The sequence below is a fragment of the Capra hircus genome, chromosome 10 (assembly GCF_001704415.2).
Source record: "Capra hircus breed San Clemente chromosome 10, ASM170441v1, whole genome shotgun sequence".
In the NCBI taxonomy this organism is placed as follows: Eukaryota; Metazoa; Chordata; class Mammalia; order Artiodactyla; family Bovidae; genus Capra; species Capra hircus.
In genome coordinates, this window is record NC_030817.1 from 1,381,490 (window position 1) to 1,505,938 (window position 124,449).

Genomic DNA, 124,449 nt, shown 5'->3' on the forward strand with positions numbered 1-124,449 from the left:
AAAGCATCTTAAAGATACAGAGCCTTTTCTAAAGAGCTAAAAATCATATTGGTGACTGGTTTTCACTGTTGACTCAATGACTGCTGCCAGGCCTCCCTATTCTTCATCTTTTAGGCACCTGGGAGGATGTTAATCAATGTAATCGGGATGTAGAAAAAGATATATAATAGGTTTGATGTTAGCAACGCTGGACTTTTGAGTTAATTACTTTTCTTTTGTTACAAATCACTGTACTCCTTTTACTTGTTATAAACTGCTGTATCTTTGCTGTGTAAGAACGTAACTTTATTTAGTGCTTTCTGAGAGTGGCACCAGACTTTGAGAAGAACAACACAAGTAAGTCTTCTGGTTGACAAACCCTTACCAGAAAAAGGGCTGTAAAATGTTAATTGGCCCTTTTGGCCAGAAGATGATGCAAATTACCTAAGACAGGTATGCAGAGAGAAAAGCCTGGTTTTGATAAGAGTCTGGGCTGCTAACGCTGCATAACTTTGCGTTACCCATTGATCTCTATGTATAATCAAAAGTATAAAAGGCCTTGAAGGACAATGGGGGGGGGGCAGTCATTGGAAGGACTGGTTTCCCCCGTGTCTCCTCTTTACTCCTTTTCAGGCTGAATTCCCATCTGGGACTTGCCCCGACTTCTAAGATCCATGAGAGAGAGAGCCCAAGGTGGGGCACTCTCCGATACTCAAACGGACGCCGGTGGCCTAACGTAGATGGTGCAAGCTCCTGGTCTGGAACTTTATTGGCTTTCCACGTAAACCAAATTATTCAGCCTCTTTTCTCCACTTAATTTTCCTACTACACTATTTCTTCCTAATTTAATCTTATATTAATAAATAAATAAGTTTTTTCCTCGCCTACTCCGTCTCCCCTTCGAATCACCCTGGATCCACCGGGGCTGGACTCCGGCAAGGGTGGATGCATATTACAATTAAAAATGCAGATTCCTTAGCCCCACCCATAGAGGTTCTGACGGAGAAGGTCTGGGCAAAGTCCTGAAAACTGGCATTAAAAACAGTCTCCCTAGGGGACTGTGGTGATTCTGAGGAAGGTAGCACACACTGCGGGCCTCCCAGGCGGCGCTGGTGGTGACGAGCCGCCTGCCAGCGCAGGAGACGTAGGAGACGTGGGCTTGATCCCTGGGTCAGGGAGACCCCCTGGCGGAGGGCACGGCACCCCACTCCAGCATTCTTGCCTGGAGGATCTCATGGACAGAGGAGCCGGGTGGGCAATGGTCCGTAGGGTCACACAGAGCTGGAAGCACCTGAAGTGACTTGGCACGCACACTCGCACATATTGGCTGCATGGCTCCCGATGGCAGGGAATTCTGAAACGACTTAAATTCCAAGGCCAGCTGCAGGGAAGAGTAAACAGAATTCAATCAGCAAGCGCGCAAGGGATGCACAGAAATCCACCAGAGGACAACTCTGAGATGACATACTTTTTAAAAAAAATTCCCTTGAAAACGAAAAAGCACTGCCTTCTGCCTAAATCCAGAAGGCTAAAGCATCACTTGGGAAGTTCGAGATGATTCGAAATGGCTCTGAGGTGCGGACGATGCTAGTTTCTGGGAGGCGCTGGGATGCAGCTACGGGGCACAGCCTGAGGGGACTGCAGGCCGGGCCCTGAGGAGGGTCTCTTTCTTGTCCTTTATAGCTCACGCTCAGGGAGGCTTTCTTTATTGGGCAATAAAAACGCCTGGAAAATTTGTTGAAGATTTCTGGGCCCTACCCTCAGAGCTTCTGATTCCTTTTTTCATTGTTTAATTGAAGGATAGTTGCCTCCCAGAATTTTGCTGTTTCCTGTCACCCCTCAGCACGACTCAGCCATAGGTTTACCTGCGTCCCCTCCCTTTTGAACCCCCTCCCACCCCTCTAGGTTGGTGCAGGGCCCGTTTGAGTTCCCTGAGCCGTGCAGCACATCCCGTTGACCATCTGCTTTGCACACGGTCACGTAAGTTTCCATGTTACTCTCCATGCGTCTCACCCTCTCCTCCCCTCTCTCCGTGAGAGCTTCTGATTCCTGAAGTCAGGTGTGTGGCCGGAGAATTTTCATTCCCACCCAGTGCCCTATTTCTGCTGTTGCTGCTGATCTGGGGTGCACACTCGCAAAACTACTGCTTTATTTTTTTAATTAACTGATTTTTGGCCTCGTAGCACGTGGGTTCCTAGTTCCCCAACCAGGGATTGAACCCACATCTCCTGTGTTGGAAAGGCAGTGTCTTAATCAATGGATTGCCAGGGAAGTCTCACTGCTTTCGAGCAAGGCCAAGACCTGCAAGGACGTGAGAACCGAACTGGAGTCCCAGGGGCGCTGCACTCAAGTTGCAGCATGCACCCCGATGTGACTGGTTGTGTGCAAACTCGAGGCAGTCTTGGGTTTTTTCTTTTTTACTTGAGATAATTTTAGACTTATAGTCAAATTGCAAAATAGTGCAGAGTTTCCACATACCTTTTATCCAACTACTTCTCACTTAACATCTTACATAACCACAGAACAGTTATCAAAACCAAGACTGTGACACAGGTATAATCCTATTAAGTAGACTACGGGATTTACTGAACGTCACCTTGGTTTGTCCACTACCATTTGTTTCATATTCCAGGTCCCAACGAAGGGTCCCACGTGGCAATCAGTCGTCATGCCTCCTTAAGCTTGTCTTTCATTGGCTTGAGACTTTTGAAGAGTATCTGTCAGTAATTGTGTAGAACAGCCCTCAGTTTAAGTCTGTCTGTGAGATTAGACTGATGTCATTGGCAAGGATGCCTCAGATGCTATGCCCGTCTCAACGAGTCATTTCAGATGTCAGTACTCACAGCTGGTATCATTAGCCTGCTCACTTGATTAAAGTGGTGTCTGCCAGAATTCTCCACTTCAAAGTTACTAAAATTCTCCACCGTAAAGTTCTTTTTGTGATGCCTTAATATTTCGGTAGTTGGTGGAGGTCCTTCGAGGCCTCCGCCAGGGCATCTCTGCACACACCCTGGTTCTGCTTAAACTTCGACATCGCTGGTTTTGGTTTTCGTCCGTAGGTCTCGCCTGCAGCAATCACCACTTCGGGGTTCTAACGGTAATTTGCTATTTCACTACTTTTTTCTACTTTCACTAAATAGAATTCTTTTATGCTCTTTCTCTCTCATTGTTTTAAAATATTAAAGAACTTTGAAAACCATTTCTTGAAAGGTAGATTTGCTGGCAATGAACTCTCTAGATTTTTGTTTGAGAAAGTATTTGCTTCTCCTCCCTGTTTGAAGGGTGTTTGATGGATATAGAATTCGGGATTGACAGGGCTTCTTTTTAAAACTTCAGTGTTTTAAAGATGTCATACTATTCTTTTACTACAGGCATGGTTTCTGATGAGATCTAATTCTTATCTTGCGCCTGTGAATGTACCTACTTTCTAGCTGTCTTCAAGACTCTTTGTCTTTTTGTTTTCTGCCATGTGATTATAGGCCTAGATATATCCAGTGTGTTTATTATATGTGTTTATATATATGTATCTATACATATCTGTATATATGTAAATACGTATATATATTTATATAAAACTTGCTAGGTGTCCTATGAGCCTCTTGGATCTTCTTTGCTTCTGTCATGGATTTTGGAAAGCTGTCAGCGATTACTTCTTCTGAAGTATCTTCTGCTCTGTTCTTATTGTCTCCTGCGATAACCCGTCTGACTTGGTCCTGAAGCTCCCGGACGTCATGTTCTCTTTTTCACTCTCATCTTTCCATTTTAGTCTGAGCAGTTTCTCTCTTCAGGTTCATGGACTCTCTTCTTGGCTGCGGCAGGCGACTGATAAGTCTGTTGAAGGCGCCATTCATCTCTGTTGCTGTGCTTTTTCTTTCTAGCATTTCTACTTGACTCTTATACGTCCCATCTCTCCACTGAAATTACCTACCTGATGTCCACCTTTCCCTGTTGAATCTTTAACTTACTAATAGTGATTTTAAATTCCCTGCCAGATATTTCTAACATTTGTTTCAGATCTGATAGTTGCCTTGTCCTGGAGAATGTTTTCTTTTTTAATTTTTTTTGCCTGCTTCCTGATTTTTTCCTTGAAAGCTGGGCATCTTGTGTTCGCCAGTGGAGACTGAGGCCGAGCTTCTGCGTCTAGACACGAGCATGCCTTTCCTGCCGATGAACGCTCGGCGTGGATGCCTGGATCAGACTGAGGTTGCCTGTTGCTATGGTCACCCTCAGAGCTCCTCACGCTCGCAGTCCTGCAGCAAGGCCGTGTCTGGGATGAAACGCGGTTTGCCGGGGCGAGGTCAGTCTGATCCTGAAGTTCAGGCTCCCTCCTTGCACCCTCCTGAGAGAGGGTCTCTGCACTCCTGGGCTCCTAGCGGTGTGCTGTTGATGCCTGTCACCTGGAGCTTGAGCGTGGAGGCGGGGATGTTGGGAGCGTTTCAGACTCAGCCTTAGTTTCAGAGAGCCACCCCTCCCCGGACGTCGGGGCACGCTCACCGCAGTCCTCCGGCCTGCCCCCCACTTGGACTTTTTGGTGCAGCACAGATTCCTGCTTCTGGATGGGAGGGGAGTCTGGGGGAGAACGGACACATGTACACATATGGCTGAGGCCCTTTGCTGTCCACCTGAAACGATCACAATATTGTTACTTGACTATACTCCAATATAAAATAAAAATTTTAAAAATAGAAGAAATCCCCTAGGGATGGGGACCCAGCTCCCCCCCGCAACCCCCCACTTCCCCACAGTGCCTCTTGTAGGCAAAGCCCCTGGGGAGATGGGTTTATGACCAGAGGCTCCTAACAAGGGTTTTGCAGTACTCCAGGCTGCTGCCCTTTAAGTGTATTACAAAGTAGTGGTTGAAGGTCTCTGATTTTTGGAGCCTCAGGAGCCCTAAGTTCAAAGCCTAGGGCTGCTGCTTATCACACTTTGGCTCTGGGGCACTCCTGGGATCTTAAACGAAATATTTGGGTTTGCCAGCTGGAAGAAAAGGCAAAAGCCTGGAGAGGGAGCCGTTGCAGGTTCTGAGGCTGGGTGGATCATGGGCCAAGAGCCCAGACCTCTTCAGAGACCAGAGTGCTTCTCCCGGCTGGCTGTTCACCATCAGCCTGAGTGCCCAGAAGAGGGGCAATCCCTTCCAGCCTCTGTCTCCTTTTGTCAAAAGCATGGAGGTTGCATGAGATGGTTCCTAAGGGTCCTCCCAGTCTGATGCTTTCTGCTCAACAGTTCAGTTTCACCAGGCAGGGCTTTTCTGCATTATCCTCTTAATGGGGCCCATCTTTCCTCCTCATTTCTGAAAGGGCCATGTGGACACCATTCTTAGCTTACAAAAAAACAGCAGTTATCTCTTATAAACCCTGCTCTCATCCCCCAAACCTTCTGCATTGATGAAGATCAACAGCCCTCGTTCATAGCATGGACTGCTTTAACAATAAGCCAGGTAATATCATCAGGCTTGTTACAGTCCCAGAGGCAGGACCCAGGAGGATTAGACAGGAAAAGCCAGGTTTCATTATCTGGTCTAGAATGTTTCTCCAGCCAGGAATCCAAGACGAAGTTCGCAATCCCTCAAGGTTAATTTCTTATTTCCTTTTTCTGTGAGTGCAGTAAGTACCCGTTTAATGAAGCACTCTACCCCAACATCCTTAATGAGCACTCATGTAAGCTTTGTTAATAAAATGAGGCTTTATTAAATTTTCAATTTTAATAAATAGACAGTCATTATCTCCGCAATGGGCCCCAAGCCCTGGTAAAACTGCAGTGGTCTCTGGGACCATTCAAAGGAACACAGTAAGCTCCAGTCCTCAGGGACACGGTGAGCTCCAGTGTTCAGGGACAAGAGTGGACTCTCCCCATCACCTTGGAACACAGTGAGCTCCAGTGTTCAGGGACAAGAGTGGACTCTCCCCATCACCTTGCTGCGGTTTAAAGGCCTGAAGCTGAATTTTATTTTCTTAACCATGCTGAGGTCCCACAGGCACCTCAGTCAAGCCCTAAGCTCTTACAAATAAAAGAACAGAGAAACAAAAAGAGAGAAGCAGGCATAAGGAGGAACAGGTGCTCTCCCTAGCTGCAGCACCCCAGAAACATCTGCCCGGAGGGCAGCTGGCAAGAAGAAAGCCCAGTCGCGCTCTCCCCTCGCTGAAGCGCCTCGGGGAGGCTGTGAATTCAGGAGAACTCGCGTCTTCAGGGTTTGTATTTCCAGATGCAGAACAGGACAGCAGGAAATCGAGGCTTAAGGAAGCGTCCCTCTCTTGGGTTCAGATTCTGGAGCGAGATGAGTCAGGAGGCCACGTACTGACCGCTTGTGTGGGTCACTTCTAAAGAGTGCCTTCAGACTTACAGAAGGCCGACGGTGAGGAGCGAGGCCTCGAGGCTTCAGGTCCCGCAGCCCTGGGAAGGGGCAGCCTGCTGGAGAAGAGATCTCCCACGACGGCTCCAGGCGGGCCGCCCCGCTCCTACCTGCGGGCGCTGGTCTCGGCCAGCCTGCCGTTCATGACGGCGAAGGCGCCCACGCCCCCCGAGAACTCGTCGTCCGCAGGCGGCGCGCTGGCCCGGCGCGGGCGGCCGCCGGCCGCTCCGGGCAGCGGCTCCTGGGCCACGGCCAGGGAGGCCTTGCCGGCCGCCAGCACGCCCTTCATGGAGACCGCCTCGCCCGAGCCGCCGCCCGCCTCCGCCGCCCCGCGGGCCCCGCTGCGCGCGCGGCCCGGCCCCACGGCGTTGCTGCGGGGCGGCCCGCCGCGGCCCCGGCCCCGGCCCCGCCCGCAGCCCGCGCCCGCCGCCCGGCCCAGGGCCCAGTTCACCGCCTGCCGGACGAGGACGGACGCGACGCTGAAGAGCGAGTAGAGGCAGCAGACGCCCGCGAGCAGGAGGACGAAGTTGGCCACGCGGTAGAGGCCCTGGCCGTCGTAGCGCGCCCGCTGGCCGCTGACCAGGTCCCCGAAGCCGATGGTGCTGAAGGCCACGAAGCAGAAGTAGAGCGCGTCCAGGTAGCCCCAGCCCTCGGCGGCCGCGTACAGCGCGGCGGCGCCGCAGCACAGCGCCAGGGAGGCGGCGCCCAGCGCCAGCAGCACCGCGCGCGCCGACGGCCTCCCGGGCGCCGCCCGCCCCGGGCCCCGCGCGCCGCCCCGCCCCGACACGTGGGCGATGGCGGTGATCAGGCGCTCCAGGAAGAGGTTGAAGAACAGGAGGGAGCTGGAGCACCCGAGGAGGCCGTAGACGATCAGGAACACCTTCCCGCCCACTGTCGCTGGCGTGGCCATCCCAAACCCTGCGGGAGACAGAAATCGGAGGGGCGTGAGTCTCGGCCGCGGACGGGCTGAGTCTCGGCCGTGATGGCCGGCAGAGGGCCTTCCCTGTGGCTCAGCTGGTAGAGAACCCGCCTGCAGTGCGGGAGACCTGGGTTCCACCCCTGGCTGGGGAAGATCCCCGGGAGCAGGGATAGCCCACCTCCTCCAGCATTCTTGGGCTTCCCTGTGGCTCAGCTGGTAGAGAACCTGCCTGCAGTGCGGGAGACCTGGGTTCCACCCCTGGCTGGGGGAGATCCCCAGGAGCAGGCATAGCCCACCTCCTCCAGTATTCCTGAGCTTCCCTGGTGGCTCAGCTGGTAGAGAACCTGCCTGCAGTGCAGGAGACCCCACTTCCGTCCCTGAGTCAGGAAGATGCGCTGGAGAAGGGAAAGGCCACCCACTCCAGCATTCTGTCCTGGAGAAGTCCATGGGGTTACAAAGAGTCAGACTTTCACTTCCCTTCACTTCAGGTTTAAGAAAAAGTTAATGAGGGGGCTTCCCTGATAGTTCAGTTGGTAAAGAATCTGCTTGCAATGCGGGAGACCTGGGCTCGATGCCTGGGTGAGGAAGATCTCCTGGAGAAGAGAAGGGCTACCCACTCCACTGTTTTGGCCTGGAGAATCCCATGGACTGTATAGCCCACGGGGTCACAAAGAGTCGGACACGACTGAGCGACTTTCACTTCAGAGGACCTAAATAAACAGTTCCCTTAAAAACACTCCGTCCCAGCCTTTCTAGGAATGGGAGGGAGAATTCCCACTTCCTTTTGAAGACATGAAGTGTTGATCAGAGCTGGGCTGCTCAGAGCTGGTAGGGTGCGGCACTGCAAATAAGAAAAAGGCACCTCTTCCTCCAAGTGGGCTCCAAGCCAGCGACAATGGCGTGGTGATGAGAACGGGGGCTGCGTTGCAGCCTCCCCTCCCGGTTCCGCTAGATGCTCTTGTACAGTAGACAATCCGAGCAGCCACACTGGACAGCCATTATTCAGAGTGACACCCAAAGGCTCATGCAAAGAAGCCTCACAGAGACTCGTGGGAATTCCCTTACTCTATGAACACTTATTGGCTGCCATTCAAGGAACTGGGACTAGAACGGTGGGAAAAGGCAGACCTGGGCCCTGCCTTCATGGAGCTCTCATGTAGTGAAGTGTTTATTCTGTGATAGGAAATGGTGTCAGACTTTATTTTGGGGGGCTCCAAAATCACTGCAGAGAGTGACTGCAGCCATGAAATTAAAAGACGCTTACTCCTTGGAAGAAAAGTTATGACCAACCTAGATAGCATATTGAAAAGCAGAGACATGACTTTGCCAACAAAGGTCCGTTTAGTCAAGGCTATGGTTTTTCCAGTAGTCATGTATGCTGAGCGCTGAAGAATTGATGCTTTTGAACTGTGGTGTTGGAGAAGACTCTTGAGAGTCCCTCAGACTGCAAGGAGATCCAACCAGGAGATCAGTCCTGGGTGTTGTTTGAAAGGACTGATGCTAAAGCTGAAACTCCAGTACTTTGGCCACATCATGCAAAGAGTTGACTCATTGGAAAAGACCCTGATGCTGGGAGGGATTGGGAGCAGGAGGAGAAGGGGACGACAGAGGATGAGATGGCTGGATGGCATCACTGACTTGATGGACGTGAGTTTGAGTGAACTCCGGGAGTTGGTGATAGACAGGGAGGCCTGGTGTGTTGCAGTTCATGGGGTCGCAAAGAGTCGGACACGACTGAGCGACTGTACTGAACTGAACTGATGGGAAATGCTAAGAGGGAAACCGTTCTCAGGCTTAGGGTCTAGGAAGTCTAAACAGAAAGCTGAAGAAGAATTCAGCAGGCAAGGCACGGAGGTGCGTGCGCACGCGCACACTCGTGTGTGTGTGGTGCTAGTAATGCTTCAGACAGAAACAGCATGTGCCAGCAGACGTGGAAATCAACATTTTGCTCAAGATTTCCTCATCTTTTAAACAAAATTTTCATGCTCTGGGAGTGCTGAGGGATTGGTGGTTACAGTTTGATAAAATAAAGTCTCTCTTGCCTTTGTCTCTTCCTATTCACAATTGTGACCTTCTTGACCTTTCTACTCCCACACACAGACATGTAATTAAGAATACCAATTGTAGGACAGTGGACACCACTAAGAAAAAGGAGAAACGGAAGAGAAAGACACTCAGCACTTGTCATTCAGGGGCGCTTAGCTTCAGCTCACCGTGAGGGACACAAATTCCTTCCAAGCAACTGATTCAGTAAACCTAAGGGATCTTATTTGTCTGAGGGGACAGGCGTCAAAGTCCTTTTGAAAAAAAAACATCATTTGAAAAGTAAGCCCTCAGCATGCCTCCCTGGGTTCGGTTTTTTAAATTCAAATCAAACCTAGCTGTTTGCATATTCAGGTCCAGTCTCCTAGCTGGGGCCCCGTCGCCAGGATCTCTTGGATCCGCCCAAAATCCTCTTTCCTGGTAACAGCCTGCTATGGGCAAACTAACGCTTTGCTTTGTTGCCATGGCTGACCAGTGGTGGCCCGCAGCGCATCCCCGGATAGAGTCAGATCAGACGTCTGTGAGCTCCTGAAATTATAACTGCTGCTCCCTGAAGGGGCGCCAGAGGGCCGCCTTTCCCGAACACCCGGATGCACACACTCTGTACTCTTTCCGTTCAGTTCAGTCCAGTCGCTCAGTCATGTCCGACTCTTTGCAACCCCATGAATCGCAGCACGCCAGGCCTCCCTGTCCATCACCAACTCCCGGAGTTCACTCAAACCCATGTCCATTGAGTCAGTGATGCCATTCAATCATCTCATCCTCTGTTGACCCCTTCTCCTGCCCCCAATCCCTCCCAGCATCAGAGTCTTTTCCAATGAGTCAACTCTTCGCATGAGGTGGCCAAAGTACGGGAGTTTCAGCTTCAGCATCATTCCTTCCAAAGAAATCCCAGGGCTGATCTCCTTCAGAATGGACTGGTTGGATCTCCTTGCAGTCCAAGGGACTCTCAAGAGGCTTCTCCAACACCACAGTTCAAAAGCATCAATTCTTCGGCGCTCAGCCTTCTTCACAGTCCAACTCTCACATCCATACATGACCACAGGAAAAACCATAGCCTTGACTAGACGGACCTTAGTTGGCAAAGAGATGTGTCTGCTTTTGAATATGCTATCTAGGTTGGTCATAACTTTTCTTCCAAGGAGTAAGCGTCTTTTAATTTCCTGGCTGCAGTCACCATCTGCAGTGATTTTGGAGCCCCCAAAAATAAAGTCTGACACTGTTTCCACTGTTTTCCCATCTATTTCCCATAAAGTGATGGGACCAGATGCCATGATCTTAGTTTTCTGAATGTTGAGCTTAAAGCCAACTTTTTCGCTCTCCTCTTTCACTTTCATCAAGAGGCTCTTTAGTTCCTCTTCAGTTTATGCCATAAGGGTGGTGTCATCTGCATATCTGAGGTGATTGGTATTTCTCCCGGCAATCTTGATTCCAGCTTGTGTTTCTTCCAGTCCAGCATTTCTCATGATGTACTCTGCATATAAGTTAAATAAGCAGGGTGACAATACACAGCCTTGACGTACTCCTTTTCCTATTTGGAAACAATCTGTTGTTCCATGTCCAGTTCTAACTGTTGCTTCCTGACCTGCATACAGATTTCTCAAGAGGCAGGTCAGGTGATCTGGTATTCCCATCCCTTTAAGAATTTTCCACAGTTTGTGGTGATCCACACAGTCAAAGGCTTTGGCATAGTCAAGAAAGCAGAAATAGATGTTTTTCTGGAGCTCTCTTGCTTTTTCCATGATCCAGTGGATGTTGGCAATTTGATCTCTGGTTCCTCTGCCTTTTCTAAATCCAGCTTGAACATCAGGGAGTTCACGGTTCATGTATTGCTGAAGCCTGGCTTGGAGAATTTTGAGCATTACTTTACTAGCATGTGAGATGAGTGCAATTGTGCGGTAGTTTGAGCATTCTTTGGCATTGCCTTTCTTTGAGATTGGAGTGAAAACTGACCTTTTCCAGTCCTGTGGCCACTGCTGAGTTTTCCAAATTTGCTGGCACATTGAGTGCAGCACTTTCACAGCATCATCTTTCAGGATTTGAAATAGCTCAACTGGAATTCCATCACCTCCACTAGCTTTGTTCATAGTGATGCTTTCTAAGGCCCACTTGACTTCACATTCCAGGATGTCTGGCTCTAGATGAGTGATAACACCACCTTGATTATCTGGGTCGTGAAGGTCTTTTTTGTACAGTTCTTCTGTGTATTCTTGCCACGTCCTCTTAATATCTTCTGCTTCCATTAGGTCCATACCATTTCTGTCCTTTATCGAGCCCATCTTTGCATGAAATGTTCCCTTGGTATCTCTAATTTTCTTGAAGAGATCTCTAGTCTTTCCCATTCTGTTCTTTTCCTCTATTTCTTTGCATTGATCACTGAAGAAGGCTTTCTTATCTCTTCTTGCTGTTCTTTGGAACTCTGCATTCAGATGCTTGTATCTTTCCTTTTCTCCTTTGCTTTTCGCCTCTCTTCTTTTCACAGCTATTTGTAAGACCTCCTCAGACAGCCATTTTGCATTTTTGCATTTCTTTTCCATGGGGATGGTCTTGATCCCTGTCTCCTGTACAATGTCACGAACCTCATTCCATAGTTCATCAGGCACTCTATCTATCAGATCTAGGCCCTTAAATCTATTTCTCACTTCCACTGTATAATCATAAGGGATTTGATTTAGGTCATACCTGAATGGTCTAGCGGTTTTCCCTCTTTTCTTCAATTTGAGTCTGAAATTGGCAATAAGGAGTTCATGATCTGAGCCACAGTCAGCTCCTGGTCTTGTTTTTGCTGACTGTATAGAGCTTCTCCATCTTTGGCTGCAAAGAATATAATCAATCTGATTTCAGTGTTGACCATCTGGTGATGTCCATGTGTAGAGTCTTCTCTTGTGTTGTTGGAAGAGGGTGTTTGCTATGATCAGTGCATTTTCTTGGCAAAACTCTATTAGTCTTTGCCCTGCTTCATTCTGTATTCCAAGGCCAAATTTGCCTGTTACCCCAGGTGTTTCTTGACTTCCTACTTTGGCATTCCAGTCCCCAATAATGAAAAGGACATCTTTTTTGGGTCTTAGTTCTAAAAAGTCTTTTAGGTCTTCATAGAACTGTTCAACTTCAGCTTCTTCAGCGTTACTGGTTGGGGCATAGACTTGGATCACTGTGATACTGAATGGTTTGCCTGGCAAAGGAATAGAGTTACTGTTTAGTTTTCCAATTAAATTCAACTTTCCTTTCTCAGTCGTATCTAGCGACTCTGTATGACCCCATGGACTGTAGCCCGCCAGCCTCCTCTGTCCGTGGGATTCTCCAGGCAAGAAAACTGGAGTGGGTTGCCATTTCTTTCTACAGGGATCTTCTTGACCCAAGGATAGGACCCGTGTCTCCTGCACTGCAGGCAGATTCTTTTCCGCCTGAGTCTCCGGGGAAGTCCTAAAGTGCATTACATCGGACACTAATCGCATGTAGCTACTCTTTAGCGTGTAATTAATTCCTCCAAGAGGCGGGAGGAAGACACCACATTTTAGCTTTTTAGCTGGATGGCATGGAGTGGAATGAACAGGATGACCTGCTAAGGACGGAACAAGGGACCGGGGATAATTCCACTGGCAGGTACAATCCCGGCCCTTAGTGGTGGAATGTCAGACCGTCATCTCTTCTCTGGAACCCTTGTTTTGAAACTTAAAGGTGCTCAGTGACTCCTGGCAGTGTGGGCTTTGTTATCAGACATCCTCGTTTGAGGTAAGGAAGTTCTGTCTTTGTTCTCTTTTCTTTGTTAGTACCTTTAATTCTTATCCCCAAGCTCGAGTTGAAATGAGGCAGCTGAACTAGCAGAGGGTTAAGAAAAAACTGAGTTTACAGACTGAACTGAGAGCAGCGGTTTTTTTCTACCTAGTCCAAGGAACACAGCGGGGTCGGCGAGGTGTTGAGTGATTGGTTCCTGATCTAGGGGCGCTGGGGCACCTCCTCCGGCTCAGTGAACTCCTGAAACCAGTAAAGCTTCTGCATGTTCCTGCACGAAGAAGACGTAAAAAGGAAACCTGGAGTCCTCACCCAAGGCTGTAAAGCTAGCGGGCACCTTGGCTCTCTTCACTGAAACAGAACTGAGGCGACATGCAGGGATAAGGAGCAGTGTTTATCCCGGGCCATTTATTGACCCAACAACATTCCAGAAACTGGGTAAAGTCACTGAAATGGAGAAGGCCCAGAAATAGCAGCAGCTGTGCACACGGAGGGGCGAGGGAAACGCTTGCCAAGGGCCAGGGGACTCACTCGTGTAACGCAGGGCTCGAGAGGGCCAACACTTTCTTGTAGTAAATCATCCTTTCTGGGCTGCCCTGGTGTTCCAGGGGCTTCCCTGGGGCTCAGACAGTAAGCGTCTGCCCACCATGCAGGAGACCTGGGTTCTATCCCTGGTCGGGAAGATCCCCTGGAGAAGGAAATGGCAACCCACTCCAGGATTCTTGCCTGGAGAGTTCCATGGACAGAGGAGCCTGGCGCGACAGCCCACAGGGTCGGAAAGAGTCGGACACGACTGAGCGGCTTCCCTTCCTGATGGTCCAGTGGTTAAGGATCCATCTTGCAAAGCAGAGGACACCAGGTTGATCCCTGGCCCAAGAAGATCCCACACGCCGCAGGGCGGGTGAGCCCGTGTGCCCCAACGACTGGGCCCACACACCACAACCACCGGGGCCACACAACACAGCCACCAAAGCCACACACCACACCCACCGAAGCCCACACACCACAACACCGGGGCCACACACCACAACACCAAAGCCACGCACACCACAACCACAAAAGCCACACACACAACACCGGGGCCACACACCACAACACCGGGGCCACACACCACAACACCAAAGCCACACACACAACACCAAAGCCACATACACCACAGTCACAAAAGCCACACCACAACACCGGTGCCCACAGGCCCTGAGCCTGAGTCCCACGGCCCGAGACGCCACTGCGGTGAGAAGTCTGCACACGGCAGCGAGAGGGATCCCCGAGTCGCCGCGAGTAGAGAAAACTCTGCACGTCAGTGGGGACCCAGCGCTGCCGACAATGTGTAAGTATTTAAAACCTTCCTTCCTGACGCACAGAGGACTCAGTGATTTTCCTCTTGGAGAGCAGGGCAAAGGGAGTGAAACGCAGCTCCCGCCCTGGCGTGCTGCCGTCCGCGGGGTCAGAGAGCCGGACTCGGCCGAGCGACTGAACCGCAACCGGCAAAGGCAAGAGCAGCCGCTCACCGCGCGGCCGTCGGGTCCGGGAACTGGCGCCAGGAGTCGGGGCCACGCCGGGACGGCCTGGGCAGGGCCCTCCCTCCGGGAGCCCGGCATCCAGCCTGGGACAGATAGACTGCTGTCCACGAAGCAAGGCAGGGTGAGGCCAGGGCTGTAGCAAAGCACGACGGCTCTGCCCTGGCTTCAGGGCCCTGAATGCAGCCTTCCTTGGGACAAATGCCTGTGGTACACGCAGGGCCAGTGCTGAAGGCAGCTGACACGCTTGGTGAGCTGCTGTGTTTCTAGTGAATGAGACTCCTAGTGATGCTCTGACGTTGCAGAGATTGGCAGATTGGCCGAGGACTGAAGTAGAGTCGTTTTCCAACACTGGGCTATTTCCTTCTGTTCAGCAAAGTGACTCAGCTACACGCATACCTGCATCGCCTCCTTGTTAGAGCTGCTTCCCATTTAGGTCACACAGGCCGCTGGGTCGCGACCCTGCGCTGCCCAGTAGGCCCCCATTAGTTACCTATTTCTACAGTGTCTGCTCCCCACCTGGCTGACCAGGCCTGTTCTCTCCGTCGGAGACTATTTGCGAATGGGTTCACCTGCACCATTTTCCTGGCTTCCCAGGCTCAGGGGTAAAGAACCCACCTGCCAGTACAAGAGACACGGGTTCAGCCTCTGGGTGGGAAAGAGCCGCTGGAGAAGAAAACTGCGACTCGTCCCAGTATTCTTCCCTGGGAAATCCCGTAGACAGGTCATGGGGGTTGCAAAGAGTCGGACGTGACTGGCAGGCACGCATACCATTTTTTATGGATTCCACAAGTAAGTGACAAGATATTTTTCTCTTTCTGACTGACTTCAGACTCTATGACACTCTCTAGGTCCGTCCACATGTCTGCAAATGGCATTCCTTTTCCACTCCTTTTCATGGCTGAGTAATATACATACCGCATCATCTATTCCTGCCAGTTGTTCCAGGAATTTAAAATCTCTAGATTCTTTCTTGTTTGTCTGGTTTTAAAGCATTCAGTTTTATCAAAGAAGGGATAATCCATGACTGTTGATTACCTACTGAATTTTCTTGATCACTGCCCTCTTTTTAATCAGCAAAAATAACAGAAGACAGAACAAGCGGTGATGTTCACAGAAGCAACCGGAGACCGCTTCCCAGTGTTTGCAGTTAGAGGTGTTTCCATAGCTCGGACTGCTCTCAGAGCTTAAAAGTGTGTCAGCGAATAAGCAGGCATTTTCACAGAAAGTCTCCACTCTTTTGAGTCCCCTGTTACTGGGCATTACCAACGCCTTGGATTGGAAATAATAAGCCTCAAGGTCCTCCTCGGTGGGGAAAAGGGCACAGGCGTTATCAGAAGCCTGCTGTCTGCCCGGCTCACTGACTCCTCATCCCCACGCCACTCCCAGCGGTGAAGCCAACTTAGCACCGAGGTCTGTGTGGTCTCCAGGCCCGCGGCCTCCCACCTGACTGCAGCGCGGGGAAAGCCCAGGCGCGCCGCACGCGCTGAAAGTAGAACCGGAGGGAGGCGAGCCGAGCGTCCGCCGTCCCGCGCGCCACACAGACACCCCCGCGAGGGGCTGCCGAAGCCGACACGGTCGGGGAGCGGCCGGCGTCAGACGCGGACACCCGCCGTCCCCACTGACTCAGACACACAGCCGGAGTGTGCGGGTGCCCCTCCCAGCATGCGAGGCCATTCAGTCGGAGTTAAAACCCCGCTGCCCCATGCGTTTGGTCCCCCCGTGTTTCATACACACCCATGACGCTGTCAGACGGCGTGCTTTTCAGCATGCCACTTTGTCCCTGAGCTTCAGGTCTGAGGTCACGGGGCTTGTGTCCAGCCCCCGAGTCTGGGAGCGCATGGCCCAGCTGATCGGGGGTCGTGGGCACCGTGTGGTCTGGAGGCCGAGGCGGGGGCTCGCCTGGTGGTCTGCTTCCATCTGGCCCCCTTGACTATTCCAGATCTGCTTCTGATGTGATTGCGACCTCAGGGTGGCTCCTGATCCTGGGTGTGTCCCTGGGGTCAGGAAGGAAGCGGCAGGCCTGGCCAGGGGCCCACCGCCCCCACAGAGCCCCTTACCTGGACCACGAGGACAGAGCAAGACCTGCCACTCCCGGCCCTCGAGCACATACTGTCTAAATATTCTCTTAAAAAATTAAGGCGAAAAATAGAGAAGTTTCGCATTATGCTTTTCAAATACACACAAAGGTAGAGAGAACACGACAATAAACTCATGGTTCCTGGTTTCAGCAGCTGTCAACATCTTGCCAATCATGTTTTCCCTATCCCACCCCACCCCCTTTACCTGCTGGAGATTTTTAAAGTATTGATAAACTCGAGACAGCATGCCATCTTATCCATTAATAATGATGCCTCTGTAACTGACAAGCACTGTATTTTCCCGATGTAACCACTACGTCGTTATCACACCTAATGAGATTAACACCAGCTTCTTAACAGGAAATAACACCCAGTCCATATTCCAGTCTCTCCAAACTGTACAGATCACCTGTGTGAATCAGGATCCTCCCGAGGTCCACGAAGCATATCTTTCACGTCTCTTTCCTTTGTTCACAGTCTCCCTTCCCATTTTTCTTTTTTTATGCCACTGAGTTGTTGATCAAATGTGTCCTGTAGACTTTCATCATATTTTTTTCTGGAAACATTTGGGGAAAAATGTGTATTATGAGAGTGCCCTCACATGCAGTAGCAAATATCAAACACTGTGTGGAGGCCTGCAAATCAGCATACATTGTCTAGACAGCAATCTGAGAATATGTATCAGACATCTTAGAAGTATTATATCTTTTTGTTTATAATTTTTAAGGAATATATCTTCAAAACTATCAGAAATGTGACTACTTATGTGTGTACACTGATGTCACCTGCCTTTACTTTTAACGATGAGAATCTTTAGCAACCTGAATGGCAGATAATAGGGCAGCAGCTAAGTAAAAGTAGCCATTAAGCTGAAGCCACTGGAATTACATATACACAACAGAAGCGGAACACGGAATGCTAAAATCTATATGAGACCACCAGAGACTGAGAATTGCCAAAGCGGTCCTGAGGAAAAAGAAAGAAGCAGGATGCCAAACCCTCCCAGACTTCAGACAATACTGCAAAGCTCCAGAAATTGAACAGAGTGGTCCTTGCCCAAAAACAGACACGTGGACCAGTGGGGCAGAACAGAAAGCCAGAAATAAACCCAAACACAGCTATGGCCAATTAATTTTCGATAAATGAGGCCAGAACACACAATGCAGAAAATGCAGCTTCTTCAGCAAGTGGTGCTGGGACACTCGACAGCTGCGTGTGAACCAGTGAAGTTAGAACATTCTCAAACTCAGAACAAAACTCAGAACGGCTTAAGATTCAAAGACGAGACATGACACCATAAAGCTCCTAAGAGAGAGAGCAGGCAAACATTCTCTGACATAAATAGTAGCAAGGTTTTCTTAGGTCAGTCTCCCAAGGCAATAAAAATAAAAGCAAGATAAACAAATGGGGCCTCATCAAATTGATAAGCTTTTGCACAGCAAAGGAAACCGTCAACAAAATGAAACAACCGTCTGTAGTCAAAGAGGAAATATCACAAATGATGTGACCAACAGGGGCTTAGTTTCCAAAATACACAAACAGCTCATACAATTCAATAATGAAAAACAACCCAGCTGAATCATGGGCAGAAGAAATAAGTAGATGTTCCTCCAAAGAAAACATACAGGTGGCCAACAGACTCTCGAAAACAGCACGGAGGTTCCTGAAAACGGAGCTGGCGTGTGGCCCAGCAGGCCCACTCCTGGGCAAGTATCTGGGCAAACTGTGGTCTGGAAAGGTGCCTGCACGCCTGAGTTCACGGCAGCGCTGTCCACAGTTCACAACCTAAACGTCCCTCAACGGATGAGTGGGTAAAGAAGATGGGCCCATATGAACAGTGGAAAACTAGTCAGCCATCCAAACAATGAAATAATGTTACCTGCAGCAACATGGATAGACCCAGAGATGATCATACCGAGGGAAGAAAATCAGGGAGAGAGACACAAATAGCATGCGACATCACTCATGTGTGAAACCTGAAGCATGACGCCAGCGAGTTCACCTGTGAAAGCAGCGGGGAGCAGACCCACAGGGAACAGGCCCGTAGGGAACAGGCCCGTAGGGAACAGACTCATAGGGAACAGGCTCATAGGGAACAGACTCATAGGGAACAGACCCGTAGGGAACAGACCCGTAGGGAACAGTCTCATAGGGAACAGACCCATAGGGAACAGTCTCATAGGGAACAGACCCGTAGGGAACAGACCCATAGCGAACAGACCCGTAGGGAACAGACCCATAGGGAACAGACTCATAGGGAACAGACCCATAGGGAACAGACTCATAGGGAACAGACCCGTAGGGAACAGACCCGTAGGGGACAGACCCGTAGGGGACAGGCCCGTAGGGGACAGACCCGTAGGGGACAGGCCCGTAGGGGACAGACCCGTAGGGGACAGACCCGTAGGGGACAGACCCGTAGGGGACAGACCCGTAGGGAACAGTCTCGTAGGGAACAGTCTCATAGGGAACAGACCCATAGGGAACAGTCTCATGGGAACAGACCCGTAGGGAACAGGCCCGTAGGGAACAGACCCGTAGGGAACAGGCCCGTAGGGAACAGGCCCGTAGGGAACAGACCCGTAGGGAACAGGCCCGTAGGGAACAGGCCCGTAGGGAACAGACTGGGGGTTGTCAAGGGGGACGGGGTGCGGGGGGATGCACTGAGTGTGGGTCAGCAGACGCCAAGTGGTGTGCACAGAATGGGGCAACAAGGGTCCTACCGCACAGCACAGCAGGCTGCTCGACACCCTGAAATAGACCATAGTGGAAAATACGAAGAGAATACACACCCACACACGTGCAACTGAGTCGCTACGCTATGCAGCCGAAACCAACACATCACAAACAACTGCCCTTCAATAAAATGAAATTTAAAATATACATGATATACACATACATTATGTACAAAATAAGCTAGGAGGGTACATACATAGGGAATACAGGCAATATTCTATAGTAACTATAATGGAGTCTAACCTATAAAAATTGAGAATCACTGGACTGTACACCTGTAACTTATATTGTATGTCAACTTGCCTCAATTTAAAAATTACATGGACACCTATGGCTGATTCGTGTTGAGGTTTAACAGAAAACAACAAAATTCTGTAAAGCTATTATCCTTCAATTAAAAAGTAAATAAATTTTAAAAAATTACACATACAAAGAATTGTTAACAACTAGAGAAAATGTTAAGCTGAAAAAAGCAGAGCCAAGATGTGTCTACAGAAAGACTCTAGCCTGGCTCGTCTTCACTGATCATTTGTTGGATGAGAGAATAAACTTCACAAAGCGTATTTATACAGTTCTGTATATTGTAGCAGTTAAGGTGTTTTGGGATGCCAGTAACAACAATTGTAAATAAGGGTGGCTTAAACACAAAGGGGATGTATCATCTCATAGAACAGGACGTTTGGAGGCAGGGCGGCTCTAGGAACAGTCGATTAGGTGGCCTTGGAACAAGATCTGTGAGCCACGATCACCCCGCCTTTTCTGACGTTGGCTCCATCAGCGTGTCGGCCAGCCTCCCACGCCAGCAGCTTCAGGAAGGACCCCCTCACACACCCGAGTCCAGAGTCGGCGCATGTTTTGTTCCTACCCTGCTTACATCTTTATCAAAGCAGAGAAGCCTTTCCAGAAGCCCCCTGGCAAAGTTTCCATCGTATACCATTAAGCAGCAACAAGTCACAAGCCCGCTTCTCAAGCTAGTCACCTACAGAAGGAGTGGATTTCTTCTCAGACCGGTTAGGGTTTACCAGCGCCCCTGAAAAAGAGGTGGGCCCGGAACCAACAACGTCTGCCAATACAGAGAAGAAAGAAACCGAGAGACAAAGGCTTAATCAGGTCGTTTTAGGGTGGTGACAGCATGGGTGATGTAATTGTTTCTTAATGTTTTATATCTTTCTTCACTTTTTTTAAAAGCCTACAGTACCCAGTGTGGTAGGCCATGGGTTTGTTTCTTTAAAAAATCTTTACTTTTAAACTGAGAAAACTATGTTAAAATATTTTGAAAATATTCTGGGACATTTCTTCAGATTGCATGTAAACACCTGCCCAGAAGAAGTATTCCTCTTGGTTTATCTCATTACACTAATAAATCAAACTTTGACTTGAATAAATGTCTTCATAATCTTTTTTTGATTCAGAAATGCCTCTTTGTGTGGGATGAAAGGAGTTTGTGGATATTTTCTTCCCCAAAAAGACCCTCCAGTTTCAAAAGACCCTTCAGTTGAAGAGACCCTTCATTGGGATGGGAAAAGGAGGCAAGAACAGACCCTGTGGATTATTCTTGGGTTGGTTGGGGAGGGGGTTCCAGTGATGGGTCTGAAGGGTCTCACTGGGCACACTGTCTCTACACAGGCCGCGGAACCACAGCTGTTAGAGCTGAAAGGGGCTTCACAGCTCTCACACCCAAGCTTTGGTGTTACAGGCGAGGAGACTGAGGCCACTACCCAGGCCATCTTCTGAGTGGTGGAGGCCTGGCCTGAGCCCTTCCTTACCCTTGTTGCCTGGGTCAGTGGTTCCAAAGGCGATTTTGAACAAACTGCTCCCGAGCCTGCAAGCACTTGAGGGGAGAAGCCTCCTTCCTTTCCCGTGAACCCTGGGTGACCTAGAGACATGCTCTGATCAGCAGAACGCGGTAGAAGCGAGGCTGCAGCAGTTCCAGGCTCAAATGGCAAGAAGCCCCCAGACTTTGTCTTTCTCTCCCAGGACCTCTGAGCCACCGTGTAGGAAGTGTGAGCCCTTAGCTGCAGAAAGAGGCCCGGCCTCAGCCATCCCAGCCTCCCCAGATGCTGCGTGAAGCCTCTCGGACCTTCAGCCGCAGTCGCGCTCCCAGCTGAGTGCAGTGTGTGAGTTATACCAGCCGACACCTCGGGGAACCAACCAACCAGCAGCTGCGCCCACAGAGCCACACAGTTGTGAGAAACGTCCCAAGTTGTTTAAGCTGCTATTAATACGTGGGGGTGGTTTGCTACGTAGCCATAGTTAACAAAATGTCTTCTCTCTGGGACTTGGAATTTTTTCAAGGGACTCCCAGGAACTTTAAGAGGAGGCCCGCAAGGGATTTGGAATTTAATAGAAAGTCCACCCGTTAATGAAGCAAGTTGTTGAATCTGTTTAGCGTTAAGGAACAGATACACACTAAGGGCGACGGCGGGCGGGTTGGGCAGGGCCTTCTCCCGCTGACACACGGCGGTTGTCTCCAGTTTGGGGTTGTTACGAACAGTGTTTCTACAGACACTCTGGAGCACACAGCACCCATTTCTCTCGCACGCACTTACTTAGGAGGGGAAGTGCTGACTCACAGGATGCGTGTGCGGTCAGCAGAGTGGAGTGCTGACTCAGCCTGCCCGCACCAGTGTCTGCGAGTTCCGTTCCTCAGTCTTGCCACCATAACCACGCTGGTGGGTGTGCAGTGGCTTAAATGGCACCTCCTTGATGTCTGCAAAGTCGAGCAGCTTTTCATGCACCTCATGGTCACTTGGACACCCTCTTGAGGACCTGTTCAATCATTCTGTCCTTTCCCTTTTCGCTTGTTGACTTCCAGGTGGCAGAAACAGGGAAGCTCTAGGCCTCCAGGGCTGCTGAAAGCATGCCAGGCTTGCTTGGTGCGTTTACTCATTCACACAAGGCGCTGGGGTCCACGCACTCTGTGCGGCCACCCTTGTATCTTGCCCAGCACTCACTTCTCCAACGGCGAATTACTTCTATCGTTCCCTATGTACCCAGTATTCCCTCCGGCGTAGATTTTCATAACAACATTCACAGTGCCAAACAGCCACCTCTTGAGAACGGACTCCAGGAGAGACTGCCTCGAGGGTGTAAACTGAGGCTAACCCACTCTTCCCTGTCTATAGTGAGGTGTTTAATGATAAACGGCCACTCAAGCAATATAATAATACCAGAAATGGCTACCGTTAACACCCTGGCCAGGATTTTCATTTGACAAGCCAGTCTGAACCCTCTAACGCGAAGCTGCGGCTGTGTACCAAACGCTGACATACCACGCAGGAAAGAAAACTTCCACTCACCTCCCCCTGGGCCACCCCTGTACTCAGGCAGTGGGGCAAGAGGGTCACTCAGAGCCCTTTCTGAAGCCTTTCTAGAATGCTTGAAAGTCACTCCTTTCCTGTCCCAAATGCTGTTCGCTGAGTTCTACAAGGGGAATTCTTCTGCCAAACAAGTGTCTTTGGCTCCAGGGGGTTTCACACGTTGCCACGTTTGTGGCCACCCTGGTCCTCCTTATACAGACTGAGAAGGCAGCCCCCATCAGTTCCAAAAGTCTAGCTAAGACTGTCTCTCCTTTGGCTTGGTTCTTGCTTTACAACCAACCACTGGAAGATGACCAAGAAGGGACGATGGGACACAGAACTGGCTTTCTCTGCGTTTTCCTTCCTGGTCTGGCATTGTGCCCTGTGGCTCCTGTATGTGGAATAAATCACGGCTGCTCAGCACAGCCTCGGCTGAAGCTCCAATACTTTGGCCACCTGATGCGAAGAGCTGACTCACTGGGAGAGACCCTGATGCTGGGCAAGATTGAAGGCAGGAGGAGAAGGGGACGACAGAGGATGAGATGGTTAGATGGCATCACCAACTCAACGGACACGAGTGTGAACAAACCCCGGGAGACAGTGAAGGACAGGGAAGCCTGGTGTGCTGGTCTGTGCTGTTGCAAAAAGCGGGATACAACTTAGCAATCAAACAACGACAAAATGCTGTGCTAGGAGCAGAGGGCTGGGGTAATTAGAAGGTAGCTTCTGCCGCCTGGGAGCGTCAAACCCGATCCAGAAGACCAAGGCCTGGAAACAACACACAAGAAGGAAACCTGTACCAGGCTGCTTATCAGATCAAGCGGACTCCTTGCCGGAGCCACCTGCCCAGCATGAAAGATGGGCGGAAGCCTCCTGTCAAGCTTCAGGAAGAATGGAAGTTCCGAGCACGCCTTTATTTACAGGCTGAAAATTCACTGAGAAGTGAATAAGGTAGACGGGAACTAAAGTCACCCAGGACAGAAGTTTTGAAGTTGAGTACTCATGAAAACTCCCTGAGGAGCTGGTTCAAAACTGAGGATTTCCAGGCCTCATCCAGAGATTCTGACTCAGGAGGTCCAATGAGGCCAGAAAATCTGCATTTAAACCAGCACCACAGTGGCTGTGATAAAAGGACTGCGGTGCCCCTTAGGAAAACATCACCCACTGGGGTCAGGGCACGGGGGTGGGAGGGGTTGGAGACAACAGTCATGTCTGCCTGGGAAGGTTCTAAAGCAAGCCCGCCCCCCACACCGCATTTACCCCCCAAAACCCAGTGAAGGATGAATACTTCTGGGGTCCTAGAGGCGAAAGTGAAAGGCACTCAGTCTTGTCAGGCTGTTTGTGACCCCCATGGACTGTGTAGTCCATGGAATTCTCCAGGCCAGAATACTGGAGTGGGCAGCCTTTTTCTTCTCCAGCGGATCTTCCCAACTCAGGGATTGAACCAGGGTCTCCTGCATTGCAGGTGGGTTCTTTACCAGCTGAACGATCAGGGAAGCCTAGAGGCAAAGGCGAGCCCATCTCGTTTGTATATTAACACACAACATAGAAAACCTCTTCAGGTGGCACGTGGTGTCAAATGAGCTCTCTTGGAAAGTTCTGGGTTAACGGTGGGTCCATAGCAGCTTCAGCCATGGTGGAGCTGCTCCTCTTCTTTGGATTGAAGTGTTTTCTAAAATATTCAAGGACTTTTTACTGCGTGCGTCACTTAAGGAAATGAAGCAAGGAAGGGGCACTTCCCAGCCAGGCCATCCCCTGGTGGATGCCGTGCACGATTTAGCTTTTGTAAATGGTTTTGGATTATTGCGGGGCTAGGGGGAGGGGGGTGAGGAGTGTGAGCGAGGGCTGAGGAGGGCACTGGTCCTACATCGGCTTTCTCGACAGGCCTCTGCTGAGCACCGGGCAGGCTCACCTTGGTGAAGGAGCAGACCCGGGGCTTCTCGGGGGCTCAGCAGCAGGGAACCCGCCCGCCAGTGCAGGAGGCGCTGGAGATGTGGGTTTGATACCTGGGCTGGGAGATCCCCTGGAGGAGGAAACAGCAACCCTCTCCAGTATTCTTGGCTGGAAAATCCCATGGACAGAGGAGCCTGGAGGGCTATACATAGTCCCTGGGGTTGTAAAGAGTTGGACACGGCTGAACGACTGCGCGCACACACACACACACACACACACACACACACACACACACGCAGTCGTGTTCCAGGCAGCGCTCCTCACCTGTGTGCCGGACCCCCTGCTACCAAAGCCAGCTGGAGAGCCTGCTAGGTGCAGACCCTGAGCCGTGCCCAGTGGAGTGTGTCTCTGGGGCTGGGCCCCGTCTCCTGCCCGCATCAACAGTTACCCTCGAGCAGGAGAAGCACTCTTCTGGCTTTCCACTGAAGACAGGCTTGCTCAGCGACGTCACAGACCAAGAGGGGACCGAGACAGCTCTCGGCCTTTAGGAGGGCAGTAACTGCACCGTTTACAGTGATGTCATTGACAACTGTGCGATCTAGTGAGAAAAACAAGGGAAGTAGGTCGGTTTTAGGAATTTCCTCCTCCGTTCTACCACCTGCTGCTTTAGTGTTAAACCTCTCTGGGTCCTTGCGCACGAGGCTGCTTGGCTGCCCCTCCAGCTCCTTGGGGCGGGCAGGACGGTGTCCAGCGGGGGTGAGACGGACGCCGGCGGTTTGCACTGTGAGCCAGCATGGTGCTGAGCGCCGTCCATGAAAGCGCTTCTTCAGTCCTCATCCACCCTTGAGAAGTAGGAATATCATTCCCCCCCGAGTAAAGAATCCGCCCACAATGCAGGAGACCCCGGTTCCATTCCCGGGCCGGGAAGATGCGCTGGAGAAGGGATAGGCTACCCACTCCAGTATTCTTGGGCTTCCCTGGTGGCTCAGCTGGTGAAGAATCCGCCTGTAATGCGGGAAACCTGGGTTCGACCCCTGGGTTGGGAAGATTCCCTGGAGAAGGGAAAGGCCCCCACTCCAGGATTCTGGCCGGGAGGAGTCCATGGACTGTGTAGCTCATGGGGCCGCAGAGAGTCGGACACGACTGAGCGGCTTGCACTCTCACTCTCCTGACACGTGAGAAATCGGAAGTGCCCAGAGGTTAAGAAAGCGGCTGACAGCCACTCAGCACACCAGGCAGGGGTCTGGGTTCCAGTGCAGACTATGGACGCCCTAAGGGTGTCACGGCCACACCTTATCCTGGTTGTCCCTTTGGTAATATGGGGGTAGGATGGCCCAGATGTACTCTAAGGAACTTCAGATTCAAATATGCTGTGATTCAAGAGGGCAGGGGGTGAATCTGAGCTCATCGGCTCATTCTGTTGTATTCGGCCATCCCAGAATTCTGGGGTGAGCTCACCTTAGGTATCCACAGTTCTCCTACCAGTCGGGTGGGTGAACCTATCGTCTCCCTGTTGGTAACATTTCTCAACCACAAAGACATCACAGCTGATTTAAAGTGTTTCATAATGCACCACGCAGCCCAAGTGTCCACCTGAGACAGGTACGCTTGTGGACTCCACCGTCAGGCGTCCTTCCTAAAGTTAAGGACATTTTGAGAATGTGCTGTTTTTAGGATTATGACTCCTTTCTCATCTCGGTAACAGTAAAGCATCCTTGACAAAAGATGATGATATTATGTGTAGATATTAAGACCAAACTATTCTCCAGGTAACTCTGAACTAAGGGACATTTCCACACTCTTTGGCAATAAGCATTTCAAAAGTCAAAAATAAATGACGGATGTCCTGACTATGAAAGCAGAAAACAGGGAGGTGAACCAAAAAAGATTCTTCAAATCATTTGCGTTACTTTTAGATCACAGCGAGTTTTGTCCTCAGCTCAGTTCAGTTCAGTCACTCAGTTGTGTCCCACTCTCTTCCACCCCATGAATCGCAGCACGCCAGGCCTCCCTGTCCATCACCAACTCCCAGAGTCTACCCAAACCCACGTCCATCGAGTCGGTGATGCCATCCAGCCATCTCATCCTCTGACGTCCCCTTCTCCTCCTGCCTCCAATCCCTCTCAGCATCAGGGTCTTTTCCAATGAGTCAACTCTTCACCAAAGTCCAAAGTATTGGGAGTTTCAGCCTCAACGTCAGTCCTTCCAATGAACACCCAGGGCTGATCTCCTTTAGGATGGACTGGCTGGTTTTGTCCTCAAAAGGTAGCAAAATTGGCCTCATGGGAATCAGACTATGTCAGCTCTCAAAGAGGAATTTTACAAATTTAATTTTCCTGAGAGATCCATGGGGTCCTGGGGGCATCAGTTCTGTGTTTAATACTGTCTCAAGCTCCCTTCCTCCTCACAAAGCTTTAGCTAGTGTGACAGTTGGAATGAGTGCTATCATTATTTCTGATTTTACTCTCATTTTCAAAGGGGAAAGTCATTGAATTTACTTATCTCAAGTAGGTGTCCCAATTCCAGGGCTTCTTAACTTTGAAATCATGAAACTACCCCCTTAGAAGCCAGCACCTATAATTACGTTCTCTCCTGAATAAAACTGCCCTCCCCCAGACTTCATGAAAGAGCTCAATTAAGTAGAATGTTAGCACAACACAGGTGGTGACTGATGGAAGGCGTTTTCCCTCAACATGAGTGAGAGGATCTGGCTGCAAGACGTTTCGAGGCATCATGAAAATGTGTGTGTGTGTGTACATGTGTGTGCGTGTGTGCATGTGTGTGCACGCATGTGTGTGTGTGCGTGCGTGTGTGTGTGCGTGCGCACACGTGTGTGCCAGTTGCTCGGCTGTATCCAGCTCTTTGAGAGCCCATGGATCGTGCCCACTAGACTCCTCCGTCCATGGGATTCTTCAAGCAAGAACCCTGGAGTGGGGGGCCATCTCCTCCTCTAGGGGTTCTTCCCGACCCAGGGAGCTGACCTGCATCTCCCGTGCCTCCTACATTGGCAGGCAGATTCTTTGCCCCTGAGCCACCTGGAAAGCCCTTATTAGATAAAGCACAAGCAAACCCACCTGCCTTTGTGAATTTCTTGCTGCTGATGAGACAGCTGCAAGGTTCCCTGGAGTGGCGGTAGCTGCTGTACCCAACAGCGGTGCCCACCTGTTCTGCGCGACCTGGCTGGCTTCCAGCCCACCTTCTCGCCACCTCCCTGCTCCCAGAGCAGCAGCCTCGGAGCTCCTTTACGGGATCCTAGTGCTTCCGGAAATCTAGCTGGAAGTCAAGGGCCTGGAGAATATTGCTGTCTCTCTCACCTTTCAGGGTTTCACTTAGATGTATGATGTAATGGGATGAAGGAAGCATGGCCCACACAAGCTCAACAACAGGATTATGTAAGAGTGAAGAAACGCATGCCATTTATTACATCCCATGTTCTTCCCCACTCTGTATTTCTTCCCTATAAACTCGTGAAATTTCCTACATTATGGACTAAGTGTGTCCTCTCCAGATTTATATGTTGAAACCATATCCCCTCAAAGCAATGCATCAGGAGGTGGGAGCTTTGGGAAGTGAGTGGGTTTGGACGAGGTCATGAGGGTGGAGCCCTCATGCTGGGATTCGCGCCCTGTTGAGATTCACCAGTGAGAGCTACTTTCTTCTCTGCTCTCTACCCCGTAAGGACACGAGGAGAGGACAGCAGTCTGAAACCCCTAAGAGGGCCGTCGTCGAGAAGCCAAGCAGCCTGGAGGACTGGGAGAGAGGAGGCTTCAGTGGCTCATTAGTCACCCAGTCCATGGCACACATCACCGCAGCCTGAGCTATGGCAAAATGTTGCCACTGTACCAGTACCTACCCACCATCACCCAGAATTTCCTAGAAACATTTGGCAGACATCCTCCCCCTTCAATGAAAAGCTGCTCTAGGAATCAAAGCTCCCTGCAGAAAAATCAAGGTTTTCTTTCCTTTTCTCCCATCCTCTCTTCTTCCCTCTTTCCTTCCCATTTCTTTAAAAGTCTTTAGAGACTCAAGCCTCATTCTTCGGAGAGGCCCCTTCCAGGCTTTATCTAAACGAGTCACACTGCTCTGTAAGAAACTGTTCATTGAGGGAGCTCTGTTGGGGCCTTTTCTTAAGAATATTTAATTTTTGGTATTATTAGTTTCAGAAAGCAATATGACTTTCTTTTGCCCAAAGCCAGTAGACAACCCATCTCAGAGAACACAGGGATGTTTGGGCACAAATGGAGTCAGTGTAAGAGCTGCCAGAGGGGCTGTGTGAAAAATACAGATGTAGCTAAATGGCCTTTTAGCTAGTCAGGGGGAAAGAAAGGGCTGATTCACTGATTTTTCCACTGAAGGAAGAAACCCTGAAGACAAACATTTCCCGTGCACTCAGGCTATGAACCCAAATGCAAGGGTCTTTGGTGAGTTCCTTTCAAAACTGGAAATGTGACCTTCAAAGTCAGAGAACAAGTCTGAGGAGCCCAGTGCAAACCAGAGTCCAGGTGCCAAACCAGCCCAGTGCAAACCAGAGTCCAGGTGCCAAACCAGCCCAGTGCAAACCAGAATCCAGGTGCACCCTGCACCTGGTGTGTGTCTTGTCAACGACGCAGCTTATGCTGAGCTTGACCGCCAAATCATGGGGCTGGAAGAGGGCAGAGCTACTGGTCGCCCCTGGGGGCTGGGAAGATGAGTGAGCAGCCGTTCACTCAGACACAAGGCCTTGAAGAGGGCAGTTCAAACCCTGCACTGTATCTCTGGGACGCTCCTACCCGAGTGTGGTTTCGCTGGAGGCCTTCAGAAGCCAACACAGAGGGCTTTTCTTCCCATGACATCACTTCTGGTTTTACGGGCAAAACAGGCTCTGCAATCACGGCTCACCTAAAGTTACCCGCTTCTCCCTTGAAGTTAGATCACACTTCTACCTTCCTCTCCCGTCCCGTGTGCGCCTAAAGTCCTCCTTCTTCTTGACGGGCCACCTGCGCTCTCTCCACCTACTCATCCATTCGACAAACGTCTCCTGAGCATGTGCTGTGCGCCGGGTGCGGAGCTAACTGTTATTAGTAAATAAGATGTCAGTAAATAAATAACATACTAGTGGCTCAAATGGTAAAGTATCCTCCAGCAATGCGGGAGACCTGGGTTCTATCCCTGGGTGGGAAGATCCCCTGGAAGAGGGCATGGCAACCCACTCCAGGATTCTTGCCTGGAGCATCCCAGGGACAGAGGAGCCTGGCGGGCAACAGGCCACGGGGTCGCAAAGCGCCAGACACGCCTGAGAGACCAGGAGCGACAAAGCGTAGCAGCGGGGCAGGAGCGGGCAGACACGCTGAACGGCAGCAGATGGCGAGCTAGCAGGCGGCCAGTAACATGATGTTGGTGGAAGGTTTTAACTGAGAAAGTGTCCCTCCTCCTCTTAAACCATAAGACTATGCGTGTGTGCTCACGCGCTCGGTCGCGTCCGACTCTTTGCGACCCCACGGACCGTAACCTGACGGGCTCCGCTGTCCATGGAATTTTCCAGGCAAGAATACTGGCCCGGGTTGCCGTTTCTTACTCCAGGGGATCTTCCCGACCGAGGGACTGAACCCCCATCTCTCGTGCCTACTGTCAGACATTTTCTAAAATTTCTATAATGAGCAGAGATGAAAACTTTTTACTTAAAAATGTAAAACATGTGTCTAAAAACCTCTCAGAACTTCTCTTCTGAATATGTTGGGATAACAAGGGCTAAATCTACCCTCTTGCCTTAAAGGACTAAATATATTGGACAAAAAAAAAAAGAAACGACAGTTTTCCGACCCTGAACAACAGGCCGCACGCATGTTGAAGTAAAGCCGTGTGGCAGCAAGAGAGCAGGGCCGGGGAGGGGAGCTGGTGACGCGCTGGAGGCGCTCAGCCGCCACGAGGAGGGGCGGAAGCGCACTCAAGACAGCCTGGGCGAAGCGGGGCCGTCACAGGTCTCCAGCAGCCCTTAGATTAACGCACCGCGCGGTCTCAGCTAATAAGCCAGCCGGGAAGATAAAATGCAAGATAAAAATTACTCAGATCCTCCAAAAGAAGGCAGAAAATGAAAACGAGAGCAAAAATAGATGGAACGAACAGAAAGAAACACTAGAGCAGTAGACTTAGACCCTGTCACACTAGTAATCACATTAACCGTGATATTGAAACACCTAACTAGCCAGCACTGATTTTCAGAGTAAGCGGAAGAAAAAGCAAGATCCAACTGTATGGTCTACATGAGACCCACTTTATTTATTTATTCTTTTGAGACCCACTTTAAATATAAAGGCCTTAAGAAGTTAGAGAGTCCCTTGGACTGCAAGGAGATCCAACCAGTCCATCCTAAAGGAGATCAGTCCTGGGTGTTCATTGGAAGGACTGATGTTGAAGCTGAAATTCCAATACTTTGGCCACCTGATGGGAAGAGCTGACTCATTTGAAAAGACACTGATGCTGGGAAAGATCGAAGATGGGAGGAGAAGGGGATGACAGAGGATGAGACGGTTGGATGGCATCACCGACTCAATGGACATGGGTTTGGGTGGACAGGGAAGCCTGGCATGCTGCGGTTCATGGGGGTCACAAAGAGTCAGACACAACTGAGCGAGTGAACTGGAACTGGAGAAGTTAGAAGCATAAAGATGGGAACGATATTCCACATTAACACTGAGCAAAAGAAAGGTGGAGAGTTTATATTCATTACAGACAAAGCGTAGGTTACAGTCAGGAACACCACTAGAGGAAACAAGAGCGTTTCGGAGGGGATTTTCTACCGTGAATAAAGGGACCAACTCATCAAGAGGACGTTAAACCCCTAGATGCTTAAGCAACTAATAGAGCTTCAAAACACATGAAGCAAAAACTGCTAGGACGGTTAAGGAGAAGTGAGCGACCATAATTACACTGAAGATTTCAACACATTTCACAGTAAACAACAGAATGATTAGACATAAAATCAGTAAGCTTACAGAAGACCTGAACAACACTGTTGATCAACTTGACCTAATTAACACTTGTAGAAGACTCCACCCACCAAGAGCAGAACACACATTCTTTTCAAGAACTGAACGTTTACCAAGATAGATAATATTCTTGGCCACAAGACAAAACTCAATATCTAAAAGCATTCAAATCACAAAACGTATGCTAGGACCACCGTGGGCTTAAATGAGAAAGCTATAAGAGATTGGCACAAACCCCCAGCTATTTGAAATAACACACCTTAAAATCACCCATGAGCAAAAGAAGAAATAAATAAAAACTGAAAAGCATTTTGAATAGAATGGAATCAAAATATGAAAAATGAAAGGTTATGGATGCATTTAAAAATGTTCCCATAAGAAAAGGAAGAAGTCTTCATTTACAGGAGACATGATCGTCTATTAAAAAAAAAAAGCCAACTGAATCTTAAAAAAATGAAGAACTAACATGTTTAGCAAAACCGCAGTATACAAATACAAGTGTATTTCTAGATAGTAGCGGTATATACAATAATCAAAACTGAACTACAATATCATTTACAATAGCAACAGGAATATAACATGCCTGAGGAAAACTCGACAAAAGACGTGCAAGGCCTGCACACTGAAGGCTAGAAAGCGTTACTGAGAAACACGAGAGGACCTAAAGACATCCAGACCCTGGGCAGGCCGGGCAGCAGGGGGCCGGGCCGGGCCCTTCCGCCGTCAGTGGCGGCGCGAGAGGCGTCTCTGAGTGAAGCCCTCTGAAGATGCCCGCGCAGGCCTCCGCCTCCCCGTCATCGGCTGGAGCAGCTCCGGGCGGCCGCGGGTCCGCGGGAGGCCGAGGCCGCTCCACCCGCGGGGCGCCGGGTGCCGAGGCCCGACGCGCTCAGGGGCAGCCCACGCGCTGCCGGGGGCCCTGCGGGTGCGGTGGGACGGAGGGTCAGCGCTTCGGGGGAGCCGGCCACCTCATCCGCCACCACGGGGACAGCACCGGCCCGGCATCTCTGCGGGCGGCGAGCCGGGTCTCCCGCAGCCCAGGGGGCGGAAAGTGCGAGCTGCCCGGGGCTGTCCCCGGAGGACGCCCCGCGCCCGGCCCCCATCCCTGCCCGCAGGACCGCCCGGGAGGGTTCCCAGCGCGCGGCCTCGCGCAGGACTGCGGACAGCGAGGATGCGGGGCTCAGCACGCAGCCAGGCAGAGCGCTGCAGTCAGGCGGCGGGGCGGAGGCCTGCTCCCCCAAACCTCACCCAAGTATCCGAGTGCAGAGGGGGCCCCTCCCTGGGCCTGCCCTGTGCCCACCTGATACCCCGTCCCCAAGGTGGGCGCTGGAGGCCTGGACCCTCTGCCTCCCAGGAGCGGAAGATGCTCTGCGCAGAGACGCCCCGCGGGGTGCCCACCCTTCACCCTTCAGTCTCCCCGGGCTCAGGGCACCCGACACCTTTCCACGACCCTCCCTCCAGCGGGTAAACTGGGTGCCTTTGACTGGCTCCTAGTCCTGAAGACATTATATGCAAAGAGTTCCTGGGCCCCTGAAGTCAAGGGTGGCGGTGCAGACAGCTTCCTGGGGCCCTAGACACCCGCCTCTCCTTGCTCAGCACCAACTCCAGGTCAGGTGGGGCCAACGGGGGCCGGAGCGGCGCTGTCCCCTCTCCCCAGATGTGTGTCCCTTAGAGACCGTCCCCTCTCCCCGGGTGTCCTTAGAGACCATCCCCTCTCCCCAGGTGTGTGTCCCCTCTCCCTGGGGGTGTGTCCCTTAGAGACTGTCCCCTCTCCCCGGGTGTGTGTCCTTATAGACCATCCCCTCTCCCTGGGTGTGTGTCCTTAGAGACCGTCCCCTCTCCCCAGCTGTGTGTCCCCTCTCCCTGGGGGTGTGTCCCTTAGAGACTGTCCCCTCTCCCCAGATGTATGTCCTTAGAGACTGTCCCCTCTCCCCGGCTGTGTGTCCCCTCTCCCCAGCTGTGTGTCCCCTCTCCCCGGGTGTGTGTCCTTAGAGACCTTCCCCTCTCCCCGGGGGTGTGTCCCCTCTCCCTGGGGGTGTGTCCCTTAGAGACTGTCCCCTCTCCCCGGGTGTGTGTCCTTATAGACCATCCCTGGGTGTGTGTCCTTAGAGACCGTCCCCTCTCCCCAGGTGTGTGTCCTTAGAGACTGTCCCCTCTCCCCGGCTGTGTGTCCCCTCTCCCCAGCTGTGTGTCCCCTCTCCCCGGGTGTGTGTCCTTAGAGACCGTCCCTGTATATACATCCTATGCCCACCCCCCACTTTGCTTGCATGTTACACTCCTGGGCAAAGTGCAGCGCTGCCTCCTGGCCCGTGTCCTGCCCACCTGCAGGGGTGGACGGGGCGGGGGCGGCGATGGAGCTGTCACCCCAGCTGGACTTCGTGGAGGTGGGAACAGGGGCGTGAGACGTCAGAGCAGGGGACAAGCCCCAGATGCCTCGGCAGGCTTGGGACTGCGCTCACTTTTATTTCGTGTGCATGTACTTTAGGGCCGTGGATCTGCTCTCCTGATTTGCTCTCCACAGCTTCTTCCTGAGCACAAAATGCTAATAGTCGATGACGTTTCTACATCACCTTTTTGGCTTTTCAAAGCCCTTTTGAGACCATTGGCATTTTCCTCACCCTGCCTGGGAGGCGGTGGGATGGGCAGCAGGACCTTTTCTCCCGGGGAGGCCCGCGCAAGAGACACGGCCAGGGAGCTTGGGCCGGAGAGACTTGCCCTCCCAACTCGAGGCGGGCGGCAGGGGTGGGCTGCCGCTGCCCCCGAGGCAAGGCCCCTGAGGCCTGCAGCCATGGAATCCCTTCTCCGTCCTGCAGGCCGGCCCTGTGGCAGCAACGGAGGACCGGCCCGCTCTGTCTTAAGCCGTGTGGACAAGGAGAGTGGACTCTGACTCCTCGCCTCCCTTTTTGCCTTTTCTTTTTGTTTGGATGTTTTCACGGGTCACACTTATAATAAAGGGGAAGAATCTTCATTAAACTCCATATTTCTTCTACCTCGCCCCCTCCCGCCTCCAGAAAAAGAAGGCCTAAATGCATGGAGAGAGATGCCGTGTTCACGAGCTCCTCGGGTGGTGCCAGTGGTAAAGAATCCGCCTGTCAGTGCAGGAGACGTAAGAGACGCGGGCTCCATCCCTGGGCGGGGAAGATCCCCTGGAGGAGGGCACGGCAGCCCACTCCAGCATCCTTGCCTGGAGAATCCCATGGACAGAGGAGCCTGGCGGGCCGCAGTCCACGGGGCCGCACGGAGTCGGACACGACTGAGTGCCGGGGCATGAGCGCGCCATGTTTATGGATCAGAAACCTCTTATTAAAAAAAAAAAGGCTCTTATTGTTAAGGCATCAATTCTCCCCAAATTGATCTATAGATTCAAGGCAATCCTAATCAAAATCCCAGCAGGACTTTTTTTTGGGTAGCAACTGACAAGTGAATTTTAAATTCTATGTAGAAGTGCAAAGGGCCTCAAATAGTCGGACACGACTGAGCGCCTGAAACCGCCAAAGCAGCCTAAGAAAGAACAACGTTGGAAACTAATGCTGTCTGATTTGAAGACTTCTTATATGGTTAAAGTAATCTAGACAATGAAGTATGAGTGTAAAGACAGACATACAGACCAGTGAAACTCAACAGAGTCTAGAAACAGACCCACATCACACAGTCAGTTGATTTTTTACAAGGGTGCCTAGGAAATTCAACCAAGAAGTGAAAATGTTTTTTAACATCAAAACAAGTGGTGTTGGAAATATTGGACAGCCAGTAACAAGCAACAAATGACTGATACATGCAACAAGAGAGATTAACCTCGAAATGACTATGCTAAGTGAGAGAAGCCAGTTTGAAAAAGAGCATATACTGTATAACCCCAATTATATATAGATTCTAGAAAATGCAAACTAGTTCAGACTGGCAGAGTAGTGGTGGCTAGCAGGGGATGGGGAAGGGAGGGTAGGTTACAGAGGCACAGGACGTTTTGGGAAACGATGGGCATGTTCATCATCTTCATTATTCAGCTAGTTTCCTGGATGCGCACACCCGTCAAAACTCCTCAAACTGTCCACCTTAAATATGTGTGTACTCCTGTATGTCAATTATATCTCAGTAAGGCCGTAACAGAATCTATGGTTTAAAACAAATGGCTCTCTGGTCACGCTATTAAGCCCTGAAGTGATGCCACATCCTTGGTTGGGTTTCCACGGGGGTAAATGCTCCTGAGAAGGTGCATTTTAGTCTCTTCCTGGAGAAGAGGCAAGACGGAGGGAGGGTCCTGGGTGGGCTTCCAGCAGGACCAGTGCCCTTAGTTTTCACCTGGGGAAGTTAAGTTGTGCAGAGGACCTGCGTCTCTGGAGGAGGGGGTGGTCGGTGGCCAAGAGAAGTCCCTCCTCTCATTCCCACTTGGTCGGAGCATAGGCCGGTCTGATGAGAGAAATATACCTTCCCCTAAGGGAAGAGTTAGGTGGCTGACGCAGCGGGAGCCTCAAGCTCCCTCCCCCACAGGCTGCTTTTAAATTGCCATTATTTACTCACCTGCTCCCCAGGATGTGTCAGAGCTCTGCCAGAAGTGGCCAGAGGAATGATCTCAATAAATTCACCGCCCTGGGGAGAGAATGAACTTTCGCTGATTTATTTCTCACCAAGGAGCCTAAAGCCTACAAAAGTCACTGGTACATTTATCTTCCGCTCCTTTCCAATATCCTTAACCCTCAGACTTTACTGGACATAATTCATCTTCCTCCGATAATTCAGAGGCTACACTGGGATCCTACAGGCGATATGGCGGGATTGTCAAAGTGGCAACATTAACGCGAGATGGGTTTCAGTTTCTCTCTGTGCTCATCCGGTTTTAGTACCAGATTCATCTCACTGGAGAGAAGGGGCTGGGAAGGGGAGGCCACCCGTGACTCCAGCCCTCCAGCAAAGCCGAGCGATGAATAGCACCGCTCCCTGACTCCATCCCCCCAGGCCTAAATGACGGCTGTGTTACGGTATGTTTACAACGTTTAAACTCATGGCTTCTTAATGGGCCTTTAAGAACCAGAATGCTCTTCCTGGGGGTAACGCTTCAAGAACCAGAAGAAACAAGCGTGTTTCTTGAGTCTTTTATTCTGTAAGGTGAGACCAGGCACCAGGAGAATCTCACCCTTCTTTAAGAGCCTGCAGGACACGGAGGCTCTCGCGTGTGGGTTCCTCCCGGTTATCGTTGTTGTTCGGTTGCTGAGTCAGGTCCGATTCTGTGTGACGCCATGGGCTGCAGCAGGCCAGGCTCCTCTGTTCTCCGCTGTCTCCAAAGTTTGCTCATCGTGTCCATCGAGTCAGCGATGCTATCTACCATCTCATCCTCTGTCTGTCACACCCTTCTCCTTCTGCCCTTAGCCTTTCCCAGCATCAGGGTCTTTCCCAATGAGTCAGCTCTTTGCATCAGGAGGCCACAGTACTGGAGTTCCAACTTCAGCATCCGTGCTTCCAGCGGCTACTCAGGGTTGACTTCCTTTAGGATTGACTGGTTTTATCTCCTTGTTGTCTAAAGGACTCTCAAGAGTCTTTCCCAACACCATAATTCGAAAGCATCAACTCTTTGACACTCAGCCTTCTTTACGGTCAGCTCTCACATCCATACATGACTGGTTATCATGACCACCTTCTGACCTCACCCCCCAAAGTCAGGGGGCCTGTCTCAGCCTTCACTGTCCCAGTGGCTCTCACGACAGCCTCCCTAGCTCCCCAGAGACCGGGGGTCCTGCATCCCTGACACCACAAATCTGACTGTTCCCCATCTGCATGGTCACCCACAGTCGAAGGCCTCACTGCTGGCCTGGACCACTGCAGAGGCTGTTTCTGCTTCTGCTCACCTACAATGTCAGTTCCTCCCAGCACCCAGAAATAATCATTACATTAATGTTTTATTCTGAGAGTGACTGTTTGAAACTATAACTGATCTTATCCATCCCTTGCTTAGAGTCCTTCAGTGGCCTCCCACTGCAGGAAAGGACACAGTGCCAGCTCTTTACCAGGGTCTTGTATGTCCTAAATCTCGACTCCAACCTCATTTTTTTAAACTGGAGTATAGTTCATTTACAATGTTGTATTGCTGTTGCGGTTCAGCTGCTAAGTCATGTCTGACACTTTGCAATCCTGTGGACTGAAGTACGCCAGGCTTCCCTGTCCTTCACTACCTCTTGGAGTTCATTCAAACGCGTGTCCATTGAGTTGGTGACGCCATTCAAAAATCTCATCCTCTGTCATCCCGTTCTCCTCCTGCCCTCAGTCTTTCCCAACATCAAGGTCTTTTCCAAGGAGCCAGCTTTTCACATCAGGTGGCCAAAGTATTGGAGTTTCAGCTTCAACATCAGTTCTTCCAAAGAATATTCACGACTGATCTCCTTTAGGATGGACTGGTTGGATCTCCTTGCAGTCCAAGGGACTCTCAAGAGTCTTCTCCAAAACCACAGTTCAAAAGCATCAATCCTTTGGTGCTCAGCTTTCTTTACAGTCCAACTCTCACATCTGTACATAAGTACTGGAAAAACCATAGCTTTGACTAGACAGGCCTTGGTCAGCAAAGTGACGTCTCTGCTTCCAACTTCTTGTGTTATTCTGTCCCCTAGCTCACCATTCCTTGGCCATGCTGGCCTGCCACAGGGCCTTGGTGCTGCGACACTCTCCATCTGGAATGCTCTTCATCACCCAGCTGACTCTGGATCTCAGCTCCAGGATTGCGTACCCCAGCCGTCAGCCACTTCAAGAATAGCCTGGCCCTCTGCCCAGCGGCACGCAATCATCTCATCTGCTTTATTTTCCTTAGAGCACTTGCCCCTACCTCAAATCACCTCCTTGTGGACTTGTTATCACAGAATGAAAGCTTCCTAAGACGCTGGACCTCACTGTTTCACCCTGCTGTCTCTCCAGGGCCAAGCAGATGCCTGAACCACACTGGCTCCCGTGTGGTTTTATCCTTCTAGAGTCCTCTGAGTCTTACTCCGTGTGCCTGTTGGAACCAGGCCTTTATGCTTTGCTGGATCTTGTTTCCAGCCCCATTGCTGCCTTCTGAACACCGCCGCCTGGATGCGTGTTTTTCTGGCCTCCAAATCCCCTTCCCCTGCTTCGGGGGTTTGTCGGGAATCCCGGGGCCCTGGTCCGCAAGCGTAAGGCCGGCCACCTGTGGAAGTCCATCTTGGAGACGCTGCTCGGGCGCCCGGGAGGCCCGCTGCCGTCGGCGGCTTCCATCCGGGGGCGCTCAGCGCTCCAGGCCGACCTCTTCAGGGTGCTGCCCTGCCGCGTCTTACGGCGTGACGGAGCGCCGCCCCCTAAGCGGCGGCACTTAGCTGGCGTGTGAGTCTGCGTGAGAGTCAGGAAGAGGCTCCCCTCTGGGCAGACGTAACCCCTGGATGCAGGGCGAGAAGGGCATGTAGGCTGGAGCTGTCCACTCGACTCCTCTGGTGCAGTGCACGCGTCAACCAGCTGCACACAGCATCTCAGAGAGTCCAGGTCACGCCCCATCGGCTCAATTTCTAGCTCCCTCCCTCCATGCCTCCATTTTCTGCTGTTTTATATGAACTCCCAATTATCCACGGTATAGAGAACGGAGGTCTGAAATTCAAAGATAACCCCTGAATCTTACTTTCGTAAATCTGTCTACCCGGCCCTCACTGTGTGCCAGGTGCTGGGCTAGACACTGAAGCACATTGTCACACGTTATCAACCGTGTGACATTAGCATTGTGTAAAAAGAAAAAAACAGAAGTCAATAGCTACATGGTCCCATTATAAAATTAAAATGAACTGTATATGTATGCCTAGACAGGACAGCAGATAGTAGCCATATGGGGGAGCAGGATTTACAATGGGACGTTACAGTTGACATATTTCTGAATTGTCTAATATTTAAATTAGATAAAAAATAATGAGCTTACTACTTTTGTAAACAGAAAACAATAATGCTATTTTGGAAAAAACAGCATGGACTAAAACACAAGTGGAATTAATCGCTTTAAATTTCAGGTTCTTTTACCAGTAAAAACATGTAGATATGGGGGACGGCCCTGGTGGTCCAGCAGCCAAGACTCTGCTCCGGGCGCACGGAGCCCAGGCTCGAGCCCTGGTCAGGGAGCGGGTCCTGCAGGCCACAGCCAAGACCTGGGACAACCAAGTGAGCAAGCACATTTTAAAAAGTGAATATAAATGAAATAATTTTTTTTAAGTTGCATGCACCCCAGTGTTCACAGCAGCATTGTTTACAATTCCCAAGACAACCCAAGCAACCAGCAACAGGCAGCGGGCTTCTGACGTGGTGTATAGACAATGTTAGTCATAAAAAAAGCACGAAACGTTGCCATTTGCAGCAACACAGAGGGACCGAGAGAATATCACACCAGTTCAGTGCGTCAGAGAAAGACAGACGCTATCTATCACTTACACAAATCTAAAGTACGAAAAATAGAAATCTAAAGGATAATAGAGATGAGCCTACAGACAAAACGGGAGCACGCTCACAGACATAGAAAAACTCAAGGCTACCAAGGGGAGAGGGGAGAGAGGAAGGAAGGGCGAGGAGTAACGAGGCGAGCAGACACAGACTGCGGCGCATAGGGCGGATGAGCAGTGAGGACTCTGTGCAGCGCAAGGAGCCGTATTCAGCGTCTTGTAAGATCCTATCATGGAAAATAACATGAAAAAACACGTGCGACTATCACTTTACCGCATACCTAAAACTAACACGATCTTGTAAACCACCGACACTTCAGTTTAAAATTTTAAATTTACCTTCCTGTTATGGGTGCTGGGAAGCAGGGAAATGACCCCAGATGACTTGGGTCAGAAGAGGAGATTCTGCCAAGCGTTGAATAATCCGGCCAGGAACACCACCCCACTCCATACGATGACAGCAAGTCCTCAGAGGCAGAATGATCCTGGCTTCACGCTAACAGTTAAACTGTTTGCCAGGCTAACAGTGAAATCAATCTCTAATTATAAGAAACTCCAGGCTTTTAAAACACACAATCGTGTGTGAGCAGCTCGTTACCGTGTGTCAAGCCACTGGGTGGGAAATGATTTCTGGCACTCGCAGTTCTAACGCGGGAAACACGCAGCTGAGTATCAATTATACGGCTCACATTTTTCAGCTCATTTATTTCCTCCATTTGCAGGAATAACTTCACAATTAATAGTTTAATTTGTTCCCATTGTGTCATTTTAAAAAGAGAAAAGGATGACTGCCCACAGTGCAGAAAAGTTGGGGGAAGAAGTCACCCCGTAGAGTGTATCCCTTGTTACCGGCAGGAAAATGCAGGCGGAATGAAGAAGCCAGCGGCCCCAGTGAAGCAGAGAGGAAAGCAGGGGCGGGGAAGGCAGAAGGTTGGCCGTGCCTTTGGGTGTTACCTTGGCTCTTTTAAAATGAGCACAAACATAAAAAGAAGAAACACGACTCAGAAAACTCATTCAGCTGCCCCGTGCCCTGTGGCTGCTTAATCGGTCCTGGAAACCGCCTCCCCGCCTGGTTCGCTGCGCTGTGCCTTTTGCTTTGCTCTTCTTTTCAGCTCTCTTTCACTGTCTGTCTCAGTCTGAGAAATACACATAGAGCTACTCATAGAAGGAAACTTGTCATTTTAAAGATCTCCCGGGCGGCAGCCTTTTACACCCCAAAGTGAAAACTGAAAGTGTTAGTTGCCCAGTCGCGTCCGACTCTGCTCTCCCATGGACTATAGTCCGTGGGTCTCCTCTGTCCGTGCGATCCTCCGGGCAAGAACACTGGAGCGGGTTGCCGGGCCCTCCTCCGGGGGATCTTCCCTACCCAGCGATTGAACCCACATCTCCTGCATTGCAGGCAAGTTCTTTACCATCTGAGCCACCAGGGAAGCCCTCACTGTCCCAAGTGGTGTGTGAAAGCCCAGTGGGTCTGCAGTCACCCTCGGCTCAGCCTGGGATGAGGGAAGGGTAGGCTGGAGGGCCTTTCCTCTCTCTCCAGTCTCTCCTGAGTCCATCCTGGAACCTTCATTCAACACTATTCAGATATTGTGGATCATCTATCCACCAATAAAAATTTTTTTTAATTAAAAAACTCAGTATACCAAAAACGGTGAATTTTATGTATGTAATGTATACTTCCATAAGCCTGACTTTTAAAAAATCAGTGTCTTTCACTGTATACAAATTACAACTCAACAAAGTTGACTTTTTTTAAGGGGGAAAACCCCCACCTATTCCGGCTAGATTCTAAGGGTGGAAGTGAAAGAGTCCCAGCCTCAAAAAGCTCAAACAGTTTATCTGGAGAGATGGAGAGGAAGGGGTCATTTCATTACAGGGTGCTAAGTGCTATTTTCATTATAATGATGACCATCAGGACCAATTATTTTATTCTCAGTAAAACCTTAAGACAATTCAGGTCTTACTAACATTGAAAAAAAAAAACCCACCTATAACCTATTAGTAAGTCTGTGTCTCTGCACTAAGGGAGAGGCTTACATATGTTTTCTGTGGGGTCCTTGCTCCCTCTTTTGGGTTCAGGACTGACTTGGTGAGGAGTCTCTAGATTCCATGTCCCCAGCCGCCCCTGCCATTCAATCAGCAGCCACCCAGCTTCCTGTTCCCACTGAGAAGTGGCCCATTGCACGGGAACCGCAAGAGCAGATGCAAAGCTCCGTGACGGGCAAACGGAGGCCTGCGAAACAGCTCAGGGGCCGTGGCTCTATTTTGCAGGAAAGGAGGAGCCATTCAGGTCAGAGACACAGAGAGGACACGCCCGCGGCCACTGACTTCCGCGACCTCCAGCCGTCGGCCTGGCCCCATCCCGTCCGCTCTCACCCACGCTCTGGTCACTGTTTGTGACCTTTGTGCACCAGCCTCCCTCTTCAGTTCAGTTCGGTTCAGTCGCTCAGTCGTGTCTGCCCCTTTGCGACCCCATGGATTAAAGATTTACTGAGCACGGCCCTGCCCATCAGAACAAGGCCCAGTTTTCCCCTCGGTCACTCTCTCCCATCATCTCTCCCTCTTATCCTTCTCCGTCAGGGGGCAGAGGGACCGAAAACCGCAATCACAGAAAACTAACCAATCTGATCACAAGGACCACAGCCTTGTCTAACGCAGTGAAACGATCAGCCACGCTGTGCAGGGCCGCCCTCCTCCGGAACGTTTTAGTCTCCCGGTACCCTCTGGCTCGTCGGTCCCCGCCACGGCGCTCCCGGCCCCGGCTCACTCAGACCAAGCGAGCGTGTTCTGCTGGTGACTGTGGCTGCAGCACCTCGGGTGGGAAGAGATGTTCCCTTCAGGCCAGGTGAGAGATGACCGCTGGACGCCTGTCCTTATCTCTTCTGGGGGAAGAAAGCAGCTTATCCGCACCCCCCACTGTCCCTTCTGATAAGTTCTTTCAGGCACTTTGGGAAACCTGTTTAATACTCATGAGCTACCGATGCCCTAAATTCAATCAGAAATAAAAAACCTTAACACTCTGCTGTGCAGTGTGTGGGATCGGAGTCCTCCGACCAGGGATCAACCTGCTTTCCTGTAGGAAAAGTGTGGAGTTGTAACCCTGGGCTGCCAGGGAAGTTCCAAAGCCCCCTTGTTTTGAAGAGGCCATTTGCAAGATCTAGAGCTGAAAGGCAAGCCCAGTGCCCTCTGACCACCACTCCCCACCCTCGCCACGCCAGATGCTTCTCACACCCACCCGTGACGCGAGAGCCACACCTACTGAGACACTGCGGGCCATCTTCCCCCCAGGGCCCGGCTGTGAGTCGGGAAAGTCATCCCCCAAATGTTGATGAAGCCAGAAAGGTCTTCTCAGACCTGACACCAGGCAGTGGTCATCAAACAACACAATGGAAGCTCAACGTTTTATGTTTTGAAAATCTGAAAGCTCACGTCCGTAGCCCCCTTTATCAGCCTGGAACCAGTGTGAGCCGCTGGTGGGCCTCAGCACCTCCCTTCCCTTGGTTCTGGGTGAGATAAACATCGACCACACACTGCGGCAGGCGAGATGGGCTCTGGGGCGGCCAAGGAGATGCTGGCGGGCTGCACACTTCCCGTCTGCCTTTGCCAATAAGTTATCAAGCACATGGAGGGTTTTCTTTCATGAAACTCACTTTATCCTTATGTTTTCTTTTTGAATGAGTCCTGGCTGAAGGATCAGGCATAGATGTGTGTGTTTTTCTTAGAAGACCCGGGTCAGCGGCATGGAGGTGCAAGTCCCTCAGATGAGCCACTGGGTCCAACTGCTCTGCTATTCCACAATGTGAGATGTCAGGCGTGCACAGATGACCTTACAAGTAAGCTGGAGGGACTTCTCTGATAGTCCAGTGGTTAAGGCTCCGTGATTCCAATCCAGGGGGTATGGGGTCGATCCCTGGTCAGGGAAGTAGGATCCCACATGCTGTGTGGCCAGAACAATTAAAAAAAAAAAAAGAAAGCTGGCACGGTTACTTTTTAAAATATCTGTTTGTTTGTTTGGCTGCATTGGGTCTCAGCTGTGGTATTCGAACCCTCAGTTGTGGCGTGTGGGATCTAGCTCCCTGACCAGGAACTGAACCTGGGCCCCCTGCATTGGGAGTGTGAAGTCTTAGCCACTGGACCAGCAGGCAAGTCCCTGGCATACTTCAGTGAGCCTTGCAGCCAGGGCAGAAACTCTCAGATCAGTCTTGGGCGCGAGTCATCAGCCATCGTGAGCCCCACAAGCACCTTGGTGGGGTGGTCTGTCACCCGGGAGAGAGTTTTTTCCTCACAGGCTGCTGTATTCTTTGGTTTGTGTTTAATAACATTTTGTTTACAATGACATCTCATATGTGTTATTGTATGGGCTTCCCTCATAGCTCAGTCGGGAAAGAATCTGCCTGCAGTGCAGGAGACTCAGGTTCGATCCCTGGGTCAGGAGGACCCCCTGGAGGAGGGCGTGGCAGCCCACTCCAGTGTTCTCGCCTGGAGAATCCCATGGACAGAGGAGCCTGGCGGGCTACAGTCCATGGGGTTGGAAGAGTCGGACACAACTGAGCCACCAAACCCCCACCACGTGTTGTTCCTAATGACCCACGTTCATTGCAGAACATTCAGAACATGCAGAAAAGCAGAGAAGAGCAATTAAAATCCCCTCACGACCCTGCTGTCCAGAAAAAGAGGTCACTACGACTCTCCATGGTTCAGCTTCCCCGTTGGCCACATGGGGACAAACAGCAGTGCAAGAGCAGGAGGATCACACGAGTTTATAGTGTGAAGAACTCAGTGCAAGATGAGCAATAAGTCATGTGGCCCAGGTGGCTTAATGGTGAAGAATCGACCTGCCAGCGCAGGAGATCCCCGGGTTCGGTCCCCGGGTCAGGAGGATCCCCTGGAGAAGGAAATGGCAACCCACTCCAGTGTTCCTGCCTGGAAACTCCAAGGACAGAGGAGTCTGTCGGGCCACAGTCCATGGGGTCACGAAGAAGTCGGACAGGACTGAGCAACTGAGCACGTACCATGCTTTATTGAGAATATCTTGAAATATTTCCTCTAGTCTTTGTGTGTATGTGTGTGTCTGTCTACAAACATCAATGTCTCACAGACTTTGGATCTTATGGAGGAATTTAATTTTTCTTAAAGTTCCGTCCCACTTTAGCTGGGTTGTAACTAATCTTCCAAGGCTATGTTCTAAAAACTATCAGAGGAATGAAGATGGAGGGTCAAAAACTAACAAGTGTCAGCTCTGTGTATAAGGAATAGCGCTCATTCCCACCACTTGGACAGGAACTTGCAGATGTTTTTCCAGAGGCAATAATGTGCTTTCCCCTAATCATAATCGTCCAATCTAGCCTCCTGTCTTATCAACTGCATAGGTTTTACAAGAAAGCTGTCTGCCAGCAATCCCACTCCTGGGCATATATGGGAGAAAACCATAATGATACGTGCACCCCACTGTTCACTGGTCACTGCAGCGGTATATACAAAAGCCAGAGCATGGAAGCGACCGAGGTGCCCATCAACAGAGGAACGGGTACAGAACTGGTGGCACATATGTACGCGGGAATATCATTCAGCCTTTAAAAGGAGTGAAACAGTGCCAACTGCAGAGACTTAGAGACTGTCATAGAGAGAAGTAAGCCAGAAAGAGAAAAACAAGTATCGTATAATATCGCTTATGTGTGGAATCTAGACAAATGATACAGACGGACTTGTCTGCAAAGCAGAAACAGAAACAGAGACATAAAGAACAAATGTACGGACACAAAGCAGGGGTGGAACGAACTGGGAGCCAGGGATTGACATCTGTATACACTGCTAGGCATAAAACAGGGGACAAATGAGAGCCTGCTGTGTAGACAGGAAGCTCTACTCAGTGCTCTGCGGTGACCTACACAGGAAGGAAATCCAAAAAACAGGAGATGCGCATATACCTATGGCTGATTCACCTTGCTGTTTTTTAACAGCAGAAATTAATACAACATTGTAAAGCAACTATACTCCAATCAATTTTTAAAAAACGAAGACTGTCTGGGGTGAGGGCTCAATTTGCAATCACAGAAAAGGAAGCGATGCTCAGCAACCTGCACGGAGATTAGACTGGCCATCTGGGTCTCATTAGTGGGAAGATGGCATCAGTCAAGCTCATCATACTCAACTGTGGACAACAACGTATCTCACGTGGGGTCATTTTGCTCGGGAGTCTTCTTTGATGTTGGGGCTGAAGGATGCTTTACGGAAGGGTCTGCGCTTAGCCTATGACCTCAGCCACAGCAGCAGAGTTGGACATGCGTCACTGGTGCCAGAGAGGAGTGAGCCCTGGGTTTATATGGTGGGAATTGCCTACTCTCTTCTTTCTAGACATGAGCGTGCTTGTGCTGAGGAGGTGAACAGACAGCCCGCCTTACAAGACTCTGGAAAGTGCTCTAGAGAAGGTTTTCCTGGGACAGTGAGGGCCCAAGAGAGGGAGCAGGGAGTCTGCCTGGAGACAGGAACCTTTTTGAAAGAGGAAAGTGTTGAGCTGAGTCCTGAAGGAGCAGCCAGAGCTTTCAGGCAGACAAATGGGGAGAGAGGAACCCAGTACCCTCATGTGTGGACTTGGAACTCAATCTGTCTGGTTTCAATCCTGCGCTGCCACTTGTTAGCGCTTCTAATCTTGGTCAAGTTCCTTAACTGTTCTGGGCCTGCTTTACTATTATTATTAGAGGTTTTTTTTTTTTTTTCCCATGTGGACCATTAAAAAAAAAGTATTTATTGAATTTGTTGCAATATTGGTCGTGGTGTTATGTTTTTGTTTTTTGGCCATGAGGCATGCGGAATCTCATTTCCCTGAGCAGGAATCAAACCCTCATACTCTGCACAGTAAGGCAAAGTCTTACCCACTGGACCACCAGGAACATCCCTGTTTTTGTTTTAGGTAAGACTGTAACAAATCAGTTTTATTGAGATACAACTCACACACCATAATACGCCCCCTTCACTTACAATGCAAGCCATTCACAGAACTGTCCACTCCCTGCGCACCCAATTTTGGAACACTTTCCTCATTCTAGAAAGAACCCCCATACACACTAGCAGTCTTCCTCATTTCCCTCCAATCCCCTCAGCTCCCAGCAACCACTAACCTACTTTCTGCCTCCATTTATCTGCCTTTTCTGGACATTTCAGAAAAATCACGCAATACTGGTCTTCTGTGACTGGCTTCTCTCACTTAGCATAATGTCTATGACTGTTTTCCTCCCGTATCCAAGAAGAGTAATAACTGAACCTGCCTTGAATCGAGACGTCTTGAGGTTTAAGAGAGAAGCTGCCTACTGTCCAGCGCAGAGAAAGGCCTCAACGCTGACGCCTCTTTGCAGAGTGGGAGAGGGCATCAGCTCGCACCCCGCCAAGCCTAGAACGATCCCGTCACCCCGGGCGCGGGCACCGACCCGGAGCCACTGCTCGTGCGCCCTGCCGGCCGACGGTCAACGTGGCGCCCGGAAGGCGGGTGAGCGCTGCAGAGGCGCGGCAGCTGGGATGACTGGAAGAGCGTCCTCTTGGGCGCCATGCGGATTCAGTTGGGAAAGGGCTTTGCAAACGGTGAACTAACGTGAAAATGGCAGCCGTTACTTTTTTTTCATAACACCTGTCCCCAAGGAAAAGAGGGCACAGAACGCTGAGTGCCCTGCCGCGTGCGCGGTGGGGTGTGCGTGTTGCCTCCGGTGACCCTCCACAGCCCTGCGAGGCGCCGGGGACCGGTCACTGGGGCTCAGGACTCAGCGAGACATCTGGGCCGTCCTCGCACCAGCGTGGACCAGAGGAGCGAAACTTCAAGCTCAGGTCTGGAGGGTGGAAGCTGGTACTCTTTCTTCCACCTTAGGCTTTGCCATCTTGTGAGGGAGTTAATGCTTTAATGTCCTGGCAGTTTCCTCTTGTTTGTTTTCAATGTCCTTCTCTATCTTCTTCCAGTTCTGGCAGGCGATACATCAGTCCAAGATCATCTTCTCACAATATCATGAGATTTCAACCACATCGCTCCTGAGTCTTCATCTTCTCAAAAAGAGGTAGCTTCTGGTCAAACAACAACATGGTACACTTGATGGGACAACAAATATAAATCTGCCTGTGCCCATTTCTACAGAGAACCATGGAGAGTCTCTGCAGGTGGCACTGCTGAGTGTGTGAGGACCCTCAGGTTTTTTGTGACGGCCGCTTGAAAAAAACCTAAATGGCCAAGCCACCCAACTGCCCCTGACACTGGTGAATGATGGTCTGTTAAAGTTTTATGAGTTGTTCACCATTTACTTCCCTTTCTTCTCTGTCTACTTTCCCAGGAAAACCTCTTAGAGTTCATTCTTTTGCTTAAGCTCAATGAAACACAATCAGGGAAGATCTCTTTTTAAAAGTGTAGAACACAGTAGCCAAGGCATGAAAGCAACCCAAGTGTCCATCAGAAGATGAACGGAAAAAGAAGATGGGGTGTGTGTGCATGTGCGTCCATTATATAAATGTATATACGTGTGTGTGTGTGTGTGTGTGTGTGTGTACACATTGCTGTGTGCTGTTGCTTCAGTAGTATCCAGCTCTTTGTAACCCTGTGGACCATAGCCTGCCAGTCTCCTCTGTCCATGGGGTTTTCCAGGCAAGAATACTGAAGTGGGTTGCCATGCCCTTCTCCAGGGGATCTTCCCGACCCAGGGACTGAACCCAGGTCTCCCATGTCTCCTGCATTGGCAGGTGGATTCTTTAGCATTAGCACCGCCCGGGAGGCCCATACTTCTCACCATAAAAAAAGAATGAAATAATGCCATTTACAGCAACATGCACAGACCTAGAGAATATTAGACTTAGTGAAGTCAGTCAAAGACAAAAGTGTTAGGTGATATCAGTCACGTGTGGAATCTAAAAAATAATACAAAGGATTTATATACAAAACAGAAACAGACGCTGATACACAGAAAACAAACTTATAGATACCAAAAAGAAAAGGGAGGGGATAAATTAGGAGTTTGGGATTAAGAGATACACACTACTCTATACAAAAAAGATGAGCAACAAGGAACAACATTCAGTACCTTACAATAACCTGTAATGGAAAAAATCTGAAAAAGTACATATCTATAACGGAATCACTTTGCTGTAGACTTGAAACTAATACAATATTGTAAACCTTAGACTTCACCTTTTGAAATGTGTAGAGCGTGCTAGTCTCCATGCATGAGGCCTGTCCCTTTGCTACAGGGCCGGTCACACTGAGCACAGAGAAAGAACATGAAGAACGCTAAGGATGAGTGAGAACGTGGCTCAGTGGGACTTTTCCATGCTGTCAGGAGAAGATAAAAGGACCCAGCTGCACAGGGAAACAGCTGGGCCTTGCCTTACAACAGGCGCCTCCCCAGCGACCCGGCCGTCCCGCCCCTCGGTGCGGCTCCAGGACAGCGGCTCCCCAAGGACGGCCCGGACCGCCAGCAGCAGCGCCGCCCGCGAACTTGCGACAAAGGCAGAGCCTCCGGCGCCGCCCCGGGCCCGCTGAAGCACTAACTGGGCACGCGGCCCAGCAGTCTGTGTTTTAACAGGTCCTTTGAGAATTCTGATGCACACTCATGTCTGAGAACCACTGCAGTAGTGAAGGCGCATATAAAGGTGCCCAGGAGACATCACCCAGCATGCTCCCTGGGCCACTGATCATTATGGCACAAAAGCTGGGGAAAAAATGCCCCACGTCAGAAGAATGGAGAAGCTGGAACATTCGCATGGCAGTCTATTACGAAGACACCAAATAAATGAGCTGCAGTTAGAGGCTCCACGCAATATGCATGGATCCTGGGAACATAACATGGCGGCTCAGGAGAAGGCTGCAGTCGACTACGTTCACATCGCCCCGCTTTTGTCAGCCTCAAGGTCAAAATTAAACAATGCATCGCTCATGGCTATGTGCGTATGTGATGAAAGCATGACTTTTTAACAGCTGGGGGGCTGATAACCACATACTTTGGGGTAATGGTCACTTCTTAGGGAGGGGACATGGGGACAGAGGGGGAGATGTAATGCTGTGGGTAACACTCCCAGTTCTTAGAGCAGGGGGTGGTTCTTGGATGTCCACTTTATTAGAATGATTTGTAAGTTTTATTTGTGTTACACACACTCTTCTGTGTATATTAAACATTAAGTTCGAGCACTAGTTCGAGCTAGGCTCCCAGAGGCCCATGGGATCCATGGGATCGCAGAGTTGGACACAACTGAGCATTACTACCCGGGATTTCTTTGGAAGGAGGGATGCTGAGGCTGAAGCTCCAGTACTCTGGCCACCTCATGCGAAGAGGTGACTCATTGGAAAAGACTCTGATGCTGGGAGGGATTGGGGGCAGGAGGAGAAGGGGACGACCGAGGATGAGATGGCTGGATGGCATCACCAACTTGATGGATGTGAGTTTGACTGAACTCTGGGAGATGGTGATGGACAGGGAGGCCTGGCGTGCTGCAATTCATGGGGTCGCAAAGAGTTGGACACGACTGAGCGACTGAACTGAACTGAACTGAGCATTACTACTACTCTTGCTAAAACTTTTTTTTTCTCTTATTACCAGTTGAATCTTCCCTGAAACTGGAAATAAATTGCCGCTTGGAAAATTGTCACTATTCCTCTTAATAAATAAATTAGTTTCATTTGAAGATAGAGAACTTAACCACTTCTCAGAGTGAGTCTTTAAATGTTGGCACCATCGAGTTCGTTGTTTAAGATGAGAAGCACAATTCCTGTTCTCCCTCAGATGGACCAGAGGGCAAAGCACCCATTTTTATGTCCATGCACAGATGGGTTTACTGTCTCCCTCCCTGTCCTAATGTGGAAGGCTCTTCTAAGTGGCACAGTTCGAGCTGGGCTCCCAGAGGCCCAGGGTCAAAGCAGGTTTGCCTTCAACCCAGGCCAGTACCAAAGCTCCATCTGTTTTCCATGATACATATTTTTCCTTATTTCCCAAAAGTATACTCAAAATGGTCACAGAATGTACTTTGTTAGATGAAACATACTTTTGGAACATCTAATAGCTTTAATAAACTATGATGAGTGAGTTTTATGTGAAGCAGAGAAAGCAGTGTACAAAAAAAAAAAGTATGGTGAGTGCTTTTACTTTTAAACCGCCTGCAGAATAAATGCCCCTTTCCCCTAACTGCTTTAGGGGCCGTGCCCAGATCCACACACAGAGCGTTCCCGTCCCCTTCGGGAAACGTAGAAAGGGTCTTCTTACTCTACAGAACATACGTGGTTTGGTGAAAGAAACATTTGTAAGGTACATATAATGTTTTTTCACTTAAAAAAATTAAGTTTGGAGACTTCCCTGGCAGTCCAGTGGTTAAGACTCTGTGCTTCCACTTCAGGGAACATGGATTCAATTCCTGGTGAAGGATCTATCCCACATGCCATGTGGTGTGGTCAGTAAAAAAAAAAAAAAAAAAAAGTTTTATTTTAGAATAGTTTTAGACTAACAAAAAAATTGCTAAAAAAAAGTACAGAGAGCTTCCTAGGCCCAACACCTAGTTTCCCCTATTATTAACAGTTTCTATGAGTACGGTATATTTGTTACCGTTACTAAGCAATTGTTGTTGCTGCTGCTGCTAAGTCGCTCAGTCGTGTCCCACTCTGTGTGACCCCATGGACTGCAGCCCACCAGGCTCCTCCGTCCATGGGATTTTCCAGGCAAGAGTCCTGGAGTGGGCTGACATTGCCTTCTCCAGGGGATCTTCCCGACCCAGGGATCCAACCTGCGTCTCCTGCCTTGGCAGACAGATTCTTTACTGCTCAGCCACCACGGAAGCCAAATACAGAACAACATGAGTATGCTATATTTGTTACCATTCATAACCATGTTGATGCGTTATTATCAAGGCCCCTCTTTATTCAGACTCCCTTTGTTTTTATCTCATGTCTTTTTTATCATTACAGGATTCCATCTAATACACCGTATTACATTCAGCCATCATGTCTTGGTAGATGGCACTGGTCTGTGACACTCGCTCAGAGGAAATTCGGGGTGACCTTGAGAGTCTTGAGGTTTTGGTCAGGTATTTTGTAGATCGTCCCTTAATTGGAACTTGTCTGATGCTTTCTCATGGGGGTGTGTGTGTGTGTGTGTGTGTGTGTGTGTGTGTGTTACTCGCTCAGTTGTATCCAACTCTTTTTGACTATAGCCCACCAGGCTCCTCTGTCCGTGGGATTCTCCAGGCAAGAATGCTGGAGTGGGCTTCCATGCCTCCCCCAGCTTCTCATGGTGAGACTGAGGCGATCTAATGTGTCCCTGGGGAGGAAGACCCAGAAGGGGAGCTCAGCACAGCACATCAAGGAAACTCTTTACCCACGTGCCTTATCGCAGACGACGCTTTATCCACGTGCCTTATCGCAGATGACACTTTCGTGCCTTATCACAGACGACACGGAAGCCTTGATCACTGGCTGGGGGGAGTCTGACAGGCTTCTCCACCACGAGGTTACCCCGTCCAAACCCAGGCTTCTCCACCTGGTGCCCGTGGGGGAGGTCACTGTGCACACACGTGAGGGTGGGAAGGGGCTCCACTCACATCCTGGAGGCTGCAGCGTCTCCGTAAATCATCTGATCTCCGCGGGAGTCTTGTCTCCGCTCAAGAGATTGAATCATTTCCTTATGTTAGTATGGACTCATGGATAGTTACTTTCTACTTGAGTTATGATCCAACACTACTGTATTTTATTTCTCAAATTGTCCCAGCTCTTTCAGTTGGCTCCTGTGTCCCTTTGACACACTCCCATCATTGTGGAATTTTCGTCACCTTCTTTTTAAAATTTTGAGCATTTCCTTACTTAGAGTGTATAATTTTACTGTGAGCTTTCATCCTAAAATTAAGAAGGTTTGTGAGCTGAGAGTGAGAGAGGATAGGTACTCCTTTGAAGTCTGCGGAGCTACTATTACGTTATTTCTTTATATAAAGGCTACCCTTTCTAGACGATCAGCCCTTCCTATGATCAGTCCTAACATATGTTCCTATATGTTAGCCACAAAAATTTCCCCTCTCCATCCATCTGCGGTACCAGGGTTTTCATTCTTGTTTTATGGGAAACTTCCACCAAAACAGTGCAGAACCGGGGACTGCCCTGGCGGTACAGAGGCTAAGACCCTCTGCTCTCGCTGCCGAGCAGAATTTGGGGAGGTGCCCGGGATGGCAGAGTAGGAAGACCCTGAGCTTATCCCCTCCCATGGACACACCCAAATTACAGCCGTTTACTTGGCAGTTGTTAACGCTACTGCTGCTAACACCTGTGGCAACCAACTCTTTGTGACCCTGTGGACTGTAAGCCGCCAGGCTGCTCTGTCCATGGGATTCTGCAGGCAAGAACGCTGGAGTGGGTTGCCATTTCCTCCTCCAGGCGGTCTTTCAGACCCAGGGATCAGACCTGCGGCTCCTGCATTGCAGGCAGGTTCTCTACCACTGAGCCACAGGGAAGCCCCAGTTGTGAATGAGAACGACCCAAAGACTGCTAAGAAGAGAGCTTCCAGAACTAAAGAAGGAACTGGAATGAATCGGGTAGGAAGGGCGGGGGCGCAGTGCAGTCATGACCCGCACCCCCGGGGGAGCAGCCCACAGACGGATAGTTACACACGTAGACGTTTGCCCCAGGGCTCTGGGGCCAGCGCAGCTTGCTCCTGGGAGAGGCAGAGGGCTGAGGGAAATAGCTGTCTAGTCGCTCCGTCAGATCCCACTCTTTCGCTACCCCACGGATTGCAGCCCGCCAGGCTCCTTTATCCAAGGGATTCTCTAGGCAAGAACACCGGGTGGGTTGCCATTTCCTCTTCCAGGGGCTCTTCCTGATCCAGCGAGTGAACCTGAGTCTCCCACACTGGCAGGCGGATTGTCTACCTATGAGCCACCAGGGAAGCCCTAGAGGAAGGAGACCCGTACTTCGAGGGCACGTCCAGAGTCTTACACACGATGAGACTCAGACCAGGAGCAGGGATTCGAAAGGAGCCTGAGCCAGACTCACCGGCTCCTCTCGGAGGGCCTCACGGACAGGCGGGAGGCGACTGCGGTTGACCCTGGGGTCACGGACGGCGGTGGTGGCCATTCGGCAGACCTGAGTCGCTGCGCTCCGTGACGGCGGGGAGGGCGCTGCCTGTTTCAGGCTCTATTAGATTTATCCTGCTGCTGTAACAAGGCACCACAAGTTTAGTGGCTCAGAGCAACAAAGTCACCATCTCACAGATTCAGAGGTCAGAAGTCTGACTTGACCTCGCCAAGCTAAAAATGAGGCCTGGCCCTCCATGACGACCTAGAAGTGGGGACGGGATGGGGGAGGGAGGCTGGGACTGACTTGCATTGTCGTGCGGCATAAGCCAACACTGCACTGTAAAGCAACTATCCTCCCACTAAAATAACAATCAGAGTAAACCAGCCTGCGGTCCCGCCCCTCTTTCTGCAGCTTCCCCCCAGCTTGTCCAGCTGCTGTCAGAGTTCAGTGACCTGAGGTCTCAGAGCTGGGCGCCCAGCTCCTGGCGGGCTGAGAGCTGAAGGCCATTCCCTGCCGCCAGCTGCCCGGGTGGCGGAGGCCCCCCAGTCCCTGGCCGACTGTCCTCCCTTTCCATCGTCAGTGGCAGAAGGGGTGGATGGAGTCCCCCTCGTGCTTTGAATCTCTTCTGCTCTTCTTAAGTCACCTTTCTCTGACGTTTGCCAAGAAAGGTTCTCTGTTTTTAAGCACTCTGATTACATGGAGCCCGTGCAGATAACCCAGGATAATCCCCCTACTCGAGGTTCCCGGGGTCATCTTTGGGGGCGTTACTCAGCTACTCACATCAGCATAGTGGCTGCTGGGTCAGAGAACAGCTGTCTCCTTTAACGAGTGAAAGAGAAGCCTGAGCGTGCACTCGAAACCGAGCTCCGATACTTGGTGAGCGAGAAGGTAGTCCACGTCCTATAAAGCCAGGTGTTGGCGGGACAGAAAGGACAGCTTTAGGAAGATGAAAACAGCTTCCATCTGGCTTTTCAGTTCAACAAGACTGTCCGGGGGTGGGGGCAGGGGAGCGCGACTATTTGTTTAAAAACCTCCCCAGGTGATATGGAAGCCCTGCCAACGTGGAGATGCACTGGCTTGGAATTAGCTAGATTTCAGATTCTGTGACCTTCTGTGACGGGCTGAGCCGCGCCTCCCACCCCAATCCGTATGTTGAAATCCTCACCCCCAGTATCTCAGGAGGTGGAAAGATTTGGAGACAGGAAAAATAGGAACTTAGTAACTTAATTAGGAAATTAAGCTAAAACGAGGTCAAAATGAGCTAATTAAGTGAAGCTAAGGGTAGGGCCCTAATCCAGAATGCCTGGTGTCCTAAAATAGGAGATGCGGACAGCAGACACAGCGAGGGAAGAGAGTGTTCGGACGTGGGGGAACACAGCCGTCTACACACTTCCAGGAAAGAGGTCTTGGAAGAAACCAACCCTGCCAACACCTTGACTCTGGACTTCAAGCCTCCAGAACTATAAGAAAATAAATTTCTCTTCTTTAAGCTACCAAGTCTGAGGCACTTTCTTAGGGCAGCCCAAGGAGGGCAATATATCCTTTGAAGCATTTAGTGCCTCTCATTTCAGTTCAGTTGCTCAGTTGTGTCCGACTCTTTGAGACCTCATGGACTGCAGCAGGCCAGGCCTCCCTGTCCATCACCAACTCCCAGAGTTCACTCAAACTCATGTCCATTGAGTCGGTGATTCCATCCAACCATCTCAGCCTCTGTCATCCCCTTCTCCTCCCGCCTTCAACCTTTCCCAGCATCAGGGTCTTTTCCAGTGAGTCAGCTCTTTGCATTAGGTGGCCAAACTATTGGAGTTTCAGCTTCAACATCAGTCCTTCCAATGAACACTCAGGACTGATTTCCTTTAAGATGGAATGGTTTGATCTCCCTGCCACCCAAGGGACTCTCAAGAGTCTTCTCCAACACCACAGTTCAAAAGCATCAATTCTTTGGTGTTCAGCTTTCTTTATAGTCCAACTCTCACATCCATACATGACCACTGGAAAAACCATAGCTTTGACTAGATGGACCATTGTTGACAAAGTAATGTCTCTGCTTTTCAATATACTATCTAGGTTGGTCATAACTTTCCTTCCAAGGAGCAATCATCTTTTAGTTTCATGGCTGCAGTCACCATCTGCAATGACTTTGGAGCCCCAAAAAATAAAGTCTGACACTGTTTCCACTGTTTCCCCATCTCTTTCCCATGAAGTGATGGGACCGGATGCCATGATCTTAGCTTTCTGAATGTTGAGCTTTAAGCCAACTTCTTCACTCTCCTCTTTCACTTTCATCAAGAGGCGCCTTAGTTCTTCTTCGCTTTCTGCCATAAGGGTGGTGTCCTCTGCATATCTGAGGTTTTGATATTTCTCCCGGCAATCTTGACTCCAGCCTGTGATTCCTCCAGCCAGCATCTGGCATGACGCACTCCTGTGGCTCAGCTGGTAAAGAGTCAGCCTGTGATGCGGGAGACCTGGGTCCTCTCCCTGGGTCGGGAAGACCCCAAGAGAAGGGAAAGGCTACCCACTCCAGTATTCTGGCCTGGGGAATTCTATGGACTAGCAGACACGACTAAGCGACTTTCACTTACACCTTTCACTTTCACTCTGCATATAAGTTAAATAAGCAGGGTGACAATATACAGCCTTGACGTACTCCTTTTCCTATTTGGAACCAGTCTGTTGTTCCATGTCCAGTTCTAACTGTTGCTTCCTGACCTGCATACAGGTTTCTCAGGAGGCAGGTCAGGTGGTCTGGTATTCCCATCTCTTTCAGAATTTTCCACATTTTGTGGTGATACACACAGTCAAAGGCTTAGTCATAGTCAATAAAGCAGAAATAGATGTTATTCTGGAACTTTCTTGCTTTTTCGATGATCCAACGGGTGTTGGCAATTTGATCTTTGGTTTCTCTGCCTTTTCTACAGCCAGCTTGAACATCTGGACGTTCATGGTTCATGTGCTGTTGAAGCCTGGCTTGGAGAATTTTGAGCATTACTTCGCTAGCATGTAAGATGAGTGAGCATTCTTTGGTATTTCCTTCCTTTGGGGTTGGAATGAAAACTGACCTTTTCCAGTCCTGTGGCCACTGCTGAGTTTTCCAGATTTGCTGGCATACTGAGTGCAGCACTTTCGCAGCGTCGCTGCGTCATCAGTGCCTCTGACATCCCTTAGCGAGTGCGAGCTCTGAGGCTGGGCCTGGCCTTCTCGGCTGTTTTTCCTCAAGCTGCTCATGCTGTTTTGAGAGCAGCAGCTCGGTAAGTCCAAATGGAGCAGCCGCAAGCCAGGGCGGCTTGAGGTGCTGTCCCGCCTCCAGCGCCGCTCCGTGCCCCTGGCGGTCACTCGGCACGTCCTCCTCTGTGAAAGGCCGTCGCCTGTGACTGCTGGGAGAACGTGCAGCGGGAAAACCCCTGCGAGGGGAAGTCTGCAGGACGGCGGCCCCCAGCTCTTTGGGCCCAGGGACCAGCTGCCTGAAAGAGAACTTCTGCACGCCCGGGGCAGGGGGCTGCTTTCAGGATGATCCGTGCATGTCACACTTCGTGCGCACTTACTTTCCCATCTAATGCTGCCGCTGATGAGACAGGAGGGCCCGATCTGCGGCCTGGAGGTTGGGGACCCCTGGACTAGGATCCCTCCTCAGCCTGCGTGGCTTTGGTTTCGGTGGAAGGGTCTGTTGGGTGTGTACTGAAAGAACAGAATGTCACGGGGCAAATCCATGCACATTGTGTCTTCTGTCAGCTCTGCTGCGACTTTAAAAATTAATACTAATGGTGTTCTCCCCAGTGGCAGCCTTTTTATTTCACTATTTACTGAATGCCCTGAGCCAACTGGTGAACCTCATATTCTAAATAAGACTCAACATTTTCACGTAGGATCTTTAAAATATAAACAGATACAGCCCTTTTGGCAAGTAAGGTCGAATTATGGGTGAAAAGCCATTAAAATATTCATATCCTATTATGCACAAATTTCACTTCTGTTACTTCTGAGGGACAGATGCTAAATACAGAAAGAGCTTTGCTAGTACTCACAGCATTATAGGTAGTGAAAAACCAGTGACAATCTAAATGCCCAGGGAAAGAGGGTAAATAAAACAGAAAATGGTACATGCTCCCACACAGACTGTGAATCTACCAAAATGATGAAAGATACTTGTATTGTGGTGTTTACTCAAGAAAAAGACACAGAATATCTCAAGTTAAAAATGCATAAACACATTTTTGTTGTGAGTGTAGTGAATCAACTATACTCATTAAGTTTTTCAAAAAAAGGAAAAATGCATAGAGATAAGGTTGAAAGGAAATCTAATAATATAGGCAGAGACTTAGCTGGTGGGGCTGCGCGTGACTTCCTTCTGCTCCTCTGGAGTTTCCCACATTTTCTCTACTGAGAATAGAATACATTTAGCAAGGGGGGAAACTGAAATAGAGTTCGTATAAAACAGTCAGCAACAAACAACAGCAACAAGACCACCCGAACCGTTTTGCTGGAGACTCAGCCGTCCCGTCACAGTGCCCACAGACGCCCGCGTGCCACCCAGCTCATGGCCCGGCTCTGCTCTGCCGCCCTCCCGGCTGGCTCGCTTTCCTGGTGTGGGTGTGAAACACCCCAAGGAAGCCTCGGAGCTTAGAGAGGGGCGAGCGGAGGAAGCCGCCAAGTGCCGCCTCAGCAGCTCCGTCCGTTCCCAAAACACTCTCCTTGATAAGTTGACGGAGAGCTGCCCAGGAGAGTCGCGCTTCCATAAGCCTGTAGGCCGATGAGGCGCCGCAGCAGCCTCGCGCTCGGCTGCGCGCTCCGCACCGTGGCCCGGCCTCTGCGGGAGCCACGCAGCCCCCCACGCAGTTAAGCCAGGGGTCCCGGCGCTGACTCTGCCTCCCCTGCCCTCTCCTCACAGCAGCCCTCCAACCCTGTTGCTGCAGAACTCCGAATGCCTCCCCATCCGCCCACTTCTCCATGCGGCTAACCCCACCACCCTCTCTCCCCTGAACAGCGCGGAGCCAGACACGGCTTCCCTTCTAAATTCATCCTCTCCTTCCACAGAAATGTGTTGTTAGCGTGTCAGTCGCTCAGTCGTGTCCGACTCTGTGACCCCATAGACTGTAGGCTCCTCTGTCCGTGGAATTCTCCAGGCAAGAGTACTGCAGTGGGTTGCCATGCCCTTCTCCAGAGGATCTTTCTAACCTAGGGATTGAACTTGGGTCTCCTGCATTGCAGGCAGAATCCTTACTGTCTGAGAGAGAGTGTCAGTTGCTCAGTGGTATCTGACTCCTTGCGACCCGGTGGACTGTAGCCCACCAGGCTCCTCTGTCCATGGGAATTGCCAGGCAAGAATACTGGAGTGGGCTGCCATTTCCTCCTCCAGCGGATCTTTCCGACCCAGGGATCGAACCTGCATTTCTTGTGTCTCCTGCATTGACGGGCAGATTCTTTGCCACTGTGCCACCTGGGCAATCCCAGGATTTGATCAATTATGTACGTCCAGTAATTGAAGGATAACTCACTCAGTAAAAAATTAAAAACATTTTTAAGTCTTATGATTATGGGAGACTGGCTCGTATGCCCAGACCGAGGGAAAGCAGTCTCCCACTCTGGCACTGCTGGACCCCGTCCCTAAACTTGGACAAAGACTCTTTTTTTCAGCTCTGTCTCTCATCTCAGTCTTTGCATGTTAGCCTGTTGGGAGATAATTCTAGTGTTTCTGCCTATCTTCTGAGCAAACGGTATTAGCAGCTATGTTCAAGGACGTTTCCAAAACTGCTCTGAGGCATGGAGATTTGCTTGCATTCTAGGATTTAGCAATGGTGCCTTAGGTATGACACAAAAATCATAAGAAAAAATTAGGTATATTGAAGTCCACCAGAATTTAAAACTTTGGTGCATCAGAGGACATTATCAAAGGACAACATGCAAAGTAGGAGAAAATATTTGCAAAGTAGGAGAAAATATTTGCAAATAATGTATATGATAAGTGGCTAGTGATTAGGGTCCTGTATCTAGAATATCTTTATTTTCTTGGGTTCCAAAATCACTGCAGATAGTGATTGCAGTCATGAAATTAAAAGATGCTTGCTCCTTAGAAGAAAAGCTATGATAAACCTAGACAGTGTATTAAAAAGCAGAGACATCACTTTGCTGACAAAGATACTTATAGTCAAAGCTATGGTTTTTCCAGCAGTTGCGTATGGATGTGAGAGTTGGACCATAAAGAATGCTGAGCGCCGGAGAACTGATGGTTTTGAATTGTGCTAGAGGAGAGTCTTGAGAGTCCTTTCGACACAAGGAGATCAAACCAGTCAACCTTAAAGGAAATGAACCCTGAAAGCTCATCGGAAGGACTGATGTTGAAGCTGAAACTCCAATACTTTGGCCATGTGATGAGAAGAGCTGACTCATTGGAAAAGACCCTGATGCTGGGAAAGATTGTAGGTGGAAGGAGAAGGGGACGACAGGGGATGAGATGGTTGGATGGCTTTAAGTGTGAGATTAATGGACCTTAAGTGTGAGCAAACTCCAGGAAATAGTGAGGGACGGGGAAGCCTGGCGTGTCGCAGCCCACGGGGTCGCAAAGAGTCAGATACAACTGAGTCACTGAGCAAGCAAGCAAGGTGGCCATTAATAAAATGGAAAATTACAGTGTTGGTGAGGATATGGAGAAACTGGACCCCTTGACATTTCTGGTGAGATATAAAATGTTGCAGCTGCTGTGGAAAACAGCATGGAGGTTCTTCAAAAAATTAAACACAGAATTTCAGAGGAGCCAGGAGTTCCACTCCTCGGTTTACAGCTCAAACACTGAAAGCCAGTGCTCAAGTATGTATACACAGCTGTCTATAGCAGCGCTCTGCAGGAAAGCAAAACGGTGTAACAGCCCAAGTGTCCATCAACTCTGAAGCACTGATATATGCCACGATGTGGATGGACCACTAAAATGTTACGTTCAATCAAAGCAGCTGGACCCCAAAGGCAACAGTATCAAACGACTATGCTTATATGAGCTGTCCTGGTTAAATTCACAGAGGCAGCAAGCAGGAGGGTGGCTCTGAAAGGTTGTGGAGTTGTTCTCCAGGCGATGAAAATGTTCCAGGACGAGACTCGGGTGTCGGCGGCAGGAATGTGGTGAACGAATTAAAGGGCCCTGAACTGAACACTGTAGAAAAGGCGAATCTGAGGGACCTCCCTGGCGGTCTAGTGGCTAAGAGTCCGCTTGCCCGTGCAGGGGAATGGGTTTGGTCCCAGGTCTGGGAAGCTGCCATCCGCCACAGGCCACAACTATGGAAGCACCTCTACCCGGGCCCCCGCACCCAGAGACAGCATCGCAGCCAGAGCCCGCGACTAGAGAAAGCCGGCCTGCAGCCTCAGAGACCCCGAGGGGCATAAAAAAACTAAAAGTCCTTTTTCCAAAAGGCGAGTTTTATGCTCTGCAATTTCATCACGCACACAAAAATAAAGCCGATGTTTCCCTGTGGGAGAAGCGCTGAGCACGCTTGCCTGCAGTTCCTTTTGGACTAGGGATCTCCTGGACTCGGGGTCCTCAGCTGTGACACAGGTCTCCGGGAGCAGCGTTCCCCCGGCTGGCTGTGCCTGGCTCCTCTGGGATGGGAGAAGCCAGTGGACCACGCAAAGACGGAGCTTGAGATGCTGCTGTGCTGAAATGAGCTGTCCAGTCGGGCTGCTTGCTGCTTTCCCAGTAGAGTCCAAGCAAGTGCCGTGGATTGATGATCAAGGGGCCAGAAGGCCTCTGGAGCTTGTCCCCAGTGGTGCCATGTGTATGGCAACGAGATGTGCAGTGGAAAGTGCCAGGCACACCCCAGGCTTGCTTTCACCCCCGTAACACCAAGAAGATATTTGGGCAAAGCAAGCGCCGAATACTTGGGGACTTACTAACACCCATCCCCATAGAATATAGATTTCAGAGCAGGCTTCAAAAACACCTCAGCAGGCTATTGACTGGGAAGGGGAATAGGCTGTCTTTAAGCGCCTTATACTTTGATTTGAGTGGTGGTCACAAGGCTATCGTATCTGTGAAGAAGAGTGCAATCAATAAATGTAAAATTCATCAAGGTGGACACTTAAGATTTATACATTTGACTGCATGCATGTCACAACTCGTTAAAAAACTGTGGTCCAGGGAAAGGCATGCATAGAACAATATGCTTGGAATTCTTTCCTTCAAATAAATTTTAAAAAATCAAGCAAACACAGAAACAAAAAGATCCTCTGCAGCAGAGTAAACATAGTCTCAGAGAAGACTTTAGGACGATGTGTGCGGTGGTGGTGTGTAACAGCTGTGGCTCTTGATCCTGGCGGACTGAAAACTCACCTGAAGAGATTTCATGAATACCAGCAGCTGGTGACCACCCAGCCCACTGCCAAAGAATGCTCAAACTACCACACAATTGCACTCCTCTCACACGCTAGTAAGAAAAGAAAGAAAGTGAAGTCACTCAGTCATGGCTGACTCTTTGCAACCCCGTGGACTGTAGGCCACCAGGCTCCTCTGTCCATGGGATTCTCCAGGCAAGAATATTGGAGTGGGTTGCCATTTCCTTCTCCAGGGGATCTTCCCGATCCAGGGATCCAGGGATCGGACTCAGTGATCGAAACCAGCTCTTCCGCATTGCAGGCAGATGCTTTAACCTCTGAGTCACCAGGGAAGCCCCAAATTCTCCAAGCCAGGCTTCAACAGTACGTGAACAGTGAACTTCCAGATGTTCAAGCTGGATTTAGAAAAGGCAGAGGAACCAGAGATCAAATTGCCAACATCCGTTGGATTATCCAAAAAGCAAGAGAGTTCCAGAAAAACATCTATTTCTGCTTTATTGACTATGGCAAAGCTTTTGACTGTGGATCACCACAAACTGGAAAATTCTGAAAGAGATGGGAATACCAGAGCACCTGACCTGCCTCTTGAGGAACCTATATGCAGGTCAGGAAGCAACAGTTAGAACTGGACATGGAACAACAGACTGGTTCCAAATAGGAAAAGGAGTACGTCAAGGCTGTATATTGTCACCCTGCTTATTTAACTTCTATGCAGAATGCATCATGAGAAATGCTGGACTGGAAGAAACACAAGCTGGAATCAAGATTGCCGGGAGAAATATCAATCACCTCAGATATGCAGATGACACCACCCTTATGGCAGAAAGTGAAGAAGAACTAAAGAGCCTCTTGATGAAAGTGAAAGAGGAGAGTGAAAAAGTTGGCTTAAAGCTCAACATTCAAAAACTAAGATCATGGCATCCGGTCCCATCACCTCATGGCAAAAAGATGGGGAAACAGTGGAAACAGATGCAGACTTTATTTTTGGGGCTCCAAAATCACTGCAGATGGTGATTGCAGCCATGAAATTAAAAGACGCTTACTCCTTGGAAGGAAAGTTATGACCAACCTAGATAGCATATTAAAAGCAGAGACATTACTTTGCCAGCAAAGGTCCATCTAGTCAAGGCTACGGTTTTTCCAGTGGTCATGTATGGATGTGAGAGTTGGACCATAATGAAAGCTGAGCACCAAAGAATTGATGCTTTTGAACTGTGGTGTTGGAGAAGACTCTTGAGAGTCCCTTGGATTGCAAGGAAATCCAACCAGTCCATCCTAAAGGAAACCAGTCCTGGGTGTTCATTGGAAGGACTGACGCTGCAGCTGAAACTCCAATACTTTGGCCACCTGATGCGAAGAGGTGACTCATTAGAAAAGACCCTGATGCTGGGAAAGATTGAGGGCGGGAGGAGAAAGGGACGACAGAGGCTGAGATGGTTGGATGGCATCACCGACTCAATGAATATGAGTTTGAGTAAGCTCCGGGAGTTGGTGATGGACAGGGAGGCCTGGCGTGCTGCAGTCCATGGGGTGGCAGAGAGTCAGAAAGGACTTAGTGACTGAACTGAACTGGGGACCACCCATGGAGAATGTGATTTAATTGGCCCTGGGGGAAAGACGATTTTGTAACTCTCTAAGTGGTTCTATCGGGGGTGGACCAACTAGAACCTGAGAGCTATACTCGCCTGTACACCATTTTTAACAAATGAAGTGTTACTAGAACATAGCCAAGCACACACGCATTCATTCACGTAGCGGCTTTCACACCACAATGGAGAAGGCGAGCCCTGGGGGCCACATAGACTAAAATACTCATTCACTGGTCCTTTACAGAAAAGGTCTGCTAATCCTGACATCAGATCAGGACTGCACTTTGAATCACCTGGGGGAGTTTACAAACCACTCAGACGTTCACCACCTCCTGCAACCTCTTCAGGCAGGGGGCGTGGGCCTGATGTCTTTGTAAATTCCAGGAGATTTTCATGAGGAACCCTGAGTTCCAAACCGGTCCCTTGGGGCTGGTGCAGCTCCCAGGGGAGCCCAGAGTCTGGCAGCAGTGGGCTGGCTCCCCAGCATCATCTGAGGAACTTGGACTCAGATCCCCGCTGTTACCTTTCAGAAACTCTGAGTCAGTTAGTCTCGGGGAGACCCCATTGACTGCTGTTCTCAAAACACTAACGAGCCAACAAAAGCCCCCCAACCCCTCCCTGTGTTTGGGAGTGCTGACACCCAGAGGCCGGAACAAGACCAGACCCCAGCCCAGATCAAGCATTTCAAAGGCACAGTTCTCCCTGGATGCTGGCCTGGGCGCCTGCTTGGTTAGAGCCCAGTGATTTTGATCTGATTTTCTCTTTAAGTGCAGGTGAGAGTGAGCTCTGCCCAATCTGCGTTCAGGGGCCCCCAAAAGTCTCCGCTCTGACAGGAAGTGATCAGGGGGTTGAGCAGCTCCATCAGAGACAAGGGTCGCCCAGCAGCAGAAGGCGCTGGGGGCAGCTTGCCAGTGAGGCCGGTGCCCACCCAACAGTGCAGCCCCTTGGACGGTCAGGGCTATCTGCTTCCAAAAGAGAAACCAGCAACTATTCCTCACTCTCAGGACGGCTCACAAGACTATCATCAGAGTCAGAAGCACACGCCTCCCGGTGGTGGAGACGCAAGTGAAAAAAACTGTTCCTTGCTCAGTTCGACCCTTTGTGACCCTATGGACTCTAGCCCTCCAGGTTCCTCTGTCTGTGGGATTTCCCAGGCTGCCGTTCCCTTCTCCAGGGGATCTTTCTGACCCAGGGATCGAACCTGGGTCTCCTGCACTGCAGGCAGATTCTTTACCACTGAGCCCCCCGGGGAGCCGTGGAATCAGGAACAAGCGCCCAGAATGAACCCAGCCTGGCACAAGCACGGGCCCACCGGGGAGGGAGCCGCAGCGCTCGTGGGAGAGGGGCGGTGCGCGTGCCTGGCTTCCCCTCTGCCCCAGGGCCTCTTGACCCCACCGCACCTGGGGAGGAAATTGAGACTCACCGAAGAGTTGCAGAGATGGTACAGAAAATTCCTCTAGCCCCTCACCTACTCTTCCTTGATGTAAAAATGTAACATTACTGTGATACATTTGCCGAATCTAAAAAACCAACATTACTGTTCACTGAACTCCACTCATTTGGATTTCACTGATCACCAATTTTTCCACCATCATCTTTTTTTTTTTTTTTCCTGTCCCAGGATCCAATCTAAACCGGCCTCGACTCTTCACGTCTCCTTTGGCCTCTTCCATCTCATTTTAAAATATTCTAATTGGTCCAGTTGATGCTTTGCCCTTAAAAACATTTTTTGTTCTGTCTTTAAGTATGTGTATATTTTAATCTTGGCTTCCCAGATGGTGCGATGGTGAAAGAAATTTCCCTGACAGTGTAGGATACACACAGGACTTGGGTTCTATCCCTGGAGATCCCCTGGAGGAGGAAATGGCAACCCACTCCAGTATTCTTGCCTGGAGAATCCCCTGGACAGAGGAGCCTGGCGGAAAAAAGCCAGACATAACTGAGCGCACACACACACATATTTTAATCCGAAATTTACCAGCCCTGAAGAAATTTCATTGAGAAAGTGTTTTTCTCGGTGAATTCTACCATAAGCCACTTTAATCCCTCCACAGTTTTTCCATTCTGTGCAGTTAAACATTACCTTGTCTTTTTCTATTAAATTTTTTCTTTCAACGGGATTTTTTCCTACTAAAAAAGTACCAAAAACTACGGGTCTTCAGTTACCTTTGTCTGTATGAATGCTCTCAGTCAAACCTTGTGATAATCTGAGTTTTCTTTTTTACTCCAATTACTCCAACAGCAATCTCCTTGGTCAAAATCTCCATATCCAGATTCTTCCAAGATTGATTCCTCTGATTTTTAAAAAAATCAATTTTTATTTTTTAAATTGAGGTATAATTGACATACATGGTATCACTTTCAGGTGTATGACAGAATGGCTCAGTATTTGCAATGCATTAAATATAATCTTTCTCAAGACGGCTTTGCCTCTTTGAGGTCTTAGGTAGTTCCATACAAATATTAGGATTGTTTTTTATATTTCTATGAAAAATGCCATTGAGAAAAAAAATCAATTTTAAATGTGGATGTTTCCTTCTCCTGGTTTATCTTCTGTGGGTTTTTCTATTTTACCTAATTTTCCCAGTTGTTGTACTTTTCAAAATTACAATGAACGTTCTCATCTGTGACGTTTTTTGTGTTCGGTGTTAACTGTTGCCAGTTTCATTTTGCATCAGCTATTTCTCCTAGTAACATTTACTGATGACTTGGGTAGAAACAGATAATTTGTATTTTCTTGGTAAGCCGTGGAAGAGAGGAGCAGCTCTCAGATACTCTAGGAGCGCCCTGCTGTCCAGAAGGGATCTACGGTGTTGCCCCTCCAGTTCTTCCGGGCGCTTGCGCTCCCTCCACGTGCGCGGCCGGGCAGAGCAGGACCGAGAGCCAGAGCCTTCCCTGGTGGAGCAGCGGGCAGGGCCCTGCCTGCCAACACGGGACACGGGGCGAGCCCTGGTCCGGGAAGACCGCGCAGGCCGTGGAGCAGCTAAGCCCGCGCCGCAGCCCCTGAGCCGGCGCTCCAGGGCCTGACGCCTTGAGCTGCAGCCACTGGGGCCCGTGTGCCTGGAGCCTGTGCTCCGCGGAAAGAGAGGCCGCAGCGGAGCGGAGCCGCCGCCGCAGTGAGGGCCCGCCCGCCGCAGCTGGAGAGGCGCAGCCAGCGGTATAGATGAAAAGGAAAAGGACAAACGAGTCGCTTCATTTAAAAAAGCGGGAGCGGGGCTCTGACTGTGAGGTGCGCACGCAGCGGCAGCGTCGTGCCCCCCGGGTGCAGAGTCAGTGCCGCCCTGGCGATCGTAGGGCTGACCGTCTGCGGCACAGCCGTGGAAGGTTAGCCGAAGACCAGGCGCGAGGCAAAGCAGGACAGGCCAACAGGATTTGGGGCGGAGACGCGGATGCAGAGGCGTGGCCAAAGGGAAGAAGTCCTGGTTTTCCTTTTTTAATTTATTCATTTGGTCTACACTGGTCTCAGTCGGGGCCGGCGTGCTGGACCTAATTCCCTGGCAGGGATCGAACCCGCCCCCTGCATCGGGAGCACAGAGTCTTAGCCACTGGACCACCAGGAAAGTCCGGAGAAGTCCCAGTCCTCGGGACCAGGGTACAAGGTCAGGGTGGGGCCAGCCCCTGGGTGGACTCGCCGAACTCCCCTCCCAGACAGAGGGGGTGGCCTCTGCGTCGGTATCAGGACGTGGAACAGCGAACCCACGAACCCACGTATGAGGGCGGCAGGGGTAGGGGAGCCAGGAAACCACAGGGCCGGTAATTCATCCGAGGTCAGAGGCCTTATTTAGGGAACACACACACACACACACACACCTGGGGCAGATGCCGCATGTCACCACACACACACTCACACACACACACCCCCGGGGCAGAAGCCACGTCTCACCACACACACACACACACACACACACACCCCCCAGAGCAGACACTGCGTCTCACCACACACACACACACTCACACACACACACACACACCCGGGGCAGAAGCCACATCTCACCACACACACACACACACACACACACTCATACACACACACACCCGGAGCAGACACCGTGTCTCACCACACACACACACACACACACACACACACACACACCCAGGGCAGAAGCTGCGTCTCACCACACAAACACACACACACACACACTCACTCACACACACACACACACACCCGGGGCAGAAGCCACATCTCACCACACACACACACACACACACACACACACTCACACACACACACACACACACACTCACACACTCACACACACACACCCTCCGAAGGTTCACCTGTAACACCCTGGTGGCCACCACCTGCCAGAACAGGAGGGTGGCTTTAATGCAGCTGAGCCACCGGGGCAGACGCCGCGTCTCTGGGGCAGGAGGGACGTGCTGGACCCAGAGAGAGACTCAACCCCTTCTCCAGGGGCTCCTGACCGCTTTCCCGAAGTAGAGCAGGCCAACAGCTCTCTGCTTGGTCTCAGGACAACAAAGGAAACATTTCTCTGTGTCTTCCAGGCGGCCCTCTCCCACCAGCAGATTAGAATAAATGAAACCAACAGAAAAGAAAGACACAGCGGGGAGACAAAGGCTAACGGGGGCTGTGTGCTTGGTCGCGTCCGACTCTTTGCGACCCCAGGGACGTAGCCCGCCAGGCTCCTCTGTCCGTGGGATTTTCCCAGACAAGAACACTGGAGCAGGTGGCCCTTTCCTCTGCCAGGGGATCTTCCCGACCCGGGGACTGAACCCGTGACTCCTGCATCAGGCAGGTTCTTTACCACTGAGCCACCCGGGGAAGCCCCCAGTTGGGCTTGGATAGTAAATACTAATTCCCTCCCTGCTCTCCCTGGGCTAATTGACTATATATATTAAAGCCACCAAAAAGAGGTCTTCCCGGTATGTGAAATGTAGCATACAATCAGAAAAAAAGTGAATAAACTTGTAAAAGTCTTGAACATCTGTGTAACCACCACCCAGTCATTAAATGAATAGCCTTCCCCAACGTTTCTGGCGCCAGGGACTGGTTTCACGGAAGACAGTTTTTCTATGGACTGGAGGTGGTGGGGACGGTGTCAGGATGATTCAAGAACATTACTTTTATCACGCACTATGTTTCTATTATTTTTACACCAGCTCCACCTCGGATCATCAGGCGTTAGATCCTGGAGGTGGCTGCTGCTGCTGCTGCTGCTGCTAAGTCACTTCAGTCGTGTCTGACTCTGTGCGACCCCATAGACGGCAGCCCACCAAGCTCCCCCCGTCCCTGGGATTCTCCAGGCAAGAACACTGGAGTGGGTTGCCATTTCCTTCTCCAATGCATGAAAGTGAAAAGTGAAAGTGAAGTCGCTCAGTCGTGTCCAACTCTTAGTGACCCCATGGACTGCAGCCCACCAGGCTCCTCCATCCATGGGATTTTCTAGGCAAGACTACTGGAGTGGGGTGCCATTGCCTTCTCCGCCTGGAGGTGGGGAACCCCTGAAATAGATTTCCAAAGCCTCAGACAAGTGGATGACTTTCCAACCTCTACCTGATGAACCGGGACAGGTTGCTTTTTTCATTTTTATTTTATGTTGGAATTTAGTCGATTCACAAAGTTGTGTTAGTTTCAGGTGCACAGAGAGTGACTTAGGCACACATATGTCTATTGTTTCCCGGCTTCTTTCCTCATCTAGGTTGTTACACAGCAGTGGGTGGCGTTCTCTGTGCTGTGCAGTAGGTCCTGGTTGATTACCTACTTCATACACAGTGGTCTAGACACATGTTAACTCCAGAGTCCTAATCAACCCCTCCCCCATGCCTTTCCCTCTGGTAACCATAAGGTTATTTCCTAAGTCTGAATTTATCTCTATTTTATGAAGGTAAGTCCATTCATACCATTTCTTAGATTCCACATATAAGCGCTTTCATATGATGGTTGAGGACAGGTTTTGACCTGTGCCACATTTGAGATTTGGATGGAGAATCAGGGCTTTGTTCCACAAAGACCCTCAAGATCCACAGATGTCAAGAAATGTACTTGGAGGTTTTCAACATGACTGGTTCTAAGGCCAGACTCAGGGATTAATTATTAAGATGCAGGGGGTTCCTGACTCAGGATGACCAGGTGGGGCTTCCCTGGTGGGCCTACGGCTAAGAGTCTGCACTCCCGATGCGGGGGTTCGATCTCTGGTCAGGGAACTAGGCCCCACAGGCCGCAGGTAAGAGTTTGCATGTCACAAATGAAGGCCGAAGATCCCGCATGCCTCAGCTCAGACCTGGCTCATCCAAAATAATAATAATAATAAAATATAAAAATAAAAAAGGAGATGTCCAGGTGAGGCTGTTTTTGACAAGCACTCCAGGAATTTTGATAGCAGGTGGTTCTCAAAGACACTCCACTTCGGAGAGCCAAGCTCTGAAACCACAGAAGCTCAGTGCAAGATGACGCCACGTGGGACTCCCCTGGCGACCCGGGAGTTAGGGCTCTGTGCTTCCACCGCAGAGGGCACGGGCTCGACCCCTGGTCAGGGATCGAGGATCCGCATACCATGCGGCATAGCAAACAAAAAGAGGTGCCTCGTGAGTCCTCTAGGTCCTTGTTACTCAAAGTGCGCTCCCCGTCCACCAGCAGCCGTGGCGCCTGGAAGCCTGACAGGAAGGCAGAATCCTGGGCCCAGCCCAGAGCAGCTGAGTCAGACGCAATAGACGAGATCCTCCAGGTAACGCGTGCACCTCCAAGTTTCAGCAGCGATGCTGGGCTCAGGAAAGATCGAGTTCTCAACGGGACAGTGCTGCCCCCACAGCGTTCAGGAAATACGAGGTTCCTGTGTCCTACAAGACAGTCAACCCCTTAAAGAGTGTCCTGAACCCGGCAGACTTTCAGACATCCGGCTGGGTATTCGTGGGTACAGAAAACCTCTCTGGATTTATCTGAACTTTGAACCTAATTCATGTGGACTGTTTTGGGGGGGACACTATTTATATGGGGCTTCCCTGGGGGCTCAGTGGTGAAGAATCCGCCGGCAATGTGGGAGACCTGGGCTCAATCGCTGGGTCAGGAAGATGCCCGAGAGGAGAGCATGGCAACCCACTCCAGTATCCTTGCCTGGAAAATTTCATGGACAGAGAAGCTTGGCGGACTACGGCCCATGGGGCTGCAAAGAGTCAAACACGGCTTAGGGACGAAACAACAGGTTTTTATAGACACTGAGATTTCCAGGAAGGCAACCACTGTATAAACTGAGGGAAGAGAACATCAACTTTTTAAAGCATTACCACGAGGTCTTCACCGTAAGTGGCGGTTTGTGTGCCAGCTCACCTGGGTAAGGCACGCCCAGACAGCTGGTGAAACACTATTTTTCAGTGTGTTTATGAATATGTGTCTGGAAGACATTCGCACTTGACTCAGTAGACTGGGTTAGATGGCCCTCATCAAGGCCGGTGGGCATCATCTAATCAGCTGAGGGCCTGAACAGACCAAAAAGGCCCCCAGAGGACAAGGTGACCCCCCGCTTGAGGAGAGACATCCGTCTTCTCCTGCCCTTGGACCCAGGGCTCCCGGCTCTCAGGCTTCGGACCTGGACCAGGACTCACCCCATCCGCCCCTCAATTCTCAAATCTCTGGACCCTGACTGAGTTAAAACATCAGCTTCCCTGGTTCTCCAGCTTGCAGACAGCAGCATATGGAACTTATGAGCCCATTTCTATAATAAATCTCCTCTTGTCTCCTTCCCGTTGGTATCATTACCTGGAAGACTGGCAAACTCCATCTCAGACAACCTCATCACAGCCCATAGTGCGGCCTGTTACACGTGCCCGCCAGCGTGCCTGTAGCTACAGCACCGGCCCCTTCAGAGTCAGACCCGAGAATCAAGTTATTAATATACATGCAATTTTACTATGAGATATTTTCCTTTGTTCATATTAAGCCAGTACACTGTTTTTTGTGAAACTATGTGTGCGTTCAGTCAGTGTCCGACGCTTTGTGACCCCATGGACTGTAGCCCCCCAGGCTCCTCTGTCCATGGGATTCTCCAGGCAAGAGTACTAGACCATTTCTGCCTCCAGGGGATTTTCCCAACCCAGGGATCGAACCCACGACTGCTGGATCTCCTGCGCTGGCAAGCGGATTCTTTACCACTCTGCCACCTGGGAAGAGTGAAATTACGTGTACTGATGGCTTATTTTATATATACAATTACATTTCAGGATCAGTTCAGTTCAGTTCTGTCGCTCAGTCGTGTCCGACTCTTTGCGACCCCATGAATCACAGCACGCCAGGCCTCCCTGTCCATCACCATCTCCCGGAGTTCACTCAGACTCACGTCCATCGAGTCCGTGATGCCATCCAGCCATCTCATCCTCTGTCATCCCCTTCTCCTCTTGCCCCCAATCCCTCCCAGCATCAGAGTCTTTTCCAATGAGTCAACTCTTCACATGAGGTGGCCAAAGTACTGGAGCTTCAGCTTTAGCATCATTCCTTCCAAAGAAATCCCAGGGCTGATCTCCTTTAGGATGGACTGGTTGGATCTCCTTGCAGTCCAAGGGACTCTCAAGAGTCTTCTCCAACAGCACAGTTCAAAAGCATCAATTCTTCGGCACTCAGCCTTCTTCATAGTCCAACTCTCACATCCATACATGACCACAGGAAAAACCATAGCCTTGACTAGATGGACCTTAGTCGGCAAAGTAGTGTCTCTGCTTTTGAATATACTATCTAGGTTGGTCCTAACTTTTCTTCCAAGGAGTAAGCGTCTTTTAATTTCATGGCTGCAGTCACCATCTGCACTGATTTTGGAGCCCCCCCCCCAAAAAGTCTGACACTGTTTCCACTGTTTCCCCATCTATTTCCCATGAAGTGATGGGACCGGATGCCATGATCTTCATTTTCTGAATGTTGAGCTTTAAGCCAACTTTTTCACTCTCCTCTTTCACTTTTATCAAGAGGCTTTTTAGTTCCTCTTCACTTTCTGCCATAAGGGTGGTGTCATCTGCATATCTGAGGTGATTGATATTTCTCCTGGCAATTTGATTCCAGCTTGTGTTTCTTCCAGTCCAGCGTTTCTCATGATGTACTCTGCATAGAAGTTAAATAAGCAGGGTGACAATATACAGCCTTGACGGACTCCTTTTCGTATTTGGAACCAGTCTCTTGTTCCATGTCCAGCTCTAACTGTTGCTTCCTGACCTGCATACAGATTTCTCAAGAGGCAGGTCAGGTGGTCTGGTATTCCAATCTCTCTTAGAATTTTCTACAGTTTATTGTGATCCACACAGTCAAAGGCTTTGGCATAGTCAATAAAGCAGAAATAGATGTTTTTCTGGAGCTCTCTTGCTTTTTCCATGATCCAGCCAATGTTGGCAATTTGATCTCTGGTTCCTCTGCCTTTTCTAAAACCAGCTTGAACATCAGGGAGTTCACGGTTCACCTATTGCTGAAGCCTGGCTTGGAGAATTTTGATCATTACTAGCCTGTGAGATGAGTGCAATTGTGCGGTAGTTTGAGCATTCTTTGGCATTGTCTTTCTTTGGGACTGGAATGAAAACGGACCTTTTCCAGTCCTGTGGCCACTGCTGAGTTTTCCAAATTTGCTGGCATATTGAGTGCAGCACTTTCACAGCATCATCTTTCAGGATTTGAAACAACTCAACTGGAATTCCATCACCTCCACTAGCTTTGTTTGTAGTGATGCTTTCTAAGGCCCACTCGACTTCACATTCCAAGATGTCTGGCTCTAGGATAGCGAAGGAATATTTTATTTTTTAAAGTTTCTTTTTAGTACCATAAGAAAAATTTTGACATAAAAAAGGAAGGCATGGGATATGACAGAGCTAAGAAAAAGTGCCCTGATTGAATCGCCTCACTTTTTAGATAAAGGATTGACACCCAGGGAGACAGAGTGGTCAACGTTATGGGGTAACTTAGATCAGCAGGACAGGATACCCAAGCCCCGCCCTCCTTCCCAGCCCCTCCCAGCCCTACCTGCCCCCTCCCACCCAAGCCCCTCCCACCTCTCCCAGCCCCTCCCTCCTCCTCCCACCCTCCCAGGACCGGCCTTCAGCAACACCCCCAGCACTGCCCACTCAGTTTGCCTGGCCTTCAGCAGATGTCCTTGCACTGGAAACCTCTGTCTCTGGCCCAGCTCTTACCAAGGCCCTGGGTAACATATAACATCACACAGCTTCACAAGGAAGCACGAAACCTTTGCAAGACTCAACTATTGTTATTATTTTTTTAACGCAGGATCTTTTCCTTGGAGACAAAGAAATTATAAATTACAGAATAAATGGAGCCCCTGTTCCTGGCTCCCTCAGGACACAAATTGCTGCCTGTCCTTGTTTGTTTGAAATTAGACTCAAGGGAACATCAAGAAAAATGACAAGAAGAAAAAAAATAACTTCCTTGATTTTGGAAGGCAATGGATTTTGTTTATAAAGACCCAAAGCTAAGCATCTCATTCAGTTCAGTTCAGTTGCTTAGCCGTGTCCGACTCTTTGAGACCCCATGAATCGCAGCATGGAGTTCACTCAAACTCATGTTCATCAAGTCAGTGATGCCATCCAGCCATCTCATCCTCTGTCATCCCCTTCTCCTCCTGCCCCCAATCCCTCCCAGCATCAGGGTATTTTCCAATGAGTCAGCTCTTCACATCAGGTGGCCAAAGTACTGGAGTTTCAGCTTTAGCATCAGTCCCTGCAATGAACACCCAGTACTGGTCTCCTTTAGGATGGACTGGTTGGATCTCCTTGCAGTCCAAGGGACCCTCAAGTCTTCTCCCACAGCACAGTTAAAAAGCATCAATTCTTCAGCGCTCAGCCTTCTTCACAGTCCAACTCTTGAATCTCATTAGTATGCTATTAATAAAGTCACACTCAAGGACAACAATGCAGGACCACAAGGTGGGTGGCATGCGGCCTGTGCCCACCGGGTCCCCACAAGTGGAGGACTTGTGAGGCTCAGGCCTTGGTGGTTCTGCCACTTTCTGTATCATGCATGTGAAACTCAAGGACAGCTTCTGCCTTTAACGTCCAGCATTTCAGGTGGAGGCTGGTGAGGAGACGAGAGGGCAGGGCGGGCAGCAGGGTGAGCGACAGAGGTGGCCTGTCCTCAGATTAAGTGAAGGAGGCTGCCGCGGCTTCATCCAGAGCGAAGAGAAGGAAAGGTAGTAAAGGGACCCGAAGCAGGGAGGACTGGAAACAGAAAGGAGGGCAGGGCGGGCGTGACAGGGCGGGTGTGACACAGCGGGCGTGACATGGGCGGGCGTGACCCGGCGGGCGAGGCGCAGGGCGGGCGAAGGTCTCAGGAGAGCGGCTGGCCAGCGCCGTCGCCTTGCCGTTTGTTCGCAGCAAACGAGCTGGAGCGCGGTCGGCCGCCAAGCTTAGGATGACAGTGAGCCACAAGGGGAGGCAGTCTCCGGACTCTGCCGCCTTCCTGGCCAAACCTTCCTTGCCAAAGGCGGAAGACTCCGCCTTACTCAGAGCACCCCGTGAGGACACGCTGCCCAGGAGAGACGCGAGGCCAGCCGGCACCGCGCGAAAGCCCGCGGCAGAACTGCTCAGACGCTCACGCGCGGTCCCTGGGGGGTGCGGTGGCGGGCTCAGGGTGCGGACACGCGGACACCCGTGGCTGCTGCGTGTCAGTGTACGGCGAAGCCACTACAAGGCTGTAAGGAAACTGGCCTCCAATTAAAAGAAGTTAATTTTAAAAAGGAACTATTTAAAAATAAGATTATCAAGCAAGCCACAGAGCCCCCAAACGTGGGGACACACGTCGGCACAAGGGCCACGTGACTTGTCGCCAGCTGGGTGCTCGCTGCTCCAAGGGAGAAACCAGGCTTCTGACAGCGCGTTTCCCGAAGCTCATCGGGGAGACGCCTGTAGGGTAACGGAGCCGAAAGTCTCTACGGAGAATAAGGTCACTGCTTTAAGGCAAGAAGAGGTCCCAGCGAGAAAGCCCCCGAATGACTCAGCTCCTGACACCCAAGAAGAGCGCAGCGAGGCGGCCAAACAGCATGAAAGGGAGGCGGCGCGAGGGCTTCCAAAGGGGCCTGAGCCCGAGAGCAGCGCAGACGTCCTGCGAAGAGGGGGGAGACGGATGCCCAAGGGAAATCGGACGGAGGAGCGGAGCGAGCTGTCAGAAAGGGGAAGCGCAGGGAAGGAGCTGAGGATGACGGCCGGGCAAGAGCTGACTCCTGGCCGCCAGAAGCGCGCCGACAGAAAGACGACGGGGTGGCGCCAAAGGCAGCGCAGAGACCGATCCCAAGCGTGCGGGTGAGGCCCGAGCTCCCTTGCAGCGAGGAGCGCGGCGGACGAAGCAGAGGTCTTCAAAGGCAGGGATGCCCTCCAAGCTCTCTCCGGCCCAAGAGAGGGGCAAGGGGCACCTTTTTCTCCTTCGGCGGGGGGCGGGGGACGCGTCTAGCTTCCCATATAATTTTCCATTTCCAAAAACACCTGATTTTTCATGGGAAAAGCTCCCGGATAAAATAATCCAAGTTGCCATAAAAATTCCCAAAGTGTTAACGAACACAGAATCCCTCAAATGCATGATATTCGGAAGCATTCCAATTCGCCTGGAAAACAGAGGTGGAAACAGCTTGGCCGTGTGAGGAAAGCACAGCGCCCTCATCGAGAAGCTCCTAAAGGCCCAGCTCCCGAGAGCCACGCCGAGAAAGGACGCAGCGCGGCGGAGGGCGCCCGGCAAGGGACGCACCGCGCAGCCGCTGATTCCAGCCACCGGGACCGGGGCGGGGAGGCGACGTCCTGGGCGGCTGGGGAAGGCCAGGGTCGGGGTCATGGCTTCTGGGATCTGCACATCCGAGACTGAGCCCTGCCTTTGCCACCAGGCTTTGCGCACACGCAGCATATTCAAAAGCAGAGACATTACTTTGCCAACAAAGGTCCGTCTAGTCAAGGCTATGGTTTTTCCTGTGGTCATGTATGGATGCGAGAGTTGGACTGTGAAGAAGGCTGAGCGCTGAAGAATTGATGCTTTTGAACTGTGGTGTTGGAGAAGACGCGTGAGAGTCCCTTGGACTGCAAGGAGATCCAACCAGTCCATTCTAAAGGAGATCAGCCCTGGGATTTCTTTGGAAGGAATGATGCTAAAGCTGAAGCTCCAATACTTTGGCCACCTCATGCGAAGAGTTGACTCATTGGAAAAGACTCTGATGCTGGGAGGGATTGGGGGCAGGAGGAGAAGGGGACGACAGAGGATGAGATGGCTGGATGGCATCACCGACTTGATGAACATGAATCTGCGTGAACTCCGGGAGTTGGTGATGGACAGGGAGGCCTGGCGTCCTGCAATTCATGGGGTCGCAAAGAGTCGGACATGGCTGAGCAACTAAACTGAACTGGACTGAGTCTCACTTAACCCCTCAAAGCCTCGGCTTTCTCTCGTCCGTAAGTGAAGATACTCCAGTAAGTGGAAGGGCTGTGTGCTGAGTCTGGCATCCAGCGAGCTTCCTCTACCATGATCGGTACAGTCTCCCTTCCCGGTGGCACACGTGGTAAAGAACCGTCTGCTAGTGCAGGAGACATAAGAGACGCAGGTTCGATCCCTGGGTCCGGAGGATCCCCTGGGGAAGGAAATGGTAACCCACTCCAGTACTCCTGCCTGGACAGAGGAACCTGACAGGCTACCGTGCATGGTGTCCCAAAGAGCCGGACACTACGGAGCGACTCAGCACGCATGCGACCATGCCACACACCTTCATCTCCACGAATGCCTCCATCTTCAATCAGAATTAAGGGAGCGCCCACGTGTTTGCAGAGGAGTCCCCCTCAGTGAGCCCTTCCTGAAGGTGAGGCCCTGCCCTCCTGTGTCAGGACTGGGTTTGCCGTACAAAGAACAAGACACCCTCACGGGGGCCACTGACCCAGACAAGCTTTCAGAGCGGAGACACCCTGGGACATAGGATGACAGTGTCAGAAAGAGCGTCCCCTGCCCATTTTGTACTGGGAGTGAGGTCAGTGAAAACCATGGTTCTCAACCCCTTGCTAGGTCATTCTTTCTTCCTCTGCACAATTCTGGGAGTGGTGAGTATCATCACCCCCACACTCCAGGGGCTTCCCAGGTGGTGCACTGGCCAAAGAATCCGCCTGCCAAGGCAGAAGACGTGGGTTCAGTCCCTGAGTCGGGAAGACCCCTGGAGAAGGAAATGGTAGCCCACTCCAGAGTTCTTGCCTGGAGAATCCCATGGACAGAGGAGCCTGACAGTCCACGGGTCAGAGAATCAGACACGACTGAGCAACTGAGCGCGCCGCATTACAAACTATTTTAAGAAACAGGAGAGGGAAGCACCTCGCAACGGGCAAATCCACCAATAAGCTCAGCTCACCTAGCTGTAAAGGATTCAGAGGCATCTTCGTGAGTCAAACAGCTACCCTAAGATGCAAATACAGTTTCTAAGAACTTTTTATACGGGAGTATAGCCAATTAACAATGCTTTGTTGTTTCAGGTGGACAGCAAAGGGACTCAGCCAAACACAAATACAATTTTATAAGTAGCAGATCTTCAGAGTATGTTTCAAAATCATTCCACTATTTCAAGTGAACAAGTTAAAGCTACAAAAATAACCACTGCTAATTGGATAAAATTACTGTTTTCCTTTGTTCAAACCACTGCTTCACAATTAGAGGCCTGCCTAATAAATGTGGGGCCGATTAGGCCTTGTGTTCTGTGAGGGAGGTAATTTTCTCTCCAGGAAGTAGGAAGTCCTTGTGTCCTGGAGGCCTCCAGGAAAGCGGCTTACTAAGTGTAGTTTCATTATGCAGAATCTCCTTCCAGCTCAGACTCCGTTAGGGTCAAACACCACTGAGCTTCGAGACAGGGCCAATGACAAAAGATTAAGCCGCACCCGTGACGCCTGTTCCGGGGTTCTGGGAGTGGAAAGTGGACTCGCCCCTGTGCAGCAGGGTTCCGACATGAAGCCCTTTCTAGTTTCACCCTTTCTTCTTTCTTTTACTGTGGCCCAGCCCTGCATATCCAGGTGTAGACCGTCTACATGGCTTATATCAAAGTGGGATGCACGCCGAAGCCAAATACACCCAACCCGGGGGTTGTTTACACTGCTTGCCTCCCCTGGAAGGAAGAACTTTGCTGGTCCAGTAGAACAGAGGGTGTGGTCCAGGGCTTTCTCCGTGAAGCAGATGAAACCCTTTTGAATGATTTCGCAAACACCACGCCCAGCCTGAGGTCCACTTTTCCGCGGCAGGGTCCGGCTTGCACAGAGGCTGCGTGTCTGCTCGGGTCGCTCGGGACTGTGCTCTCTGACAGCAGTGCCTTTCATCTGGCGCCCTCAAAACCCACCTGGACAGCCAGCGCTTTCCCCGGTTATTTCAGAAAGAAGATGATACGTTCAAAGCCAGCTATCGAGTCAGAAGTGACCTTCCCAATAACTCACATGGATAAATCGAGGCTCTGTCTCCTGAAACCCCACTAACGGACACTCTCTTTCCCTTGGGGTTTCTCATATACACAAGTTTCAGGAAAAGGAAGCCATTAACAAGAAACAAGGTGCATCAGAGATATGAGGACATTTTCACAGTCACCAAGGGCTCACGGTGAATAAGGGTGAGAGAGCCCTGCTTCTGATACCACCCACGTTTGCAGTCCTTCAAACGGTGCCGGGGGCCACGCGGAATCCAAACCACAGCCCTGCTTACTGAGACAGCAGAGTGGGCGCACGCACTTCAGAACTATTCCACCTCAACCATGCGGAAACCATACACGCAGTGTCTGAAAGAAGCGCACAGAAATAGAAGGCCTAACTGGCCAGTGCGATGATAAGTGATTTTTATTCTCTAATTTCAAAGATGGAGACAAAATTATTTTTTTTAAGATTTGAAATAAGATTCAAGTACTTCTTGATGATGAGAGAAGACAACCCATGGGACCAGTTCCATTCCCGAGGCAATCTGGGTGAGGCTTTTCAGGTCTCCAGAAGGACTCTCTCCATGATGAGCCCATATCGACCGTTGGCCTGGATGGTCATGGACCTAATAATGACGTTATAGAAACTGCAGCACTTTAAAACCCTAACCTTCCTCCGAAACAAAGCGAGCAAGAATCACAAAGGGGTTTCGTGTGTGTGTACGTGTGTGTATGCCATTCACATAAAAACTGGAGTAGATAAGTGCCAATCAAACGCCTACTTTTAATATTGTGTTATAACACAACATTGTAAAGCAACTACACTCCAATGAAAATTTAAAATAAAAGTCACAATTAAAAAAATGGAATATTTTGGCCCTATCTTAAAAAAATACAGAGTATCTGTTATGTGCACACACTTTACATATATATTATCTCACTTAATTTTCTAAACAACCCCAGGAGGTCAGCAATATAACCCCCACTTATTTTGCAAATGAACTTTATTCATACGTATCTACAAATGTTTTTATAGCTTCATGTATGTGTGTGTATGGGCAGGCTCCGTTCTTTACCTGATACATTAGACTATGTTTTATGACATTTCTGCTGGCCTCCACTTAGTATATTTGTTGACTAGACTTCAAAAATGGCTAAGACGCATAGTTGAAATAATCTTATAATTTGGTGTATTTTCCATATTGCTCCCTGAGAAGATTAAGTAAAGTTAAACAAAATCACCCATTTAAAGACAGTGTTTTCCATGTATCACCTAAAATCATAACTAGCCCCAGGGGTACCTGAAGAGGCCTGCAGGAGGAATGTCCATTTCTGCTGACTCCATATTTTAGCGCCTATGAAGAACCCCCAGGCTAGGGCCTGGCACCAAGAGAAGGAGAGAGCGCAACGTGGTGGCGAAGCAGGTGCTCGACCCCAGCCTACCCGGGGCGCTGACAGCGAGCTGGAGCCTGGTGACGGAGCCTCCTTGTTTGCTTACCTCAGCGTGTGTGGGTTTTGGTACCTGTGCGTTAAAAAGCCCGGGTTCACTTTTCTCTGTCTGGCCCTCGGGATGCTGTATACACTCTACACAAATGTGTGATCAGTTTAGTTCAATTTCTCAGTCGTGTCCGACTCTGTGACCCCATGGACTGCAGCATGTTAGGCCTCCCTGTCCATCACCAACTCCCAGAGCTTGCTCAAACTCATGTCCATGAGTTGGTGATGCCATCCAACCATCTCATCCTCTGTCGTCTCCTTCTCCTCCTGCCTTCAGTCTTTCCCAGCATCAGGGTCTTTTCAGATGAGTCTGTTCTTTGCATCAGGTGGCCAAAGTACTGGAGTTTCAGCTTTAGCATCAGTCCTTCCAATGAATATTCAGGACTGACTTCCTTTAGCATGGACTGGTTGGATCTCCTGGCAGTCCAAGGGACTCTCAAGTTTTTCTCCAACACCACAGTTCAAAAGCATCAATTCTTCGGCGCTCAGCCTTCTTTATGGTCCAGCTCTCACATCCATACATGACTAATGGAAAAATGACAGGATGAGATGGCTGGATGGCAACACGGACTCGATGGACATGAGTTTGGGTGAACTCCGGGAGTTGGGGATGGACAGGGAGGCCTGGCATGCTGCGATTCATGAGGTTGCAAAGAGTCGGACATGACTGAGCGACTGAATTGGACTGAAGAAGCGTAGAGGCGGGCCTGTGAAACCCTAGGCAGTCACTGTTGGTTGTTGCAACTCAGAAGATATAAACTCAGGCTGAGGGGTGGCCTCAGCCCCCAACAGTGGGGAGAAGCAGAAAGCAGAAGTAAAAAGCAAGCGACTGAGAAAGCGCCTGCTGTTTCCTGAGGTTTCTCCCTCTCGGTTTGGGCTCTTGTGAGGCGGAGCCGTGTTTCCTGCCCCGCAGTTCCAGAAACTTCCCCTTTGTCCTCATAACACATTCTGTGTTTTCACCTTGACCTAATCCAAGTGAGCGCTGATACTTGTATGAAAATGAGAGACTACAGAAACGTGGTCATAGGCACTGCTAATAAAATTGCCCTGAATTTTTATAGGAGAACTCAATGTCAAGTTTTTATAAGAGAATTCAATGTCACAATGTTTCATTGTAGTCTGCAAGGAGGAGAAGAATTCAGGGCGACAGAGGATGAGACGGCTGGGTGGCATCACCGACTCAATGGGCACGAGTCTGAGTAAGCTCTGGGAGGTGGTGATGGGCAGGGAGGCCCGGCAGGCTGCAGTTCACGGGTCTCAGAGTCAGGCACGACTGAGCGGCTGAACAATAGCAACATCTGGACGAGTCTGAGAGCGGCTGCTCCACTGTGCTTTTGGAAGGCAGAAAGTCTTTCTCGGGTCCTCATACAAACAACCCGAGAAAAATAAGGCAGCGGATACCAGCAGCAGAAGGCATGTTGGCTGTAACGCTGGCTCTCAAGGAAGGTAAAAAGGAAGCTTTGGAGTTTGTTTTAAACAGAGCTTCCAAGACCGCACCTCAGACCTGTTGAATCAAAAACCCCAGTCAAGTGGTCAAGACAGTTATACCTTTTTTTTTGTTTTAGTTTCCTAGGAGATTTTGATGCGCACTCCTGTTAGGAAGAGCCACTTGACCCCAGGACAAAGGGACGTCTGAGAAAAGGAAGGGCTCTCGCGATCACAGACTCATGCAAAACCAGATAACGCTAACTGCAGCGGCTCCCTGTGGGCACTGGCGGAGTTCCCTCCTAGCTCAGAAACACCTGATTTTCTTGCCCAAGATGAGCTTCAAACCTCCAAAATGGCTTGAACTGTGTGCAGTTGATACTTCTTGAAGAAGTAGGATAACATGTAATCCATTAAACAGAACAAAACAGGGCTTGAGTTTGCAATTTGTACACAGTTTTCAAGTTCCTTCCTCATTGCAGAAATCAGAAATTAAGAAACAAATCATGTCCCGGAATCACATGACCCACTGTTTGGTGATTCATCCACACTGTGGGGTTTATACGCCTCTCTCTTTATCCTATCAGGTTATGTATATATTTTTCCCATATAGAAATAGGACCATATCGTTTTATAACGTTATTTTCCACTTCATGTATTGTGAACACACTCTGTGTCGAAATGCCCTTTTTATAGCTTCATAGCACTGCAGTGGTGGATGGACTTGTGAGGCTGAACGAGGCCCACACGCCTGTGAGGCGCGTGGACAGCACTCGGGAAATGGCAGCTTTTACTCCTGTGAGTGCTTAGTCGGTTTCCTACTGATGGAATGTTAAGTTGTCCCCAGAGTAGAGATGTTCATGTTTTATTCTGTGATACCCATAATAGACATTAACGCTTCACTAGCTGGAAACACTTTTTTGTAGTTTATTGTTTTAGGTGTTAAATACACAGGACTTTTATGTTTTCACCAGTCAGTCAGATCTCTTAGTCTTACCCTTTGTGACTTCTAGGCTTAGAAACCTAAGTTCTCACTATGATACTGTAATAAATTTTGATACATGATAAATATCAGGATACAAATATTTAATCAATTAAAATGCTTCTACCAAAATGATTAACCTAGAAACAAGCTTAGGGTAGATGCATTTCTACAGAAAGCTTTAATTCTAGAGAAAACTCCTTGATAAGGCAGCACGTTGTCCCCTAGCTGCCAGGTAAGCCGGGGACGCTGCGGTGCGTGCGCAATGGGAGGGAGTCCTCCTCCGAGGTGACCTGGGAGAGGACTCGGTCTCCGTGAGACAGGAGGAGAGCAAGCAAGCGAAGCAAGAGCCCAGCACACTGCTGTTTCTCTTTGCTTTCCAGCCCTGTCCAGCTCTGTGACCCCACGGACTGCGGCCCACCAGGCTCCTCTGTCCACGGGATTCTCCAGGCGAGAATCCTGCAGGGGGTGCCGTTTCCTCCTCCAGGGGATCCTCCCGACCCAGGGATCGGGCCCCCACCTCGTACGTTTCCTGCATTGGCGGGCAGTTCTTTACCACTAGCGCCACCTGGGAAGCCGCTCTCAGACTACAAGAAATCAAGTTTTAATTATGCTAACCTTTTTCTAAGGCATTTATTTTCATTATATAGCAGTGTGTGCACGTCAATCCCAAACTCCCAGTCCACCCTCCCCCTCCCACCCCTCCGCTCTTGTAACCGTGACTTCATTCTCTAAGCCTGTGAGTCTGTTTCATTAAATATTAAGTCACTTTGCATTTGACTGCCTCTGCTAATTCATCTGAGCCACGCCTGTGCAGAGCTGTGAGCTGGCTCTCTGTCATTTCAGGAGATCAAAGGCCAGGTGCTCATCCAGGGGCGGCAAAGGGAGGGTGCAAGGGAGTCTCAGTCAAAGCCCATGGGAAGCAAGCTTCCATTCACCCGTCCACCCAACAAACGCTTCCTGAGGGCCCGCGGTGTGCCTGGCACGGTGTGGGGTGCAGACACACAGATGTGAGTGAGACAGACGGGGACCTGTGGTTCCGTGTGGACTGCAAGACCTAAGAGGTGCCGGGGAGACTCCCTGAGAAGTGAGGAGATCTGGTATGATGAGAGAAAGTCGCACCCACCAAACACCACTGAAACAAATTCCATCAGCCCCGAGGCAATGCACAGAGGAGACGCAAAAAGGCTCAGCGGAAGATGAAAGCTTTGGCAAACTTACAAATGGCATGAACTCTGAACGCTCCCTTCTCACACACAGATTTGTTGACAGAAGACACAGCCTTATAGTCAAAGTGGTTGAGGACAGCCTCTGTGCAATCACTGACCGACCGCACAGCGGCGGGGACACAGAGCTCACACTCAGGAAACCAAGCTTTAAGAAAAAAGTGTAACAAAAATTCTGACCAGATAAATCAGCAGTCACACATCACACAGTGACATAGTTCACAGATTTAGCCCAAGCAGGTTACTGAATAAATTTAAAGAATCAGAAACAATGACCTTCAGGGGAAAAATAAGAGTCCAGAGTTATGATATATTTTCCAAGATGTCCAGTTTTCAACAAAAAAAAATAATGAAATACGCAAAGAAAGAAATCAGTCAGTATGAACTGTCTCTGAATATCCCCAGATGTGGTAATTAACAGAAAACCCTTCAAAACAGCCATTATAAGCAGGTTCAAAGAGAAGAAGAAACCAGGAATAAAAAGCCCTAAAGACGTAGTGGAAAGTATGACAAAAATGAACAAACTAGAGATTTTCAAGAAAGAAGCAGAAATATAAAAATAACCAAGTGGAAATAATTGAAGTGAAAATGTAGTTGCCAGGTGCCGGGGGCTGCTGGATTGGGACAACGGCGTCGTGGGTGTAGCCGTTATTTTTAGGATGACGGGGTGGTAGCGATTATTTCCCAACACTGTGAATGTACCCCACATCACTGAATCCCACATTCGAAATGAATGGCAACCCACTCCAGTGTTCTTGCCTGGAGAATCCCAGGGACAGCAGAGCCTGGTGGGCTGCTGTCTGCGGGGTCGCACAGAGTCGGACACAACTGACGCGACTTAGCAGCAGTCGCAGCAGCAGCATGTCATATAGTATTTATATGTATGTCATATAAACTATATCTAGACAAAGTTTAAAAAAGAAATATAAAAAAAAAACCCGTGAAGATCAGTAAAAATAACAACAAACAAAACAGGAAACAAGTTTAGCACAGCCCAGCCAATTACGTGATAAAACGGCGTTTCCAAACGCCAGGCACTAACCCAGCTACAGAAAAGACCATTTGCAGTATTGAGAAAGTCTTAGCACTGTCTTCCAGAATTCCATTAATGAGGAGTTGGTAAATCTCCACCCATGCATGGTCAAGGAGACCTCTTAATCTTCTGGAAACAGAGATGGGAGGGACTCCCCTGGAGAACTGAGACAGCTCACAATGTTCTCTGCAAGAGAATGGGAGACAGGAAGCCTGGAATCACCCCAGGACTGGCTGCTCTCCGCAGGCCCCTTTATCCCTTTGGTAATATTCACACCATCTCTCACTCAGGCTGGGCACACTGGCGCGATCAGGGACTCCTTGCATACAGCGTCAAAAGAATCCACCATTCTCCCTGACTCACCCTGGATTTGCCGAAAATTCAGAGGTGGCAAAGAGTAACCAAGGCAATGGTAATAGCTTTTATTAAAAAAAAGAAAACTATCAAGAAAGAATAAAATCAAATAGAACTGGGACTGAGTCCATCTTTCCTGGTATTTTGAATTAATTTTCCTCAATGCTGAGAACATAGAGCAGCAATTCTGCACCATGTTTTGAGGAGCATTATGCTCAACTAACTAATTAGTTCACAATACAATCTGATGCTAATGTAGGTGACACCGCAGTCCAGGAAAAGTGTGGGCTTTGAAGCCAGATGGACCTGCTCCTTCTTCTGCTAGCTGTCGGGTGAGGGGCAAGTTTCCTAAGCCTCAGTTTGCTCATCTGTGAAATGGGGATGTCACCACTGAGTGTTGTTCTGAGGATCAAACACAAACCACTGCTTATGGTTTATGTGCCTGGTGCAGTGAAGGGCTCAACAAATTTAATTGTTAGAATCTGGGCGCCTACTGAGTGTCTGCCCCCTGAAGACACTCAGCATCTGGTGCAAAGTGGGTACCAGTGGTGGCTGTTGGGTCTCCCGGCCTTTTCAGAGCATCCTGATGCTCCCTTAAAGACAAAGAAACGAAGATGCTCAAGTCTGCAAAGCTTGTTTCTGCATCCCACCCGTCTTCTTCCCTCCCAGGCAGATTTTCCTGCTACTTCAAAATGCTCCCTTTAACATCTGTCTCCCACATTTCGGTATCTTCTGCCTGCCAACCTCAGTATTTTAACGATGGCTTTACTGCATCTGTTTTTAATAACCTCTGTTTAAAACCCTCTTCTCTCTTCATTTAATATCACTTGTTGGAAAAAAGAACCGGAAGGGATGGATGTTCGTTAGCACCGGGTCCTATCTCCACCCCAAACAAACACAGGATTATGAGAGTCTAGAGGGTTTTCACAGAGGAGTCATGAAAAACGTCTCACCGCGTTAATGTTCACAAAAAGCGTCTTTAAAAATGGAGCTCTCTTTCCCACAATGAAATTGACTTTATTCTCGAATAACTCTTGCCAGTGTTTAAGTGAAGCAATTCTTAACTTCGCTGTTTTTCTTAACAACTTCCACTCGTCTCCCAGCACTGGAAGCCCCAAGACTCTCCCTTGCTTGCTTGCTAAGTCGCTTCAGTCGTGTCTGACTCTGTGCGACCTCGTAAACGGCAGCCCACCAGGCTCCCCCGTCCCTGGGATTCTCCAGGCAAGAACACTGGAGTGGGTTGCCGTTTCCTTCTCCAGTGCATTCGCCCTTTCCTAAACCTCATATTCCTAAATCATCTGCAGAAGCACTTCACCTCACCCAAGAACAGGGTGTTAGGGTTAGGGTTAGCCTAATACCCTTTATGAGTCCCCTAATACCCATAAATAATGAAGTATTTATGGGACAATCACTTTGGCGGGGTTGGCATCCCAGGTTTCAGAATGATCTTTCCCACAGACACTTGGGCGTTATCCAAAATCAACATGGCCAGTATCCAACGAGACCTCAGAGGCGCCCTTTCCGTTTCACTGTGCCCTGTCAGTTGCATGCTGTACAGAGCTCGATACATTTTTAATTACTCTACTGAGTTTCCTCTGAACCTGTCACTTTTCACCATTTCCAGTTAGTGGGTCTTAATTTCCTAGAGGAAAACCTTTGGCTGGTCACAAAGTTCACGCTTTTCCGGTTCAATCTCATTTATTACACAGCTTAAGAACAGCTTCTTTGCCTACTGATGGGGGACGACCAGAGAGAAATCAAGAGTGGGATCCAGTCTTCACGAATCCCATCGGGAGAGGCTTCACTGCTCTGTGATCAGACCGGAAGCAGTTTCTGAAAAGCAGTGTCACACAGGACACAGCTCTGCAGCTCTTTCTTAATTTCCTGATAAAGAGCCAGGTGACAAGGTCACTCGGTTCTTACGTCTCAAAGCCACAGGGCGGACCTCAGCTCTTAGGCCAGTGACGGATGGCAGGTGACACTCAGGCTGGATGGGGTGGGGACAGGGGAGCAGCCATGGCCGGTGGCTGGCACGTAGGAGAGCTGACCCAGCACAGCCAGGTTTCTCATTTCCCAAGAGAAATCAGAAATCTACACTTTGACTGGAAATCTCATTTTTCAAAGTTGACCACTGCTTTGAGTCTTCTCAAACACCCCGCAGCCCATGTTAGCTTCCTGGAACTGGCTGCTATAGGCTCATAAGAGCGTACATTTTCTCTACTCCTGTCTTCAGGGAATTCACGTTCATAGCTTGAGATGTTCGTGGCCATTTAGGGAATATTTAAGTCACAGAAACAGGCACATGCTACAAGTCAGGCTCTTGTTTCTTTGCTCTTTAAGCTGCTGCCAAACGCTTCCCGGCACATTTCCATCTGTGGGCCAAGCAAAGCATGGCACCTCTGGCACAGCTGCAACTTCTAGTTTAAATACTGAACTATAAGTGGTGGTGGTGCGGTTTAGCCGCCCAGTCGTGTCCGACTCTTGAGACCTCATGGACTGTAGCCCACAAGGCTCCTCTGTCCATGGGATTTCCCAGGCAAGAACACTGGAATGGGTTGCCATTTCCTTCTCCAGTGGATCTTCCCGACCCAGGGAGGGAACCTGGATCTCAGGCATTGCAGGCGGATTCTTTACCAACTGGTAAACAACCGTGAAGAAGTAGTTGTTCACTCACTGAGTCGTGTGCAAGTCTACAGCCCACGGGCTGCAGCACGCCAGGCCTCCCTGTTCCTCACCATCTCCTGGAGTTTGCTCAAACTCATGTCCATTGAGTCGCAGCCTTGCCGGGGCAAAAGGGGCTCGCGTAACTCGATGAAGCTACGAGGCGTGCAGTGAGGGCCACCCAAGAAGTGAAGAGTTCTGGCAAACCCTGGTCCACTGGGGGAGGGAATGGCAAACGGCTCCAGTATTCCTGCCGTGAGAACCCCATTAGTTCAGTTTAGTCCAGTTCCGTCGCTCAGTCGTGTCCGACTCTCTGTGACCCCATGGACTGCAGCACGCCAGGCCTCCCTGTCCACCCCCAACTCCCAGTTTGCTCAAACGCATGCCCATCGAGTCGGTGATGCCATCCAACCGTCTCATCCTCATGAGAACCCCATGAACAGAAGTAGTATATAAGCGCAAAGAAGCGGGAGTGCAAAGAAGTGGGAGTGCAAAGAAGCGGGAGTGCACGTGCTGCCGTGCGGGGGGCGGGCGGAGACGCGGGGCGCGCCGCCAGCTGAGGGCGGGAGGGCAGGGCGCGCTCTCTGCACTGGGCACTCGGCGCTCAGCGCTCGCTGCCTCCCCGCGGCTCTGCCTCCCCGCGGCTCCGAGCGGCTGCGGTATCTTCTGCGCCGTGGTGATCCTCCGGGTGCCGCAACGGCTGAGGTGTCTTCTGAATCATCAGGAAAAGCTGAGACTGTGCAGCGATGGAGCAATAAGAGCGCTTCAAGCCAGTTTTCAAACAGCTGCGGGTGGACTAAAGCTCTCTGCCAGGCACCCAGGCAGCAGTGGCGGAACGACCACTTCCCCGTTGCTCTTCATTCAAAGTCCGCCTGACCTCGGCAGGGTTCTCAATTCCTGTTTCTGCGACAGGAGCTTTCAGCAGTCTGGGGAAGCCCGCCGGTCTCCACTGCCTCAGATATATATATTTTTTTTAATGAGTGAAATAAAGTGCATAAGATTACAAAAGCTATGGCATTAAAGTTACGAAACCGGGCGCAGACGCTGGCTCAGTACCGGCCGCATGCTCAGCGGTGTCCAACTCTTAGTGGTGCAACGGACCGTAGCCCTCCAGGCGCCTCTGTCCATGGAATTTTCTAGGCGAGCGGGTTGCTGTTTCCCATTCCAGGGGATCTAACCCGCATCTCCTGTGTCTCCTGCGTTGTAGGCAGATTCTTTACCCGCTGAGCCATCAGGGCGTCCCATGATACAGTATTTGAACAACTTTACTGTATCATTAGATAACAAGAACAGGCCTAACGACGACCCTAATCTGCAGTATGATGAGGGGCTGACACGCCGGCGTGTGCCACACTCTTAGGTGAGAGAGGGGCTGACACGCGGGTGTGTGCCACACTTAGGTGAGAGAGGGGCTGACACGCCGGCGTGTGCCACACTCTTAGGTGAGAAGAGCCCACCTGTGACCTCTGCTGGTGACAAAGCGACAGGGGCCACTTGTTCTGCCTCTGAGGGTTCTCTGTCCTCTCTACCGAAGGAAATGCTAGAGGCTGCTCGGTCAGGGGTCAGCGAACAGAAAGGCGGAATTCTCTTCCCATCCAAATCCATAGCCTCCTTATAGTGATACTTGAAAACATGGGAACATTATTGAAAGAGATTAAAGGATCCAAAAAAATGAAAAGACACCCCATGGATTATAACACATAATATTTTACAAATCACAATATTCCCCTAGTTGATCTACAGAGCCAACACAAGCCTTCTTTGCAGAAAGTGACAAGCTGATCTTAAAATGCACAGGAAACTTCAAGGCACCCATAATAGCCAACACAATTCTGAAGCAGAAAACCACCCTGGAGGATTCACACTTCCTGATTTCACAATTAACCACAGAGTTACAGTGGTCCCGGCAGTGTGGTACTTGCATGGAGATCAACGGAATAGAACTGAGAGTTCAGAAATCAACCCTCACGTTTGTGGTAACTGATTTTTGACCAGGGAGTCAAAACTATTCAATGAGGGAGTCTTTTCAACAAATGCTGCTGGGACTGGATACTGCATGGAAAAGACCTAAGCTGGACCCTTGTCTCATAACGTTTACAAAAATGGGTTCAAAGTAGACCTACAACCTTACTGTAAGAGCAGAACTAGAAACTCTCAGAAGAAAACACGGGTACAGGTCTCTGTGGTGCTGGATTAGGCGACGGTTTCTCAGATATGACGCTGAAAGCGTGAACAACAACAGCACAGCATTTAATGAGACTTCATCCCAGGGTGAAGCGCTTGTGCTTCAGAGGACACCGTGGGGAAAGTGAAATGACAGCCCGCCGAAGGGGAGGGAACATTGCAAACTACATATCTGATAAGGGAAATCTATAATATATAAAGAACACTTATAATTCAACAATAATAAAAAATCCCAAATAACCCAATCTAAAAACGGCAAAGGATCTGAATAGACATTTCTTTCAGGAAGGTATATCAATGACTAAAAAACGCATGAAAATATGCTCAGCATCACCTGTTATTAGGGAAATGCACATCCAAGATGCAACAGGACACCACTTCATATCCACAAGATGAATGTAACCACAGAGATGGGTTATTAAGTGTCTTGGCAAGGATGTGAAGAAAGAGGAGCCCTCATGCACTGCTGGTGGGGATGTAACATGATACAACTACTTGGGAAGAGTCTAACAGTTCTTCCAAAGGATGAGAAAAGAGTTTCTATATGACCCAGAAATTCCAAATCTACCCAAGATAAGTAAAAACACTATGTCTGCACAAAAACTTGTACACTTATTCATCATTATACAGAATTATTCACAATAGCTAAAAAATTAACACAACCCAAACATCTATCAGCTGATGAAATAACAGATAAAACATGGTATAGCCATATAACAGAATATTATTTGGCAATAAAAAGGAGTGAAGCATTCATATACATTATAATACGGATGACTTGAAAACATCACCGGGCCAAAGAAACCAAGTCCGTCTAGTCAAAGCTATGGTTTTTCCAGTGGTCATGTATGGATGTGAGAGGTGGACTGTGAAGAAGGCTGAGTGCTGAAGAATTGATGCTTTTGAACTGCGGTGCTGGAGAAGACTCTTGAGAGCCCCTTGGACTGCAAGGAGATCCAACCAGTCCATCCTAAAGGAGACCAGTCCTGAGTATTCATTGGAAGGACTGATGTTGAAGCTGAAGCTCCAATACTTTGGCCACCTGATGTGAAGAGCTGACTGATTGGAGAAGACCCTAATGCTGGGAAAGACTGAAGGTGGGAAGAGAAGGGGACGACAGAGGATGAGATGGTTGGATGGCATCACTGACTCAATGGACATGAGTTTGAGTAGCTCTGGGAGTTGGGGATGGACAGGGAGGCCCGGCGTGCTGCAGTCCACGGGGTCTCAGAGAGTCGGACAGGACTGAGCGACTGAACTGAAAGAAACCAGGCACAAAAGGCTAAGCACCATAAAGTACTCTGTGATCCCACTTAAACGGGTCCAGAATAAGCAAGTCTACGGGGACAGACAGTGGATTGGTGGTTGCTGAGGGCTGGAGGGAAGGAGAGGGCGAGGATAACGGGTGTGTGGTTTCTCTGGGGGACGATGAAGCGTAAAACAGATTGTGTTGATGGTTGCAAAACTCTATGAATACACTGAAAACCAGTGAATCGTACACTTTAAATATCTGATTTTTATGGCATAAGAATTATAGCTCAATAAACCTATTACCAAAAAAAAAAAAAACCCACCAGTGAGTGTGAAAAAAAAACCCACAGTTACCTCGGTGGAGTAGGATGGGGAAGTGAAGGGAAACTGATTTTTCAGTGTTTTGTTTAAATACTTTGCAATGATTTGCAAATCTATTCAAATATGCATCCATCACTTTAGGAATTTTTCAATGCGAAAGATATTTTTCAAAAGAAAAGAAGAGGAACTTCTCTGGTGTCTGGTGGTTAAGAATCCACTTGCCAATGCAGGGAACACAAGCTCCATCCCTGGTTTGGAAAAGATCCCACGTTTCAAGAAGCAGCTGAGACCATTCCCGGCGACTGGAGCCCGGGCCCTGGGACCCACGCCTCGGGACAGGAAGCCACCGCGACTGGGAGGCCCGCTCCATGGCTGAGGCCAGCCCCTGGCCACCCAGCTAAAGGCCGTGCAGCGACTGAGGCTCAGCGCCGAAATCAAGATCATCCATTAAAAAATAACAGAGCCACCCCACCGCTAACAGTTCAAGCCAAAGCTGAGGTGTGAGGTTGCGGGTGAGGTGTACAGGGGGGCAAACAAACAGGGGCTTCAAAATTTTGTCTTTGGTCCAGAGACGCTGCTCAACATCCTACAAGGCACAGAGCAACCCCTCAACAAAAGGGCACCTGGCCCTTTCAAATGAGACTTTTCACACGTACAGGAAAGTGCCTGGGTCTCTTCCACTCCAGGCACGGCCAGTGAGTGACAGGTGTGCACATCCCCCGGCCGCTTCGTCTCGGGTGGGACACGAGGTGTAACTTGTGCTCCACAAGACAGCCTCCTGCTGGGCTTCCCCCTGCCCCATCCTCACAGCGCTCACCCTCCTTCGAGGCTCTTCTGGGCGCACCTCCCTGATAGATCGCTTCGACCCAAACCTTTAGCCAGAGTTTGCTTCTTTAAGAAAATGACCTGAGACACGTCCTCGAGAGGGAAAGGACACACACCAACCTTCCCTTTTCTTCTCCTGCTGTTACTTAGCAGACCAGTCCCTCCTATAGGAAATCAACCCTGAATATTCACTGGAAGGTCTGATCTTGAAGCTGAAGCTCCAATACTTTGATCACCTGATGTGAAGAGCCGACTCACTGGAAAAGACTCTGATGCTGGGAAAGATTGAGGGCAGGAGGAGAAGGGGGCGGCAGAGGATGAGATGGTTGGATGGCATCACTGACTCAACGGATGTGAGTTTGAGCAAACTCCGGGAGTTGGTGATGGACAGGGAGGCCTGGCGTGCTGCGGTCCACGGGGTCCCAAGGAGTTGTGCACAACTGAGTCAAACTGAACAACAACTCACGCTGGGGATGCCATGGCCAGAGCTCCAGCAGCCATGCTGAGCCCCGAGGACTGAGCAACACTTTAGGATAACAGAGCTGAGGAGGTGCTGAGCCCCAAGGACCAGAGCAACACCTTAGGATAACAGGGCTGAGGAGGTGCTGAGCCCCGAGGACTGAGCAACACCTTAGGATAACAGAGCTGAGGAGGTGCTGAGCCCCAAGGACCAGAGCAACACCTTAGGATAACAGAGCTGAGGAGGTGCTGAGCCCCAAGGACCAGAGCAACACCTTAGGACAACAGGGCTGAGGAGGCCTGACTCCTGCTGACACCATGCTGCCGCCACACTAGCCCCTGAAGTGTCTACACGCAGCGCAGACCTCTTTTCTGGGCTGGACTAAAATCCTGTATGCTTTAACCACTGCTTTCTGGGTCTTGTAACTTGAAGGTGATATACTCCCTTACCAGCCATGTGTACTTGGGAAATTTAATTTACTAACTCTCTCTGAACCTTACTTTCCCTAAGGCAAAGAACTGTTGAGAGAATAAGTAGGTCATCAGCTCTTCCCAGGCAGCCCCTGGACTCCGCATCCTCCAGGAAATTTGTCTTAATTAGCTGAAGCGGGAGCGACAGTTGTTGTTTTAAGCTATCGGCTCCCAGATGGATGGTCCTCATCCGTCATCCCACAGGACACCAGTAAGTCTGTGTGGCCAAGATGCCTTCGATACATCTTTTTTTTACAGGTGTTGATTTTCAGTCACAGGTTGTTAAATTAAACAAACTAAGCCTAAAGTTTGAGCGCCGAAGAACTGATGCTTTTGAATTGTGGTGTTGGAGAAGACTCTTGAGAGTCCCTTGGCCTGCAAGGAGAAGAAACCAGTCCATCCTAAAGGAAATCAACCCTGAATATTCATTGGAAGGACTGATGCTGAAAAACCTCACAGGCAGCGATGAAGACCCGGGGCAGCAATCCACATTTTTTTTTTTTTTAAGTAAGGAAAATGCTAACTGTAGCATAAATTCAGTTTTCAAATTTTAAGTCCCAAAGAAAGATCTCAAGATTCCACCTGGAATGGAAGTGGCTTATAGGAAACAGCAGGAAAACTGGAGAAAGGAGGGACCCCACGGATGAGCAGCATGACTGAGAGCTACGCGGAGAGGAAAGAGGTTTGGCCAGACGCTTCCCTGAGAAGACACGGGCGCTCAACATTCCCAACCATCAGTGAGATACACACCAAAACTGCAAGGAGATGTCGCCTCACACCTGTGAGAACGGCTGTTATCAGGAAGAGAAGAGATATGAAGTTAAGGATGAGGGGCACAGCGAGCCCTGGAGCGCCGTCAGAGCGGATGCAGACTGGTGCAGCCTCCGTGGGAAGCAGCATGGAAGTTCCCCGAAAAGTTAAACCGGAATCACCATACGATCCAGCAGTTCCACGCATCCAGAAAACAAACGAGACATCAACTTGAAAAAAGGAGACGAAAGGAATGAAGTCATTACCTTGAAACGCTGCCCGCAATCGCACGGCCCCTGTATGTCACTTACAATAGCCAGGACTTGGGGACAGCCTAAGGGTCCGTCAGCAGGTAAACGGATAAAGAAGTCATGAAATGCCTGATGGAATATTAGTCACCCATGTTTTAAAAAGGAGGATGTCCTTGGCTGTTCACTGGTTAAGAAGCCACGCTTAACTGCACGGGTCACAGGTTTGATCCCTGCTCAGGGAACTAAGATCCCATTTGACACGTGATGTGGCCAAAAAAAAAAAAAAAAGGAAGGCAGGCAGGCAATGCTGCCACGTGACGGCCTGGATGGACCGGGAGTGACAGGCAAATGCTGTGCGATGTCATTTATGTACAGACTCTCTAAAACAAAACAAAACCCAGCACCGGAACTCGTAATACAGAGAAGCTGCCAGAGGCAGGGGCTGGGGTGCAGTGAAATGAACGAAGGGGCCAGAGGTGCAAACGTCCAACCATAAACTAAGTTAAGCCCTGAGGATGTTTGAAAAAGGAATTATAAATGAAGAACTATGATGATAATAAAGACAGTGGGAGAACAGCAAAGAAGAGCCGGCACTACTTAGACCAGTGCTTAAGAGCGGGTCCTTAATAAACATCTTCTGAAAACACTGTTAAAGACAGTTATCAGACAGTGGAGAAAAGAATTAATGAGCTGGAAGATAAATGGAGACTCACACCTAAACTATGAAATTAAGCAAATGGGTGAAACCAAAGCAAGAGTAGCTGATAGACCAAAAAGAAAAAGGAATATCCGACTGGAGAGTAACCATCTCAAGACTGAAGAGCCACCCCCCACCCCCCACCCCCCACCCCCCAGGACCGTCTGAACAAACTCCAAGAAAACACTTGGCTTCGCACACAGTGTTGCTGCAGCACAACACTGTCCTCACCAAGGGGCCTTAACTGTGCTCATGTTAGCGACCAGCTTCTGTGCAGATGGTGCCTGGGCAATCTGACGTGATTCTGGCCGAGGAGATGTAGACAGAAGCGGAGGCTTCCAGGCAAACCCTCTGCCAGGGACTGACTCGCGGGCACACGCTTTCTGCCTTCTCTCCTCTCTCCTTCTGCCTTGGCGGCAGTCGCAAGGCCCGGAGCCACAGCAACTGTTTTGTGAGCACAGGAGAGTGCTGCCGTCTAACCCTACCTGAGCAGGACAGACAGACAGACAGACGAGGCGCCGGGACTCCGGTGGCCTCGTGGACTGTTCTCCCAGGGCTAAACGCAGACCACTGGACTCCTTACTAGGCAGGAAAGGCGACCCTCCATGCGATGAGGCCACTCTTCCTGGGGTTTTCTGCTCTGACACAAACCATGGCTGATACTGTATTCGTCATTTTCTTTCCTTTTTAGTATCTGAGACAAACAAACAGTCCTGCAGGAAACAGAAAGGAGCAATCCGACCTCAAGGCTGAAGTGGTAATACAAGTGGCCGCAAAATCAGCCGTGAGAGAAGCGGCGCAGAGCGCAGCAGCCGCAGGCGGCCAGCAGCCTTTCCTTGCTTTCCTCGCCCTCCCTCGGCGAGAGACGGAACACTATGCTCAGGCCGCGCAGGAAAGCCCCTCTCTCGGAGGCTAATCATCCGGCCTCGACTTTCTGTTTGAAAGCGGAAGCAAGGCTTGAGAAAATGCAGTGGTAATAAGCAGATTACTGATCAAAGCCCAAAGGTCTAGAGGCATGAAAAGAAAGAACGGAACTGAAACGAAGGCCGTGCAAATAAAGAAAAGTGCTGGAAATCACTAGAGAGAGGGGGGAAAGGGAGCTGATGTGCCGTCATCAGTTACCAGGTGTGGTGGTTCAAGGCAGGTTCAAAGGTGCAAAAACGTAATTTCAAAAAGCTTATTTTCTGTTACAGAGAACAAGATGCATGAAGGAGCTGGAGGGACAAGGGGGTTAGAGAAAACGGGGCTGGAACCAAAGATGCAAGACTTTATTGTTCACAGAGAGAAGCCTCAGTTTACAGAACAGCATGAAAAATGAAGGCGGAAATTGCTTTTTTATCCCCAGACAATTTAGGTGAGATTTTATTCCGACTGCACTTACGATGACAAAAAGGATGCCCGGTCTACTGTAAGAGAAGGTGTAGAATTGAAACGTGAACAGAAAATAAGGGACAGAGAAAAAGATGATACACATGAGACCAGATGTTAAACGCGCCTCGTCCCCTAGAGAAGTACTTTAAACTGTCGACAATGAGTATAAACGTGCATCAAACCGCAAGTTTCTACTGGATGGCACAGGAACGACATTCGATACCCTGTAATAAACTGTAACGGAAAAGAAGATGGGAAAGAATATGTGTCTGTATACCTGAATTGCTTTGCTACGCCAGAGATTACAGCACTGTAAACCAACTATACTTCAACTCAAAAATGGGAAATTAAAAAATTAAGTGGCTTACTTTCAAAATCACAACTAGAGAGACGATCTAAAAGTGAGCAAGTCTCTGCTAAGATTAAATGCAGGAATTTAATCAGATGTGACCATTTAAAAGACACTTGGTCCTTGGAAGGAAAGCTATGACAAACCTAGATAGTGCATTAAAAAGCAAAGACATCACATTGTTGACAAAGATCCGTCTAGTCAAGGCTACGGTTTTTCCAGTGGTCATGTGTGGATGTGAGAGTTGGACCAAAAAGAAGTCTGAGTGCCAAAGAACTGATGCTTTTGAACTGTGGTGTTGGAGAAGACCCTTGAGAGTCCCTTGGACTGCAAGGAGATCCAACCAGTCCATCCTAAACGAGATCAGTCCTGGGTGTTCATTGGAAGGACTGATGCTAAAGCTGAAACTCCAATACTTTGGCCACCTCATGCGAAGAGCTGACTCATTGGAAAAGACCCTGATGCTGGGCAAGATTGAGGGCAGGAGGAGAAGGGGACGACAGAGGACGAGATGGTTGGATGGCATCACGGACTCGATGGACATGAGTTTGAGCGAGCTCCAGGTAAAGGACAGGGCATCCTGGTGCGCTGAGGCAACAGTTTAAAAATAGATGTTAGCACATAAAGCATTGAGAGATAAACAAAAGTATTAACAGAATTTAAAGCTACTCAAGTGATGAAGTCAACAACACTGAATGTATATGTCCTCAGACACACAATGTTGTATATATTTTTTTTACTATGTTCAGAGGGTGGGGATTACGTCCCCTCCTGCTCTAAAATTCTGTAACATAAAAAAACCCAGCTGAGATATATATAGATACCAGGATGTACAGAAACAGTCAAGTGAAAAAAAAGAGAACTCTGGAAAATGCACTTTCTCAAATCATTATGTGACACTTTTAGAAATGAAGCATAATTACATAGCCAACCATACAAACACACTTTTAAAAAAGCCCTTTTGAATAACATTGTGATGAGTTAGAACTAAACAGAGAATGGGTGAGAATATTTATCTCAACTATGAAGAGGACTCACATTTGTGAAAAAATGCAGAAAAAAATGTCAGTCAAAATGAGTGTTTTTGTTGTTCTGTGACCCCATGGAGTGCAGCACGCCAGGCCTCCCTGCTGCTGCTGCTGCTGCGTCGCTTCAATCGTGTCCGACTCTGTGCGGCCCCATAGACGGCAGCCCGCCACGCCCCGCCATCGCTGGGATTCTCCAGGCAAGAACACTGGAGTGGGCTGCCATTTCTTTCTCAAATGTGTGAAAGGGAAGTTGCTCAGTCGTGTCCGACTGTTAGCGACCGCATGGACTGCAGCCTAGCAGGCTCCTCCGTCCATGGGATTTCTTGCCTGGAAACAGGCAAGAGTACTGGAGTGGGTTGCCACTGCCTTCTCTGCAGGCCTCCCTGTCCATCACCAACTCCCGGAGCTTACTCAGACTCATGTCCATCGAGTCGGTGATGCCATCCAGCCATCTCATCCTCTGTCGTCCCCTTCTCCTCCTGCCTTCAATCTTTCCCAGCATCAGGGTCTTTTCTAATGAGTTGGCTCTTCGCATGAGGTGGCCAAAGTACTGGAGTTTCAGCTTCTGCATCAGTCCTTCCAATGAATATTCAGGGTTGATTTCCTTTAGGATGGACTGGTTGGATCTCCTTGCAGTCCAAGGGACTCTCAAGAGTCTTCTCCAACTCCACAGTTCAAAAGCATCAATTTTTTTGGCACCCAGCTTTCTTTATGATCCAACTCTCACATCCATACCCGACTACTGGAAAAACCAGAGCTTTGACTAGATGGACATTTGTTGGCAAGGTGATGCCTTGCTTTTTAATACACTGTCTGGGTTTGTCGTGGCTTTCCTTCCAAGGAGTAAGCGTCTTTTAACTTCTTAGGGCAGTCACCATCTGCAGTGATTCTGGAACCCAAGGAAATAAAAGTCTGTTACTGTTTCCACTGTTTCCCCATCTATTTCCTATGAAGTGATGGGACCAGATGCCATGATCTTAGTTTTCTGAATGTTGAGCTTTAAGCCAACTTTTTCGCTCTCCTCTTTCACTTTCATCAAGAGCCTCTTTAGTTCCTCTTCGCTTTCTGCCATAAGGGTGTTGTCACCTGCATTTCTGAGGTTATTGATATTTCTCCCAGCAATCTTGATTCCAGCTTGTGCTTCATCCAGCCAGGCAGTTCTCATCATGAAACATGAGTGTATTTGAGTGTACAAAAATCTTTCCTACATTCCAAAAGAGTCATAAGAAAGGCGGCAGAATAGGATAAATACTTACAGCTGAGATAAGAACTCGATGTGTACCCCTGGGCTCGCAAGACAGCCCTTAGATACCATGGAGAATCCCAGGATTCTTAGAACATAGTCTGAAAACCACTTGCATGGTTGGTCTCTAAGATCATTATTGGTCTCTAAGGTCAATCTGATTCATCAGATGCTTAATACTAGGGAAGACCCAAGGCACAGACAGCTTTGGTGCCAATACTCTGCTCACAGGCAGAGAGGCAGAGTCAGGAAGTGGCTTATGGGATCAAATATGCCCAAACTGGAGAGTAAATTTCTGGGGGCAGCCAGATTCTAGGCACATTAGTTGCATGATGGGAAGAAGGCTGCGACTTTGGGGATGATCAAACTTTCCAATCAAAGGTACAGGCTCTGTTTAAAGGAACTCCTGGGAGGTAGGCAGGAAAAATACAGGAGGGTGGGGCTTCACTGGTGGCTCAGACGGTAAAGCTTCTGCCTGTGATGTGGGAGATGCAAGTTCGATCCCTGGGCCAGAAAGACCCCCCCGCAGCAGGGAATGGCAACGCACTCCAGAATTCCTGCCTGGAGAATTCCACCGAAACCTTTCACCATCCTGAGAGTCTGCTAAACAGACCAGCGCTGTGTTCTTCTATGATCCCAGGTCACCTAAGGGCCATCACACTGAAAAAAGGGGTTGTGACCTCTTTAACAGGCAATTCTTCCCACAAGGACCCCAAAGGAGGAAACAGCGAAGAAGGGGTGGGCCAAAGCGCAGGTTCTAAAGGGACAGCCCGCACCACGTCCACGGGGGCTGCAGACACCGCCTGGAGGCTCTCTGAGGCTCAGATCCTGGTCTGCAACCTGAGAATATGGGGTTGTCCCAAGAATTAACATATGTAACGAGGTGTACTGGGTATAACCTGTGGTAAGCACTCAATTCCATGATTTTTATTAAACACAAGACTGAAAAATAAAAATCACATTTAACCCTCAAATCCAACAATTCAAGGACGGCTAAAGAAACTATTCTACATTAATTAAACACATAAAATTCTTGGGAAAGTGAACAGGAAATACTGTAAAAAGAAAGGGGAGGAAAATAACAGTAGAGCCCTGTGGATGGTGGAGAGGAGCTAAAGAGCCTCCTGATGAAAGTGAGAGAGGAGAGCGAAACAGCTGGCTTAAAGGTCAACATTCAGAAAACGAAGATCATGGCATCTGGTCCCATAACTTCATGGGAAATAGATGGCGAAACAGTGGAAACAGTGTCAGACTTTATTTTTTTGGGCTCCAAAATCACTGCAGATGGTGACTGCAGCCATGAAATTAAAAGACGCTTACTCCTTGGAAGGAAAGTTATGACCAACCTAGATAGTATATTCAAAAGCAGAGACATTACTTTGCCAACAAAGGTCCGTCTAGTCAAGGCTATGGTTTTTCCTGTGGTCATGGATGGATGTGAGAGTTGGACTGTGAAGAAGGCTGAGCGCCGAAGAATTGATGCTTTTGAACTGTGTTGTTGGAGAAGACTCTTGAGAGTCCCTTGCACTGCAAGGAGATGCAACCAGTCCATTCTGAAGGAGATCAGCCCTGGGTGTTCTTTGGAGGGAATGATGCTAAAGCTGAAACTCCAGTACTTTGGTTACCTCTTGCGAAGAGTTGACTCATTGGAAAAGACTCTGATGCTGGGAGGGATTGGGGGCAGGAGGAGAAGGGGACTACCGAGGATGAGATGGCTGGGTGGCATAACGGACTCTATGGACGCGAGTCTGAGTGAACTCCGGGAGTTGGTGATGGACAGGGAGGCCTGGCGTGCTGCAGTTCATGGGGTCGCAAAGAGTCGGACACGACTGAGCGACTGAACTGAACTGAACTGAAGTGATGGACGACAACACCTATGTGCAGTGATTAGAATCAGAGGAGTCAGGAAAATGTAACTGCCTTCAACTCGTCTTAGAGATTAGAGGGCGTGCAAGGAGGCAGTGACCGTGTCAGAGTCACCTTCTTGGTGATCAAGTGTCCGGCACAAACTGCTGAAGATGAGACCCCCTGGCAGTCCAGGGCTAAGACCCCGCTCTCAGTGCAGGGGCCTGGGCCTGAACTGGATCCCACAGGCAGCAAGGAAGACCGGAGACCCTGCATGTTGCAACTGAGACCCAGGATGGCCAAATAAATACATATTTTTTTAAATTAATAAACTTTAATACAGATCAAAGAAATTCTAACCATGATGAGATTAACTTTTACCTGTTGGTACAACAATCTGCTCACGCTATAATGGTTATATGGAAAATGAATGTTACTCGACCCCGTGGACTGTAGTCCGCCAGGCTCCTCTGTCCATGGGATTTTCTCCAGGAAAGGACACTGGAGTAGGCTGCCATATCCTCCTCTAGGAACTCTTCCTGACCCAGGGACTGAACCCTCATCTCCTGCGTCGGCAAGCGATTCTTTACCGCTGAACCACTTGGCAAGCCCCTCTAGAATACATTACACAGGCGCTAACTGAGCCACATCCAGGACCAACAGAGGCGTCAGTATGATCTCTGTGTAGTTATAATGAGTGAAACTGTTGTTGAAAATCTGGTCATCGACCTAGAGGCTTGGGATGGGGGGTTACCGAGGGAGGCTTGAGAAGGAGAAGATATATGTATAATTATGACTGATGGGCCTTGCTGTACGGCAGAAATCAACACAACATCGTAAAGCAATTACTCTGGTCACCCACTCTGAGTGGCCTCCCACTGAGGTGGGGCTGGGTGTCCCAGACCCACACGAGCCACAGCCACACTCTCAGCCCAGGGCCAGCACAGCCCGCATCCCCAGAGCTGCTCTAGACGACTGCTCCTCGCCTCCTGACCACCAGCTGGCGCACGTCTCACCTCCTCTCCATTCCAGCCCCTCCAGCAGCTGGTCTAAGTCCTGAAGCTCAGGGAGGGGCCCACCTTGTCAGCAGCCTTCTAGACTCCAGAGTTCTCAAAAGTTAACATGGTTATGCTTTACCAAAAGGAAGAACCAACCCAGGCGTCTATGAACAGAGGAAAAGAGAAACAAAATGTTCCCGCATGCAGTGGAATACTATTCAGCCATAAAAAGGAATGAAACTGTGATGCGTGCTGCCCCATGGTCGAACTCTGAAAACATTGTACTTAGTGAAATAAGTCAGACAGAGGAGTATAAATTCAGTTGCATTTACACAGGTGACCACCCAGTAGGTTCTAACTCAGCTGGTCTGGGGCAGGCCTGAGACTCTGCATTCCTAGCAAGGTCCAAGGTGATGTTGGTCCTGCTGATTCCGGGACCACTCGTCGAACAGCAAGAATCTTCCAAGTGAAAGTGAAGTGAAGACACTCAGTCGTGTCCGACTCTGCGACCCCATGGACTGCAGCCCGCCAGGGTCCTCCATCCGTGGGATTCTCCAGGCAAGAGTGCTGGAGTGGGTGCCATCTCCTTCTCCAGAGGGTCGTCCCAAAGCAGGATCGAACCCAGGTCTCTCACAATGTAGCACCGACTTTACCGTCTGAGCCACCAGGGAAATCCCTAACTTCGAATCCTCCAGGGTGGTCTCCCTTTCCGACCCTAGCCCAGCTCCTGTCTCACATGCCTAAGTGCACTCCGCGCGCTGCCGACTGAGAGCCACCCAGGAAGTTTCTCAAAAGGCGCCAGGAGCTCTGAAAGCGGGCCCTAAACCTGCGCTGAAACAAGCGCCACCGTCCCCGAGGGGGCGTGCTTACGGACGGCGACGCTCAGGAACGGCCAGTGCAGAATGCACCGCTGGGAACCCGGCAGGGGACTGCGCCGCCCTGCGCCTGGGCAAGAGGGGCTCGTACTGAGCCGCGCCGTGTCCCGGGCCGTGCCCTGCACCGTGCCCCGCACCTTGCCCCCCACCTTGCCCCGGGCCGTGCCCTGCGCCTCGCTGTCCATGCAGGCGCACAGGCTTCCCTTTCACGATGACAGCGGAGACGCCATGGGGAAGATCACTCATCGAATTATCTCGTCCTTTTCATGACAGTCTATAGAAGACATTGTTATTCACACTTAAAGAGGTGGGTGTTTTCTAAGCAGTCAGACTGAGGAAAAGCGATCAGCTAATGGCTGCCCTCGCCTCTTTCAACAACTGGAAAAGTCACAGCCAGCTCTGGGGCTCGTTTCTGGCACTCGCGTGGGCCCTCCTGACACATCTCTCCGTGTACCAACAATCTGCGGCTTAACTGTTCTACCCCACTCGTGTCTCCTCGCCCCTCCCAGCCTTAAATCCACTCGTACCCATTCCTAGCACACCGTGCACACGCACGTGGTAGGCGTCTGTGTGTTCACCAAGACTGAGCTTTACCCACTCTGGGCTCACAGGAGAGGGGTGGTTCTCCAGGTCCTCAATGTGGTCAATGAAACACGCGCAGAGGTGACCTGTCCCCACCAGGCAGTGGCCGTTTCATTGCTGGTGCCTCACTCCTCAGCCCTTCCTGTCCCTTCCCGAGCAGTCCTGGAGGCATCAGCTGATGAAGACCAGCCAGAAGCTAAAAGAAGCCTGGAACACCAGGCCAACGCAGCAGACAACTGTCCTGGGGAGGCCCCTGGCCCACAATGGGCTCTGGGGCGGTAAGACGTAATCTCTTATCGTGTTAAGCTATTGAGAGTCCCTTGGACTGCAAGGAGATCCAACCAGTCCATCCTAAAGGAAATCAGTCCTGAATATTCATTGGGACGACCGATGTTGAAGCTGAAGCTCCAATACTTTGGCCACCTGATGTCAAGAACTGACTCATTGGAAAAGACCCTGATGCTGGGAAAGATTGAAGGCAGGAGGAGAAGGGGATGACAGAAGATGAGATGGTTGGATGGCATCACCGACTCAATGGACATGAGTTTGGGTAAACTCCAGGAGCTGGTGCTGGACAGGGAGTGCTACAGTCCATGAGGCCACAAAGACACGACTGAGCGACTGAACTGAGCGGAACAGAGATTATGGAGCAGCCCAAGGCTTTAAGCCTACCCTGACCATATCAGTTTGCAAATGATCTCATATCCTTTGTGGACAAAAGCTGAGTTATAAATACACAGGCAAACACAGAAACAAACGCCTGCCTGAGTGAAAGGACCCTCACAGAGGGCCGCTCACAGGTTATACTTCCGCCTACTTCTCCAGCTGCACTTCAAGATCATTCTCGCTTCAGGGCTGATCACCAGCCTCTTTCAGAACCAACATCCCTGAGATGTGTTTTAATATTCTGTTCTGACTTTCCACACTGGTAAAATATGCAGAATATTTGTCATTTTGCCCGTTCGTAAGTGCACAAGTCAGTGGCATTAAACGTATTCACACTGTTACATAACTATCACCACTATTTACAGCCAGAACTTTATTATCCCCCACAAAAGTTCCATTAAATAAGCCTTCCTTTCTTCCCTCGGCTCCTGGTGGTCTCTATTCTGCTTTTCACCCCTATGCAAAGTGCCTATCCTGGGCACCTCACGTGAGGGGGATGATATTTGTCCTTCTGTGTCTGGCGTATTTCACTCAGGATGTTTCCAAGGTCCATCCATGTTGCAGCAAACACCACCACCTCATTGCTTTTTATAGCTGAGTAACACTGCAGTGCACGCGTGCACATTTAAAATCCATTCATCGGATGCTAGACACGCGGGCTGGCCCACCTTCTGGCGCTTGTGGACAGCGCCACAGTGAACACTGGTGTGCAAATACAGGCGGACCTCTCTCCCCGCACTTTGCTTTATTGTGCTTAGCGGTGCTGGGCTGTTCACACCCTGGAGGTCTGTGGAAGTCTGCAGATGCCATTTTCCCAGCAGCATTTGCTCACTTCATGTCTCTATGCTCCACTTGGGTGATAATTGCGGTATTTCACACTTTTCCTTTATTGTTATGTTTGCTCTGGTGGCCTGTAGTCAGTAGACCCTGATGTTGCTGCTGCTAAGTCGCTTCAGTCGTGTCCGACTCTGTGCGACCCCATAGACGGCAGCCCACCAGGCTCCCCTGTCCCTGGGATCCTCCAGGCAAGAACACTGGAGTGGGTTGCCATTTCCTTCTCCAATGCATGAAAGTGAAGTCGCTCAGTCGTGTCCAACTCCTAGCGACCTCATGGACTGCAGCCCACCAGGCTCCTCCGTCCACGGGATTTGCCAGGCAAGAGTACTGGAGTGGGTTGCCATTGTCTTCTCCAAGACCCTGATGTTACTACTGTAAAAAGACTGACCCGCTGAAGGCGCAGGTGATGGTTAGCACTTTCTCGCTATAAGGCATTTTTAAATTAAGGTGTATACTTTTTTTAGACATAACGCTATTGCACACTCAACAGACGACAGCACAGGGTGGTCACAAGTTTCACACGCACGAGGGAGGCAAAAGGTCGCTTTACTGCGGTGGTCTGGAGCTGGACTCACGATGTCTCTGAGGGGCTCCTGTATCTGTCTGAGTTTCTGCTTTCAATTCTTTTAGGGGAATTTCACGTGAAGTTCTGTGTTTAAAGTTTTGAGAAACTGTCAAACTGTCTTTCACTCTGCTCTCCCTTTTTAAAAAATGTTTAACAACTTCATAATACGTATTTATGAATCTCTGCATAATTTCAAACAAATACCTAACTTGCGATCAGTGTTTCCCTCTCTATAACTTCCAGGAAAAGTCACTGCTCTGACGTCTAAATCAAAGACTTCTCATCAATTAGGGACTTCCCTGGTGGTGCAGTGGTTGGACCTTCGGCTTCCAACGCAGGGGATGTGGGTTGGATCCCTGATCCCACGTGCCTCGGGGCCAAGAAGCCAAACATAAAACAGAGGCGATATTGTAACAAATTCAATAAAGGCTTTAAAATGGTCCACATCAGAAAAAAAGTTTTTTTTAAAGGTCTCAGACAGCAGTTGCATGAAACCCTCAATTGCATTTTCCAGGAAAACACTGTTTATGAGCATCGTCCACAGTCCTATGCAATGTTCCCCATGAGATGCCAAGGGGGAAACATTTTTGAGGATTGTTGCTGTTTTCCAGTGGCTCAGTCGTGTCCGACTCTTTGTGACCCCACAGACTGCAGGACGCCAGGCCTCCCTGTCCATCACTCCCGGAGTTTACTCAAACTCAAACTTAGGTCCATCGAGTTGGTGATGCCATCCAGCCATCTCATCCTCTGTCATCCCCTTCTCCTCCTGCCCTCAATCTTTCCCAGCATCAGGGTCTTTTCCAATGAGTCAGCTGTTTGCATCAAGTGGCCAAACTACCGGAGCTTCAGCTTCAGCATCGTACTGGGACTGCATACTGGGAAAAGCTTTATGCTTCCTTTCTTCTCATCAGAATTCCAGTGGGGGTCATGACTCTGCCACAGTACATGCAGCCACATTTGAACTTGAATAGTCATTGGTGACACTCAGTCCATACACCTGGGATCTCCAGTTCTGGGCACATTGGCCTGATTTCAAATGGCCAGTGCCTATATCTTATCAGAAGGCTACTCTTGGGCTGTCCAGGGAAAATCGGGCCAGAAGTATCTGGGAATTACTTTTTTGTGCTTCCCCGCATCCTCTAAGCAGCTTATAACCAGTTTCTGATGGGCGCAGGTGTATAAATGCCCCAGCTCCCTTACCTGGGGTAAGTCTGGTTCATGAGCTCTGCGCTGATGCCCACAGCTTCCAGCCTGGGATCAAGCATCGCTGCCCGCTCTGGTCTCTGCCTCACAGCGTGCCCTGCAGTGACGGACTTCCCTTTCCGGTATCGGTTCCTCCCTCACCTCCCCATGTCCCTTGATCTGCCAGGAAACTGCTTGCACCCAGATTCTTTGCTCAGAGTCCGAGGGAACTTGAGCTAAGACAGAGCTCCCCTCCGGCAATTTCCTAGATCCAGTTGCCTTCCATATTTCTGTTACTTTTTCCTAGTTCTAGAGTTTACTTACATTTTATGATTATTCCACTGTAAGCTTTCTCGTTATCGTTACCTCAACGTCTTTGCATAGTAAAGCACAGTGGCTCTAATTTTTAGAAGAAAAACCTGTCATGTAATACTACAGTTAAAATACATGATATAAATGGTTTATAGAACATGATACAAATTTAGAAAAATATGTATGTACATGTGTGTCCATAGGGAAAAAAGAACAGAAAGGCACCAACTAACAAGGGCCTGTTGTACAGCACAGAAAACAATATCAATCCTTTGCAATAGCCTATAAGGTGACAGAATCTGAAAGAAATAGTTATTACGTGTGTGTAACTGAATCACTTTGCTGTACATCTAAAACTAACAGCATTATAAATCAACCAGACTTCAGTTAAAAAATGTGATGCATCAAAATGTCAACAATGGCTAATTTTAGGTGATGTCATTACGGAGGCTTTTTTCCTTCTTTACAAAGAACATGAAGCTTCAGTTTCCTCATCTATAAAATAGGGATAATCACACTTACCGTATGAATCACGTTGATTCAAACTGCGACTAATCTATGCGGCTAGCTGCATCACATCCTCGCCTAACAACCACAGTGCGTGCTTAGCGATGTGCCCCAGGAAAGGAGAGCAAGCACCACTATTCCGTCAGCAGTTACTGAGACAATGTAAGGAAACATGTGAAATGAAAGAGCAAAAATGAACCCATACTTATAGAGTGCTTTGTATTTTTTAAAGAGCCATTAATTATACGAGCTCATTATCCCTTACAAGAACCCTTCAGAGGGGCAGCCTGCGGGACAGGGTATGGGAAGGAGACAGGACTAATATTTACTCAACAGCTACAGCGTGCCAGAGGCCAACGTGGGCACCTACAGACGATTCAGAGAAGGACGGGCCTCCAGTGTTAGACCGGCCCCGGCCCCAGGCAGGCTGGAAGCCCCGACTCCACACTCGGTCCAGGCTTCCTCCTGTCCCGCGGCTAGCGCTCCATTTGCACCCCAGGTGAGCTCACAAGCCCACCCATCCACGACGCCCGAGGTTCCCTGGCCTTGGGGTTCACCAGTCTACACACAGATTCTGCTCCTTCCAACCTCTGTGTCCACGGGAAGTTCAAACGGGTGGCTTGTGGAGAGGGTGGGGAGGACTGAAATCTCCCACCAACTGGGTGTCAGTCACTCAGTCGAGTCCAGCTCTTCTTGACCCCACGGACTGTAGCCCGCCAGGCTGCTCTGTCCACGGGAGTGTCCAGGCAAGAATACTGGACTGGGTCGCCATTCCCTCCTCCAGGGGATCCTCCCGACCCAGGGATCGCAGCTGCATGTCTTACAGCTCCTGCACAGCCCACTCCCAGTGTCCTGGCCTGGAGACTCCCACGGACAGAGGAGCCGGGCGTGCCGCAGCCCCAGGGGGTGGCACAGCTGGACTGAGGCGGCTTAGCGCGCAGGGACTTGTGGTGGAGCCCACGGGTTCACCTGCCTCCTGCTCACCGGCTGAGGCCCTGGGCTTCTAGATGAACCCAGGCAGTCTTCCCTGACTAACCAGGCCCGAGGCTGATCTGTTACACTCAGCTTAGAATGTCTTCTCCCGGCAGAATGTCTGCCTAAGACAACCCGGGTGGGAGCGTCAGGAAGGTCGCCGCGTCACCCGCCTCCTGGACAAGCTCTCCGGCAGCTTGGGGCCACTGCAGCAGAGCACCCCCAGGCCCCTGCCAGCCCTGCTGGCACTCCCGGGGTTCCAGCAGCCAGCCCTGCGCCACTCCGCTTCTGGGAAGCCTTTCAAAGCCCCTCCTCCACTCCAGCCCTCTGCTTTCTTCAGAATTTGGGCAGCATCTTCACCAAAACCCCTTATCACTCATTACATTCAAGGGTGAGCAAGCCCTCAGAGTGCAAAGACCCCCACCCTTTTCCCTTCTGCTGGTAATAAAGGCGTAAGAGATGGCAGCCTTATGCCTCTCACTCAGAAACTCTCAGTAGCTCCCAACTGCCTCTAGTTCAGCTCCAGCTTCGCAGTAAAGCTCCCTCCCCATCAGCCAGAAGACCTTCCAGCTCTCTTTCCACTACCCCATACAGATCACGGAGCTCACTGCGCCCTGAAAGCAATCCTCTCCTCTTCCAGAGTGTGAAGTACTTTTCGTCTCCAGACCCCAATCAGGCCAGCACTAACTGGTTCAGCCCATAGGTCCCTTCTGCAGACCCCAACCAGCTTCTTCCTGGTAGAAAACCATTTCCATCTTCATTAGCACTTTCACCTCCTTACCTCCAAACTCATATTTATTTTCTCTTTGTTTAGGAAGTCATGGTCGGCCTTCTTAAAACGTGTCTCCCCCTCAGACAAGTGCTTTATGCAAGGCACTAACTCATTTCATTGAGTCCCTTGGACTGCAAGGAGATCCGACCAGTCCATCCTAAAGGAAATCAGTCCTGAATATTCATTGGAAGGACTGATGTTGAAGCTGAAACTCCAATACTTTGGCCCCTCATGCGAAGAACTGACTCACTAGAAAACACCCTGATGCTGGGAAAGACTGCAGGCGGGAGGAGAAGGGGACGACAGAGGATGAGATGGTTGGATGGCATCACCGACTCAATGGACATGGGTTTTGGTGGACTTGGAGAGTTGGTGATGGACAGGGAGGCCTGGCGTGCTGCGGTTATGGGGTCGGAAAGAGTCGGAGAAGACTGAGCGACCGAACTAAACTCATTTAATAAATGTAGGTTCCTAGTCCCGATCTGTAAGCGTTCTCCTTAATATTCCATGAACTCAGGCTCAGCCTCCTTAACCAGACTGAGCATTCCCACTGCAGAGCGTCTCCGATGAAAGATCATTCACACCCCCTGGGGATTTTCTGAACCCGCAGATTCTGGCTCCAGGGGTCCGGGAGGGGCTGGGACTGCTTTTAGAACAAGCTCCAGCTGACTCTGCCGCAGCTGCTCCGCGGACCTCGCCGCAAACAGCAAGGAGGGCCTGTGCCCTGTTGGTCCCTCAGCGGGTGCCACCTGCGCCGCCCGGCCGGGCGCGGGGGTGGCGAGACGCGGGGCTGGGAAGCGCGGGGCCCGCCCGCCGCCCCCCGGGCGCACTCACCGATGGTGGACACGACGGTGCCCACGAAGTAGAAGGCGCCGGGGAAGTCCCAGCGCGGGCGCGCGCCGTCCACGCGGACGCCGGCGGCCGCGGCCTCCTCGAAGTGGCGGAGGAAGCCGCGCAGCGCGTCGCGGCTCAGGTTGTGGCGGCGGCCGAAGCGGGCCAGGCGCTCCTCCCAGCGCTGCCGGGCCTGGCGCTCGTGCGGCCGCTCCAGCGCCGAGAAGACGGCGGCGCCGCCCAGCAGGTACAGCGCCAGGAGCGCGCCGAGCAGCAGGAAGCGCGCGTTGTCCTCGTTCGCGCGGCCCGGCCCGCAGCCGCCGCCGCAGCCCCGGCCGGCCATGGCCGGGCCCCGGGCCGACCGTCGCCGGGGCTCCCCGGGAGGTAGGGGCGCGGCCGCGCGCTCAGCGCGCCCGGGGCCGCGCGGCCACCGCCTGGCCCATCGCCTCCGGCCGCGCGGCTCCCGGGGCCGCCGCGTGGACCGCGCTAGCTGCCACGTCCGCCCTGATGCGCGGTTTCAAATCCGCTTTTTGGTCCGCCGCCGCCCCACCCTCCCGGGGCTGAGCCCGCTGCTGCGGGGCCCGCGGGTGCGCCGCCGTGCCCCCTGGCGCCGGCCCCGCTCAGGGTGCAGGCGGGCGTGGGGCGTCCTCAGGGCAAGCCCCGGGCCCGCCCCCAGAGACGGGGTCTGCGGGCTGACGCGGAGCGGGGTCCCGCGGTCCCCGGCGCCTCGACAGTCGCTTCTCCCGCCGCCGACGGCTGGGACGCGGGGCCTCGGTCCGCTGGAGCAGCCAGTGCCTCCCCGCTGGGTCCGTGATGTGGCCGCGCCCCAGCCTCGGTGTCGCGCGGGGCCTCGGGCCTCTGGGGTCACCGGGCCGGCGGCTGGGGCTCAGGGGCTGGGTGGAGCCGGTCCCCGGGGGGCGCACGCACGCAGCGGTCGTGCCCAGCGCGCTTCTCCGCCGGCGACCTCCGCGCGCCGCGTGGCAGCCGGCGGCCGGGTTGGCTGGAGGAGGAGACCAGAAAGGGAGGCTGGGGCGAGGGGGCGAGGGGGCGAGGGGCCCTTCCCGCAGGAAGCCCCCCTCCACGTGCCCGCACCCGGCGCCCTTGGCCTCCAGACCCTGCCCCGGGGCGCCCACGTGTCGGGCCCGCCCGCTGCAAGCGAGCGCCGCGCGCCAGCCCCGGCTCCTGGAGAGTCTGCGGAGGACCGGGGTCTGGAGGGGCGCGCGGCCGCGAGACAATGACCCGGGAGAGTTCCAGCTCCCGAGCCCGGGCTTGGCCGCCTCGGCGGGCTCGAGAGACCCGACAGGGCTCGGCTCAGGGAGCGCCATCCCCACCCGAGGCCGACCGGCCACAGGCGCGCCCGCGAACCTCCCGGACCCCGCCCCGCGAGCCCGCTGTGCGGGGGCGCTGGCGCCGCGCGCGCGTCCCGCCTCCCGAGCAGTGCCCCCTCGGGCCAGACCGCCCTCCGGGTCCTCGGCGCGCCCCGCCCGGCCGGCCCGCGCACTCCGCGCTGCAACAGGTGGAGCCGCGGGAACGACCCCCCGGTCCTCCGCCCCCACCGCGCGGAGCCGCCGCAGCGCCAGCGCCCACCGGCAGAATCCGGTCCCGCGGCGGGGGCGCCGGGGCTGCCCCTCCGCACGCGGACCCGAGATGGGAGTTGGAGGCGGGGGCAGCCTCACCGGCCCGCGCGGGCCCTCCGGGGCCGGCAGGGGGCGCTCAGTCCCCTCCAGACGCGTCTCGCCCCGACCCGCGCTCCCGGCCCCTCTCGGCCCCTCCGGAATCACCGGCCCTGGCCTGCGGGGGTGAAGGCGGACCCGGGAGGAAAAGATGCATGGGCCTCTTCCAATGGACGAGAATCTCCTCGCCTCCTGAGAGTGGCCCCGGGCTCAGGGTCCCCCCCCCCCCCCCCATCCTGCCAGGAGCAGAGAATTAAGACACAAACACTTCCAGGTGCCTGTCTGCCTGCCACCAGAAGACCTGATCCTGCTAGTTCAGTTCAGTCGCTCAGGCGTGCCAGACTCTGCGACCCCAGGGACTGCAGCACGCCAGGCCTCCCTGTCCATCCCCAACTCCCGGAGTTTACTCACACTCGTGTCCATTGAGTCGGTGATGCCATCCAGCCATCTCATCCTCTGTCGTCCCCTTCTCCTGTCCTCAATCTGTCCCGGTATCAGGGTCTTTTCAAATGAGTCAGCTCTTCGCATCAGGTGGCCAAAGGGTTGGCGCTTCAGCTTCAACATGAGTCCTCCCAATGATGCTGCCAGTGTTCCTCTCTAGTTTCTCTCGGTTCTCCACTCCCGGATGCCCTGCTTTTATCCAGCCTCTTGGGAGCACGGGCTTTAGAGAACAGCACTTATAGCAGGAGCATGTGTGCCCACCCAGGGCGAGTCCTGAGATGAGCCCCCCACCACCAGGTCGAAAGAATGTTTCGGTGAATTGGCTTGTACTCAACCAACATGTTACTCTTCTTGCTTTCTTACATATCTGTCCATCCCTCTTTCCATCCATCAGCTCAGCTCGTTTGGAATCGTTTCAAAGTTGCAGACATCAGTGCACTGCTCCTCGCCACCCCACCCTGCACTTCTCCCTGCGTTTTCCTTCCTGGAGTTCAGTGTTGTTGCCTAGTCACCAAGTCCTGTCTGACTTGTTCAGATCCCATGGGCTGTAACCCGCCAGGCTCCTCCGTCCATGGCAAGGATACTGGAGTGGGTTGCCATTTCCTTCTCCAGAGGATCTTCCCGACCCAGGGATCGAACCCCTGCATTGCAGGCAGATTCTTTACCACTGAGCCACTTGGGAAGCCGGTAGAGATCAATACAACCCTACTTACTTACAGATTGCGTTCTTTGGGAATAAAATTTACATACTATGAACTGCACAAATCTTAAGTGTACCATTAAATGAGTTCTGGCAAATGCATTCACTCTTGCAAATTAAACAGAAATCTATCCAACCTATCCACCAAATATCCCAGGTCCCTTCCCAGCAAGTTGCCAACCACATGCCTACAGAGGCAATCAGTGTTCTGAACTTCTCTGCCACCACCGTCTCCCTTTGCAGAAGTTAGTGTTGCTTGTTCTAGATCTCCGTATAAATGGATTCACGGCTGTGTATCCGTGTGAAGCCCTGTATTTCTGAGATCTAGCCATGTTACATATCTTACTAGTCCTTCCCTTTTTATTGCTTGAATATTCACTCTCTCCTTACTGACAGAAGTGAAGTGAAGTGAAGTGAAATCACCCAGTCGTGTCTGACTCTGTGACCCTGTGGACTGTAGCCTGCTCAGGCTCCTCTGTCCATAGGACTCTCCAGGCAAGAATACTGGAGTGGGTTGCCATTTCCTTCTCCAGGGGATCTTCCCAACCCAGGGATCGAACCTGGGTCTCCTGCATTGCAGGCAGACACTTTTTCCTCTGAGCCACCAGGGAGAAACCAGGACTATTAGAGGTGCTTGGCATCCACCAGGGTATGACTGTCCTCCGCTGAAATTCTTCTGATGTTTTCTAAGATCCTTCTAATTTACACAAACACCTAGTGACCTGGCCTCAGTTTATCTATTTCACTCCCCTTCCTCTGAGTTCCTGATGTTCCCTGAACATATCACCTCAGGGTCTTTGCACGCTTCCTCTCTGCTTGCCAAGTTTCCCTCAAATACCACACCTCACCTCCTCAGGCCTCTCTCCAGTGCCACCTTATTAGTGAGTCTTCTCTGATTACAATATTAGAAAGAAAGTGCACCAAGACTGGCCAGGGAATTCTATCCTCCTGCTTTGCTGTATCTTTTCCTGTAATACTGCCACCGTCTGTTATCTGTTTGGCTTTCCCGATAGCTCAGCTGGTAAAGAATCTGCCTGCAATGCAGGAGACCCCGGTTCGATTCCTGGGTTGAGAAGATCTGTGGGAGAAGGGAGAGGCTACCCACCCAAGTATTGTCGGGCTTCCTTGGTGGCTCAGCTGGTAAAGAATTCGCCTGCAAATCAGGAGACCTGGGTTGGGAGGATCCCCTGGAGAAGGGAAGGGCAAACCAGTCCAGTATTCTGGCCTGAAGAATTCCATGCACTGTATAGTCCATGGGGTCACAACATTTGTTGAATTATCCCTACATGCAATTAAAAATCGGTGGACTACCAAAAAGAAAACGTTTGTCATCATAAATAAAACTGTTAGGTGCGTTCTTGCACAAGTGTTTGTGGATGTATGTTTTCATCTCTCTTGGGTAAACACCCAAGAGTGGAACTGCTGGGTCATAGTTCAGTTCAGTTCAGTCACTCAGTCGTGTCCGACTCTTTGGACCATAGTGGCGGTGTTTAATTTTATAAGAAACTAACGTTTATCCAAAGTAGTTGTACCAATTGACAAGGTACAAGTTTTGGATGTCCGATATCCTTGTGAACATTTGGCAGTATCAGTCATTTTAATTTTAAATATATTGGTGGATGTGTACTGGTATCTCACTGGAGTTTAATTTGCATTTCCCTGATGACTCAGCAGTAAAGAAATCCGCCTGCAATGCAGGAGATGAGGGTTCGATCCTTGGGTCGGGAAGATTCCCTAGAGGAGCAAACGGCAATCCAGTGCAGTGTTCTCGCCTCGGAAATCCCACGGACAGAGGAGCCTGTTGGTCCTCCGGTCCACGGGGTTGCAGAGAGTCGGACAGGACTGAGCACCTGCGTTGACTGATGTGCTTGTTGGCCATTTGCACTGATACCAAGCAGGGCCCTGGGGGGCTCCTGGGCACAAAGCCTTTCTCTGCTCCTCCCTATTCCTTTGATTACAAAAAAAACAGCCTTCATTCAGTATCCTTGACCTTCTCTGAGCTCTACTGGACAGATTCAAGCAGTTGTTAATTAGGGAAGGGCAGGGATGTGAGACCAGGAAGAAGCAAACAGTCAAGGGCAGCCTTGGGGCAAGGTCCTGTTTCCCCCACAACAGATATACACACACAATATCTGTAACCTATTTTGCAGACACTGAAACCCCCTCCAGGTGGGGAAAGTTACTGATTGATGATGACAGGCCGCCCACAAGCATAAGGTCAAGTTGCTCAGTCGTGTCCGACTCTTCCGTGGACTGTAACCTACTAGGCTTCTCTGTCCATGGGATTCTCCAGGCAAGAATACTGGAGTGGGTTGCCATTTCCTTCTCCAGGGAATCTTCCCGACCCAGGGATGGAACCCGGGTCTCCTGCATTGGAGGCAGACGCTTTAACCTCTGAGCCACCAGGGAAAGACTCCATACCAGTTGGACTGAAGGTTGCTGATGCTGACTCCTACTTAAACTTCAGTTCAGTCCAGTGGCTCAGACGTGTCCGACTCTTTGCGACCCCATGAATTGCAGCACATCAGGCCTCCCTGTCCTTCACCAACTCCCGGAGTTGACTCAGACTCATGTCCATCCAGTCGGTGATGCCATCCAACCACCTCATCCTCTGTCGTCCCCTTCTCCTCCCACCTTCAATCTTTCCCAGCATCAGGGTCTTTTCAAATCCGTCAGTTCTTCGCATCAAAGTAGTGCAGCTTCAGCATCATCCTTCCAATGAACACCCAGGGCTGATCTCCTTCAGGATGGACTGGTTGGATCTCCTTGCAGTCCAAGGGACTCTCAAGACTTCTCCAACAAAACACTTCAAAAGCATCAATTCTTCAGCGCTCAGCTTTCTTCACAGTCCACCTCTCACAGCCATACATGACCACTGGAAAAACCATAGCCTTGACAAGATGGACCTTTGTTGGCAAAGTAATGTCTCTGCTTTTAAATATGCTATCTAGGTTGGTTGTAACTTTTCTTCCAAGGAGTAAGCGTCTTTTAATTTCATGGCTGCAGTCACCATCTGCAGTGATTTTGGAGCCCAAAAAAATAAAGTCTGACACTGTTTCCACTGTTTCCCCATCTATTTCCCATGAAGTGATGGGACCAGATGCCATAGTCTTAGTTTTCTGAATGTCGAGCTTTAAGCCAACTTCTTCACTCTCCTTTTACACTTTCATCAAGAGGCTCTTTAGTTCTTCTTCACTTTCTGCTATAAGGGTGGTGTCATCTGCATATCTGAGGTTATTGATATTTCTCCCAGCAATCTTGACTCCAGCTTGTGCTTCCTCCAGCCCAGCATTTCTCATGATGTACTCTGCATAAAAGTTAAATAAGCAGGGTGACAATATACAGCCTTGACGGACTTTTCCTATTTGGAACCAGTCTGTTGTTCTATGTCTGGTTCTAACTGTTGCTTCCTGACCCACATACAGGTTTCTCAGGAGGCAGGTCAGGTGGGCTGGTATTCCCATCTCTTTCAGAATTTTCCAGTTTACTGTGATCCACACAGTCAAAGGCTTTGGCATAGTCAATAAAGCAGAAATAGATGTTTTTCTGGAACTCATGCTTTTTCAATGATCCAGCGGATGTTGGCAATTTGATCTCTGGTTCCTCCACCTTTTCTAAATCCAGCTTGAACATCTGGAAGTTCACGGTTCACATACTGCTGAAGCCTAGCTTGGAGAATTTTGAGCATTACTTTGCCAGTGTGTGAGACGAGTGCAACTGTGCGGTAGTTTGAGCATTCTTTGGCATTGCCTTTCTTAGGGATGGGAATGAAAACGGACCTTTTCCAGTCCTGTGGCCACTGCTGAGTTTTCCAAATTTGCTGGCATATTGAGTGCAGCACTTTCACAACATCATCTTTTAGGATTTGAAATAACTCAACTGGAATTCCATCACCTCCACTAACTTTGTTCGTAGTGATGCTTCCTAAGGCCCACTTGACTTCGCATTCCAGGATGTCTGGCTCTAGGTGAGTGATCACACCATCGTGATTATCTGGGTCATGAAAATCTGTTTTGTACTGTTCTTCTGTGTATTCTTGCCACCTCTTCTAAATATCTTCTGCTTCTGTTAGGTCCATACCATTTCTGTCCTTTATTGAGCCCATCTTTGCATGAAAATTTCCCTTAGTATCTCCAATTTTCTTGAACAGATCTCTAGTCTTTCCCATTCTGTTGTTTTCCTCTATTTCTTTGCATTGATCCCTGAGGCTTTCTTACCCCTCCTTGCTTACTCAACCTTACCAGCAACTCATCAGAAGAGTGTCTGTGCGCTGATCACGGCCTCTTTGAACACTTACTGTAAAAGGTCTCTCTTCTCCAAGTTGAGGACACACAATTTTGCAATCATTAGCACGCAGTGACACCATTTGCTGGCAAAGTAACAACGCTGTTCTTTTCTATTTCACTCAAAACTGTCTCCAAGATTCTATTCAGCACCAATGTACAGAGAAGCTGAACTTTTGGCATCAGTATATCTGCTTTCTAAAATCTCTGGTGAATATCCATTTCTTTTTTACTACTGAGTTGTAGGGACTCTTTACATAGATCCAGGATGCTAATCCTTTCTCAGGTATGGTATCTTAGAAACGTTTCCCACATTCTCTGACTTGCCTAATTATTTGTGATGGGTATGGTTTTAATTTTAGTGAGGCCCAATTTATCAATCATTTCTGTTATATTTGGATCTCTGTGTATCAGGAAACCTCACCTCTCTTAAGGTTGCGTAAGTTTTATGGGCTCTTTTTACAGTTTTACAGTACTGGAAATTTTAGTTTTAGCCTGTGTATGTTGGTCTTTGATTAAGTTTTGTTTCTTCGGTTTGCTTCTGTATGGCATGAGCCGAGAGGCGAGGTATCAGCTGTCTCTTGTCCATCTGGATATTCAGTTATTTTAGTGTCATTTGCTGAAAAGACAAAAGCGAATTTATTTTGGGAATCTGTATCTTGCTCATTATTTGTCCATCCTTATATTAATACCACGATGTCTAGATTACTTGGCTTTCCTGGGGGCTCAGACAGTAAAGAGTCTGCCTGTAATGCAGCAGAGCCAGGTTTGATCCCTGGGGTGGGAAGAGCCCCTGGAGGGGGGCTTGGCAACCCACTCCAACATCCTTGCTGGAGAATCCCATGGACAGAGGAGCCTGGTGGGCTGCAGTCCAGAGGGTTACTTGCAGCTTTTGTGTGAATCCTCCAACTTTGCTCTTCTTTATCAAGATTTTCTTTCAATATTACAGGATCTTTGAACATTTCTATAAAAACTGTATAATCAGCTTGTTAATTTCACCAGAAAAAAAAACATGCAAGATCTTAATTAGGCTTGTGTTGGATCTATTTTAGGGAGAACTGACATCTTAATTCATGAATGAGGTATAGCCCTCAATTTATGTCAGTCTTGGAAAATTTTCATGTAGAGATCCTGTGCATCTTTTGTAAATTCATTCTAAAGTATTTTGGGGTTTTGATGCAGTTGTAAATGAAATATCAAGATTCTACTTCCTAGCTGTCTGCTGTAGTATGTAAAAATGGAAATGATTTTTACAAATTAACGGGGTTCCTGCAACCTCGCTAAATTTATGCATCAGTTGAGTAGTTGATTCCTTTTCTTTGATACTTTTTTTTCTATTCATGGTGCAATGGCCAGGACCTCAGTATAATGTTGAATAGAGGAGGTGGAAGCAAACGTCTTGTCTTGTTCCTGATCTCAGGAGAAAGCCTTTAGTTTTTCCGCATTGACTACAGTGTGGGTTTTTCACCGATACCCTTTATCAGGTTGAGAAAGTGTCAAAACATGAATGAGTGAATTTTATCAGATGCTTTTTTCTGTCTCTAGTGTAATGATCATATAATTTTATCCTTTACTAATATCTTGGTTTTCATTTATTGCTTTCCTAATGTCAAACCAACCTTGCATTTCTGGAATAAACTTAATGTAGTATTTCTACTCCTCTATTTTTGTTCTTCTACTTCCTTTTGGGTTTACTTTTTTTTTTTTTCCTCCAACTTTCTATAGTGGATTATTAGATCACAAATTTTAGATCTAAAATTCTTTTTTAATGTTAGCATTTTTCAACTATAAATCTCGTTAGTCCCGGGCTAGCTGCACCCTAAAAATTTTGGTATGTTGTATTTTTACATCATTTTATTGAAAATATTTTGATTATTTTCCTCCTTTGACCTACGAATTATTTAGCCATGCATTGTACTTATTTTAAAAATCTATTTCTTAAGACAAATTTTTCCTAACATTTTCAGTGTGGTCTGTTGACTGAAAAAAATGCACAGTCTGAAAGTTGAGAATTATATTGTATTTGATAGACTTTCTGAGGACTTCAACCCAGGAGACAGCTTCTCAGATAGCTCTGAGGGACTGCCCTGAAGAAGAAGGGGAGGAGCCAGGATATACAGGAATTTTGCAATAAAAACCAGGCAGTGGGACATCAAAAGATCACCATTAACTGTTGCTGCTGTTCGGTCACTAATCAAAGAAAAGCAGACACCCCAGCTTAGGGAGCTCAGCACAAGCTCTGGGCTCCTCGAAACCGTTCCTGAGTGTGCCTGAGCTATGAGGGCCCGTATCCTGTCTCTCCCACCCTGATCCCCTCAGGGTGCACTGCTGGGGTGGCTGCAGCAGCTTGATGGCTACCACCTTGGTTTACCGATAGTTCAGTTCAGTGCAGTCGCTCAGCCGTGTCCGACTCTTTGCGACCCCATGAATCGCAGCGTGCCAGGCCTCCCTGTCCATCACCAACTCCCGGAGTTCACTCAGACTCACGTCCATCGAGTCCGTGATGCCATCCAGCCATCTCATCCTGGGTCGTCCCCTTCTCCTCCTGCCCCCAATCCCTCCCAGCATCAGGGTCTTTTCCAATGAGTCAACTCTTCGCATGAGGTGGCCAAAGTACTGGAGTTTCAGCTTTGGCATCATTCCTTCCAAAGAAATCCCAGGGCTGATCTCCTTCAGAATGGACTGGTTGGATCTCCTTGTAGTCCAAGGGACTCTCAAGAGTCTTCTCCAACACCACAGTTCAAACGCATCAATTCTTCGGTGCTCAGCCTTTTTCACAGTCCAACTCTCACATCCATACATGACCACTGGTTTACCGATAAGGCAAGCCAAATTCTTCATTCACAGGTCAGAGGCCCATGTATGGTATGTTTCAGTCCTCCTAAATCGACTGTACTATGGTCCAGAACATCGTCCTAGTGAATGTGCCATATGCACTTGAGAAAAACATGTATTCTGGGCTTCCCTGGTGGTCCAGTAGTTGAGAGTCTGCCTTGCAATGCAGGGGACACTGGTTCGATCCCTGGTCCTAGAAGATCCCACATGCCTCACAGCAGCTAAGCCCATATGCCACGAGTGAGCCCGTGAGCTACAGCGACCGAAGCCCGCCTGGCTAGAGACGCTGCTCCACAACAAGAGAAGCCCCTGCAAGGAGAAACCTGAGCACCGCAGCAAAAAGGAGCCCCTCTGCCACAACCAGAGAAAGCCTGCATGCAGCAGCAACGAGCAACCACAGCCAAAGAAAGAACCCTAAAGAGTGTGGATTCTGCAGCTGCTGGAGGTGGCGTTCCACGTCACGGCTGTTGACAGCGCTCTTCAGACCTTCTGTCTTTACTGACACTTGTTCTAGTTATTCCGACAATTATTGAGTAATAAAAGCACCAACTACGTGGAATCATCTGTCTGTTCCTTGAAGTCTGTCGGTTTTTGCTTCACACACTTCCAGCTGCTCTCACTGTCGGTCAGGGGTGGCTTGAGGCAGGGCTTCGGCTCCTGCCCGAGGCTGAGGCTGGGAGCGGTGGGGAGAACGCTGGATGGCAACCACTGTGTGTACCAGGGGCAGAGGCCAGCGACAGGCGCGGGCCCGCCAGCCGTGTAGAAGTGAATTTCCACATAGAGACGGACAGTAATGCAGCAAGTGAGCATTTATTAGGCCGAGAGTACAGTGTGTGTGGACAGACACACAGGAGGGCTGAGAGTCCCGCCCTTGCAGCAGTTTGAATTACTTTATGGGGCATTTCTTCCAGGTTTCCTTTGAGCAATCGTCTTGCTTTGCCGGGTTCTGAGTCTGTATTTGGCTAATCTCAGGATCCTCCCGCATGTGCGTGCATCTTTTAGCTGAGATGGATTCCAGAGAAGCCGCCTCTGGGTAGCTGCACCATTTGACTCTGAGGTGATGCTTCCTTTCTGCTGACCTCTGCGGAGCCTTTCTGGGCATGTGTAGTCTGGGAGGTCTTAACTCTGAGAATGGAGTGTGTGGTCTTTTCTCTCTTATCTGGGCAAGGCCCAGCCTCCTCCATCAACCTGCTTTATGGAGTTTCTGCTGTTAAGGAGTTTCTGTCCACAGGGGAGGAACTGTTCAGCTTGGGGCCTGTCTGTCTCCTGCCTGAATGTAAGCATTTATAATTGTTATATCCTCCTGATGCAGGGACCATTTTTATGAGATGTCTCTATCTCTGGTAATACCTTTTGCCTTGAAGTTTATTTGGTCTGATATTAATCTAGTTACCACAGGCTTCATTACTTAACATTCGTAGCGTCTTTTCCATTTACTTTCCAATCTGTCTGTGTCTTTATATATTCCAGGTGGGTTTGTGGTGGACAGCGTACAGCAGTGTCTTCCTTTTTCTGGTCAGCTCTGACAGCCTCCATGTTTTAACTGATCAGATAAACACCGCCCATCACTTCTGTGGTGACAGGAACACCCTGTACCTGTGCCCTTCTGAAGCCTGTGGCGCTGCTAGACTCGAAGTGGGGAACGAAATCCCTGCCCCCACCCCACCCCTCACCCCCCAGAATGTTTAACTTTAAAGTCAACAACAAATTTAAGTATCAGGTGTGACTAGTGGCTGCTGTGCATAATTTAAGTGTCATGTGTGAGCAGTGTCGTGTGGCTAGTGGCTGCTGTATGTAATTTGGTGCTTGCTTGCTGTTCAGTCACTAAGTCGTGTCTGACTCTTTGTGACCCCACAGACTGCAGCACGCCAGGCTCCTCTGTCTTCCACTATCTCTTGGGAGTTTGCTCAGATTCATGTCCATTGAGTCGGTGATGCCATCCAACCATCTCATCCTCTGCTGCCCCCCTTCTCCTCCTGCCTTCAATCTTTGCCAGCATCAGAGTCTTTTCCAGTGAGTCAGCTCTTCGTATCAGGTGGCCAAAGTATTGGAGCTTCAACCTGAGCATCAGTGAGTATTCAGGGTTGATTTCCTGTAGGATTGACTGGTTTGATCTCATTGCTGTCCAAGGGACTCTCAAGAGTCTTGATGTAGAAATTCTGGATTCTAATTACCTTTCTCAAAAAATAATAATTTTTAAACAGGCAGTTAACTTAGGTGAACTCAACTGTAAAATTATCCTCCCTACATCAAGAAGTGGCTCCAGTTTTAGTCTCGTTCTTTCAGCCTTAGAGGTGCACGCACAGCTCAGGGCTCAGCCCTAGACCTGAGGAGTTTACATAGAGAACCTGGGAATCTCCACTCCGGCTCTTCCGTCAGTCGGTGCTCTGGATCTCCAAGCCACAAAGACTGTTTTCCACGGGAGGTTTACCTGCCTTGTGTGGTGCAGACTACTGCCTGACCTCAGGCCAGAAGTGGTGGGAAGAGAGGAAGTTCTCCCTGGAAAGCGCCGTTCTTGCAGCTGCTGACCCCCTTCTTTTAACTGCTGTTGGTCACTTTCAGTCGCTGGATGGTTTAAGCTCCACACCACAACTTCTATTTTTATTTCTGAGAGAGTGGGTTCAGTAGGAGCTATTTCATCCTACCAGAGACCTGAACTTATCTGGTCTCCCTTCACAACATTTGATAAGGAAACTTCAAACATGTACCAAGGTTTAAAGACTTTTAGAGCAGCAATCTAAACTGGGCACATTTTCCTATATTTTACCATATCTATTCATCCTTTAATACATCTTATTTTAAAGCATTTCAAAATAAACTGCGATCAACACACTTGCCCTCAAGTACTTTAGAGTTTATATATAGAGTTTAACAACTTTTTTTTTTGATGTAGAATTTTCACACAGTGCACATATCTGAACTTGTGCATTTGAGTTTTTAAAAAGCAGCTTTACTGGGTTATAATTTACGTACAATAAAAGAACCAACTTGGTGCATAATTCAAGGGGTTTCGTAAAGTGTAACCAAAGCCACAGTCAAGATAGAAACCCTTCCGTCACCGCCCGAGTTTCCCTCGTGCTGCCAACCCCTCCCCACACCTGCACTTATTCTTAAGGGCACCCAGTGCCATGTGGGCAGCAGCCAGGGAGCCCCAGGAGGAGCAGGAGCTGGAGAGGCAAAGAGAGGGCGCTCACCACCAAGCGTGCCCTGAAATGCCAGGGAGACCGGAAGAGTGGAGTCGGGGCTCAGGCGGGCTCCTCACAGGGTCCAGGCTGTTTCTAGAGGCGGGAAGTGGCTCGTGGAATCACAAGGTTCGTTCCTGTCTCTTAAGGAAGATTCTGCCAAGGGAAGCACAAAGGTGCCCACTTCTTGAATCTGTTACGGTATGAGGCGTGCAGGAAGTGAGAGGCTCTCCATCAAGAAGGCGGCTTCAGGCAGTTCACAGATCTGAGCCTCAGTTTCTTCGTTTGTGAAACGGACTTCCTCCCAGGGCTCAAGTGTCAACTCACCCGTGGGGTCACTTGAACGTGGACTCCCTGACCCCAACCTCAGTCCAGCGGCCTCCATGAGGACCCCCTCTTTCCGGAGGCGGCAGGCAATGTGGATCGTGCTTTCAGGGCAGGAAGTATGCGATCTGAAGAGCTGTTAACTCTGTTCAGAGTTGAGAGCCTGGGCTCTGGGACAAAGCGGTCCCGGGAGTTTCCTCTGTAACAGAGCCTCCTTCACCTGGAATCCAGAGGCTGCAGCCAGGACTCTTCAATCTCCCCCATCTTTCAGAGAAACCCACCTGCGGTAGTGTGGGGGGGAGCGGTATTTGCAGGAAGTAGCTAATTTCTCAGAAGGCGGGGGTTTTGACCCTCGAGTTTCCATTCTCTAAACGCCCCAGGGAGACTGCCAGCGTGGTACTCATCAAGAATCATCCCGATTTACACTGATAAAGAGCTCCTGCCCGCACTCCAGAACACTATTTCCTGTGATTCTTAGAGCAATCACACCAGGCAGGAAGGATAGCTATGA

The 124,449-nt window shown here is 50.1% G+C and overlaps 1 protein-coding gene across 1 annotated transcript; it reads right to left on the reverse strand.

Annotated features, from left to right (window-relative positions):
- Positions 6,681-110,843, reverse strand: KCNK13 (potassium two pore domain channel subfamily K member 13; the record flags this gene model as incomplete). Its single annotated transcript, XM_018053753.1, has 2 exons — positions 110,504-110,843; positions 6,681-7,246 (listed from the first exon to the last, which is right to left on the reverse strand). Coding segments are annotated over exons 1-2 (906 nt in total), but the record flags the coding sequence as incomplete, so codon positions are not given.